Source organism: Aptenodytes patagonicus, chromosome Z (assembly GCF_965638725.1).
Source record: "Aptenodytes patagonicus chromosome Z, bAptPat1.pri.cur, whole genome shotgun sequence".
Lineage (NCBI taxonomy): Eukaryota > Metazoa > Chordata > Aves > Sphenisciformes > Spheniscidae > Aptenodytes > Aptenodytes patagonicus.
Window position 1 is genome coordinate 24,141,474 of NC_134982.1, and position 131,125 is coordinate 24,272,598.

General features: G+C 40.3%; 1 protein-coding gene across 2 annotated transcripts; it reads left to right on the top strand.

Moving 5' to 3' along the window:
• The first annotated feature begins 23,288 nt into the window (after positions 1–23,288).
• Positions 23,289–115,774, top strand: RNF180 (ring finger protein 180). 2 transcript variants are annotated; one of them, XM_076362145.1, is made up of 7 exons: positions 23,289–23,336; positions 29,992–30,127; positions 32,411–32,506; positions 37,139–38,089; positions 82,718–82,943; positions 88,799–88,924; positions 114,707–115,774. In XM_076362145.1, exons 2-7 carry the CDS (start codon positions 30,026–30,028, stop codon positions 114,907–114,909), a joined length of 1,704 nt encoding a protein of 567 aa, XP_076218260.1. In that variant the 5' UTR covers positions 23,289–23,336; positions 29,992–30,025; the 3' UTR covers positions 114,910–115,774. The 2 variants fall into 2 exon arrangements, with proteins under 2 accessions (XP_076218260.1, XP_076218261.1); XM_076362146.1 differs by having other exon boundaries at positions 114,710–115,774.
• Positions 115,775–131,125: the final 15,351 nt, after the last annotated feature.

Below are 131,125 nucleotides of genomic sequence, written 5' to 3' on the forward strand. Positions count from 1 at the left end.
TCCAACTTTCCTATTCACACTTGTCAAGAGTTCCAGAGAGCCAGCCAGTCTCTGATGCAACAAAAGTTCTCCAGAGTTTCCTCAAAATTCGCAGAAGACAGAAGAGGAAAAAAGCCTAATCTGAAGCATCCTGAATTCTCAAAGAAATTCTGACCAAAAGAAAATGGCTGATATTGGAGAAGGCTAACTGACTTAAGTATGTGTTTATGATCCATGCCCTTGCTGCTTATCTAAAAGTTAAAAGCATTTGGGGCATTACTGCTAAAGTTGCATTTTTAAAAAAAGTATCTTAGAGATGAAAAGGATGTTCTCAGAATGGAAAATTTTTATTCCCATCCACTTTCTAGACTGTCTCCTAGTTTCATATGAGCCTGAGAATTCTCAAACAAGGAAAAAGTAGAACAAATGAGCTTTCTAGCAGAAACCTTCAAGGAGGCAGAAGAACAAATGAAATACTGCCTTACTTAAGATGCTTTCAGTTTGGAAGTGTACAACACCTCTCAACCAATGAGAAAACACTCTAAGAAAGATAAGCATAAAATGTTATGGAAATGCAATTCAACCAAACAGATTAATGGTCTATCTGTGCATTTTTAATATGTTTTAAAATTCTACCTAGTACCTAAACTTTCTCTCTTTCTCTTTTCCATTTTGTTTTGGTTTTCTGTTTTCTTACTGAAGGTGAAGAGATTTCCCTATGTTTTCTGAGTTTCTAAGATTTCTATCAGGACTTGCTTAAATTTTGTGTGCTTAGCAGCTTTGCAGATCGGGCTTTTCAGATTGTACTTCCTCTATCTGTAGCTGTGGCTCTGTGCTTGAAACCTATGTGTGATCCAAATGAGAATGCAGATCAGTGATGTGGAACAAGAGTTCAGAGAAAAGAGTTAAGTGCCTCATTTATGTCTGAGATCTTAACTCTGGAGTCAAATGTAGACATTTGAAATACCAATACTGTCCATTATGTTATATTCAGAGGTGAAAAATCAATCTGAAATGACATTCCAGGACAACAACAAAGCATTAGGGCTTGAGGGTGTTATGCCTCACTAAGAGCACAATTGCCAGTTCCAGAACACGAGGCAGTGTAGATGTTACACCATTGTACTTGCTCACCACTGGGGACTCCTGTCCTCCAGTTAATTGATCACAGTTAGCAGAGGGTAGAGACAGAAGAGTTAAGCTTTGGAGATACTGATTCAGATTCCTTCTACAGGAACTGACATTCTTCCACATTTCCAGTAGTCCTGGCAGCAAATGCACAGGCCTGGAGCAGGCTTCTGTGAAAGTCAAGCAAATCGCTGCCACTTCTGAAGAGGTGGAAAACAGCTTTCTTCCAGTCTTGCTCTGCTGCATCAAACTCCAGCTCAAAAGTAATGACTTTTAACTGAAGTTTTGGAAAGTACAAAGCACTGAATTGACCTCTTTTTGCACAGAGGTAAATCTTACTTATACGTAGAAGCAACTAAATTAGGTTGCTGGATAACACCTGGAACAAAAGGGCCCCACTGTGCAGACTTCCTAGTTGCAAAAAATAGCCATGGCAAGGTGAAGTATTAGCTAAAGAAGACAGTGCTGTGCTCTCATTCTGTTGCCTTTCTAAATTGCAAATATGGGTTTACAGCTGATTGGCATTATTAGTAGAAACTTTTGCCCCTCCCTATCACCACACTTTGAGAAACCACTAGCTGTTACAATGACTTTTGAGTAACACCTCTGTTTGCGGGAGAGGAGATTGTTTTCTAGAACTAACACCTTAGACTTCTTCCATACACTGAGGAGGTTCAGACGGGCAAGCCTAGGTACGAGGCAAATTTCAGGCCAGCTAATTTGATTACTAGACAGTGGAAAAATCCCTTTCAGCGTGGGCTAACAGGGTGAGTAATCTATCCGTCATCTAGTAAGCAAAAAGGGAGTCTGTAAATCTTAAAGCAGATGGTAGATTTATGCTACAGCCTGTGTTCTTTTCATGGGATTTATTACCATATGTGCTACTTCTATTTTACCATCCTTCTGTTTTGATTACTGATACAACTCTATTCGAATGCAAGAAGGATTAGGGCTCAGTGTAATGAATCCAAGTCAGGTTCCGAAAGAGCAGTAAGCAGTGCACTCACCCTTAATGTAAAGATGGTACCAGATCAAAAGTTAAAATTATATGAAAGAAATTATCTAATTGATTTGTTTATCTAGCTTTTGATAGGGATTTGAATTCTCCAAAGGAGGGGTTCAAGGCCACCATAAGCTTTTAAGAATGTTAATGCTAAATTAGCATTAATTAGCATTAGTATTAGCATTTAGCTACACACTCAAATCCATAAGGCAGCTGGCAACTTCTGGAAGCCGCCTTGGGTGGACTGCTAGACAGGTGTCTCCTCTGTGTCTCTTCATTGCAAGCTGCAGTACTATCATGCCTATTCTTCCTCCATCCCCTCATCCCCTTCTTGTCTGCCTCTTTCTTCATTTCAGGTAGTTGACTTCAATAGATGGGAGAGGAACAGCCAAAAGGTAAAAACATTCAGCCAAAGATGAAGTCAAATGTACCTTTATTTCCCTGAAGAAGTAAGGGCCTGTCACTAGGTTGCAGAATAAGAAAGAGAATTAGTATATCTCACTGCAAGTCAGATGTATTTCTGCAATAAAAGCAGTCCAGAAGAGATCTGTGATTTCAGTATCAATCCTAGAAGTTTGAGAAGAGGCTCTGTTTGACATCCTATGGCTCACTGTTCTCCTGCATACCTTTATAATGAGGAAAAGGATGGCCAGCATCTAGCCCTTAAAAAACAACTATGGTTGTAGTGCTACCTGTATTGAGCTATAAAGTGCCCTAGGCCGACCCATAAAAATCATCATCTTTCCTGGGTTTCATTTGGTTTAGTTTGGTTGAGGAAAAGGGGAATCCACCTTTTCAAGGATCTGTTTTGAGCTTTTTCCCCCATCAATATTCTGGAATGAAAGAGGTTCATTGCACATTATTGATGCCTCATCATGGTCTTTTTCTATTCACGGAAAAATCTGTGACTTCTGGACAGCCTAGGACAGCTAATAGTCAAAGAAAGAGTTGTGTATTTATTTGTTCTGTTTTTTTAGTGTGATATAAATACTAAAGTTATGTCAGACATGCTGGAGAGGGCAATCACAGCCCATTCAAATCTGTATATACTTTACACATGAAACCTGGCAGAGCCAATACGAGTCACTAAATCCCCCACCCGGAGCATCCATTACTGACACACATTACAGTTTGTATTTAAAATAGAGACACACTAGATACCAAGAGGTGCCAAAAGAAGAGTTATTCTTCAAGTTTCTTATATTTTTGAAGTATAACCCCTTGAAAGCGCTTGCCATGCCACAGGGTAAATTCTGACAAAAATCCATCAGAAACAAGGTCTTACCTAAAGTTCAGTTATCTCCTACCAAGGCACTTTTAAAGGTAACTTTTAAACAAATTACAGTAACAGAAATGGAAACCACATTTCACAGTGAAAGCCTACTGAAATGATGCTTGAGAAACGCTCGAGTATACATGTCTGCTCATATTCAGCACCAGTACTAGCAATCATCATGCTAACTTTAAAGAAGCTAGCTCCGGAACCTTTGGCAGTCTAGCCACAGTCACACAGCTCAGCAGAAGCTAAATTTAGCCTGGTAAATACCAGCTCTTAACTCAATGCTGCTTTGTGTGGACAGCTCTTGATTCTCAGGCCAGGTTTGGTATACCTCTATAGTTTAGAGCAAGTCATAATCTTTAGTAGCCTGTAGAAAAGCATCCCAGTATGACCTGAAGAGTATACTGAGTGAAAGATCCTGCCTGATCTAGAAGAGGGGAAAAATTACTTTCTCAACCTGTTATGAAAAGGAGAAACCTGAGTGCCAACCCTTATCACATCTTTGCATTGGAATGTAAGATTTTTATTTAACTGATACCTGTGTGCGCAAATGTTTATTAAGCATATATTCATACATTCATTATTTCAAATGTTGGTCAAATATTGGACCTCACTTTCTCAAACTTTGGTCCCTTAGAGCTTTTTCGAAACTACACAATTACTATACTTCGGCAACCACATCGCTACCATGTGACGCTCCTACTAACAGTGGGTCCTGGCAATGAATAGTTTGTAAGCTGACATACAAGTCAACATACAAAACAAGCAATAACATCCACTTTCATCTTTTTAAGCTACTACAAGTTCTTTTCAAGGTAAATACTACTGGTAGTGAGCCGACAGCTAATTATACCAAATATAAAATGGTCACTACAGAAACAGTAACAACGAATGCACCAAAGATACTTCAGGTGAATGTTTAGAACAATGTATGCCAGAGCAAGGAAGGCTGTTTGGGGAGGAGTAATGGGGAAATAACACCTCTACCGAAGGAAAATACCTATTTTTACTAGTAGTAGTTGCTCTTGGGAAGATCTAATTATAAATGCTATGTTTCCCCATTTCTTTCAGTAGCTTCCAACCTCTTTTGAAGCCTGCCAAAAGCATCTACCAAATGATAAGTTATTAATTCCCAGACAAATCAGAGAAAAAACAATGTGCCAGTCATTTTGACTGTTCTGTTATCACAAACCTGATGTCCTTTTGAAAACATACAAAAAGATGAATATATGCTTTTTAGTCAATTTGCATTAGTGGTCTCTTCCACCATGCATTATTTTCCTTGGAAAAAATATCTCCAGGATGCAAATAATAACCAGGTGAACTCTGTATTTTGGAGGATATTTTTGAGACATTTGATGGTGAGACAATGGTGGGAGTTAACACACATGATTAAAGTGTCATTGATATATCTCACGCAAAAAAAGAGATTTCATTAGACAACTATCTAAAAGTTAATTAACCTTGGGGTGGCACACGTAGAATATGCTTTCTGATGCCCAAAAATCAGTGAAAATTCCTATCATTGATGAAAATACCGCTGTGGGTGAAGATGAAGTAAGTATAGCAACATGCCTGAATAAAGTCTCTGTCTCGGTCTTGTTCTCGCAAATACTTAAGCCATTTATATCATGATACTGGGATGTTGTCTGCAGTCTGATGACGCCTCTTTTTAAAGAAGGTCAGCCTTCTGAAACACTGCTTGATTTTTTTTTATCACATCAGTCAGTCTAATGTAAGCTATTAACGCTCCCTAGAAACCTGTTCCCCCCAAATAGAAGGAACTGTCTCAAATTAAAAAAAAAATCCTAAAAATGGCACTGGTGCTGGCGCTGGTGCTGACAAAACACTTCTGAACACTCAGTCTGTCAGAAATACTCCTTCATATATTTAATATCATATTATGCCTTTCAAACCCCTTATCTATATAAACAATTCACAAGAATTGGCTTCCTTAATTCTATATCAAAATAATCACAGCAGCTAAAGCCAAAAATAGCTAGTGGGTCACCCACCAAACATCTCCCTGCCAATATTTGTTTGCTCTTGTGGATGTTATGTGCTGACCAGACTCATTGATATAACATAAAAATCTTTATGTTAATCTTCATGTTCTTTTGAGAGTGCCAGTCCATACCGCTTTTGCCATCCCTTAAAACTTCAGTTTTAATGTTTTTCACTGCTAACAATTTCAATCTCCTTTACCTTTTGAAATTTTAATTTTCTGTTAAGATTTGAATTACATGTATTTTAGTCAAGAAAAGAAATTAAGATAAAAACATTACCTAGTATCACCTCCGTTTCTGAGGAGAATACAAATTTGGCTGATGTTACCAAACTGCTAATCCTGAGCCTTATTTTCAGACTGCAACAGACTGTTAAAATAAGAGTCACAGGTGTCCATCACTTGATTTAATGCTTCTATTTTATTAGATGACAATACTTGCAGGATTTTGCTCATTGATGGTTCCCAGCTTGAGATGGGATTTTTAGGAGAAGCATTCTGTCTCAATATGGTACCAAGCACAATAGGCCTCCCTCCTTCAGCTGCGGCTACTGTGAAATTACTATAATATTTTGCCATTAATTATGGTGAGCAAGATGTTTGTGTATTCTCCCTTTGAATGTAATTACTAGATATCGTTAAAGTAGCTCCTAATGACCAAAGCCATGCTGAGTTCTATTGTGGCAGGTGCTGAACAAATATATAGTAAGTGATTAAGCAATGTTGATAACTTTCAGATGGATTTGCTGGGGGTTCCATCTTCTTTGTGTTGAATTCTAGAAGTATTTCCATGTACTAAATGAGTAATTTATGTGCACAGTTTATAATACAGTTTTGATATATTGAGAAAATGCTATCAAAACAAAGTATCCCCCCTGAACAAAGAAAAATATCCTTTCACTACCCGTCCCAATGACAACAGTCTAGGTAAACATTACTTCGGCATTTGGCATGACCTAAAGATCAACAACAGTAAGCCTCCTTACTTCACCCAAGTTTCAACCAATCTGTACATATTACAGATTGGATTACTTGCCCAGAACTCCACTGGGTGTGTTTTAGGTTGTGACTTAGTATTGCCTATTGTTAATAAACTTTGTTATAGTATGCGTTCTGAAAACTACACACTATTCTATAATTTCCTTTTATCTTGTGCTTTGATCTAAAATGGCATCCTAGAACATTGCCAATCCATAAATTTAAATGTTGTTTGAATCATTAACAAGGCACATTGAATGGTATTGTTCCTAAAACTGACTTTTTGTTGAATCCTGTCACCTCCCCACAATTCATTTGAGTAATTATTCTTTAGCTCATAATAACCAAGCCCATTAATTTTGCTTCTAATCTAGAGGCACAAGAGGGCTATTGCCCAGCAGCTCTATTTTTAATAGAACTGAAAATTAATTTCAGTAAATTATGGAAGGAAGGAAGGATACCAAACATAATCTCAAGTTGTTTTGAGTCAGTTTAATTGCTGGGCTGTTATTCAGGTCAGTCCACTTTGTCTGTATCTCATCTCTATTCACCCTTCTCTGTTTCCAGTAAAAACTGAGAGAAACCAATAACTAAATACTTCAGCACAGTCCACACCTTTCTTAGAGCTCATTACACCTAGAGATCAATGACTGCTTGCAAAATGCTGATGGCTTATGGATAAGTCAGCCTGCCTTTCCCATTCATTCCTAGGAATGTACTTCAGGAAAATCTTTAGAATCATTAAGAACAAACATTCTGCAAAACCATCCAGAGATTTTTACCTCGTTACTTGCTTAGAACATACTGATCGAAATGAGATTCATAATGTTCCAGGCACTAGCAGTGAATTAATTACTCATTACATAGGTCAGCTTTTACAAGTTGTTTGCTTTTATCATTTGTTTACATCATTTCCATAGTTGGCGGTGAAATAAGCATTTCAGCAAGATGTATCATTTCAGTTTACACTCCAATGAACGGATATGAAAAATTACATGTTCCAGTAATGAAATAAATTTCCCTATTAAAGACTTAATTGCACTTCATCAATACTTGATTTGTAGCAATTGTGAAGATAAAGATCACCACCATTAATTAAAATTATTTCCTCAGTAATGTCTCACACTTCTAGTCAGCTAAACATTATTTCTGTATTCTTACCTCCTAAATTCCTCAAACTTTTTACTACTTAAATAAGAATTGCAGCCATTTCAAGATAGTGCTTTCTGTTTAGGTAGTGTACATATTTTGCTTTAGCCATCTCTTTTTGTTAGACATCTCCTCACAAGCTTTATGCTTGTGCCTCTGCTGGCACTTCGATGCTCGCTCTTTGGGGCTGGAGTCAGGGCATCCATAATAGAGGGGTAGTGACTGTGGAAATCACTCCCTCTGCTGGTCATTTGAGCCTCTTGCTTTTACACTTTACAATCTCAACCCAGCATTTACCAGATGGATCTAATCTACGGTTTTATCTTTTCCTATCTGTTTGGTGGCCCACTGTCTGGAAGCACAGTGAGTACTTTTGCTTTACATAAAGCAAACCTCATACATATTTTTATAGTGAGTAAGAGGTACTGTCCGCATGTTTCTGATGAGCTCAGAAAATTGAGAGAGAGAGAGATTTAATGGAAAGAGGAGATACTTGGTAAACAAATAAAAGAAGAAAAGCAGTGCCAGATAAAAAAATACTGAACGCAAATAAGAAAAGGGTGGACAAAAAACAGAACACAAGAATAATAGTACCTTGACAAGATAAGAGATACAAAAGATTGCAAAGGGGACAAAGAAAATGTTTTAAAACTATTACTACAGAAAAAATACACAGGCTAAGCAGGTATCAAAAAGTGCATAAAAAAATGCAGTTAGGAGAAACATGGAAAATACAAAAAAAACAAAGGCAGATACCTAGAGCTGGATTCTGTGGTTACCCCAAGCATGTGCTTTCTACAAGGCAGTGTGATAAATGTATGTCTCCTGTGTAGTGTAGAATTGTAACTGTCCAGGACCATCAGTTTAGATCAGGGCAGTACTGCTCCTAATCATTGACAATTCACCTCTTGGAAGATTATGGATAGCGGAAAATACAATTTTCCTGACATTTCTACTTTATTTAAAAAATGTTACGTTGAAAAGATGCCAAAGCACACATCTGATTTCTCAGGTTAGAAGACATGCGAACATGTTTATGAGCACGAGTCTGCTAATGACATCTAGTTGTTCCTTCCCTCGGGTGCAGAAATAGTGTCTTTAGCTCTTTTGGTCAGTGATGTGGCACTTTAATGCTGCACCACAGATGAGTTGCTTCAGGAGATGCCTGTGTCCCAGGATCATTCAGAAGCATCCAGAGCAGTGACAGATGTGCTGCCTACACACAGTGACTAATCAGGAACAGAAAACTGAAGGGCAAGTGTGTGCCTAGGAGGGAGAACTCCAGTCCACAAATCTCTCCAGCTGTTCTCCCGGAGCTCTCCAAGCACTAGCCCAAGTAGGCTCTCACTGACAACCTGACACAGGCAATACTCCAGGTGGGGAATGTGATTCTTTGACCCATCACTTAGCTTCTCCTTGGCACGTTGCCTGGCTGTGAGAACATGCAGAGCACAAAGGACTTTCTGACATTATTTAGATTCTTCTAGCCATCTGTTTAGATGCTTTAAAGACATAATTTTCCCAATGTTTTAAATGAATCCTTGTTTTCAATATAAAATGAAAACATTTTCTGTCTCCTTTTTATTAATGCAGAACTACACTTTTAAGAATTCACCTTTAAAGAACAGTAAAATGTTACTATGTACATTTCTATAGCCCCATTAACTGGACAGAGACTGTTGCAGCAAACTAAATTTGCTTGCAAAGTACTAACAGCTCTTATCACTTCACCTCACTTTACAATGAGTAAGAAGAATTAAATATTTTTGTGGAAGTATAGAACAATTTTACTACTTACTATTAAAATTAAAGAACAGCTTCTTATAATCCTTATTATTTACATTGCATATTAATTTACAATGATTTTGCTGTGCTGCACTTAGCATGAGGAACCACAGGCTCCCTTGTAAAGTATAACACTGTTAATACAGAAATCAACAAATATTGTTTCTCACATCATTAATATTAATAATCTAACCAAATGGAAAAAAAGGGCATCAAAACAAAAACCTGAAACATACACAATCACAGATCTTAGATTCTTGCACCAGAGAAAAAGAGGTGCTGTAACAAGTATTTGGCACATTCTGAAACAGTGGTATCATGGACCAAAGGATAAAGCAATGACTGAAGACTGCCATTTAATATAAAATTATTATTACATGCCAACTGTATATTGCATTACCATTGTTATACAGTAGCATCATTTAAGAGTTCCAATCACGGATCCTGTCTCTGTCATGCTCATCCCTGAAGATACACCAAAAAAAATCACTGCACCTGCCCTGAGGATTTTCAGTTTGAGTAATGTGAGTGGACCATCTGAGTGAATGTGGGAAGTCAGAGTTGCATGTACTATTATGTTATAAAGAGTGTACAGATCATGACGATTGTAAAGATCATGTTGTGAATATTTTGTGTTTCGTGTTATTTTTGCTATGTCTCGACTGACTGGACATCTACTGTGACAAAAGAAATTCTTTTATCATTTTTAGTTCGGCTAAAATAAGATAACTCAACAGCAAATTTATTAAGAGGTAAAAATTATGGGAAAAATTGAAAGGAAGAAAATCTGCTTTTCATTAACTGGCTGACCTCTGATGCTTTATGCATGAATGAACAATTCTTTTAAGCTTGATATTTTAATAAATTCAAATTCTTAATGAGAAAAGACTCAGTTTCCCACCTTTTATTTGTACATGGTATTTATGAACTCAAATATTTCTGGAGGCATTTAATCTGTCTAAGACCATAGAATCATAGAATCATAGAATAGTTTGGGTTGGAAGGGACCTTTAAAGGCCATCAAGTCCAACCCCCGTTCAACGAGCAGGGAAATCTTCAACTAGATAAGGTTGCTCAGAGCCCCGTCCAGCCTGACCTCAAATGTTTCCAGGGATGGGGCATCCACCACCTCTCTGGGCAACCTCTGCCAGTGCTTCACCACCCTCAGCGTAAAAAATTTCTTCCTTATATCTAGTCTGAACCTACCCCCCTTTAGTTGAAAGCCATTCCCCCTTGTCCTGTCGCAACAGGCCCTGCTAAAAAGTTTGCCGCCATCTTTCTTGTAAGCCCCCTTTAAGTATTGAAAGGCCTCAATAAGGTCTCCCCAAAGCCTTCCCTTCTCTAGGCTGAACAACCCCAACTCTCTCAGCCTTTCCTCACAGGAGAGGTGTTCCATCCCCATGATCATTTTCATGGCCCTCTTCTGGACATGCTCCAACAGGTCCGTGTCTTTCCTGTGCTGAGGGCTCTGGAGCTGGACACAGTACTCCAGGTGGGGTCTCACCAGAGCAGAGCAGAGGGGCAGAATCCCCTCCCTCGACCTGCTGGCCACACTTCTTTTGATGCAGCCCAGGACACAATCGGCCTTCTGGGCTGCGAGCGCACATTGCTGGCTCATGTCCAGCTTTTCACCCACCAGTACCCCCAAGTCCTTCTCAGCAGGGCTGCTCTCAATCCCTTCATCCCCCAGCCTCTATTGATACCAGGGGTTGCCCCGACCCAGGTGCAGGACCTTGCACTTGGCCTTGTTAATGAGGTTCACACGGGCCCACTTCTCGAGCCTGTCCAGGTCCCTCCGGATGGCATCCCATCCCTCTGGTCTGTCAACCACACCACTCAGCTTGGTGTCATCTGCAAACTTGCTGAGCGTGCACTCAATCCCACTGTCTATGGCATTGATGAAGATATTCAACAGTACCGGTCCTAATACGGACCCCTGCAGGACACCACTTGTCACCGATCTCCATCTGGACATTGAGCCGTTGACCACTACCCTCTGGATGTGACCATCTAACCAATTCCTTATCCACTGAATAGTCCATCCATCAAATCCATACCTCTCCAGTTGAGAGAGAAGGATGTTGTGGGGGACCATGTCAAAGGCCTGACAGAGGTCCAGATAGACGACATCTGTAGGCCTTCCCGTGTTCGCTGATGGAGTCACTCCATCATAGAAGGCCGCTAGGTTAGTCAGGCAGGACTTGCCCTTGGTGAAGCCATGCTGGCTGTCTCGAATCACCTCCCTGTCCTCCATGTGCCTTAGCATAGCTTCCAGGAGGATCTGTTCCATGATCTTCCCAGGCACAGAGGTGAGGCTGACAGGTCGGTAGTTCCCAGGGTCCTCGTTTCTACCCTTTGTAAAAATGGGTGCAATGTTTCCCTTTTCCAGTCACTGGGGACTGCACCTGACTGCTGTGACTTTTCAAATATCATGGAGAGTGGCTTGGCAACTGCATCAGCCAGTTCCCTCAGGACTCTGGGATGCATCTCCTCAGGTCTCATAGACTTATGCATGTTCAGGTTCCTCAGGTGGTCACGAACCTGATCTCTTACAGTGGGAAGGACTTTGCTCCCACAGTCCATGCCTTGAGGTCCATCCACTCGAGACATGTGGGAAGAGGCTGCCAGTGAAGGCTGAGGCAAAAATGTTGTTGAGTACCTCAGCCTTCTCCTCGTCCATTGTTACCAGATGTGCTAACATGTTTCCCTGATGGATTTGTTTTCCCATGGTAGAATTCAGTAAGGTCTTTGGCTGATTATTGTGAAAAGAAGAATCTTTTTTAGAAATACAGATTTGTCATAAACAAGGCTCTGAGTTTAAATCCTCTTTTTTCCAGTAGAAAATCCAAAGGTAAAAGCCAAGACTATTTTTTTAAATAATTAGCATCTCTCTGTTATTAAGGCTTGAGAAATACCGTAATTTGTTAGAGAAGCTAGAGTGCCTGGATGTTTGTTTTGTACCAAAGTTCATCTCTCTGTAGCAGTTTCCATATTTCATATGGAAATATTTGTCCCCATAAAAAACACATACAAACATATTTCATATGCTAGGATGTGAGAATATGCCTTGCTACCACATATAGAATTGCAGGAATTGTTTTCCTTTTCTTTTTTCCTTTCCCTCCTCCTTCTCCCTTTCCTTTGCCCTCTCCCTTTCCTTCTTTTCCTTTTCTTCCTCCTTTCCTTTTTTTAAATTTATTTATTTTATGGTAATCATGATAATTAGGTCGTTTCATACAGAATGGGGAAAGACAGGAAAGGTTTCTTGAAATTCAGTCTGCTATAGCTTTTCTACTTTGTATCTTTTAAAGATTCTGCTGAACAGTGTCAAATATTCATCACCTGATCAGCTCGCTATAAATCCTGACTTTTTTTTGTATTTGGAAAGTCTTGGGTTTAAACCAGTATGACTGACTACTATTTATTTTGGGCTCGTTCAACAGTACCTGTGTCCTGGGAGACTGACAGGAAAGCACATTTATCACAGCCTGGAACATAAATGATGCATATGAACAGCCAACTCTACTGGGCTAATGAAAGCTGTTTAACATCAGGATGCTGAGTACCTTTTAAGTCTGGGTTTCACAAAGCAACCAGCAGTTGGGGGAGTGAAGGCAGATAGAAATATAACTTCACTGTAGACAACTGTTATCTTACAGAAGAAAAGTGTGCTGCATGATCACATTCTCATTATCTTCTGTGGAATGATTTTTACCTGCAGATTTTTTCCCCACTATTAACAGCAGTTATTTTTTCAGTGTCCTGTTACTCATTAGAAATTTTGACACTAAGCCAAGTTCATAGCCTCAGCATAATTTAAGTTTCATGATTCAATTCATGGTCATATTTTTTATTATATACACAAATCAGGGAAGTTACGTATAATATCAAACTGCATTACAAGTTCTGCATCACCTTTGCCACTGCTGGAAGTCGTCTCTAGGTATAAGAATCACAGGAAAGAGCTCACGTTGTTCTCAACTACATCCTGACATACTTGGCCACTTAACGACCTAGGTTTCAAAACAGCAGTTCTTACTGATTTATTGATCTAAGGGTGGATTTTTGACACCTTCTTCCAGAAATGATGTAATAGTCGATAGCTCTAAAGTGGGGAGGACAGTGTCCCTGTGCTCTCACTCCTGACAAGAAGGCAGGCAGGGAAGACAGCAGGCCTTTGGGGAAAGACACAAGGGACAGACCAGGCAATGGTACAGTTCAACTTCCATTGCTTTGTGAACTGTGCAGTTTTTCCACTGTCAGGTCAGAACAAGCCCTCAAGCATGTCATTTCTGGCTCCAGGCATCTGTTTTGAAAACCAAGATGGAAACAGCAGATCTCTCCCCAGAAAAGGCCACACACACACATGCAAAGGCTGGGGAGATGAGAAGACAGCGCAGACTGATTGCAGTTGCTGTGGGTTCCCATGTGTTTAGAAGCTCTTGCCAAGTCCCTGGCTAGCAATGCTCTCTCTTCATGCACCGCAAAGTGCATCCACACCAGGGCTCCACACAGACCTCCCCAAACTTCTTGTTACACACCCAGATCACACCAGGAAGATGTTTCCAGTGAAGAACACCTTACTAAAGCCAGAGCATCCCTGAGGAAGAGTTTGGTTCAAGGCATTCCCACCTTCTACCAGGGACATCAAAGCAGAGGGGATTGTGCCTCTGCTCCTCCCAGGACCTGAGCCCCACCCTACCTCCCATCCACATGCCCAGGGGGATGCTCCTGCACCCCAACCCTTGAGCCCCGTAGCCCAGGAACAGCACACAGCCATTGCCAGCAGCAGGGCACAGGCTCTGCATGGAGTGCACAAGGCCTCCCAGCTGAGGCTGCCCAGGCTTGCTCTGCCAGGATGTGGCCTGGCCAGCCTGGAGCTGGGCTTTCACCAGGCTGAGCTGCCACAGCACTTTCTCTGCTGACCAGGCAGCCATGGTGCTTTCATTACACTCTTGCTCACCTCATTACGGTGCAACCATGGTTTTACTCAGAGACCAGAACCAAGATGTGTTTCAGCGCAGAAGGAGGTATTGGGTGCAAATATACCAAGGTCATAGTGAGCAGTGAAGGCTGGCAGGAGAGCAGAGCCACAGGACGTCAGTGCAGAGAGTGAGGCACGGAGGAGGCCACGTCTGGGCTAATGAGCAATGGGGCACAGGCTGGACCTGGAGACCTCCCCACCCTGGCAAAGGGCTGCACGGTTGTACCCCCTCCCAACAGATGGGCCCCATCTGCCTCAGGTTGCTGCAGACACATGGGAAGGTGTGCACAGCACCAGGAGGAGGAGAAAGCATCACGGGTAGGAATAGCAATACCAGCTGCACTGTTTGTAATGAGAGACTAAGACTTTTTCTGCAGTTTTCATAGTTCTGTTTTCTTCTTTTGTAATTAGATTACTAACAAGTGCCTCCAAGTCTCCTTGGGGGCCAGCGCATATCCCAGCTGCTGGCCCAGCCCTGGTTTCGCTGGCTTCTGGGGCACCCTAGTGTTGCCAGAGGCACGGCCTGTTGTGGGCTGAAGAGGCCTGGGATCTGCTGGCCCTCCTCTTTGGGGGGCATCAGGGCCACCCAGGTAAGCCGTCCCTGCCCTGGCCAGCAGCAGAGCGATCTGCCGCTGCCTGCCCCAGCTCCTCGTGCGGCTCCTCCTGCTCCCTGGGAGTGGGGGCAGAAGTCACCCCCAGGGAGGTGGCAGGGCCAGGGGTGGCCACGGGGCTGTCCTCCTCCTCCTCAGCAGCATAGCAGTCCAGGAGGTCCAGCTGCTGGAGGATCTCACTGCACCAGTCTCTGGCGATGTTGATGAGCTGGCACATAAATGTCACCGTCTGGTTTTGCAGGAAGGGCTGCATCACAGGTCTGCATCCCAGACCAAGGCCTCCTCATCCAGCCCACAGCGGCACAGATTTACTACGATGGTGCCCTGTGCTACAGCCTCCTGCCACCACCGGGGCCCGTACAGCACCTGGTTCAGTCAGGGCAGCTGGGGCTTGAGGATCTTCGAGCAGTCCCATAAAAAGCCTGCCCAGACCTTGGGCTGGAAGCCAGTCCTGGGCACTGGCCCCACAGCTCCCTGCTCATCCTGGTGGCCAGCAAATGATGGATCTGAGGGGTGTTGAACAACCATCTCCAAAAAATTGTCCTCTGACCGCAGTGAGTAAATGATGGTGTTGACAGCCTGCCTGCAAAGGGGGCACTCCGGTTTTCTCTTTGCCCACTGCACAATGCATCCCAGGCAGAACTGGTGGAGACAGGGGGTCATGTAAGCGACATCATCTTGAGCGTCGCTGCAGATGGGGCAGCTCCGCTCTGTCTCCATGGCCATGTTTGCTTGTTGCAGAAGGCTGGGGAGAGCTGAGGACAAGGAGCTGCTCCCCCTCACTGGTGCCACAGCAGTGGGTGTCACACACTGCAAAAAGGAGAGAGGCCAGGGTCATTCACTGTTCCGGGGAGGGGACGAAGAAATGCCCAAGTCCCTCAGGAAGGACACCCTCCTGGCCCCCCGCAGCTCGGGTGTTTCCCAAGCACTCCTCACCCAGCCAGGGCCAGGCTCTGTCTGTGGGGCCAGGACCTCCCCAAGCCTGATTGCCTGCCCCACAGCCACCCCAAGGGGACGTTTCCCCGCACAGCTCACCTCCACCGCTGCAAGCGTGCCCTGTGGTGCCTGGCTGCCTGAACCAGGCAGGGCCAGAGACAACGCTCCAGGGACAGGCACTGACAGCTGCCAATGGCAGCCCCCAAAGCACGACCCAGCACCAGAAGCCTCACTCGACCCTCCAGGCCTCACAGGCATGCTCGGCAGGAGTCCAGGCACAAGCCAGGCTGGGCCAGGCTCTGCCAGCACCCAAATATAAGCAGTGAGGGCCGTGTGCTCACAGTCCATCGCTCGGTGGCATCACCACCCACCACCTGGTGACATCACAGTGGGCTGTCTGCTCCTACAGTGCTCTCATGGGTAGCACTCTGGCTGGCACTGGCAATCGTGCCTCTGCACACACATCTGGGGCTACTGCAATGCCACTTTTCACTCCTTCCCCTCACCTTGTGTCTTCTGCTTGCCATTGGTGTTTCACGCCAGTCACTAAGGCCTCGGCTGTGTCCTCCCAGACTCCCATCAGGTCGCTCTGGCCACATCACTCATCTCTGGCAGAGCTGAGTCAGAAGGTTATTTAACTTTAAAAGGTCTCACTAACCTGAACTGCCCCACAGTAACTATTTCCAGAAAGTGGTATATCGCACAACTTATAAAAGATGGCTTGTTTTTTATCCATTGCCCCCGAAACCTGTCAGTCTTATGAAAATGAAAGATTTTAAAAGGTTTGTTTCTAGTTGAAGCTTTCTGTTCACACTTGGTGAGTTAAATGGAGACTCAGCAGAAGGAAAGCTTTGGTGTGATCAATGAAAAAGGACTATAGCACCACCAACCCCTTACTCAGCAGGGCACTGGTGAAGACACCAGAAGAAATCCCAACGTGAGAGAACCACCTTCAAAAGCACTCTTTTTGAGCAGTGCACCTTGCACCCCACTCCCACTCTACAGTTCAGAACTGTACCTACAGCTAGCTGTGCATTTTAATCAGCAAGGATCTTCTAAGCTATACTGACCTAAGCAGATAAAGTTTTCAAGGGGATAAAATGTCATGATAAGTCTCGAGCCAATCCCTCACAGAAAATCTGATGAAGCACGTGTAGGAATGAAAATACTTTTCATTTCTGGTTGTTCTTATGCCTTCAGGCCCTGCCTGGAGCTATACTCTGCAGGTATACAGGACTTTCTCACCACGATGGGCAAGACTATCACAACCTTTTTTTACACCAATTACAGAGAGGCAGAGAATTCTAAGCTAGTTTAATTACAGTGAGGTATTTCCTCGTAATGTGTAAGGATAAGACAAGTCCCAGCAACTAGTATAGGAAATCTCAAAATAACTATTTCACAGTTTTTTCAGTTTTCAAAAAGTGAAGCATAAAGTGGGCTTTCTTGAAGGAATACTCTTTGTATTAAGGAAAATCTAAAATGCTATGTTTATGTCTAGCTCCCGTACTACTTACCTAGTGAGATCCTACAGAACTACTGAGAAGTGGCTGTCAAAGAGTGCCGAGTACAACATGATGTTACTGTATTTTTCAGTTCATGTATAAGGCTAGACAACAAACACCATAAGGTACATGGAGGCTGGTGAAAAATGTAATCATACCCATATTCCTTGAACTTGGAAACTAGCCACTCTTCCATGGCTTGAACATGTTTGATCGCAAGCAGAAGTTGTCTAGACATGACAAAGCTGAAGCATGACGGATGCGAAGAAGCCATTGGTCATTTTTACTGCCTAAGAAGCCATGTTAGGAAGCTCAAAAGCAAAGGCACAGTTTGCACAGAAAATGCCCTGGATACAGCAGAAGCACAAATCTCACTTTCAGAGATTTGCAGAGAGTTGTTCACTACAGGAAACTGATGCCCAAAAAGGTTTTCTCTGACTTTCTTTTCCTACTTATCATCCTTAAAAACTGCAATACTTGGGCAAATAAGAACAGCTACTTTCTGGGCATCTCAGATACGCTTCAATGGAATATTAGGACTTGGTTCAGCTGCCAGTAAATAAGCTCCTAAAGCCATTTGAGATGCTCTCAAGTACTGAACCAGGCCTCCAGCTGCTGCTCTGTCACGTCCCACCTACGAGAAGGGGAGAGTGACTAAGGTCCGCAAATCCTCTCGGTGTGGATTAAGGTGAGATAACACTCAAGGTCCAAACACAAACATCAACTTTAATGGAACGAACACTCTGTAAGCATCAACCCTTGGTGTATCAATATGTCACATAAGCTAAGCGGCTTTATGAGAGGTTGAGGTAGGCCTTGTGTTACTTAGCAGCATCAAAGGTAAAGAGCGAGAAGGAGGGGGGGAGAGAGAGAGAGAGGAAGGGAGAGCTGGGGGGGGGGGTGAGAGAGAGATCACCAATCCTGGATCCAGAGTCAGACCTGCCAACAGGGGGTGTCGGTGTGGAGAGCGCCCCAAGGAGGCTCGTGTGTGCCCCTGTTTATTGGCCCCAGTCCAGGGTTTCTACGATCTTCTCTCACCCCAGCGTCAGGAGTGGTTGAGACATTAGTCAGCCAAGGAGAGTGACGCTGAGCCCCTCCCCGTGGCTGACTTCTGGAGCTTTCTCTAGGGGCATTGTCTGTGCTCACAGCACAGTCACTTGGGCCTCATCCCTTACATGCTCCGAAGGGCCACGTCATATCTGCCAGCATCATAAATACATAAGCATTTTAAGTAGCACTGATGACATAAGTGTGGCTATCTCAATCAAGCCTTGTATCAAAATCATAAAAAAGACTCAGAATACCAGCTTTCCATGGCCAAGCAGCTCTTAAAGTGCCTGCAGTTTATAATGTCCACATTATGAACTACAAAATTTTCTAAATGTTAAAGCCTAGCGTCTTCCTCAGAAACTGTGGGCACATAGCTTTGTCATTAAGTCTGCTGTGGCTTAAGCCTGAAGGGGGGATGTGACTAAACCATGTCAAAGGCCATAAAGCGACTGGTCTGGTAGTTTGTAGCATCAGTGCTTCTACCTAAAGAGAGTTCAGTGTCATGATTACATGGGTGTACATTCTTACTCACTAGCTCAGTGCTGGAATAGAGAATCGCCCTTTAAGGAATCTCACTCTTCATTCACTCTGCGACACACACAGCTGCCCTGAATCACCTCACTAAAGCAGGGAGTTTCCTTTCAGCCCATCAGTACTTAGTTTTGGCAACCGAAATGGTCACTTTAACAGGTCCCGTTGTTGGGATAAACCAAAGTTTACATTTAAGGATTACAGAAGGGCTTCCATGGCAAAAGCAGTGAGGTAACACTCAATTTATATAGAATCTGGTAACAGTAAATAACTAAAGGGAAAACATTGCTTTCTGTAGGGTCTTATTATATTACACATTTTAGATGACTACATGACAAGAAGACAATTTTGGATCTCTCTGAGATCTGGCAGGAGAATTCATAGGCATCGTATTTCAGTAATAGTAAAAATGTTATGCATAATCAGGCATGAGCGTAGGAGGTTCTTTTGACTACAACAAAAAAGCATTTGAACACAGTATCATGTTAGAAAAATAAAGCTTCAAAGTCCTCTGTTTTGCTTTTGTTATGCCATCAAATTGCAAATACCAAGCACAACATAGCATTTGTCAGACCGCAATTCTCAACTCCGAAACTGTGAAATATAAATAATTAACATAATTTTCCAAAAAGTAAAGCTAGTAATTACTTCAAAACTATTTCTGTCCTCAACTGAAACTGATATCTGAATGAGGATATCATCCTCTGGACATAAGACAAGTAAGTTTTTCATAATTGAACATTTTAATTATGTAACTTAAACTGGAACGTGTACGTAAACAAGCTAACTCCAAAGTAATTTAGACATTAACTTATTGCCCATTGATTTATTATATACCAAGTTTTTTAGTTGATAAATTCCAGCAATTTAACAGGCTAAAAAGAGTTCAGAATGTCATTAATAGAAAATAAAAAAGAATTTAATACAAGTGCAAAATCTGTGTGAATCATTATTTATGCAAAAATACCTTGTTCACAGTATATGTCCACTTAAACAGGTCTTATAAAATTAATATTTTGATCTGTTCTCAAGGAGAATGAGAAACCTTAACCTAGGGTGTCTTCTAAAATGAAAAACAGATTATATTGTTTTCTTCAGCAGTCAGACAAGTTGCTTATTCTACTTCCTCTCTATTTAATATTTGTAAGATGTAAGATTAAAGATATCAGGCATACACACAACTGTATAAAAGAAAAACACTGCTTAAAAGCTAAACTGCTTTAATGATCCTATACACTATAAACAATTTTCAGTTTAACAGAATAATTAATTTATTTGTATCTCAGCCTGAGAACAAGCCTGTTACGCAGGCATTAGCACTAATGAATAAAAGAAACTTTCACTGCTTTCTACCAATTCCTACTGAAAAAGTGAAGTTGATAATTCTAGAAAGGGAATTAATTTCAGGCTGCTCTCATAAACTATGTAACAGTGGAATAAAAAAATATTTGCAAAGATTTAATTTAGACAATGGTAAAACAGCAGATGATGCTGGAGTCTTATGAAAGCTAAAACTTCACCAAATAGAAATCAGTGTGCAGCGCTGTTCAGAATGTTTGAATGACAGCAGCATTGAAAAAAACAAACTCATTTATATCCCTTCTGAAGGATATAAAAGATATTTTTACACAGGCGATTTTATTTTTATATACATATTAAGCAATGACAAGGGAGTGCCTCTGATGGACAGGAAAATCAGGACTAAGCATACAGAGACACTCAGTCACAAGGTAGAAAATTACCAGGGATAATCTCCTTTTCCCAGAAAGTGTAAGATTAAAAAAAAAAAAAAAAAAAAATCTGGGCATGCAGTAAGAGAGCACTGGAAGGAACCTTCCAGATCTTCAAGTCCCACCACCAACTGCTGTAAGCTTCATATCACACGGCTGTATTTAATCTTCAAGTTAGTTGGTGTTTTTCTCCACTACTTTTCTTAGGAAGCTCTTCCAGCAATCTCCCCAGTGGAAAAACTACAACTTTTCAATTTCCACCCTTAATTTCTTAATGGCCAATTCATACCTACTTTTTTTACATATGTCTTCTAGGCTATATAAGGCTGTCATAATCTTTTATTTCCTCGTTGAAGATCTACCAAGAAAAACTTTTCTCTGCATTTGTTTTGCTGAACTGAGTAAGCAAAGCTCTTTCTGTCGACCCGTAATGCGGGCTCTATCTATTTTGATCATCTTAGCATTACTTCTTTGTGCCTACTCTAGCCCCAATTTCTTTCTTGAAAAATGGATTATTACAACTATCTGTATTATTTCAAATAAAGAATTGCCAGAGCATTGATATTCCCCTGTATGTATTGGAAATACACCCACAGTGCAGATCACAATTTGCCTGAGAGCTATATCACACTGCCAACGCACAGCCAGCCTGTGACCAATTAGCATACTCCAATACTTCTCCTCTTTATTGCTTCTATTTGGTGCGTCCTCAGCTGATAGCAGAAATTCTTGTCAGCAGTCTCCAAGTGCGTAACCTTGCACATTATTCACCTGAATCACATTTGTTTTCCACTTCTCTAATAGCCAAGGTTGTAAAGTTCTTTCTTAATATTCTTTGCAAGTTCTAATTCAGCTTTGATTAAACAGGTTTTATTCCTGCTCTACATTCTAAGAAATAACTTTATTTGCTGATGAATATTTTTTAATTCCTTTCTGTTCTTTTCTATTCCTTGTAGGTGTTCATGTATTTCTAAAATCCTTCTTTAAGTAACTATCCATTTAGGTCTGGCATTATTTCTGAAAGTCTTTTCCTTGCTTTTCTAACCATGGAGTGGGAAAATGGTTCATCACAGCATAGGGTAATTTTTTTTTTTTTTAAAAACCCACTACATCCAATTACAGTGTTTAAACACAAACAAGTATTTTAGTTAGCTCTAATTACTGAAAAACATAAGGCTTTCTGAATGAACGAATGTTGTTATATCGTTATTTAAAATATTTGTATCACACTGTTGTTTGAAAACTTTTCACATGAATAGGACTCTAAGTAGCAGGAACTGAATAAATCCATACTCTCTCCCAAGAAAAAACAGACTATAAATAATTCTACTGTTACAAGGCAGTCTGTTAGGATAATAACAGGGTAGCAAAGAGCAAAAATTAGCAAAAAAATCAGGTAAATGAGAGCACTGAAAAAAAAAAATGGTGGTAGTGCCCTTCTGCATCCATGAGAGCCCAAATCTTACGGCGAGTTCTACATTGTCCAAAATAGCTACCTGATAACAAAACCTTGTCTTGACCTACAGGGAACATGCACTGAAATGCAAGAAAAATCACAGAAATTAGGTATCATAAATGTAGAACAAACAGTGAAATGGAGATTTCAGTGTTTCAAACCACCTCCATAGGCCAAAAAGTGGGCAGACTCTAATTTTTTTTCCTCAGCAATCTTGAACCTTTCTTCCATTCACACTGCTCTAGTAACTCTGGTCCCTTCCTGTGTTTGAAACGGAGCAACTATTATTGGCAGATTATCAGCTACAAGCATGTTAGCTCCTGACCAAGTCAGAGTATCATCACAAAAGGCCAAAACACTATTGAGGTGGAAACACATCCCATCCAGTTTACCAGCTTTTATTCACTACCGAGGTATAGACACTCACCAGCGAGGGGCCCATGATGCTGCGCTGTGTTGCCCAGTCTTCAGAGCGGTGTGCCTGCCTTTTCTCCCATGCAGCCCTGCATGATTTCAGCAATTCCCTACAAAGGTTGACAAGTTTACTTCATTCCCCCCCCCCCCCCCCATATTTCATTTAAAGTTTCCTCTTTGCTCTTGCTGCCTATTAAAATAGTCAGGGGCTACTGATGACACCCTGCCCAGTTGCGATTGCTTGCTGGAACTTGTCGGTCCCTCTGATGTCCCTAGCCCCTCTCTTTGACTGTAAGCTCTCTGGGTCTGGGCTTGTTCCTCGGGCCTGGAGGAACATTTTTTTTTGCCCCAATTTTTATTGAAAAGTTTTCATTCAGTTCCCCGTAATTCCCGCGCCTCTTCACCCCTTTCACAGCTTGCCGCCGGGGCTGACCCCACCCCAGCTCCATCTCTGCCAGTCAGGAGACGAGAGGACGTGCCACCCTCAGGCCTCGGCACGGCGCAGGCTGGCGCGGCCCCTGCCCTCTTCCCCGGCGACAGCAGGGCTGGCCCCGCAGCCGGCGATGGGGCCGGCCTCCCGCGGGGACGAGGGACGCAGTAGCAGCCTGAGAGGACTGGCTTGCCCCAGGGCGACTTCCACGGCCGGCCGGGCCGGGCTGGCGCCGCGCTAGCGGAGCGCTTTCCTCTGCCGTTTGTCTTCCGTCTCTTCCCGTTCGCAGCAGCAGCTGCTGCTGCGCAACCCCTTCCCCGCCCGCCCGATCGCTCGCCCCAGTGGCGTCGCCTCCTCCTCTCAGCCTCGCACAGCGCGGCCCGGTAAGCTGAGCGAAGCCGGGGGGGGGCGGAGGGAGGTGCCGCCGCCGTCGCCCGTTGGGCCGAGCCGGGTCCTGGGCTGGGGGGGCCGCCGGGCAGCGGGGCGTTGGGGGCGCGGGGTGAGCGCTGAGGTGCGGACACCTGCCTGGAGCTTGGGGGGCAGCGGGGCTGCCCGTCCCAGGGCGAGCCCAGCGCCTGCCTGAGGGGGCGCCGAAGCGCGGCGGCGACAGTCCCGACTTCTCCTCAGAGTTAACTTAGCGGTGCCGCCGCCGGCTGTCAGCACCCGAAACGCCCCGGGAACCCACCGGCGTGCGAGGCAGCGCGGGGCTGCCAGCCCAGCCCTCCCTGCGTCGCTCTGGGGGTGGTTGCCGGGCCCGCTGCGGCCCCCTCCCGCCCAGCCGGAGGCGCGGACAGGAGGCGGTCGGTGCGCGGCCGCCGAGCAGGCTCTCACCGGCGCCGCTGCCCTGCGGCGGGGCCTGGGTGGACGCAGGAGGTGTCCGGGCACCGGCGGGGACGGCCGCGGGCAGCTGCTGCGGCTGTGCTGCCTGGTGACTTGCGGTCAGGAGCTTGTATTACGGTGGGACGTGGGCACCGCATTCCTGCTTGTTTAGTCCTTTATTTTGTGCGGCAGCTAATGTTTATACATTCAAGAGCATGAAACAGGCGGTACTGGTCTGCGGGATCTCATGCAAGAAAGAGGTTACGCGCCAATCCATGGTTTTCTGTTGACTTATTAAGTCTGTTCCCTGTCAAAGAAATTTAAACACTCCACATTCTCTTGCTGTATCTGGTAGACCTGTTGACTTCAGCAGCATGCAGTAGGATTTTTTAGCAAGTTAAGTAATACGTTGCAAGTATTTAATTTTTAATTACATGGGCTACTCTTGCTACAAGAGAAGGAGTGTCACGCACTGGCCACCCTCTCTCATCAACCAGTGGTACATGATATGGAAGTTGATCACACAACAATAGCTGAACTGGTAGAACAATTCATAATCGAGCAGGAGCTGGCACAGGAGCAGATGGCACAGCTCTTCATGCATTTTGCTGCTTTGCTTCTCTGGCAGCCTGGAGGCAGTTCTTTAAACTTTCTTTTCTGTCTTCCCATCGAAGTGCTACTTTATTGAGAAACACTGGTTAAGTATGCTTTTAAAAGTGTCTCTTTACGCAGAAATACTTTGGAGAGCAGAAGCTAGCAGCAAGTTTTTATGTGTACCTGAATGCCTTCCATGATTGTTTCTCTGTCCAGCGAAGTGTCAGTTCCTCCCTTTCTGGGAGCAGGAACTTCTGGTATAGACACTTGTTGTCTAGGACAGCTCATCTAGCTTCTCTCTGTCATCCTCCTTCAAAGGTGCCACTCATCTAATGTTTTTTCAACACTCCCAGTAACTAATGCTGAAGTTTCTGTGCCCTAATTTCTTGCTGCAACCTAATTATTATTTTAATCCTCACGGCTGCATTGTTCTGAAGGCATCACAGGTGACTTTTGAACAAAATGGCATTGAGTACCACTTGTCCTGCTGTACTCATTTTCTTATTTTTATGCATTTGGGGATGAGGGACAAGCTAGTTGAAAAGACATTCTAGACCGGATTTTCAACAGAAATTTAGGGTTTTGTGTTTAGTTCTTCACTTTGAACATTTGAGAATTTTTTCTTGGGGTTTTACTTCATGTTTTCTAGCAATCTTTTTGAAGAAGAAATGGCCAAAACTTAATACATTATACAATTCAGATTGTATAAGAAACTTAGATATAAATATCAAAGGGGACTTTGCTAGTGAGAGGATGCCAGAAGGGAAAGTGTCCCATTCAAGGAGTGATTAATGGGAACAGGAAGGTGATTAGCTCTGTACCATTTCACTGGCTGCTATGTCTGCTGCTTGATCCTTCACATATTTTTTGTTGTTTTCTTTGTGAATAGTTCCAGTAGCTTTCTGTGGTGTTGCTCATAGGTTTTCCAGACAGAGTGGGAGGAGGGGAAAAAATACAATTCCTGTTTCTTCTTCCCTTAACATATTGACGAGCATGTATGAATCTGAAAATCTTAAGGCTCTTATGCTGAAATTACTTAAAAATTGTTTGTTGCTGGGGAGTTGTTATTTAATCTTCCAGTGTTTCCTGACCTTATAAATGTAAGAAACAACACTTTCAAATGGATCTAGTGAATTTTGTGTTAGTTTCCACCCTAGTAAGGCATTCTCCATTCTTTTTTTCCCTTGAAAATTTGTGTAATCTGTCTAGTCTACTCAGTGCTGGTAAAACTTCATTTTGAGTTCTGCATCCAGATTTGAACACTGCTGTGCAAGAATAGCTGACCCATTTGAAAGGGTTCACAGAATAGCAGTGACAGCTGGAGATCAAGAAAGCATGATCTTTGAGGAAAGAGGGAAAGAACTGGATTTATTTAGCTCAAAGACAAGTTTGAAGGGGAGCTAATATATAATAAGTGTTTAAAGTTGTAAAATGTTCTTGCATGGAAGAAAAGGAGCTGTTCTGTTCTCTGTATTTACAACGAATAAGGGAAATTCAGGTTAGATGTTAGGGGAAAAGTTAAAATAATAGAAGATAAGATGGTAATTAAATAATTTGGGAGGGCTGTGAAATCTCCTTCAAAGGTCTGTAAGAGAAGGTTAGACAAATGGTTTTCAAGAAAGGGAACTGAGACTCTGCCTTGGGAAGGAAGTCTTAGGACCCTCTGCTCCTGGTTTTTCTGGGACTGAATCATAGAAAAACATTTGAAGGGCATAAAACAAGAGCCATGGAGGAGCATAGGCTTTTTAACACTCAGATATGTCTACATGCTATTTTGGAGGCAAACATGAGCTCACACAAAGCAACTGATCTGAAAGCAGTACAGCCACAACAAACACGGCCCAGTGCCAAGCTGAAAAGGCCCACTGAGAGTGACACTATCTAGTTTCTGAGTGCCAAATTGGAATCTTTTGTCTTTATGTTGGCATTTTTTTCTGAAAGACAAAGCAAGGTGAGAACAAGATGCCTTTTAATAGTTTTAGATGCAAAACAAGACAAATAAAAACTTATTAAAATATATCCAGAACACTATGGTTAAACTGCATTTAACTATAAAAACTCTTCAAAATCCTGTGTCTGTATGCTTTTATTTGATTTCCAGTTGAAGTTATGTGCAAATCAAAATAAAAATGAATGCTTATGTGACAAATCAGAAACATCTCATTTGCTGTTTTCTAGCATGATAGATGTAGAAACCTCTGCAATGTGTTAGTGTGCATTTGTAGCATTTCTTCTGTCCTCTGTAAGAACTGCAAAAGGCACATACATGGAGAATCTTAATAGACCTACAGGAATTTTCCTTTTTAAATTCTGCTAGGCCAAAATAACACTTCAGCCTACTGTAATATAGTCTTAAAAAGTATTAGCACTTTGAGGTGCTTTTTTCCATGTAGTTCACTATCAGCATTCTTGGTTACACAAAATACAGCCTGTGTGGGTTACTACATATATTATACATTCATTTCTCTTATGAAAGTGTATTTTTAAGTGAAAGGTATATGCAGAACTAAGAATACACTTTTAAAGTGTATAAATAATAAAAAAGAGCTTTTATTTTGCAGTAAAACAGTGCTTGCTTGCTAGATATTGTTCAGGTGAGGGGGATGTTTACATCACTTCAGATGCCAGTGATCCTTAGACAGCCTTTGTTTGCATGACTTGAACCTTGTCTTTTAAATATAGCAAGTGAATTTGTCCATCAGTCCTTTATCTTTTGATTCAGAGGTCTGTCACCAATTGTTTTATACCCTGCTCCAGTAAGCATCATCAGCCTCAAATGAAGCAGCTGTTCAACAGATAGCAAAACAGCTTTTTCTATAACATTTAGCATAAGGGGAACAGAATGTATAGAGACTTAAATATGTACCATTTGAATACACAGATACAGCATATAAGGTGTGCAAGATGTATATCATTAACTGTAGCACGTTTCAAGAATGTATTTTAGTAGATGGGGATATGGCTGTACCTGAAAAGCACATCTGAGCTAGCTTTATGCAAAAAGTCTTTCAGGCCTTCCTGGTTGGTCTTAGATTTGAGGTTCTCACTCAGCTGTTGTAAGGTGGAATTCATTCTAGAAGCATGTTATGAAACTGTGACGAATAAATTGATTAGAACAGCTTTCAGGTGTTTGAGTGATACAAACAAATTCATAATTGGTAATCATTCTTTCAATACCCTGTGAAGTTTAATGCTGCATTTATCACAGCAAAGTGATATACACGCGTCGTGGATGGAGTGAGACTGCACTTCACTCGTGAGAAAAAAGCAACACTACACTTTACTGATATAAAACAGTGAGTTAGAGTTCAATGGTAAATGCGACAGTGATTTCACAAGATTCGATGGTGAGGTACACTTGATTATTTACCGCGTAGAGGACAGCGTCAGACAAAACTGTCATGGAGACCCTGCCATTGAGCCATGAGGTTCAGAAAGGACCCCCTTGTTTTCTAAACTCCTTCTCAGAGAGGAGTCTAGGTGCAGCTGGATCCAGATCTAGTCCCAGACTTGGTCAATGGTTTATGTCTGAAGGATTATACATGCGCAATTAATCCTTTATATCACTTAGCTAAGATTTCAAAGTTTAGCATGCTATTAGTCACTTATGGAGGATCTGTTGTGGCAAGGAATCTCTCAGCCTCGAGGACTAACCTTGAGAGGTGTCCCTACTCAAGGGGAGATCCCACCATGCAGCCCACTGCCATGCAGGAGAGCTCAAAGGGCTCTTGGGCTGCTCACTATTTATAGGGGTGAGATGATGCATATTTGCATACCGGTAACTGTGGTTAGGTGGGAGTATTTCTTACAATAGCCCTTGGTTATTGGGTTGTTATCTGGCTCCCGAATCCTCTTTGAATGGATGCAGCTGTCACTATCAGCATCCATTAGTGACTGCCCCTGGTAGTTATTGGTTCAGCAGGGTTACAGGAGATAAAGGTCAGGTTGGGTGGAGGAGCACACCGTCACAACACTGCTTGTAAAAATCTTTCAGAGACTGAATTTACTTTTTTTTTTTCATAAAAAAAAGGGTCATTCATAGAGAGGTCCAGCATTTTTATACATTGCACTTTCAAAATGTGTCTGGTACAGAAAGTAGCAGCAGTGATATAGCAAGGTTAATAAAAACTTGAGAGAGATTGTGCTTGAGTCAAGGCATTTGAATCATCACATTTTTGTCATGAACAAGACAGGTTTCCAGGGTAAATTCTGCCTTTTCTGTGTCTCTTCCATGATCTTCTGCTTGGCCATCTTAACTTACGTTGAAATACATTAATGGATTCTTAACAAAAATTCATTTTAATTTATTGTGACATTACAAGAAGAGATTTACTGTTTGCCTTAATTTCACTTTCTAAGCTTAGCATAGATCTGGTTATTAAAAGCTGCATGTACACTTGAGCTAGAAGTCTAAAGTATATACACGTTGTTTCTGTTCTTCCTTGTCAAACTGTATTTCAGACTCTTTACATATGTAGAAAAAGTAGGAAATCTGCTGAAAGAAGACCTCAGATATAAATTAAAAATAGTGAATAACCTCTGTGTGTGTGTTTCATAGTCTTTGATTAATTCAGAAAACAAAGCAGAAAAGGGAAAAGTAGAAATGGGGAAAATGCAAAAGTCTGTATGGCTCAATAAGCCAAACTGCTCTTCAGACAGCCTATACTGAGGACCTCAGAGTTTATTTAGTTAGTGAAAACTAAATGAAAATTAAATTGTTGAAATAATTGCAAAATCAGATGTTTGGACTGTGGAAGTACAGAGATTCTTTTAACATGAGTTTTAAGTTTTATGCCCCAGCTTCCCTGTCAGTAAGCGCTGTGCACTTCAGCACTGTGAGTAGGCATAACCGTAGCATAGTGCTTGAGTTGAGTGGGTAGATGTAAAAGATTTTCTTATTTTTTTCATGTAGCTAACACAAGGAGGTGAAACCAGAAGCAGGTAGAATGAAGAGTTGGAGGACCTTTGGAGAAAGCATGGCGAAAAGAGAAAGCTTTGGAAACAGATTAGAGAAGTCCAGAGAGACATCAGAACACAGCAAGGCACAAAGAGAGAAAAAAATTTGTCTTGTCCTTCTGGTTGTCTTAATTTAGGTCTCTGTTTTACAAAGAGGTTGATTCAGGTCTGTGAAAAACTCTGTTGCACCAGTCGTACTGATCCTCCCACACAAAATAATTTAAGGGAGCAAGCCTCCAGGGGTACATTGAGAAAACAGTCTTTGTCTTCTGTAGTTTTATGTTGGCATTCATTTTTATTATGTGGCATCGCATATATGTGTGTGTGTATTTAATGTGTAGGATAACAATTACTTATTTCTATGGACATATTCTGGGAAAACTGGAGTTCTCTTGTCTTTTGTCTAAACATTGAGGAAATTGGTTTATTTTTTTTATTTGTTTTGTTGTTGCTTTCTAGTTCTGTATGCAACCTGGAAATAAAAACAACTGTTTTGCTTTGCTATTTAAAATGTCTAGGTGGCATGCTATACAAGAGCAGAAAATGTTTGTAAATAAATTATTAGTCTCCTCTATAGTGAAGAGACTACTGATAGACTTCTGGGTTGCAAGAGGAAAGCATGTGTGGTTTCAACAGGTGAGTGAATTGTATGTTTTGTGGTCTTTACAGATAGGCATACGGAGCTGAAGAATCACAAGCTGAAATGAGTAACCAAGAGGCTGATGTTCTACGTTGCTGGAGATGTAGAAAATATATAGCAAATTCTGTTTGCCTTGCAAAATGTCATGGAAAAGAACCATCCAAAGTAAGTATAGCATCTGGAGGGACTTTGTAACTTTTTCCAGTGCCATTGGTTTTAAATAAAGGAGAAGTATTAGACTTGCCCTCACTTAGTAATTAATCTCCTGTGGAGATAAGTACTAAAATATGGACAATTCCATAGAAAGTAATGTAAGCAGTAATGCTAGTGAAGCCGAGTAGGCAGTGATCACCTTTATGTTCTGTGACATAAAGGCTGGTATTCATGGTACATTTGAGTACTAGCTTGTGTAAAGTATATAGTGTTACCATTTTTCATATGAAAATGGGTTCTGTTTTTGACAGTTTTAATGCAGTCATTTTTTGTTTTAATATCTCTTAACAGAGAACTCTTTGTGTCTAAGGCATGTTTTAAATACTGATACTAATTTCCACTGCAGTAGTTAACTGTGTTTCAGATATTCCACATCAGAAACTTTTGGTCTTCATTTGAAAAAGTGGGGCATAGTCTGTGCACAAAAATAGTTCAGATTAGCCTGCCCTGAGGTGGCAGATGCCCTGCCAGGCTAAAATACCACTTAGTAATTTACATCATCTTTATTAAAATAAACGGAAAAATAATCATACGGAATAAAACAATGACAGAGTATTTCCTGCTGCTTTATAATGGCAGTTAGTAATCATGCAGAGTTAAAGTCTTTCCAGATATGCCAAAGACTGTGCTTACGTCCTATGATCTTGAATCAAAGCGAAAAAGCAAATAGAAGGGAAGGTGTTGATCTTTTTTATTAATGCACTAGAAATGCAACAACATGCTTTTTGGCACTGGAGAAGGGTATAACCAGTAAAGGTAGAAACAAAGTTACTATTTTTTAAGATCCTGATTTAATTAGTATTATTAGTAAACCCCATTTTAATCACTCTGCTTACAGAGCTTGAGGTTCTGGAATATTTTTCATGCTTTATACTTGAGGAGTTTTTATTTTGTGCATTGTTTGGAGCGTTTTTTGGGGGGGTGTATATTTCAACTCCTGTCATGGAAAAAATGTAGTGAAAAGAAGGAGGTATCTTTGTCCGTGCCCCATGGTGGAGCTTTTAATTGCTAGTGGAGATGCACCATCATTGTGCACAAGACTGAAGTAGCTCCTTCTCTAATTATGTAGATAGCAGATAAAAAAAAGTTATTTAACGCCACTTCCTGAGACATTGGGAGGCAAAGATTGTACTATGATGAGAAAAGTAATGTTTTCAGTATTTCATCTTTCCCTGATGAATTTCAGACCTTCAGTCAAAGACATAGCTGAAATATGAGTAAAAGAGAAGAAATCTTAGAACAAATCTTAAAACCAAATGTTGAAGTTACGACTGCAGTATAAACACTTTAAATCAGAATTATATGCAAGTTGAAGTACAAGTACTCTCCACAGATAGGATGAAGATGATAGCATAGACATGGCAAATGGATCTATCTGTCTGCCGTCATTACTTGGAGCATTTCTAAAATCTTCTGTCTTCTGTGTATAGGCCCACTTTCAATTTTCAGCATAATGAAACTTTTATTCCCATGAGTTTCATAACATAGGAGTCAGCTATTTTCCATATTCATCGATTTTTACAACTGATTTTAAGACTTTAACACTCACCAGAGTTCCCTTATATTTTTAGCCAGCTTTATAACTTTACTGACATTCTAAACCATATTAAAAGATTTAATTATCACTTGTATCACTTTTGTGCTAAAAGGTAGTTAGGTAATCGTTTTTATTTTAGTATCAGGTAGTGAAATGCTACAGTTTTTTAGATTTTGTTTTCTCTTCAGTTGGTCACATCATTGCAGTAAAAACTCAAAAGTTGCTAAGAGTCCCTGGTTTCTCTGCTAGTTATTCTAACAAGCATTAGAAAATGAATTTAAAACTATTTGTGGCATAGTTGTTCAGTACTGACCACAGTCTTCATATAAACTAGAACTTAAATTTCCCTGTCTTTGCTGGAAAATTGTGCCAGCTGATAGTGCTTCTGAAATCAATTTCCAAATATACTTGGAAAATCAGCAATTGCATACTTTCTGTTCTTGTAAACAAAACAAAACCACCTCCAAACGCCTCCATCTCCACAGTGGAGTCTGTCCCATGTCCTTAGATTCAGAAATAGAGAATTATTGACAGCATCTACCTGATTTTTAGCTTAAAGAATGCACCAACATCTTTGAGTATTATCATTTGTTAATAAAACATTTACTGAATTTGGGAAGCTGACTTCTGGCTATATTCAAACAAAAAAAGCTTACATGAATGTTGACTATCAATATAATAATTCTTTTTTTTAACAGACATCACAACCGTCAGCTGCTGCTCAGGAGTCTTGCAACGTATGGCATGTGAACTTAGAAGCCATTCCAGAGTGGGTGAAATGTGTCATTGAAAAGGTAGATCTTTTTTTGCTTGCATCTTTATCACTCAAAATGTGAAATAAATAAGGGGAACAAATTTCAAGGGCACTTTTCTGCCAAGGCCCATGTATATTACAGAGACCTTCTAACTGAGGGAATTTTTCTCAGTAACTTCTATCATTACCATTTACAGAGGCTTTTTTCCCTCTTAAATGTTTTTTTTATGTATGCACAAAACCTACAAGTGATAAATTCTATTCCTGCCCATTTATAGATGAATGTATTTATGTTTGTCCAAATAACTGTCATGGGAACCTTTGCATATTGTGTCAATGCTTAAAATTATATTAACTATCTAGGCTTTGGGTTTGTCTTGATTGTCATATCTTGCAGTACTAATGCATATGTTGACAGTGACAGTAAGAAGCATGTTTCTCCATAAAACAGACTAGGAGTTTGTTAAGAGATCAGTTGTTGGAATATGATATAATGTCTTTTATATTTAATGTGATATTATGTCATATGAATAGAAAGTAGTTACCTTCCTGCAAATTCAAAGGTCTGATGACAAGCCGGTGTCACTGCTTTTGAGTTTTAACAGCCCATTTGAAATTACAAACCATCTCATAACTTTCCTGTTGTACTGATTGCTTCAGTTGAGTATTTTCTTTCAGTTATTTTAGGTCTAGAAGTTAATGTTGTTGCATAGATATAATAAGCAGAAACAGTCCTTTTCTTTTGCCCTACATTTTTTCTCTGATGAGCCTTTGATTTTGAGAGGCAAATTATACCTGCATTCCTTTCTGCTTAGACTTCAGTGTCTAAGTTTTATTATATTTCAAGTAACTTCTGATCTAAGCAAATCCACCCTGAAAATGATACACAAAGAAAAAAATTGTTATAACTGTAAAACTAAACATTCAAAATCAAGAAAATTTCTTCTGTCTTCCTTCGTTGTTTTGCTCTATGTTTATTTTGTTAAACATTAATTAAACTCTTTTTAAAATTAATGATCTCTTATACGTCAATAGTGCATGACAGAATAGTGTATCTGCTTCAGAAACATTAATCTTGGGGGTGTGTGTGAAAATTAGGGGTGATGAGGTATTTCCCCACTTTACAGAATTGCCTAATCTTGAATGCCTGATCATAAGAATGCATTTTTTTACAGTACTTTGTATGTTATATTATTTCAGTAAATTCGGATTCAGGATTGATACTAATAATATTCTTTTCACCTGTAGCTGTAAATGGCCAGCCTTCTGCACTTGAAAGCCTAGAGGGTCAGGTTGGAGACCTGGGAAATACAAAACCCATAGACTTCTCAGAAAATGCTTAACGTATGTGCTCAAGATTGCAGAGGAGCAATACTGGTGCCTGGTGGCACAGGCACAGGCAAAGAATGCAATTCTCTATGAACACCTTCAATATCTTAGTGTTCATTTTGTCCTTTAATATCCTGGGAATCATAGAATCATAGACTCATAGAATCATTGAGGTTGGAAAAGACCTCTAAGATCATCGAGTCCAACCATCGACCCAACACCACCACCCACTAAACCATGTCCCTAAGCACCTCATCTACTCGTCTTTTAAATACCTCCAGGGATGGTGACTCAACCACTTCCCTGGGCAGCCTGGTCCAATGTTTCACCACTCTTTCAGTAAAGACATTTTTCCTTACATCCAATCTAAACCTCCCCTGGTGCAACCTGAGGCCATTTCCTCTCGTCCTATCGCTAGTTACTTGGGAGAAGAGACCGACACCCACCTCGCTACAACCTCCTTTCAGGTAGTTGTAGAGAGCGATGAGGTCTCCCCTCAGCCTCCTTTTCTCCAGGCTAAACAACCCCAGGTCCCTCAGCTGCTCCTCATAAGACTTGTTCTCCAGACCCTTCACCAGCCTCATTGCCCTTCTCTGGACATGCTCCAGCACCTCAACGTCCTTCTTGTAGTGAGGGGCCCAAAACTGAACACAGTATTCGAGGTGCGGCCTCACCAGTGCTGAGTACAGGGGCACGATCACTTCCCTACTCCTGCTGGCCACACTGTTTCTGATACAGGCCAGGATGCCATTGGCCTTCTTGGCCGCCTGGGCACACTGCCGGCTCCTGTTCAGCCGGCTGTCGACCAGCACCCCCAGGTCCTTTTCCTCTGGGCAGCTTTCCAGCCACTCTTCCCCAAGCCTGTAGCGCTGCATGGGGTTGTTGTGGCCGAAGTGCAGGACCCTGCACTTGGCCTTGTTGAACCTCATACAGTTGGTCTGGGCCCATCGATCCAGCCTGTCCAGGTCCCTCTGCAGAGCCTTCCTACCCTCGAGCAGATCGACACTCCCGCCCAACTTGGTGTCGTCTGCAGACTTACTGAGGGTGCACTCAATCCCCTCATCCAGATCAATTGATAAAGATACTGAACAAGACCGGCCCCAGTACTGAGCCCTGGGGAACACCGCTCGTGACCGGCCACCAACTGGATGTAACTCCATTCAAACTCTTGCCTCGTTCACTTCTGCTTATCGGGAAAGATCCTGTGGGTTTATGGATGAATGTGTGGGTTTTTTGAACAATTCTGACTTACCCCCAGATCCTCCTGGGCTCTGAATAATTTTGTGATCATGTGTTATTTTCTCCTGTATTACTTGTGAATCAAAGGCTAAATCATTTTACGTAAGCACAACGTCTATTTGCAAGCTGTAAAAAAACCCACTGCTTCCCAGCCAGTTCTTATTTGCCATCTGTCCCTGTTCTTAACCAATCTCATTGGGTTTCATGTACACATTAGTGTATAAATAATCTTCAATAATTATAAATACCTAGCTAGTGCTGCTAGTGACCTTTATTGACCTGCATTTTCTTTTCCCCATCACTCATCACTTGTTTTAGCTTCTTTGGCTAACCCTTCCCAGCTTTTCCTCTTTGGATTGATGCAGTCCATCAATCTGTGTACCCTCAGCTCCTTTTCAGATCTTGCTGATTTTCCCCCTACCACCTCCTCCACTAGTAGGCTGTTACTTCTTTTACTGAGTCAATGCTTCCACAGTCCGTTGCCAAACTTATGCTGAATCAGTCCCAGACTCCCTTGTACTGCACCTCATCTCCCAGCCTCTGTGCACATAGGACATAGAGATGTCCTATTTCTTCACTACCATCTCTTGCATTCCCTTTTTTGCTAGGCCTTGAACCTTCTTCCCTAACCTTCATGAATCACTCCTCTGCATTTGGAGATCCAGGTTACATAATGCCTGAGTGCCAGAAAGACTCAGTAAAGGAACTAGAAAGTGCTTTTCCCTGAATTTTAGTGCCTAGCCCATGGCATCTCGGAAGTGGAGTGTGGGGGACACAGTAAATCTGAACCAGCTTAATTCTCCTTTGGGCATGGCATACGCACACATTGGTCAGCCTTATAAACTGAGAGAGACCGTGCATGTTCAAGGAATTTTCAGGGATTTGAAAGCCTTTGGGCATATATAAACTGGGATTTTTTTTTTTTTCTCTAAGTTAAAACTGTGTCCAGATTTAAGCAGATCCTCATAGGTGCAATGAAAGGTATGTCTTTGATACTTTGTGAAATTTTGAGGTTTTAACCCACAAGGCAGGAGTAAGTTTCTCAAAGAAGTGTTTCCAGAACTTTTTCTAGCATTGTGTGTGAAGAATAACTTTTTTGCCGCACAAAAGTTTTTTTCTGAGACTGCAAAATTGGTTTTACTGAAACTTTCTGAAGCTTTCAATCAGACAAGCATCAGTCATGGAATCATGTTCCCAAACTACCTTGAAAGACATTTGCAACTGAAAGCAATGCTTTAACTAGAAATGTTGGGCAGCTTCTGTATTCATGGCTCAACCCCACTTCAGGCACACTAGTGAGTAATGTGTGACTGGAGTTGATAATGTTGTTTTTCATCTCAGCTTTGATCCTACAAACTCTTGCATAACTTTAATCCTCAGAAATGTTTCTGCTGACAGATGAATATATTTGCTGAAAATACTAATAGTTGTGCAAATATGTAGGAGTTTATAGATCTTTGATACGTATTTTCTTTTGAAAAAGTGCCTTTAGGATTGAAATGAAATCCATAGAATTACAAATAATGAAAATAACTGTCTCCTTATAAATAGAGTATTAAGGATTTGTCATGGTGTCTGCACACAGATTATGTTATAATACTATGTACACCAAAATACAAGCACCATTTCAAGCTTTCATGGGATAAGCAAAGTAAAAAGCCATATTCTCTCTGTAAGAAATCTCCTTCCACTGTACTTAGTATGCAAGAAATGTATCAGTACTCAGAAGACTCAGCTGAGAAACTGTGCTTGCCAATTCCAGATTAACATGGTAAATTGGTTTCACTGCTTTAAAGGATCTAATGTTTTCATTAGTATTGCAGCATTATTCTATCTATGGACAAATTTTAAACAAATTTCAAAGCCCCTACATTTTGAAATGTTTGTTCTAGATTTCTTAGAATTAGTTATCACTGCAGCAAGCACAGTTTTGACCAGATCATTATTTGTGGTGGATTTTCTGTCTGCTGTGGTCTCTTTTATTGTGTTTGAAAAACAAAAAGTAAGCCCTTTTATTAAAGGAGAAAAGTACTCTAGTAATGATTTCTTAATCATTTATTTACAATGAATGTGTTGGGTGTTTTTTTTCCTTTCTTGTCAATAGGCACAGTGGACAATTGGAAAACTGCACTGTCCGTTCTGTGAGGCCTGCTTAGGGGGCTTTAACTTTGTTTGCAACACAAAATGTTCCTGTGGACAGTTAGTAAATATACATTTCTGCAAAAGTCGGACTGACTATCAGCCAGCTTTCTCTGTTAAATTGGCAAAATCATCAGGAAAACACTTACCGCTCCTCAAAATTCAGTCTGGTTTTCGCAAGGATACCTGCCATGAAGTGGTAACTGCAACTTTGGAAATCAAAAATCAAGGTCTTTCATACAAGGCCAGAAATAATAATGGTACTGGAAGATTAACAGAAGCACTTTGTCTAGAAGTAAGAGCTCCCAGATTTGAGATTAAAAGTAAAAAACATCCCTTAAAGGCATTAAATCAAAAAAGAAATCTTTCTGCTTCCTATCCTATGAATGATGCATGCACTGTAAAACCTTTTCACAGAAGATCACATAGTTTGGATTTAAATATCAGAGAGAGACTTGTTTTGTCGCCTGCTTTATATGAAACTTGCAGTATGGGAACAGTTTACCATGGCCAAAATGAAAATCCACCTGTTTACACACAAAGTGGGTTGCAATTAGAGTCCAGTAGGAAAGATGGTAGTTCTCTTCAGGACCTATATAGTTCCAGTGCTGACAAACTACAAAAAAGGTTTCGAGTTACTTCCTTTACCACATTATTACATAGAGAAACAGAAAGTGAGTGTGATTTTGAAGCTACTGGACAATCTTCTGGGAGTGCCACTGCTGATGGGTCACCTTTTGTGATGAACCTTTCTTCACCTACAAGTGCTGTAGAAGAGGACCAATACATCACACCTGTTGGTCTTGTGCAGCCTACAAGTATTTCCTTCAACCAGAAGCTGAATAAGAGAGAAAGAAACAAGTTGAAAAGCTTGAGGAGAAAACAAAGAAGGCGAGAACGGTGGCTACAGAAGCAAGTAGGTGTTTAAAATAAATTATGCTACTTCTTATGTAAAGTTTGGCTTGCTTTTATAAATAATTCTGACTGTTTTTTTGATGCTGTCTCTTAATACTGGTTTAACAGGGTACTGTCTAGAGCCAGGTATCCTGCAAACAAGGATTTATGACCTCTTCCTACATGCAGTTCAACCCAATCAGTTTTTTTCTGTGTAAAATCAAACCTTCGTGGGTATATATAACTAGTTTCTGTTGGCCTTCGTATTGTTTTGTGATGTAATAATAAATTTGAAGTGGAAAAAAATACAGTAAAATTTAATCAGTGTGATTAAAGAAAAACTAAATGTTCAAATCTTCTAAACAAGAAACCCTAAGATTTCAGGATTTCCTAACTTTTAAGTAATGGCATTTTGAGTTAACTTTACAATTAAGAAAAAATTATATTTTAAAAGATGTTTGCATTTATTATTTATTGTAACACAAATATTTTTTCTTTGAGTAAAGAATTGATTGTTGCTATTTAAAATATTAGTCTTTAGTAGGTAAATATTTTGTCTGCATATCTAACAGAAATGTTACATATTCAATTGTACATATGTATATTGTACATATCAATTATACAACCATGGTTTCCTTCTTCAAACCGTCTAAAGCAGAACAGAATTAAAGACCATAGATGGTCATACCTTTTTTTGGGGGGGGAGAAAGACCAAGAGTATATCTTAAATTGAGTAACACAGCTTTTGTTTGCTCTGAAATGCAGTAGAAGGACTAATGATATGTATGCCTTTAAAAGAAAATTTCTCATCATAAAATTCCTGATACAAAGTACTGTGTGGCGAGCAAGAGCAAACATACTAACTCTCATCAGAGAAGTGGTATCTACTCAAGAAATTATTCCTGCTTTGGGTAGATATGTCATTGTGATAATCATAGAATATTCCATAGATGAAGTGCAGTGACATGTAAAGCTCATGTAAACCTTATTTCACAGATACTTTTTTTAATGTGATTGCTTTACATTTTATAGTAGTCAGGTCTAATTTAATATTTATGCTTTATTGAGAAATACTAAGCTTATTTGAATGGACTATGCTTAGGTTAGATATTAAATTGTTTTCATTGGTTTGCATTTAATGCAATAGGATATATAGGACCAATAGTTCATGTATGGATCTTTCATTAGTCCTTTGTACCTAAATGATTTTCACCCTTAATATTCTGCTGTCTTTATACAGTTCCACACACTCAGGCACCAAGTGACTTCGAGCTCTTTCCTACATACAGTCAACAGAGCCTTTAGAATATGGTACGGAATTGAAGCAGAGCAGTGAATTCAGGATCAAGAGAGAGATACATAGAGGCTGTCTCTCTCAATTAAATATAAGAACCAGCTTGAAAATGTGATGGGTCTGGGGCATATTATGGGACTTTTCAGTATGGTGTGCATATATTCTTTCATCTTTGGGAAGGTTTTTTGTTTTGTTTAAAGAAAGATCTAAATTGGCATTGTGATATTTTGAAAACTTTTTCTTATTTTGTAAAATGCTTCTCTGAAACTGAGAGTAAAGAACCTTTCCAAGATCTGGATGTCTTAATATTGAATACTTGTTTTCTAATAAGTCTAAAGATTCTTAGGTGTCCAAGTTCCTAAGATGGCTTTAAAAATTCCAGGCCTCATTGTTTCTGTTAAATGAAATGATGATGTAAAAGCACAGTATATATGAGCATTTGCACAGTCGTGTCATCTGTAGTCTCTCCAGCCACTTTAATCTTTGTTAGATGTACTTTCAAGAATACTTGAATTGTGAATATTGTGAATATCACAGTTTTCCAAACCTGTGATAGCTAAGAAGGAAAAATACACTTTCAGATCTTTTTCATGTTAAACCATGCTTAATCAATTCCTACATTATTTTTAAGTTTCATATAGCAAATGATATACAGTTGTTAAATCTGGTATGTCTAATCAGTAAGCATACGGTTTATAAAGTATAAAAAATTTTTTTAAAAGTATGTAAAATAATCTGGTTTCAAATAGTAGTTTTGAGGGGAAGATGTTTTGGTTTTGCGTTGATTTCTTTAACCATGGTGAAAATCTGTGATCATGGCATGGAATACTTAAACGGGCTTACTTCTCAGACTCTTTGTCAAGCAGCACGTGTGGCTAGTGCAGCTGTGTTTCCCATCGCTGTGGTATCTTCCCAGGAAAATGTAGATCTAGAAAATAGCATCCTCTGTACAGTCTGACATGTAGCAAAAGGGGATGCTCCTCTGCCACACAGTCCTCTTCATGGCTGCTCCCCTCTCATCTGCCAGTCTAGGTATCCTCTGTTTTCTTGCAAGTTCCACTTGCCGTCCTTTTTCTTCAGCATTCTGACACCCCTCCTTGTAAAAATGTGCATTTTGTTACAGTGGTACTTCCAATAGGAAGCTGATCTGTGGTACTTTGTAACCATGATTTCCAGCATACTTACCACATATGCTTAAGCAATCAGGTAGTAAAACTTCACAAAGAGAAAAAAGCATAAACCTTTGAGTGGATGGAGTGAAAGCGTTTTGATAAATGACAATGGGAAGTATTTCATTTAAGTGCTCTTTTAAGAAGTACTTCAGTGCAGCAGAACCCTGATGTGAGGTGAATCTCTTCTAAGCTCTCTCTGGTAAAGGTACTGTGCATCTCATTTTTGTCTTTAATTAAAGTTTTTCTGGAGAGCAGACTGAGAGAACAGACTTGTTCAGACTTCGGAATTTCTTTGTAAATGCATAGGCTGCTTCTCTGAGTTTATTTTGTAATGTGATAACTTTATCTGTCAAACATTTTTTCTGTCTTGCAGTAAGCCAAAATGTGCCCATAAACGTTGTGTTGTGGCAGAATGCACGCTGTTACTAAGTTGAAGTATATACACCTTGGATTGTAAATAGGAGCGATTCTGTGAGCTCCTGACCTGCACTTGGCCCCGGAGGCCTGCAGCAATGCAGGCCCTGTGGTGTAGGTGCAGGACTGAGCTAGCCTACTAACAGCAGAGGGACCCAAGCTTCCTCTGTCTGCTCTACAAAGGAAAGCTCTTAATGCCTGTGAGGGGGATGCTTGCATTTTTTGTGTGTGTGTGTGTCTGCACACACCTGCACGTCTGTGTTCATGGAGGATTTTTAGCTTTCTGGTATATTCTTGGTGTATGATAATAACTACTTAAGTCTAGGAATTGCCAATATTAATAATGGTTCTTGTTATTGTTGCTATAGCTAAGAAGATGAAGTATTTCTGTTATAAATTCCCTTTTGTGTATATCTTGTTATAAGTTTGCATTTTTTGCTAATGTCTGAAGCTTGTAATAATTTTCGGAAAGATCTCAGACAGAAATATTATTTGTGGCTCCACCAGTTTTATTTCATTTCTCTTCACAATCATTTTACATAGAGGAAGACTATGTAGCCAGCTTCAAAACTGCAGTATCCTCTTGGAAATGATCCTGATCCATCGGAAAAAATATTGGCCTTTCTTGCTTCGTTTTATAACTTAACACATCACCAGTTCTTTTGTATCTTTTTTAAAACATGAAAGTTTTGTCTTACAAAGGTGACTAGTGGTCAGTTTCCATGAATTGTGTTTGCTTTCATGCTCCCAGTGTTAATCTGAACTCAAGATAAACAATACTGCATTGTTTATCCACACTGTCAGGTGCTGTTACCTTGCCCTTGTTTTCAAGTCCTACTGATGTTCTCTAGTAACTGACAGTCTTTGAAGGCTAGCGCCTTCACTACAAGGTTTAACTTGTGACCTTAGTTCACTTAATCTATGCTTGTTTCTTTTTCATGTGTACGTCAGTTTAAAATTCTTTTTCTTTCACTGTCATGTTTGTATTTAAACTGTAAATCCTTCAGGTGTCTCATCATGTGTTTATGTACTTGGATTTCAGTCACTCTTTCTATGCTGATACTCGTAACAAGAATTATCCTCAAACTGCTTATGGATTCCTCGACTGGCTGTTGGAGGGCTAAAAGCATTATTTAGTGTTGGTACCAAAGTAGAGCAGGAATAGAAGAAAGTGAAATGAAATCACAGCTGGAGGAGGCAAGCAGTAACTACGACATCTCAATTCTGACCTTTGTTAGGGAAATATGAGGCCCTGGAGAAGTTGCTTAAAGTAAGGAAAGAGGAAACACAGGGGAAAAGGGGCAGTCCTAATTCCGTACCCTAACATCTGTACCAAGAGACAGTGGATTTAATATGAAGTAATATTTGTTTGCAGTGACTGACCAGCTGTGAATCCCCAGAATTGAGATTGAGGGGAGCAATAGTAGAAGAGCATTTTGACTCTGTGCAGCTCATACTGTTTGCGCACCAGCTTTCTCATTCACTTCCTCAAGTAAGAGAAATGAAGATCAAGTATCAATAGAAACCTTTCCAACTTGGGGAAGGTGGAAACTCTGATTTCACTGTTCAAAACCACTCCTGCTCTGGATAAGTTCTCAAAATAACATAGCAATTTTTAAGTCCCATACTTAACTGGGTAAACTTAAGCTTAAAGCACAATAAACTTTGAGATAAAGAAGACTGAAGTGCTTCTGTGTTAACATGCAGTTGCAGAGTTCACAGTCCCTGGCCTTTTATGATTTACTCTTTCTGAAATAGTAGTATTGCAATGATGGTGCTATAGCATTAATGGTTTAAGAGCCATTGAGCAGCAAGGCTGCAGGGTGTTACATTCACATGTTGTTTATGGGCAAAGAAGAAACAGACATTGTGTATATAAAGCCAAGAATTTATTCTTCATATAACTGAAATCTTAAGAGTGTGATTATTGTTACTCCAGATTTAATTGTTAAAGAAAAAAGAAAGAATAATATTGCCATTGAGACTGTTATACACACTCACTTGTTCCTCCCCAGTTCCTGCGGTTCTGCCCATGGTGCTGCACCTCAGGGGCTGCGGGCTGGCAGCAGACCTTGGGGTCTGGTGGTGGGAGTGTTACTGCAGCTTGCTAGCATCTGGAGTCCCTCTCTGGGAGCAATATGATGTTCGTGTTGATGGTTTCTTTTTCTTTACCCCAGAATCCACTTGAGGTCATTTTTGTGTGTTTGGTAACACACTTTTATACCTTTGCTCTTTGTTCACTGCTCTGCAGCTTCATGCTACATCCAAATTACCTTATATGGTGCCTTTTATGTATGTAAGATACAGTTTCTTTGTTCTGTTTGTTACCCTTAAAACCAATTCTGTCCAGGCCCACATCTGCATTTCTTTAACAGACCCCTGGGAAGTTGCTCATGGCTGTTGTGGTCTCCAGTGCCAACCCAGTGCGCCATCTCATGTGATCCCATTCCTGTACTCCTCCATGTTGCATCCTGGGTCTCCATTTCTCAAGGCCTCTGCTATCTTTAGCAGGCCTGTATTTCTTTACGCTACATCATTACATTAGAGTGGTAAATACCTCATGGAATAACCACCGTCAGTGGTTGTACCATACAAGGATAACAAAACTGAAACAGATTAGCCACAGACATCTGGTCAGTTAGAGAAATTGCTGTCTCAGCATAACAGAAGTCCATGAGCTGTTTTGCATTAAGTGCCCATCTTGCAAAAGAGGGGATCATCTGCTACTTCGTGTGTCAGGCCACCTTTGGTGGTTAGTATGCTAAGAGGAGGCAATGGTTTTCACTGACCTTTTTGCGCTTTTCCAGCATCCTTGGTCATGTGTAGTTTTTCTGAAGAGAGACACACAAAGTCTCCAAATGCAGCCACCTCTACCTGAAACAGTAATGTTGTACTGGTAGTGCTACAACCCTAAGGATCAACAGCTGGGGTAATGTGCCATGCCACAGATACGATCCTGATCCATCCTCGCAGACATTGTATCTTTCTGGACAAAAGGAACACAGGAAAGAAACTAAGCCCAGTGAAGTAAGATACGTATTTTATGGTTTACTATCTGCCAAAAAAAGTGGGTTTTTTTTAATAAATAACATAGGGATTATTGCTGCTGTTCCAAGGTTATATTGATTGCTATTCCAAGAAAATGTTGATGAACAGCCTAGAACTATAGAAATACTGTATGCTTTTTTCCTTGTATAAACTGTAAGTATTAGAAACTATTATTTTAGTTTTTCTAGAAGCCCACAGACAACTTAGATCATAACAGTTTATGAGACTTGCTGTCCCTCAGCTAAGGAAGACAATGACCCGTTCGTGGAGGTAGGCTGCAGTGGTATGCAGTTAGGTGCATCCCATAATTTGGATTCTTATTACACAGATAGAGTGAAGAGCAGACTAAATTGCAGTTATATAAGATGACTCGTGGCAGATAAAAATCAAACTTCAACAATGGTATGAACAAGAATACAAGACTACTTTCATATTTATGAGATTTGCTGTGTATTACCAGAAGGACCACATCAAATACACAGTAAGGAGAGAGTTTAAGATGAGACTTTACATAAGAAAAGAATGTATTGTTATAAATTTTATAGAATTTTGTGCCCCAGGCCTGTAGTCCTTCGCTTCTACAAATTGTTACTGACCCAGTGACTAAGAATTTGAGTAAGTTTTATATTTCTAATTGGTTTTCATGGTACTAAACTCTCTGAATACATAGAAAGTGAAGTAAATTAAATGCTGCTTGCATGGAGGTTTAAGCAGAGTGCAGGGCTTGGTTCTTCAAATTCAAAAATATTTTTTTTTCAGGAAAAAATAAATTCCTAACATCTGGGAGAATTAAAGCTCCCCGCCTTTTTTTTTTAAAGAACTATTTCTTCATGCTTTGTAGTGGTCAATATATCTATTAATGTTTCTCATCCATGACCTCCCTTTAAATTTTATGGTATCCAACTTCTAAGCATTTTTTTTCCCTCATGTTGCATTTGGGAGAAAATAATGCTATCTGAAAATAATTTTTTCTTTACATTTCTTCAACTATTTCAGGTAAAACTACAGGCAGCCACTGAGAACTAGAAGTAACTGTACGCGTCAAAAAGATGTCACACAAACAGAATAGAACAGAACAGATTTCATAGAAACTTACTGTTTCTGAAGTTGATAAGCGATCAGTGATTCTAGTAGGAAATGGAAAAATTAAAGTAGCAAATTAATGTGATGAAGTATTATCTATAGTACAGAAAAATACTGAAGAGATGTTGTATGGTAGCTGCATTTCAGAATTAATGAAAGATAGCATCTACTGTTACAGCTGAAGAAGCTGGCAGTCTTTTGGGCATAAGGTCTTTTTCACATCCAAAGTACAAGCTTATACCAATAAGTTAAATAAAACAAAACTTCCTGTGTTATGATCTAACAACCTTATGGCCGTAAAGCTGTGACAACATATATTTTTTAAAGCTAGCTATTACCAAGATTTTGTTTGGTACGGTGCTTTTTCTGATATCCTGTACTTCCCTAATGCTTTATATCAACACCTAAATTAAAATGATTACACAGCAGAAGGAAAAGGTTTCCTTCATAGATGACTTAGCTGAAAACATGCTTCACATTTAATACAATTTAGAATTATGGGGGATGGAATGTGTGGGGTTTGTTTTTGTTTTTTTTTATTTTCTTTCAAGAGTATATCTGCTTTTTGTGAAGATGCTAGAAATCTGTCAGTTCCCATTATTAGTAATTTCCAATCAAGTTTCTAATTAAAATTATTTCACCTTTCATTTGAGCATTAGGAGATTTGATGTGTTGTTTCTAAAGGCTGGAGATTGGAGTATGAACAAGAAAATGTTTGGACATAGTGAACACAAAGAAAAGAAACATTATGATTCATTAATGAACTCACATTTTTTGAAAATGCCATCAGTCAGAAAGAAACATACTCATCTTCATTAAGTAAGGCTTCCTCCCCATAGTCGTTACAAAAGAAATCCAACAGTTTGACAAAAGGTTAACCAAATCTTAGTCTTCTATAGCTCAAAAAGTTGAAAAATTTTAACTAATCTCACTTTCATATTTTGTATATCTCATTTTCTTCTATGTACAGAATGAGGAGCGCTTGCACTACTTTTACTAATCAATTTTGTATGATTAGTAAAAGTATGTAGAATCAAATAAATATTTGACGTTATAAACACTTACTCAAAGAAATAAATCACTTGATGCTTCTCCCAACTTTTAATGGCATTATCTATTTCAATTTTATTTTGTTCAGTAGCTTTTAAAAGCCATTTCGAGTTTTGATTGTGATTTTGACTTTTGTTAACATGCACTGCTAATACAGATTCTGAAGCAAATTGCAAATAATTAGCTATCAGCTTGAGAACTAAAATGTGGTCTTAGTTAAGGGAGACTGAGAGGGAGCAACTGGTGAAGAAAGGTGATTCTCTAATTCTTCCATAAATTTTAATTCATGGTTTGGTAAAAGCTGTATAGAAGATGAAGAAATGTCTAACAAAAAAATTGGGGTAAGAAAAAACAATTCCATGGACTTTTTTTAAAAGTAAAATTAGATGATCCAAATAGAACTAATTTAGAATATCTCAGCTTCCATTTTCAGATTAAAATTAGTATGTCTCAGGAAGAGGAGAACTAGAATTACAGTGTAACACTGAAATGCACTTTACTGGAAAAACAAAACTTCAACTGTGTGCTTGCTCCACTATTATTATTATCATATTAGTTTTCATGCAAAGCCATCCACAGGTTAAGAAAATAAGTCATAGAAAGCTACTTAATTCATAACAAACAGAGCAAAGAATATTGATTAAAACATGAAAAAGGGCTTGACTGCAGACATGGTGAAGGAAGAAAAAACATTAAATAATGAAAGAAACTATGCAATGTGGAGTGTTACATTCAGTGGTCTCCCTGAATTGAAAAGAGTTCTGACTGTTTTTCAATTGGATATAGCAGAAGGTTTGTTGTAGGGGGAAAAAAAAGGCATGTATGATTAGAACGAAACATTACACCTGAGATTCTGGAAAAAGGTAAAAACTGAGTGCCAGACATTCATATGGAAACAAACTTGCATTCTTCCTTTTTGTGTGTTTCCTCAATATTTTTTACCCTCTTTGTTCATTTCAGCCACAATTTATGGTGTGGTAAGTTTTATCTTTAGATAACTGTTCATTTTTAGGAAATTTTAGGAAGGTAGGTAAACATAGGAGACTCTTAAGTGCTCTAATGTGGAAAATGCTGTACATGAACTTTGCAAAAGGAAAAAATACCAGTCATAAAACAAAAAATCTGTAGAAACCAAGCCCTGTGGTAGCAGACCTGCCAGCACTGGCACATCCAGAAGCAGCATCTCCTAGATGGGACCTGCTGTTCTTCAGTCAGATTAATTTGCTTATATTCCTCAAGTCTGATGCATATCAAATATACTTAACTTATCATACCTGTTAAGATCACAGAGACTTAATCTTGCACCTTACAGAAGCAGGTACTATTAAGTATATTCTTCCCTGTTAGCAGCAGAATTGGCAGATTTTCTATGGTTTAGAGAACTACTTGTTTGTTTTATTGATAACGTTGGAAAAGTAGGATTCTAGAATAGAAAGAGAAGAATGTAGCATTGCATGTGGACAATTGTATGTGGTTTTTATTATTTGCATTTTTTCCAGGTGTTAAGTGGTTTTGGTGCTTAATCTCACTTGCTACAAAACAGGCAAGGTTATATGAAAAGATACGTAAAGAGCTTGTTTGAAGATTAGATACAGGCGGACCTGGTATTTGCTCTGAGCTCCATAGTGACACAGCTTGTACTGTTAAGTAGTACTCCCCTTGAAGTGGGTCCAAAATCCAGACTGAAATGAGAATGTTAATTATGTTACAGTAAAGAGGAATACTGATTTTGGTATACTAGCAAACTGAATTTTGCTTTAGAAAAAATGCTGAACAGAAACAGATTTCTTCTGGGTGATAGAATCTCTTCTACAGGGAACTACTAAACTGAAAAGCAGAACACCATTTTTGTAGTTGCTGTGGCAATACGTTGTTGTTTCCCTCTGCAGCACAGCACAACAGACCAATCTGGTTTCTAAAAGTAAGCTGTTTTAGGAGGATATAAATAATGCATTAGGATTAATACTAGATGAATCTTTCTGGATTGAAATCTGTTCATCTGTGGAATATATCCGTATTTAGAATAGTATTAAGTGCTGTGTGGATGTCTGTCTTTTGGATTTCTTTTGTTCTAAAAGTATCCCCATTCCCTTTAGCTTAAGTATAAATATAGCATTGACTAGTGCACTGAAAACTATTTTTATACAAATGTGTGAGCAGTACAGAATTTTAGAGACATATGATGAAAAGTACAATATGTGACCTACCACAGTGGGGACAGAACGTGGTGAGGATCTCCTGGGATTAACTTGATTCACTATTAGTAAAGTATAATCTCACGTTTTAATGGAGAGCCGTGGTAGGAGGTCGTTGCTCAGCCAGTGGTCTGAGATGGGCTCCCAGTTGTTCTCTGCATGTTCACTAGATGGGTCTTCTGTAAAACCTGTCTTGGGCAATAGCAGTGGAAGATCTTACTGGCTTTATCTCTAGCAGCATGTTATCTGAATTCTGTTTCACTTTATCTATAGCACTATTTCATCACCTTTAGCTACAAAGACACATTTTTCTCTTGCTTCTAGCAGAGATTTTGTTCAGCATTTTGAATCTCAACAAATCCAGTGATCTGGTTAGATGAGATTCAGAGTACCTGTTTATCTGTCCTAAGTTTCTCTACCTAATCTTCTCCCTGTGCTCTTGGCAGCAGTTTGTCTCTTTTTGCCCTTCCATGCACTACACGTGGTACCATATCAAAAGGCTTTGGAACACTGCAGTTGCTTTTTTGAAGTCTCATGTGTGTTTTCTCATCATCTTATCTTCAATTTGTTATTTGTGCTTTAAGACAAGTTTTCTTCGTACTTGTCTTCCGTCAGTCTTCTGTCATTTTTCAGATATGGGTGTGCATGTTTTGTGGGAACGGACTCACTGTATTTTTGCATGCGGTATGCTTTTTGTCATCATTTATTGCAGGTAGCGTTCCATTGTTAAAGTAATTCTTCATGAAAAGCAGGCAGAAAGTGGAATTTTGAGCACAGTGGAAGAAAACAGTTCTTACACCTCAAAATGGATACTGTAAAAAATGTTTGTCAGTATTTTCCTAGTCATATAAATGATGTACGGAACGTGCACTAAAATGGTACATTTTAGTGCCAGAGGTATTGAAATCTCTGCAGCAAGACCCCTCAACTGGTAAACTATGGCCCAAATGTAGCTCACATATGCTCCTTTGTGTCACAGATACTAGTTTGTAAGGGCTCCTTTGTGTGTGGAGAGAGAAGAAACCTGGCACAGACAGAGCTAGCTGGAAGTTCAATGACAGACTGTGAATCCTGGGTCCAAGAGTGAGACTGCTTAGCCCAAGAAAGTAGAGGAAATACAGGGTTTTTTCTTCAGCTGTCTCTTGTCATGCTCCTGCTGTGTTGGACAGGACTGCAGCTGGAGGTAGAAGAAGAACAAAAGGTCATTGTCCTGGTTTCAGCTGGGATAGAGTTAATTTTCTTCCTAGTAGCTGGTACAGTGCTGTGTTTTGGATTTAGGGTGAGAATAATGTTGATAACACACCGATGTTTCAGTTGTTGCTTTTCAGCTTCCCATGCTCTACCGACTGAGAAGGCTGGAGGTGCACAAGAAGCTGGAAGGGGGCACAGCCAGGACAGCTGACCCAAACTGACCAAAGGGACATTCCATACCATGTGACGTCATGCTCAGTATATAAACTGGGGCGAGTAGGCCGAGGGAGTGACCACGGCTCGGGGACTGGCTGGGCATCGTCTAGTGGGTGGTGAGCAGTTGCATCGTGCATCACTTACTTTGTATATTCTTTTACCAATATTATTATTATTTTCCCTTCCTTTTCTGTCCTATTAAACTGTCTTTATCTCAACCCACGAATTTTACTTCCCCCCCCCTTCTCTCCCCCATCCCCTTGGGAATGAGGAACGGCTGTGTGGTGTTTAGCTGCCAGCTGGGTTACACCACAACAGTAGTGGAGCTGGAGTGCAAATGCACGTAGCTTCCCTGCTTCTACTGTGCTTTGTTTGGAAGCTGGACTATAAAGAAGAAAGGGGAGTGGGGTGAAGCAGAGCAGGCTTTCCAGAGGCTATGACTTCTTACATACACACAAGTGAAATCTAAGAAGTAGAAAATCGAGACAAAGAGTGGTGCCTGTCAACTCACACTTATATTTGGATGTTGAAGAAAGAGGCCAGGAACTTGTGGGGGGATGTGGAACACACAGAACGGAGAGCATCTTTTGTTCACTTGGCTCTATGTTTCTACTTCTAAGAAAGAGGCAAGTTAAGACATATTAGTGAAAAGCAAATTGCGGCCATTTCCATGGTTTATCCAAGAACATCCTCTGTATTTTCCTATGATCTTAGGAATTTCTCTAAGGACGCCCCCTAGTTTAGTGTAGAGCAATAATGTTGAACTTTTTTGTGTTTATGAAATTTTTGTGTTTAGTGTCAAATTTATTCAAATGTGCTTTGTCGACATTTTGTTTCAACAAAAATTTGTGCTGAAGTGCAAACTTCTTATCAATGCCAATAGCTCACCTTTCCTGATTTAGAGCCTGTTGGTGCAAGATGCATTTTCTATGGGACATTCTTCTGGAAGTTCACTAGGAGTTCAAGGTACCTGCTACTTTACAGGATGGTCCTTCTGACAAGCTTACTAACCAAGCTAGATTTTTGGCACAAGACAGAGCAAAAGGTATGATACTTGTACTATCCTTAATCTTGTGCCCTTCTGCAGGGTTCCTACTAGTGACTTTGTTTAGGCTGTCTGAAGAACACTGGCCTGTCAGGATGGTGGACTGGCACAGTGGATTTGTGACTGAACCAGAACTTTCAAGGAATTGTGTTTAGCTTTTGCCAAGCATGAGCAGCAAGGAAGATACATGACTCACTATGTCAGTGATACGCTGTTGCAACATAGTTTTATGAATGACTTTCTGGGCAATTTGCACAGTTCTTCGTTCAAAATACCAACTTAGTCAGAAGCACGTAGCAGTGCCAAAATATGCCAGTATCTAATTATGTTTTAGTTTAAATTATAGTGTGAGTAGGCAACGTAGGCAGTGGTTTCATGTCACAGTGGGTGAAAAGGAATCCCCATACAATTCTGGCCACAACTGTCTACTTCTCTTGTCTCATCTGACTCCACAGTGCCCCAATAGAGGCAACTTAAATGCCTCTATGCAAATGCACGTAGCATGGGGAGTAAACAAGAGGAATTAGAGACATGCGCACGCCTGCAGGGCTACGACCTTATTGGCATCAAGGAGATGTGGTGGGATGGCTCCTATGATTGGATTGTTGGGATGGAGGGATACAGGCTCTTTAGGAAGGACAGGCAGGGGAGACGAGGAGGGGGTGTCGCCCTCTATGTCAATGACCAGCTGGAGTGCATGGAGCTCTGCCTGGGGATGGATGAGGAGCCGACCAAGAGCTTCTGGGTCAGGATTAAAGGGAAGGCAGGGACAGGTGACATTACGGTGGGGGTCTGCTACAGGCCACCTGACCAGGAAGACCGAGCAGATGAGGCCCTCTATGGACAGATAGGAGCAGCCTCACGCTCACAAGCCCTGGTCCTCATGGGGGACTTCAACCACCCCGACATCTTTTGGAGGGATGACACAGCAGGGCATAAGCAATCCGAGAGGTTCCTGGAATGCATCGATGATAACTTTCTTCTCCAAGTGGTAGAGGAGCCAACGAGGAGAGGTGCTATGCTGGACCTTGTTCTCAGCAGCAAGGAGGGGCTGGTGGGGAATGTGAAGCTCAAGGGCAGCCTGGGCTGCAGTGACCACAAAATGGTGGAGTTCAAGATCCTGAGGGCACCGAGGAGGGCGCACAGCAAGCTCACTACCCTGGACTTCAGGAGAGCAGACTTTGGCCTCTTCAGGGATCTGCTTGGTAGAGTGCCATGGGACAAAGCCCTGGAGGGAAGAGGGGCCCAAGAAAGCTGGGTAATATTCAAGGATCACCTCCCCCAAGCTCAGGAGCGATGCATGCCAACAAAGAGGAAGTCAGGCGAAAACGCCAGGAGGCCTGCATGGATGAACAAGGAGCTCCTGGACAAACTCCAAGACAAAAAGGAAGCCTACAGAGGGTGGAAGCAAGGACAGGCAGCCTGGGAGGAATACAGAGAAATTGTCTGAGCAGCCAGGGATCAGGTTAGGAAAGCTAAAGCCCTGATAGAATTAAATCTGGCCAGGGACGTCAAGGGCAACAAGAAAAGCTTCTATAGGTACGTTGGGGATAAAAGGAAGACGAGGGACAATGTGGGCCCTCTCTGGAATGAAACGGGAGACCTGGTTACCCGGAATATGGAGAAGGCAGAGGTACTCAATGACTTTTTTGCCTCGGTCTTCACCGGCATGTGCTCGAGCCTCACCACCCAAGCCGCAGAAGGTAAAGGTGGGGACTGGGAGAATGAAGAGCCACTCACTGTGGGAGAAGATCAGGTTCAAGACCATCCAAGGCACCTGAAGGTGCACAAGTCCATGGGACCCAATGAGATCCATCCATGGGTCCTGAAGGAACTGGCGGATGAAGTTGCTAAGCCACTATCCCTTGTATTTGAGAAGTTGTGGCAGCCCGGTGAAGTTCCCACTGACTGGAAAAGGGGAAACATAACCCCCATTTTTGAAAAGGTAAAGAAGGAAGACCCGGGGAACTACAGGCCAGTCAGTCTCACGTCTGTACCTGGGAAGATCATGGAATGGATCCTCCTGGAAGCTATGCTAAGGCACATGGAGGACAGGGAGGTGATTCGAGACAGCCAGCAAGGCTTCACCAAGGGCAAGTCCTGCCTGACTAACCTAGTGGCCTTCTATGATGGAGTGACTCCATCAGTGGACACGGGAAGGCCTACAGATGTCGTCTATCTGGACTTCTGTCAGGCCTTTGACGTGGTCCCCCACAACATCCTTCTCTCTCAACTGGAGAGGTATGGATTTGCTGGGTGGACTGTCCGGTGGGTGAGGAACTGGCTGGATGGTCACATCCAGAGGGTAGTGGTCAATGGCTCAATATCCAGATGGAGATTGGTGACGAGTGGCATCCTGCAGACGGGCCCAGAGGAGGGCCACGAAAATGATCAGGGGATGGAACACCTCTCCTATGAAGAAAGGCTGAGAGAGTTGGGGTTGTTCAGCCTAGAGATGCGAAGGCTTCGGGGAGATCTTCTTGCCACCCTATCAGTACTTAAAGGGGGCTTATAAAAAAGATGGCGGCAAACTTTTTAGCAGGACCTGTTGTGACAGGACAAGGGGGAATGGCTTTAAACTAAAGGGGGGTAGATTGAGACTAGATATAAGGAAGAAATTTTTTACGCTGAGGGTGGTGAAGCACTGGCAGAGGTTGCCTAGAGAGGTGGTGGATGCCTCGTCCCTGGAAACATTTGAGGTCAGGCTGGACGGGGCTCTGAGCAACCTGATCTAGTTGAAGATGTCCCTGCCCACGGCAGGGGGGTTGGACTTGATGGCCTTTAAAGGTCCCTTCCAACCCAAACTATTTTATGATTCTGTGATTCACAGATGAAAAAAAGGCAAAAACTAAATAGTTCTCCATTTATTTTTCTGCCACATCAGCTCATGCTGGGTTCAGTAGGTTGCTGTAGCCAGCATAAGAGTATAGTTGGAACTGTGTGGTTGGAGGTAAAGAAATGTTAGCTGATAGATCAGCTGAGCTATAACATGAAAGCATGGCTTTACACTTACCATTTTTGCTAACTATTCATTTGTTTCATATTTAAACAATCCTGCTAGAAAATGTGTTGATGTTAGAGTTTTGGTCATTTGCAGTCATACTGTTCCCTATCATCAAATCATCTTCACTTGATGTATGTTTCTTATGATGGCTGTAACAATGTAATCATTCTTAGTGGAAATGTATGAGACGTTATCCAGAACTGATTTGATGCAAATGGAATTAAGTTGAGGGCTAGTGCATAATCACAGTGTAGTGATACCTTGACTCTGTAATGTGAATATAAAAACTGATCCATCTTTTATCTTCATAATTTTTTAAGATGGACTTTTGTATCTGCTTTGGAGCTTTTGTAGCCTTACATATTTGATGTATTTAATAATCCATACTTAAATAATGAATTATTCTAACCTAGCATGTCCACTGATACATTGCTTTGCAGTACAGTCAGGAAGTTTGTATTTTGACTCTGTAGCATTTTTATACTGCTATAGAAATTAGAGGGTTTTATAATTTTAGAAATTATAGGTTTAGAGGTTTTTTTGAGGACTACTTTTTCAGCAGCAGAATCTGAAACTTTATTCAAAAAATTAAGAACTCTGAAAGTAAATGTTCTCCTACGTGATATATGAAATCTTAAAATATTTGGGGGGGCTGGGATTGGGAGGACCAGTACCGTGGAAGGAAGCATGTATTGATTCTTATTTAAGATCAGCTTCAGTAACTATGCAGTGCCATTTATGTGGGGGAATTTGTAAGAGATACTAATACAAATATTTATTTGTTAATTCTGAATGGGCAAATCTGAGACCCCAGTTCCAGCTCTCTGTTCCAATTCTGTAATGAAAAGTAATTGACAGTGATCACTTTACAGAGCACTTCTTAGGCATTAAGAACAGCCTGCCCACCTAGTTGTGTACAACCCTCTTTCCACAAAGCACTGAGCATATTCTTGGGTTAAAAAATGGGCGTGGTAACAAATAGCAAAAGTACAATGCAAACTATGTATCTGGTGATTCCAGTGTTTCCTAAGAAACTAACATATCTAATTCTGTGGGGTAGATTTTAATTTCCACCCAGTCATGCAAGAACAACGAATAGGACCATCCTACCTAGTAATTGTGCCTGGGTGACCTGCATGCTGATAACATTGGATAACCGAAGTCTGAAGATGCACCCTGATGTTGAACTTAGTCCTCAGTTGATTCTAGGAAAGACAGATTTTCACTCTCATGTTTGGCTCCTTACTTTTGTGCTAAATGTAGCCTGAGTGGACATGGCAGCACATCATAAACATAGTTACAATTAACTACTCTCTACAAGTATTTTTAAAACTAATCTGAAATTACAGAAGTTGTTATATTTTTATTATTTGATAGCAGAAAAAATGTCCAGCCATGTTTTAGAGAACTTCAGTCAGTGGCATTTTAATTTCATCTCTGTAGGAAATTTTTAATGCCATGACAGAATTTCTGAAAATGAAAAATCTGCTCTGAAAAAGAGAGTGTGTTCTGGGAATGCTAGCATAGCTTTAGCTATTGCACTGCCTCATTAACAACAATTATATTACATAGTAGTATGCTGTAGTCTTGTATTCTGTTAAGCAATGAGAGTGTTTTCCCTGCTGTTGTTTTTTTCTTAGGAATAAAAGATTTCTGAAACATGGTCCACTGCAGTAAACGCATTGATAAATTAGCAAAAGGTATACAGCAAACTTATTTAAATGCTGCAGAGTTGCCATGGAATATTCTCTAGCAATAATGCCAAATTATAATGATGCCAAATATGTGGATACCAACAATTACACAATTGAAAGTAAAAGGTTTGCCAGTATATTAAGGGTAATTCTTGTGCTTGATTTATTCTCTCCATAAGAAGGACTTGGTTTAGCTTAGCTTCATCATACTGTATTAGACATTCCTTCCAAAGCTTATAAAAATTATTTTATATTCTTTTTTCCAAGTGTTGTTTTGGAAAAGTCTGCTCCATATCTAAACAATAGCCATCATCACAGATGATTTGTAGCCCACAAATTATATTACTTCTTGAGGTACATAAGCTTACTTATGCTAGTCACAAGTTGGAAGAAAGGACATCGCATTCTGGAAGGACAGAAATGAAGTTAAATGTAGAAATGTACCAGTGTACAGTGTGCAGTCACACTAAATACACAGTGATGGTGTCTAAGAGCATAAGAACTGTCAGAGCTCCCCATAAAAACTGCTATACTGTTTGTTTTAAATATTGCTAAATTCATACTAAACCATTTGGTTTGTAAGCAACATTTTGTTTAGGGTGTAGGTTTTCTGTAGAAATGATTTGTGGCATTATCAATATAAGCTTTAGGAGGTAGAGTATCCCAGTGTCTTTATTCATTTCAGAGAACTTCAGAAGTGTTAGATGCTTTTCAGTGTAGGTAAACTCGATAATCCCTGCCTGAAGGGCATGCAGTTTACTTTCAGTAATGATTCAGTGGAAGAGAACAGCCAACTAGAAGTGTGAAGATCAGCTGAAGTAAAGGATAAAAATTGGAGAAATAAAATTAAATGCTCAACAACACCTTGCGTATGAAGAAACACATGACCAACTGAATTTAGTTAACAAAATTAGAAATAAATAGTGTATTCTTTACTCACTGTGGCTGAAATAGGTGCTGTGGAGACGAATGGTTAGACAGTAAAGTTTTTAGAGACTTGTGGGAGAAAAAAGACATGCTATGGTGAGGCTAGAAACACTGACAGAGCAGGGGCTGTGAGATAAGATGGATTAGGTATGCTAATTCAAATTTAAGTTTGATCTGATGCAAAACTAAGCATGTCACGTTTTCCAGGCAGAGGTTTTTCTTTGAGAATACTGAGCACAGCATAGGTACTTGATCTGGAGCACTAGGAATCCTGGCATATTTCAAGGGATGGAAATGATGAAAAACCCAAGTAAAATGGATTCTCCAACCTGAAAAAGCACAATGTTGAAAAGGCACTTCAACTGTTGCATGTATAATCATTCTGGATCCAGCCTGGCCAGTGCTGAACTCGTGTCTGATAAGCCTGTCTCAGGGAGCAAGGGGAATTGTGCTGGTGTTACCGAATTCCTCTCCAGCATTGCAGGACGATTAGCATGAATGCACTGAGGGCTTCATACAAGTTGATTCCATGGTCTGCACTGTCAAGAAAGAGCATGATGCAGGACCACCTGAGAGCTTCCATATGAATCAACCTGAATCCAGGCAGGGCCACTCAGGTGTCTTCACCATATGTTTCCGTTGCTAGGTTCATTATGCAGAAGTATTTGAGCTGACATTGCACAGAAGTGTCTCTGATGTGCTAAATTTATTCCTTCACACCGTATGAAGTGGCTAGACTGCTCATTTATCTAACTTGTGCTGAAAGCTTAAGATCACCTTGCATGTCATTCTGGATCTGTCCTATGAGACCTGCTAGGTATAAATGACTGTGCAAAGAGCCAGTTGTCTTTGCATTGATGACAGTTAATCACAACCCGAACAGAGGTCCCAGAAACAGATAGTTGCCCGTGCAAAACATAAGATTATTCTGTATCGGAATGGGAGCAGACAGTCGCTAGTGATTTTTCACAAGATATTTCCAGTGTTACAAAAGGTTAAATTTCAAGAAGCAATGATATGTTTGCTTTGCAGGGCATTTGGGGTATTCTTGTTTTCTTACATGACAATCTTACCCAATTGCAAGAATTTTCTTTTATATATAAGTATGTATGTGTATATGTAAGTATATGCCTGGTGCAAACCACAAATCATCTCTAATTTGAAAGATCATAATCTTATGAAGTATTTTTCTCAGTTGGGTTAAAAGCTGCTGCATTGATTGTGGTATTATGGAGCAGTCTGAATAATTAATTTAGTTTCATTTGGCAGGTAAAATAATTTTTAATTGATTATGTTATAAAAGATGATATATGCTTTCACAGAGCTGTTATCTGCATTTTAAAGATATCATGAATATTTAATGTTGAGTAGTATGCATAAATTAGTATGCTTGAAAACAAAGCATAATCTGAAACTAAAAATACATGCTTGACAAAAGGACAGTTCTGTGAAAACAGTCTTCTATAAAAATCAGAAGTACTTAAGAGGCTCTAGTTCAGGTAATAGATTTCAAGTTTTAAGAGATGAGTTGTTTGCTGGCTAACTGTTGCAGATTGCTTTGGAATAAGTAGTTTTGTTTGAAGCTTTAACTAATTGGCAAATAACCTTTGTCAAGGTGGGTGAAACGGATTCACACTTTACAGTAGCTGTCTAGGAATGCAGTTTCTGTTGGTAACATACATTTGTCTTGCCATACTGAAAACTGAAGTTGAAAGGGGTATGCTCAAACCTGGGAGAGTAGAGGTAATTACTGTGTTCTCTGAAGACTTTTCCTGGATTTTTGACCAGAATACCTTGATGCCTTGTAAAAATTATTCCAATTTTTAACTGAAATAATTTAGTTTATACTTGTTTTAAGAATTGTGTTAGCCTTTGGATTCTGAAAAGATTTCCAGCTCTATTAAAAGGAACTATATTAGATTGCCGTATGGCAATTATAATGTGTACAGCTACACATTTTGTGAAATCAATAGTTGAGGGGTTTTTTTCCATTATAAAGTTCAGGATCTTGACCTGTAATCTCATTTGATACAAGTGAAGAGCTAAATGGTGGTATCTGTTCTGTAAATGTGTGTAAGGAGAAAAATGAGACACCAGCATCTGTTTCAAGTTAGTGTGTGTACCTTTTAAACTCCTGGAAGATTGTCCTTTTGAAATACAGACCTAGAAAAGTGTCTCATTCAGATTGTCAGATTACGTGCATTTCTTGTAAACATAGAAAATTAAATGTTCTTTTTGTGAAAAATAAGAGCAAAATCATATTCTAAAGAAACCTTTTGTCAAAGGCAATGACTGAGGTCCTTTATTTTCAAAGTATCATTCCTACCATGGCAGAGGTAGGAAAGATTTATTTTTTTATACCATTGGATTTGAGTTTTTGTTTGTACCGTGCTTAGGCACTTAGAAAGTCACTAAGCATTGGAAATCTACCACACCTAGAGATGTAGTAGGCAGAATGTTTTGGCATTAATTTCTTAGATTTTGGGTTGATGGGTCATTTTGCACTCTCAGGAGTAACCCAATGACTAGATTTGGTGCTAGGAAGAAATTTTTCACACAGGTTGAACTAGTGAAAGCAGGTATGTGGTACAGACCTCTGAACAAGTTCATAGCTTCCTTCCCAATATTATCGGTTATTGATTTCCTTCCTCTTAGTTTGCTAGGCTGTCATTTTTGCTTTTGCCTTTCAGTACAAATCTAAAACTTATTTCAGGATGTTGGAATGGGGTTTAGGATCAGTGGCTGTGGAGAAGGCAGTCTGTGGACCTCCTGTCATTACTCACAATTTTAGAATACTGTGCTCAGTGATCCAGAGAGTCTTTCAGTCCTGTTTTGTATGATTCTAAGACCTTCTAGCCACTGCAGATCCTATTTCCACCCTGCACTAGTTCGAATAGATCTATGTCAGGCACTTAGACATACTGGGTACGTTTGTAATTGCTGAAAGAGGGCCAAGGAGTCATCCTCTGACCTGAAGCCTAGTGGCCCTGGTCCTGTGACTCTACTTAGAGCTCACTCCCTCCAGAGCACACTAGTTGTGTCCATCCTGCAAATCACTTGGCTCTGGGTCAGAGCCCCAGATGGTGCCCTGAAGTCTGAAGATGTAATCAGGTCTTGGATGTCAGGTCAAAGTGGCTATATATGCTACACCGTACCAGTGTGGTGATTTTTACAGCATGAAACTATGAGCAGATACTGCATTTCCTAAGAATATGGCCTCAGCATATGGGATGATATTTGGGATGCAAAACCTGAAGTTGTATAAAGGAAGATGTATCATTCTCCCCTTTCCCATATACCACAGTTCCTCCTGCAAAAATTTTTTTTTTTTTGTTAACTATTCTTGATTATTATCTGTTCCCCTACCTGTAAGCTAATTCTGGCATAATTAATATATGTATTCAGAATGTACTGCTTCTAAGCACTTGTCACATGTAAGATAAAATATAATTTCATAGAATCATAGAATCATAGAATGATTTGGGTTGGAAGGGACCTTAAAGATCATCCAGTTCCAACCCCCCTGCCATGGGCAGGGATACCTTCCACTAGATCAGATTACTCAAAGCCCCATCCAGCCTGGCCTTGAACACATCCAGGGAGGGGGCATCCACTTCTCTGGGCAACCTGTTCCATGTCTCACTACCCTCACAGTAAAGAATTTCTTCCTAGTATCTAATCTAAATCTGCCCTCTTTCAGTTTAAAACCATTACCCCTCGTCCTATCACTACTCCCTGATAAGAGTCCCTCCCCATCTTTCCTGTGGGCTCCCTTTAAGTACTGGAAGGCTGCCATAAGTTCTCCCCAGAGCCTTCTCCTCTCCAAGCTAGACAACTGCAACTCTCTCAGCCTGTCCTCGTAGGAGAGGTGTTCCATCCCTCTGGTCATTTTCGTGGTCCTCCTCTGGACCCGCTCAAGCAGGTGCTTGGTCCACCAAGTGGTCCATCTGTCAAATCCATGTCTCTCAGTTTTAGAGGCAGGGATGTTGTGTGGTACAGGTTAAAATGCTTTGACCTTTTTAGAACTGGTAATAACTTAGAAGTAATATTTTGATTTTGCAAATTAAACTAATTTTGCATTTTTCAGTTAACTTTCTTAGATGCTCTCTAATCTTTTCAAAAGCTAATGTGAATGTTGTCTGTTGGCATCTTTATGCAGGCATTTTATATTGATTATATAAAGTCTTATCTAGTAAGCTTGTATATTTTGAAATGGGAGCACACATGGTATAAAGTGAGATGTTATATTGACTTCATTTTGTTTAGCAAACTAATACTTAACTGATGTATAGTTTCAACTACTCTGAATATTATTTTAGAAATACTTGGAAATAATAAAGCATTCTTTATACTCAGGAGTTAACACATGCTGCTTTCTACCACTTAGGAAAATTACATTTGTAGTGTTATAGTATGTCATTTCAGTCTGTCTTTCCCTGAATATGGAAGTACAGTTTAACTCTGTAGTTTTCTACTGCAGCTATGCAAATATTGTGCAAAAGAATAATTTTCACAATTTCTTGTTGTTTTTAAAGGTGGATGATTATGCTTATGAGATAATTAAGAACAGCGTTTAGGAGGGCTTATGGTGATGCTTTGTATAAAAATTATAGGAGTAAGATCTAACTGGATTTTATTACATTTCATTATTGGTTTGGGCTTCTTACAAGATCTTTTTAAATAATATTTTAAAGCGCTTCATATAAAGGGGTCTCTTCTGGCATTTAAAAAATAGCTGTTGAAACTCAAAGTTTACATACAGTAATGTAAAGAGCAGTGTGAACGCACTGTGATTGCAGGCTGAAGTACTATTAACTTGTGTACATCGTGTACTTTAGTACACAGAGCAGAATTTATAATGCTTTCTTATATTCTTTAATGGTATAAATATCCTCCACAATTATGCAACAGGTGACTTGTTTTGGGGGGGGGGGTGTTGGTTTTTTTTTTTTCTTTTTTAAAAAAAATTATTTTGTTATCTGTATGCCTTTTTATTCCTGACAAGATACAGTCTTTGGAAGACTAATTAAACACTTACTTAGTAATATCTGCTCAGTACCTTCAGGGCTGTGGTGGCCTGACCCCAGCCAGTAGCCAAACACCCACCCAGCCTCTCGCTCACTCCTCTTTCCCACAGGGTGGGAGGGAAATAGAAGGAAAGCGAGAAGACTCATGGATCAAGATAGTGACAGTTTAATAGGGAAAGTAAAAGCTGTGTGTGCAAGCGAAGCAAAAAGAGGAAGTTACTCACTCCTTCCTATCAGCAGGCAGATGTCCAGCTGCTTCTTGGGAAGCAGGGCCTCAGCACATGTAATGGTTGCTTGCACAGAAAAATGTCATAACCACAGACGTCCCACCTTCCTCCTCATCTCCCTGAGGATTTATTGCTGAGTGTGACATCTTGTGGTATGAGTCAGCTGTCTTGGCTATATCCACTCCCAACCTCAAGCCCACCCCCAGCGTACTTGCAGTGATGGGGAGAAAGGAAGCATTGACACTGTTTAGCAATAGCCAAAATACTGGTGTGTTATCAGCACTGTTTTGACCACAAATACAAAGCACAGCCACGTACGGACTGCTATGAAGAAATTTTCTTGTTTCTCTCATTGGTAGTTGTTTTTTGACGCACCTTTGTGTTTTTCTGTGCATTTTCTTCCCAGCAGCATCTCCAGTTCCCAGCTGAGTCTGTTTCGTTGCCATTTCATACCCCGTGTATCCACTAAATGATCCATGGTTAAGTGACTGAAGTTGACAGTGATGGACTTCAGAGCTAAGACTGCACTCAGGCTTAAGAAGGGCAGAATTCGCATCACTGAGTTTTTCTTTCAGGTTGTCTCCACCAGTTAAATTTTATTACTCTTGAAGATTTATCTGCAGAATGAGGACTAAGAACTTCTTTTTAGTAACAAAATGTTACTAAACATTTAGTGAATTTGAATTTGTCATGTGCACTCTAAGTATTTGTGCTGGTTGTACCCTTCACAAAGGCTGTATGTCGGATCTTCTGCTTGAGGGCTTTAGCTTGCGTCTTTTAAGACCCAAAATAAAGTCCTAGCCTCCCATTGAATGCACTGTGAAAGCCATAAAATGAAAAGTATGTAGCCTAACAAGTTTATTCTTTTTAAGATAGGCAGGTCTTTGAACAATATAAAAGTGAGCTTTGTTGCTCCAAACATGCCCTGCTTTTGCTTGAAGAACTGACATAAATAATATGTCTAAAAATGGTCACAGTTTATCAGCTACAGACTTACATTAAGGAGGGAACCAACAGAGCACAACCAAACTAAATGGCATTGGTTCTCTTTGTGTGCTTCACTGTATTGGGTCTTTTGTCTTTGCCTGTTACATTTCCTCATTAGAAAAGACTTTTCCCGTTTTGCTAAACTAGGACATAGGATGCTGCCCACATTAAGGAAATTAAAATTAGTAGCTAACATCGGAAAGTTTCCAAGACCTCACTTGAGAATCCTGAATTATGCAGGATGCTCTTGTGCGAGATCTGTCCTCTGTTGAAGTCTAGTAAGATTATTTTGATAGTTTCTCCTTTTTTTCCTCCCACTGTTTTACTAGATGCAAAGTAGGAAGTAGTGTCCTTTCTTACTGTCAATATAGATAATTAAAAATAAAACCATCTTTAACTAACATGTTAATAGTAGTGGGCAGCATTAGAGATCTACTGAATTTTTCAAAAAGGGGATATATATTCTGATATCTAACTAGAATACAATGCTTTGCCATGAAAATAATTTGCAGTTCATTTTGCATCATTTAGAGCAGTGAGTCTGAAATAACCTGTTCTGATGTTCCTTTTTTCCTTGTGTATATTTTGAACCGTTCTTCACATGAAAACATTGTAAGCGGTGTGTTCCAGTTTTGTTTATATTTCTACAAATTTCCAAACTCTCTTATATCTTCTTAGTGTCAGTCTTGCAAGGACTTTCAGGCTGCCAGCAGTGAAATTTTTGAGGTGCCTTGTCTGCTGATGATGATTAGTTTTGTTTGTTGGCTGCCATAGTCAGATCTGAGTGTTCATTTTGTCATATATCTAAGTTGGGTCAAATGCGTGAAGTATACGGCAGTGTATTCACTTCTGTAAATCCAGGTATCTTGAGACTTTTAATGAATGTATATGGCGGTTTTGCTGCATGAGCAGTTAAGCTTTTCAGATAAGGTGTACCAGTGCAAAGATAAATTCAAAAGTTTGAGATCCATTTTAGATATGAGAAGATGATCATGTTTAAAACTTTTTTTTCTGGACTACAATTTGAAAAATTTTAACCCTTAAACAAGAATCTTGCCTACATCTAAGGATCACAAATAATATTTTATGGTAACGTTGCTTTTGTTGAAAGATAAATGACTGCTAAGACTTACTCTGTGCCTCCATTTATATCATAAAATTAGTAGCTACAACGTGTACATTTATAAATATATTTTTTTTGTGTAGTAATTCTAAATGAATGCATGCTATACTGCTGTAACAAACTTCTACTAGCCTGCTTAGTCTTTTCATCTGATGCTACAGAACAATATCATAGACCTGTCCAGGTGATTCTAATGGGACATTGGTTTCAGCCTGTTGTTTACCAAAGTGCCAAAAGTACTGTGGCTTTAAAATGCATTGTTATAATTACAGGAGATTTTGTGCATTTTATAAATTTATACTTGCTGTTTGGTGGAGTTAAATCACTTTGTTTGCTGTAGTCTCATCCTATATTGTATTTCAGTTTTTCAATAAAAGACATTAATTCTGTCCTATTAACTTATTTCCTTCATATCCTCTTGGGTCTTGAAAGATAGGGCCCAGCAACCTTTTGCAATTAGTGAAGAATCCCAGTGGACATTGTCTCTGCTTCTTAACTGTGAAAATGTCCATATGTAACATGGCTTTGAAGTGGATTCTTCCTATAAGAGGTTGTCCCAACATCTGAGTATGATTTTTTTTGACTGACCCTAAAAAGTACTGTTTGACTGAAGCAGTATATTCCCAGTAAATTCAGTAACAAAAAAAACAGTGTGAAGCTTATTCCATTATTCCAAGTATACTTTTTTTTTTTTTAAACTTAGTCTTTATTTGGCTGCTGGTTCTGTTTGACTAGTGAATTCTCCAGATACTGGCTAATTGGTTAATTGACTCTTAAAATTATTTTCTTTAATTCTCTGTCTCTATGTCCTCAATGTTGCAGCCAGAAGTATGAGCATTGTTTTCAAATTCTATTTATTATTTTGTATCAGCTGTATTGTCTTGGAGTGCTAAAATTATGTTTGAGCATTTCCTTCTTACTCTTTTTTTCAGCAGTTTCAGGTACCCAGACACTACCTCTGTGCTTGACAATTTGTTGCTTTCCTTAGTCATAATGAGAAAATTGTGTTCCCTGTATGTTCCAGCTGACCATAATTTTCTGTAACTCTTAAGGAGGTCAGTAAATGAAATGGGATCCCCTGAACACCCTTGTAAAGGACGTTCAAGAAGACTGACCTAACCAATCTGAATGATAGCTTCAGCAAAAGCTGATGAAGATTTCTGTGGCAGTTTAATTAGCTATAGAGATTGTCACTATTTTAGGACTGAATTTGTCCATTGAGGTTTTTCTAAACTTTTCATAGGTGATCTTTTACTACTCAACTGTCATTTACCAAAGTATTTTTGTTCTTTTTCTAAGGAAGCTTTATCATTTTAATTATTTATGCATGAAAGCAAAATGGGGAGGAAGTAAGTTAGTTGGAGCTCTGTTTGGAGATGAACATAGATGAAATGTGTTCGCCACATAAAATTACCAAGAAATTGGAATTCTTCAATTATAACAGAATGTGTTGGAGTTGCTTCAGTTTCTGGAGATTATGTGATTAAAATACTGTAATAAAGTTTCTGTTACAGTGTAATCACTTCACAAGGTTTGAAGCACATTTTCTTCTTACAAAGACATTATTTTATCAAAAGAATAATTTGTAGGTGAAAATGAGAACACAAAGAGCATTTCTGTACAGATCCGTTGATTAATGAAATATATTGCTGTTTTATATTTTGCCAATAATGGGAAGATAAATTCCAGGTTAGTGTGCAGTATGAATGTAAATATTACAAGAAAGACACAAAATACACCTGAATGAAAGAACACCGATGGTAGCAGAATCATAACTTATTGCTAGGCACATGTTGTGGTTTAACCCCAGCTGGCAACTAAGCACCACACAGCTGCTTGCTCACCGCCCCCCGCAGGGGGAGAGAATTGGAAGAGCACAAGTGAGAAAACTCGTGGGTTGAGATAAAGACAGTTTAATAGGTAAAGCAAAAGCTGCGCACGCAAGCAAAGCAAAACAAGGAATTCATTCCCTACTTCCCATGGGCAGGCAGGTGTTCAGCCATCTCCAGGAAAGCAGGGCTCCATCACGTGTAACGGTTACTTGGGAAGACAAATGCCATCACTCTGAACGTGTGTCCCTCCCTTCTTCTCTCTACAGCTTTATATGCTGAGGATGACATCATACAGTGTGGAATGTCCCTTTGGTCAGCTGGGGTCAGCTGTCCCAGCTGTGTCCCCTCCCAGCTTCTTGTGCACCCCCAGCCTACTCACTGGTGGGGTGGTGTGAGAAGCAGAAAAGGCCTTGACTCTGTGTAAGCACTGCTCAGCAATAACAAAAACATCCCTGTGTTATCACACTGTTTCCAGCACAAATCCAAAACACAGCCCCATACTAGCTACTGTGAAGAAAATTAACTCTATCCCAGCCAAAACCAGCACAGCTCATTTTCTCAAAAATAAAGAAACTTTTGTTTCCCCTGTCCTACACAGCTACTCAGAATGTGGATTAATTTTGTAAGAGCAAGAAGACCAATTCAGCTCCACCCTCCCACTAAAAGATAATTTTTTTTTGTTGAGCATTGCAACAGCAGTGCTCCATGGTGGCACTGCCCCTGACTTGTCTTCGCATCTCACATCCCATGTGAAGAGAGAGACGTGGGAGCCTGTCTTGAGGCAGGTCCCTCGTCCCATACCCTCTGAGTCACAGAAGACAAGTTATGTTCAGTCAACATCAGCCTGTAGCAGTGGATCTTGTCAAGAGTGAAATTGTAGTGTTACAAGCAATGGATCACAGCTTAGTAACCGGCAGTGAGGCTTCCTCTGGAAGATTGTTGTCAAAGATGTTCTAAGCAAAGAGGAGTCTAATTCTACCTCCTAACTATCGCCTGTATTAGAGTACCCTGAAATGCTGAGCAGAAGACAGGTTTTGTTATTTCCTCATTCAGCTCATTCTTTGCAAAACTTTTTCTGCCACTTCTATGTCATCTACAGGGCTATTTTCCCTTTACACAAAGATGAGAAATTTTGAATTAAATTCCTGCGCAAATGCAGTCAAATGCTTGTTTCCTTTGCTAATAAAATTTCATCAGCAATACAAGTAGAAAAGAAAATCTAGCATCGCTGTTCTTTTGATTTTTGAAATCCAAAAGTCTAGTCTCGTAGCAACGTGTTGTTTAAACAGAAACTCGTGGCATAATAATTAGCAGAGTAGCATGTGTATCATAAATAAAAGTTGTGTATAAAAACTTCATGCCAGTTAAAGAGGTGCCACATATACCTAGCCCACTGTTTACAGGTGAAGAGATTTCTGTATGAGAGAAGGGGACAGCTGGCAGGGCTTGTCAAAAGATCTTGTCATCAGTCTGCTGCTTAAAATTCAGAAAGCTTCAATTTGTGGACTGTCTAGACCCTTTGTAAGGTTTATGTTTTAAACAAGTTCTTGCAAAGGAAATGGTGTTTGAGAAGTGATGGTCAAGGGTAAATGGTCTGGGATTTTTTTTTATCCATGTGCTCTCTCTTACACAGTTACTGATTACTTTGAGGTTGCTTTCTTTTTGCTGCTAATCCTATTTATAGTCAGTTAGAGACTTTAGCACAGTAATTCTTAAACCTTTCTGTTGGTCAGGATTTTGCACTAACATTAATAGTTGCATCCTACTTTTTTAATCCAGGCAGAGAAATGTGAAATAGCAGACGTTCAGCTCAATTTTTCTATTTCAGCATCCTGTCATTCCAAAGAAAAGCTTTAAACTCTCTGATTTTTTTGGGGGGTGGGTGGATTTTCGTATTCAGTTTCTGAGAAGGTTTGTGAGAGACTACACTAGAAGGCAAATCTGCTGTATTACACCATAGCAGAGAGAAAAGATTGAAATTGTCAGAGGTCGTTATTCAGACCCCTCAAGGCTTTTGTAGGAAGGCTCACAAGAAATGTTGACACCCTAAAATTTAAAATGGCCTTACCGTCTTCATAAATAACTATTGGGGAAAATGAAGTAGCATGCAATATGCTGCTTATACAACACAGAAAATCCATGTCTTGCATAAAATAAAGTCTGAATGTTGTAATACCTGTTCAGGGAATGTAGTTTGCTGTGTATGAAAGGAAATATTTATGGAAGTGTATATGAAATTACTAATTATTACAGAAACATGCATGTGTGCATACAAGATTTTTCACTATACTGAGAAATAAAAAATAAGCAATAATTTCTGCTCTGTTTATCAGACAGAAAAGATTTTGATAACAGCAGCTAAAATCAAGTATCTGGAAAGAGGATTTACTGAGGTATCAGTATACTGACAGCTGACCCCTTTGAAGCCATCCATGTTCAGCACTTTCAGACTGAGGCATCTAATGGTTAAATTTGAGGAAGACAAGCTTTTGCATAGTTTGGATGACTTTGGTTATGACTGAATAAAATACCAAGGAAAGAATGTAGTGCTTATTGCTGACAGCTGCCATCACAGAACCATAATTTGTGATAAAATTTCTGATAAATTTTCTGATAAAATATCATAAAAAATAAGAGTTCAGGAGACATTGGTTAATCAAATTGAGCATCTAGATATTATTTGTCAGAAAAGCAATATATGGAACACTTGGATTGCATTTTATTACTGCAGATCCCCTGGACTTTTTTTTAAACAGTGCAAGATCAAATTTCAATGTCACTCTCCAAAGGCTGCATGAAAAGAAGAAACTAAAGGGACTTTTTTTTTTCTATTGCTACATAAAGACATCTGAAACACTTTTGTATTTTGGTGGTTTATTGTTTTAATTTTGCATTACAATGTCTACTACAGATGGATTATAAAGTTTTACTGAGTCAGAGTAACTATGTAATCAAAATGGAGAAAAAGATCTTGCTTCTTGTTGTTGTTCATTACTCCTAGAGTCTTAACCTTAAATCATTTTTTCTTTTCAACGTGTCATTTACAACTTAGAGACAATCTCCAGAAAGGCAATCCAAGTTCTGTAGGAAATCAAACAGATTTGGACATCTTGCAAATTGGTAGTAATGGAAAATCTACCATAATTTTCCTGATTTTTTGAAGTAAAAACATATATTTATGTATTTCAGTGATTTGTTTGTTTGCAGTTCAAGGAAAAACTGTATATGTTTTTTTCAGGTCATCCCAGAACTGCATCAGAAGTGAATTCAAAGATTCAATTCTGATGAAGTTAGGATTATTCAGTAGTGATCTTACTAGGTATAAAAAATTAAGCAACAGTGATGAAATCTGACTACCTTTCCCCTAAGTTTCTCAGATACATTCTTCTTTGAAACCATTTACTTGTTGTTATTTTCCTTCAGTGTAAGTGAATGTTGTACTTTAAACACTGTTTAGAGATGGAGTCTATTTATGTCATCAATAATTACATTGAGTTCAAGAAACTCGGCCAAGACGCTTTAAATAGGTGGCCTGATTGTTCTGAGCAAGATGATCACCTAGTTGCTCCATCCAGATAAGGAAACTTTTGGAAAACTGGGGCAATCTTAATTGCCTAAATATAGTTTTAGGTTCCTAATTTTAGGGTGACTTATTTTAAAGCAATTCATCTCACTAGGTGAATCCTTCTTTTACTGTAATATGTCACAAACTATGCCTCGATTGTGGAAACAGAGAGTACTTGCAGAGTCGTAAATCTAGGGTGTCCTGTTTGTATCTTGATTTTGGGGTTAGAGGTAGGCATGTCCCAGCCCAGTGAAAAGGATACTGTGGGTACCCAGCCCAGATGGAAGGATGTCACATTTGACAGGTGTCCAGCTGAAAGGTCAGGGTTTGGCATATCGTAATCTGCATCCAGGTGAATACAGATAGAGGCACAGTTAATTTATCTGGGTTAAATACTTCTTTTGAGTCATAGTTGTGATGGTTCTTACCTAAATTCTCTTCTATCTGATAGATAAAAGGCAAGAACTTTCTCACTTCAGCCCCGTCTGTGTTGGAAATCTGTGTTATTATTGTGTTAATAAAATTTGAGTGATCATGTAGCCACCACAATCAATGACTAAAAGGAAAGTCATGCTTACGTAATACTACTAAGGAATTTGTGTAAGATTTATTTAAATACATTTTTGAAAAAGCCTGTGATGAGAGTTAGGTTCAGCAAACCTATCTTTCTGTCCAAAACAGTAGTAAGTCTTCTGTAAGCATATCTAGCAGCCAGAAACTCTGTATAACTTTCATTTTGTTGATCTTTTGATAACTGTTAGCAGACAGATCTATGCAGTTGCTGTAGACTGTATGAGCAGAGAGAACTGTAACTTGGAGCTGGCAACTCCCAGGAACAATGAGGCTTTGGTAGGAAACTTAAAATGTGTAGATTGATGTTGTTATTTATAAAGCTGTGTTCCAGAAATGGAGATACATTGAGTGATGAACCGTTTGTAAATGCTATTCAGAACAGGACTGGACCTCCATCTCTGACCAGCACTCTTCCCATGTCGTCTACTCCACTTTCTGCTGTATAGTGCTGGGGAAGAGACTTATTTTAATGATAAGAGTAGGTGTTCTGCACAAAGGGCCTTTTGTATGCTATCTGTTAACTCAGATTGTGTCATGCATCACTGTAATTTGCTTTAGATTTATGCTGAATGACAAAAAGAATTTCAGATGCGTTGTTTGATATACTATGACTGTATTTATGCAAAGCTGCCGAAATGTAGCAGCACTGTTCCAGACATTCTTTTACAGACATTTTGTTACAAGTATTTTCCGTAACAAAGTAATAGTATATACATTCATGCAAAGCCTAGAAGTGGAATGAAAAAATAAATGCATACAATTGTCTTAGTTCAGTGCTGCAAATCTCTGTGTTAAAATTAAAAGATGCTATTTTTACAGGTATAACATTAATATTTCAACATAAATATTTTATTGATTCTCTAGCTCTTTATGGATGTGAATTGACAGGTCTCTGTCTTTTTACCATGTACCAGAACAACTACTATGTTGTACTAGAGAGCAGTTGTACTCTCGTTGTACTAGAGAGGAGGACTCTTCAGATGTGGATAGCAACTGCTTTGATCTGACTAACAGAAGGCAATCTTTGTGCTTGCAGCTTGTTCACTTCTTCAGGACTATAATTTCACCTTCCAGTCCAAATATGTTTGTAAAACTTAGCAGTATGTTTAGCACACCTATTACTGCCAGTTCTGCATCGTTTCAGTTTACAAAATGCAAAGGAGATCTGTAATACCAAAAGGAGGAACAATACTCCCCTTTTTTTCTGTACAACTTCTGTAAAAAAAAGAAGTTGTAAAAAAAGAAAATGTTCTCTCTGCATGGAATTCACAGCAGAAGGACCAACACAACCTTTTATCTGTTGTTTAGGCATTGCATCAAGGCTCTAGGAAATTCATAGAAGTTTCTGCAGGCCTCTGCGAATGAATTTTCCTCCTCTTTGTTAGAAATACTGGTTACAAAAAAGATGAATGATTATTAATATTTGTGTTCTTGTTAGGTGTGGTGACACTAATAGCTGTGCCTGGATGCTCCAATGTGCATATTTATTTCTGGCATGAAGCTTCACTTGCCAGCTTAGCTATAATGCTCACATCATTCTTTTAAATGCCTGAATAAATAATGTGTGTGTTACATTAAATGCAAAATCAAAATAAAAATGAAGATAGGCTGGTAACATGGCACTTATTTCTTATATACTAGTTTAGGGGTGGGTATAAATATTAAAACATTAAGATGATTGTGGTTCAAGTACTTTGAGTAATATTTATTCCAGTGGCCTGTCTCTGAATTCATCTTGATAATTAAATTATTTTAATAGGAACAATACTTCATGATAAGTCAATGAAGTAGTTGCCGCAATCTTCAAGAGATCTTCATAAAAGCTGTGTTTACAGATGTTCCTTAAACAATAAATATGATTCTCCTACAAGAAATTTCCAAGAGGGTAATAAGATCTAGAGCTGCGAGTTTAGATGTATATTCCAAAAGCTTAAAGGCTCAATTACTCCATAGAAGGAACTGCAGAGATGATTAACCAAATTGCATAACAAAAAATGCTTAAATAATTTCAAATCCATTGTAACCAGAAACTGAAATATATTATATAAGATGCTTGGAAAGAAAGGGGATATGTGCATAATACCCATGTACAACATCTAGCACAAGGGATATTCAGTTCTGTGTGGCCTGTTTCAACCTAATTAAAACAATATGAGTCGGTAATACAATAAAATAGTCATTATTCTAGTTCTGTGAAGTGTGTACAGGAATAAAAAGAAAAGATACTAGATCATTTTCTTCTCCTTTATCTGTTTTTCTGAGTTTAGTTTTTCACTTCTTCCACAAAGTAAGCCTTTATCTCCTGACATAAATAAGATTAAAGATCTGCTGAAGTAAAAAAATTTCAGTGAGACAAGTTGATTAACTTGCCATGTATCAAGGCATTTTATAAATTTATTTTTCTTAAGGTACTCTAGTTATGTCCTCAAATCGTCCTTTTACTTAAAAGAAATCATATTAATAATGCATTGAACTAATATTAAATAATGCCTGTCATTAACAAGCTACTGAGGTTATTACAGTTCTGTAACTCTCGATGAATCTCTAACTGTAAGTTTAAAAAATGCTCTAAATTATGCTCTTTAATTAATTTGGTAATTAATGAAGTGTTTAAAAAGGACACATTTCCTTGAACAATCAGATTAAATAAATATACCCTGTAAAACTTTAAATTCTAAGTTATATATAAGTATATATAAATATAACTGCTTCTCCAGAGAAGAAAAATGCAGGCTGAACCTACTTAGACTCCAGTGAAGTGCCTGTGTATGAGGATGAGCTTTATGTTCCTTAGAGTGCTGAATTAATCCAGCTATTTCAGTGCTAGTACTGTCTCTTAGTTAACTTCTGTCTGCAGCTGGGCTGTAATAGTTATACACTGACAAATAGCCTCCTGTAGGCTTTGCACCCAGTGTCTTATAACTAGTCCATTAACTTACAGGCCATGAGATTAGCTATTTTGGAAAAAATAGTACACATGTAGCCTGTAAGTGGTGGAGGGTTTATCACATTGATAATCCATTTAAATTGTTATTCTCACTTCAGATTTGTGGCTTATTTTCAGTTTGAAGTATTAATTGCATCTGTAAGATGTGGCATCTTATTATTCCTTTTTATGGTAGTTTTTTAAAAATCAAGTTGATTGAATTCCTTTGCCTTCTCTTGTAGGATGTATTTTAGGCTTTTATATGTTATTGTTGTGCCCTCTCTGGTGTTCAATGTCAATTTTAAACTGTAGATGTTCAAACTTGGGTATGTTATTCTAGAAACGATCTCAGTAACAACTTGTACAGAATTTCAGGAGAGCCTTGAAAAGCAGTCTATGTAGGCAGCAAGAGAAAAAATTCCTTTTGGGCAAGCGCAAGCTATATTCTTCCAATAGTTTTCAGTGTCCACATTTACCCTGTGGTTATGAAGGTGTCCTGGCATTCAATACTTGAAGAATTTTTGGCCTTACAAGGCTCCATAGAATTGGCAAGTTTTTCATTTCCGTACAATTTCCATTGGTGAGGCCTCTGCTCAGCTGATGATGTGAATGGCCTCATCAAAGGGACAACATCACATGGGTTAAATGAAATGCATAATTCCTTGGCTCTGGACACTTGACTTCTTGCTTACTAGTCATAAGGAATAGTTTCCAGTACAGCTGCTCCAGACGGTGTTTGTAAGCACTGAAGCAAGGCCCTGTGTCCATGCATATCAGTTGCTTAGATCCTAGTTCCCAGTTATCCCAAGTGTTTCCATCTGGGACCAAAAAATTTGTCTCCTTTCCTATCTCCTTCTTTATGCTTCAACAATATCTTCAAGCTAACTTTTCCAGACCACCATATGAGAAGACTTATTTATATTTAAGGGTGCACAACACATCTTTTAACTCTTGAAAAGAGTAGTGAACTCAGAGCAGTTCTCAAAGATTTGTTGACTATGCGCAGCCTTGTCAGCACCTTTGATCCTTCCTCCGAACTGTCTTATTGCGCCTAAACGAAAGAAAACAGTACTAGTGCCAGCTCACACACTACGGTTCATAACTAACAAGCATCATTTGCTCTCTATGAGCATCTCATCTTCAGGCTATTGGCTCACTGATTTAATCTCTAGTATCTTTTCTGTACACTGTCCAATTTTTCCGCATGCATTTTAATTTGTGGCTAACAGACTTGGACCTTCTAATTACTCACCGTGATTCGTGCAAAGGCAGTCACCTGGTCACGTCCAAACAGCACTGTGCAGAACTTCACGAGTTTATTATAGCTGAGTAGGTTGGCAGTAGTACAAAGTCACAGTAGGCAAATACAAGAAATTTTAATGCATATTAGAGAAAATAAATTCAGCTAGCCAGACAAGTTGTGATGAGTTGTATTCATGAAGTGCTCAGTTACTAAAATAATAGACTGGCTAATTATCTTAGGCAGGAATATGATAAACTCATAGAGTTACTGACCTGGCTCTGTTTATAGCATGTGTAATGTTTGGATACAGTAAACACTAAAAACGTGATACTTAATTTTCTCAACTATGGCCTATGCATAATAATTCAGTAAACTTTAACTAGATAAGAAATTTAACTTGCCTGTGTTGTTCACTATGAGATCATTCAGGATTAAGAAAAGATTGTAGTAATACTGTTGTAGCCATCATTACCTAAAGATAGAAACAATTCGAGATTGATAGAGAGAAGTTAGTGTGTGTACATATATTTGATTAAACAAATCAAATAAAGCCTATTTCATTCAGCAAACTGCTAGAGTATGGAAAAAACAAAGTTTGGAGGGTCAAAAAGTCTTTTCAGGTCTGAAAAGCAGTAGCCCTCATGAATAAACATGACCTCAGAACAACCTTTGATAACTCAAATAGAGAGGGAAAGGGAATTGGAGTGTTAAGGAGCATATCTTCTCTGAGAAGCAGGAGACAACAAAAAATGTTTTTACAAGTATATTAATGACAAAGAGAGAGCCAAGGAGAATCTCCATCCTTTATTGGATGTGGGGGGGAACATTGTCACCGAGGATGAGGAAAAGGCTGAGGTACTCAATGCCTTCTTTGCCTCAGTCTTTAACAGGCAGACCAGTTATCCTCAGGGTACTCAGCCCCCTGAGCTGGAAGACAGGGACGGCGAGCAGGATAAACCCCCCATAATCCAAGAGGAAGCAGTCAATGACCTGCTACGCCACCTGGATGCTCACAAGTCTATGGGGCCGGATGGGATCCACCCGAGAGTGCTGAGGGAGCTGGCGGAGGAGCTCGCCAAGCCACTCTCCATCATTTATCAGCAGTCCTGGTTAACGGGGGAGGTCCCGGATGACTGGAGGCTTGCCAATGTGACGCCCATCTACAAGAAGGAAGTTCCCCGGAAGGAGGATCCGGGGAACTACAGGCCTGTCAGCCTGACCTCGGTGCTGGGGAAGGTTATGGAGCAGATCATCTTGAGTGCCATCATGTGGCATGTACAGGACAACCAGGGGATCAGGCCCAGCCAGCACGGATTCATGAGAGGCAGGTCCTGCTTGACCAACCTGATCTCCTTCTGTGACCAGGTGACCCACCTAGTGGATGAGAGAAAGGCTGTGGATGTGGTCTACCTGGACTTCAGCAAGGCCTTTGACACTGTCTCCCACAGCATTCTCCTAGAGAAGCCGGCAGCTCACGACTTAGGCATGTGTACTCTTCGCTGGGTCAAAAACTGGCTGGATGGCCGGGCCCAGAGAGTTGTGGTGAATGGAGTTAAATCCAGTTGGTGGCCGGTCACGAGCGGTGTTCCCCAGGGCTCAGTTTTGGGGCCGGTCTTGTTCAATATCTTTATCAATGATCTGGATGAGGGGATCGAGAGCACCCTCAGTCAGTTTGCAGATGACACCAAGTTGGGCGGGAGTGTTGATCTGCTCGAGGGTAGGAAGGCTCTGCAGAGGGACCTGGACAGGCTGGATCGATGGGCCGAGGCCAACTGTATGAGATTCCACAAGGCCAAGTGCCGGGTCCTGCACTTCGGCCACAACAACCCCATGCAGCGCTACAGGCTTGGGGAAGAGTGGCTGGAAAGCTGCCTGTGGGAAAAGGACCTGGGGGTGCTGGTTGACAGCCGGCTGAACGTGAGCTGGCAGTGTGCTCAGGCAGCCAAGAAGGCCAATGGCATCCTGGCCTGTATCAGAAATAGTGTGGCCAGCAGGAGTAGGGAAGTGATCGTGCCCCTGTACTCGGCCCTGGTGAGGCCGCACCTCCAATACTGTGTTCAGTTTTGGGCCCCTCACTACAAGAAGGACATTGAGGTGCTGGAGCATGTCCAGAGAAGGCCAACGAAGCTGGTGAAGGGTCTGGAGAACAAGTCTTATGAGGAGCGGCTGAGGGACCTGGGACTGTTTAGCCTGGAGAAAAGGAGGCTGAGGGGAGACCTCATCGCTCTCTACAACTACCTGAAAGGAGGTTGTAGCGAGGTGGGTGTCGGTCTCTTCTCCCAAGTAACAAGTGATAGGACGAGAGGAAATGGCCTCAGATTGCACCAGGGGAGGTTTAGATTGGACATGAGGAAAAATGTCTTTACTGAAAGAGTGGTGAAACATTGGAAGAGGCTGCCCAGGGAAGTGGTTGAGTCCCCATCCCTGGAAGTGTTTAGAAGACATGTAGATGAGTCCCTTAGGGACATGGTTTAGTGGGCATGGTGGTGTTGGGTTGACGGTTGGACTTGATGATCTTAGAGGTCTTTTCCAACTTAATGATGCTATGATTTTATGATTCTAAGATAGGTAATTTATTTTCTCTGGAACATGGAAGAGGCTAACTAGAGGTTAGAGTACAAATATCTGTTGAGAATATTCTGATTTTCACTTTCATTGTTTATTCATTTATTGTTGTCTCTTTAGAGCTCCATATACAAAAAACATAGGTGTCCTATCAGTAGTTGCCTTAGAAGCCTTGGTCTGCAAAGCACTTAATCATACAAGATGAACAACTCTACTGCCTAAAGCTGCTTCTAAATGATACTGAATAAAAAAAAAAATACACTGTTAGCTTTTAACAAAAGTTCTCTAGAATGAAGAAAATGTCCTTCAGTTGTTTCCCCTTGAGCAATTTGTCTAACCCAAACGCAGCAGAGAGGGTCTGAACAGAGGACGTGGCAGTAGGTATCTCCAGAGAGCTGCTTAGGCTGCTTTGCTCTGCTTTGAATTTTTTGGCTTGCCTTTGGATTTTTCTGAAGTGGTGTATGGGGAGAAATTTAGAGTGCAGGGAGTTCGGACTGAATTATTGATTTGTGCAGATATTTAAGCCATGGGCATTGGCACCTCTGCCCTATTATGATTTATATGTTTCAAGCTTAGGTTTGCCAGACACCTGAAAAGATGCCCTTTTGCATTCATCATACCAGTCAACCAAAACAGAGTGCTCAAAGGCATACAAACCCCAGTGGACCTTATGGCCTGATTTGGAAGAACTTCTGCTAGTTTAGCTAGTAAAGGTTTTTGGTAGGGTTTTTCCTACATTTTTAAATTGGACTTGAATTTGTTTTCTGAGCTTGCTTTTGAAACCCCATAAAAAGTGACTAATTTAGCCTGCAGAAATTAGGCTAGATAAATTCTGTTCAAAGCAACGAAGCACCTGCAGACTTTCCCATAGCAATGGCACTCATTTCAGTCTCTCTACTCAATCTAGCTGGCAATTTTTATGAAATTTTCAGGAAGCCAGTATACCTGAGGTCACAACCCTTGTGTCAGACTTGTTTGCAATTGACTAACAGGTTCAAAAAGCTGTTGTGTGATGACCTGACAGATGGATAAACATGGCATTCCCATAAACTGCATTTCTGTTGGAAATCAGGCTAAACCCACTGATTGTTTTTTTCCAGCAGCAACCAAGAAGTATTTATTCCTTTTTGATCCATTTCTGTACAAAACAGGATCTATATTCACTCTTTCAAACTTTTTCAGACCTGGGGTGTATGATTCTGATTATATAGTATAACTGAAGGCTTAAAGTCTATTTTAGAGCTGCAAATCATTGTAGATTTATTTATGTACAGCTTATGAATAGCGTGGAACAGAATACCGAGAGGCAGCTTCCAAGAGAACAAGGAGAATATGCATACTGCGCTCTTCCAAAATGTGAGGTATGCGAATGTGCAGCAAATCAGGTCTTCCTCCTGGTTTGTAAGGGTGAAAATGTGGCTTCTTGAGCCTGCCACACCACTGTTCCCCTTCTGAGATACTGTTTGATATATTGTTCATGTAAGAGAACAGTGAAGGAGTTGGCTCCACAAAGAGACTACAGTTTTATCCACCTTTACATTAAGCATACAAGGACAGAAAAAAATTTTTTACCCCTCCTAACCAGTCTATGTAACATCTAACAGAATATGTATTCTGATCACCACATATGTCAGTATCTTTTAGTAAGGAGTTACTGAAAAAGATTATCATTGTCCAGTGGAGCATGTAGTCACTGTTATGTTACAAGTACAGTCTGGAATGGGATCTCCACAGTTTTATGGCAAGGATGAATAACCTTTCTCATTTTAAGAGAACTTTTGGATGTATTTGGTGGGCCACACACTAATAATGCATCTGTCTTGTTTCCCAAGTCTCCGTTCCACAGGGCACTCAATCACTCTTACACAATTTTCTGCACCATCTTGTGCTATTTAATGCCCAGCCATTTCACAGTGCACATTACTACTCAGGCCAGCATCTCACACTGCTAGGTGTTTCTCTAGTCCTCCATACTGCTCAGCGCTGTGCTGCTTAGCACATCCCATCCCAGACTATACAGATTATTGCTCATTCTTAGTACCACAACGCTGCAAAGCACTCCCCTGAAAACAGCATGTCCGTACTGAATGGCTTATCTCTGGCTCTACCTTCACACTAATTTCATGTAGATGGGGAAAGAGAGTCCATGGCATTCTTCTGTTTTAACTCTTGGTTAGTAGAAAAATGTAGCCCTATGAGGTATTTAGATTCTTCTGCTGCTGTCATTTCAGGGCACTTTATTGGCACGATTATTATGCACTAATAGTAAGTCAACTACTAATTAACTTGGAGTTGTGTTTGCATTGACAAAGCATACACAAGTATCTTTAGGCTTTCATTCTTCTATTTGAAAAGTGAAATATATGGAAAACTTTGTCTAACGTTTACTTAACTTCAAGGCCTTTTAAAAAATTCCACCTTTGATCATTAATCTTTGCTGGGTTACTATTTATATGAAATACATTTTCTTGTATTTTTTCCAAGTTTTATTTCAGGCAGTTATCTTTGCAAGATAATCATGTGAAGTGAGGAACTGACTTTTTTCTTGGTCATCATTCCCTTTAACTGTGGACGTTTTTGAGTTTACAAAGCATTCTGAATTGGTCCATTTAAAATGAAGGGTTTTGCAAGGTTTTTTCATAGTTTGGCATCTTGGGGCAAATGTTATATGTGCTTTATTTAGTTTTATCACTGTTCTGATCATACTCCCAGAGTTTACTCTGAACCTCCTTTTACTGGTAGCATACCAGTAAAAGCATAGAATCTTTTCTTGTTAGTGTCTACGTCCACTAGTTCTAGGTCTTTCACATGATTACAGGTAAATCTTACATTAAATGTCACATTATTCATTGGTGCATATGTTCTCTCTGAATGTGGGACTGAATCAAATACTTCCATGTAGTCCAGCCAAACTATGTTAGACTCCTTGTTAGTTAATATTTTTTATAGGCTTTTCAAGCAGAAGTTGATCCTCTGTTCCTCTCCTTTTTTTTGTTAACATTCTTCTGCTGTCCAACCAGTGAAATATCAGGGGTTACCGTCAGATGATACAGTCAGTATTAGCAGTTCCCAAGTGACTTGGGAAGATGGAAACTTCTGAAGGCTCTTACCTTTCTTTCATTTCTTAGTAGCAATAGTTTTGCTTTCGAGGTTTTCCTGTTAGTATTTGGCAATCTTTTACTCCCATCACTGTCCTTGATGTCTACGTGGCCTTTCTCAATTTTGTCTGTACTATAATTCTGCAAGAACAACATTCTGGTTTATGCTTGTAAAGCTCTCAAACATCAAAGCTCTGGCTGTAGTTGGAACATACAGGCACTGCTTAATTGCAAACAAAAAATAATGCCTGTTTAAATTACTGTGCATTAGCTTCTTGCATAAGGAAGTTGTTCTGATTTTAGCTTTGCAGTACTAAATGATGCCATGTGCCTAGATAGGTCTTTTGAGAAGGGGCGCAAAGCTGTAGAAAAGACAGCTTTTATTCTGATCCACTAAGCAAATTACTCTTAGCTAGAGTCTAGTTTGCACATTAGAATAATTTTGATCTTCTTTCTAATTGCAATTGGGTCTGAGAGTCTCCTGTCTGTGCATCTTACCATGATTACAAACCTATCTCAGAACCAACCATTACCCTTGAGTCCTCAACCATTTTGACTCTAGTTCCCTCATTTACTTAATTGGCTCATGCAAGATGTTTAACTTGTAGCCAGTGAGGCAGGCAGCTCCTCTATACACATTGTATATTTCCTTTCCAATCAGTGCTCATCAAAACCAGTCAGCAAAAGCTTGCTTCCCCCACACACACATCTTTTGGTTTTGTGCTAGCTTTTAATTATGATTTTGTCCTTACATAGAATCATAGAATCATTTAGGTTGGAAAAGACCTTTAAGATCATCAAGTCCAAATGTTAACGTAGCACTGCCAAGTCCACATGGCTGGGTTGGAGGGGGTTGTTATTGTCACAATGTATTAGTGTTTCCTAATTTCTGCTGAAGTCATCTCTGTCATGTATTAAGCTCAGACTACTTTCCTCGCTTTCTGTGTCAAATTATTTTCCACTTTTTGTCAAAGAAATGGTATTATGAGGCTTCCTTCATTCTAAAATTACTTAGCTGTAATCAACTCTCAATTACCTTTTGCCATTCTGTTCTGGTGCAGGTTGTCTGTGCTGTAAGTGTAGAGACAGTCTGGGTCAAACAGTGTTATTGATTAGTTGTAATACAATGCTGCTCTAACACTCGTTCCTACAGCATTGAGCTAGAAGTAATAGTCCCAGTTGTTACTGTCTAGGACTAGCTTCTATAGGTGCTAGAGAAGCTAGAAGCTAGTCCCAGCCAGACCTACACTGGCTGCTTGTCAGTACAGCCTAGTTGGCTCTGCAGTAAATTTCAGTACACACTCGTGTTTTCTGGGCCCATCTCAAGTCTGGCATGGAGAAAATCAAGCTGGAATAATAAGTGCTGAGGTAAGTGCTACAAGAGCCACACAGTTATTGATGCTTAGGGTTGCACAAGAGCTTATGTTTGGACACAGTGCTAAACCCAAACTGTCTCCATGAGTTTGTGTCACAGCAGGCCAGAATTTATAAGCCCTCTTGGCTCCTGGTATTCTGGAAAGTGCAATGCGAAGGCTGAGCCAGACTGGCAGGATGAGTGCTTATCCAGAACTGATAAATTCTGGGTAAATACTTCTGCTCTGTATTTTTAAATGCTTTCCATAGTACCCATACTGTTAGAGCTTATTCCTTACTTGCAGTGTTCGGTATCCCAGGTAGAAGAGGACCAACTGTAATGAGAGACAACAGAAATCCAAACCAGTAAGCCGTACATGTAATCATCTCTCAAAAAGATCTAGAGACTCCCATCTCTACAGTAGGCACAAAATAGCAATTGTCATTAATATTTGGTATACCAGTATCAGGCAGTGGTTGTCTGCCACAGCCTATGAGTGTCAAAAGTGACCTGTGTAATATACAGCTAGTGGGCATGCAAATTAGATGCAAATCAGATGCAAATCAAGCAGCTGTTCTAGCACAGTGGTATTTATTGGGTAGACATGCATCAACAGATGTGCTTAATGTCAATAATAGGTGTCTAGAAGGACTTGCAGGACTAGTGGTGCAGGACTAGCAAAGAGGTAGGTACAGAGCAGTGGTGGGGCAAGGGGTATGAGGGTATTAAATACGGATACTGGAGCTTGCAAGAAGTCACTGATACTACAAGGCAGCTTAGAATTAAGACACTTAAACTGTAATCATTAGGCAGGGATTGGTAGTTTAGAACAACAGGCATGAGAGAAGAGTTTTGACACTCAGCAGTGTCTGACACCCTCCTCTCTCTTGGTTCTTTCCTGGTGGGTCTCTTGGATATTGGTATATGTTGGGTTCTGTTAGCTGTGAAACAGAGAGGATGGATAGAAGAGCTAGAGCAAAGTCAATGTCTCTTGTGTGGCTCCCATAATGATGAAAAAAAAAAAAAATTCTTTAAGCCAAAAACCCTGGATGCCATTAGTATAAGATCTTCAGATTACATGGAAAGGTTTAGTCATCGTACAAGAGCAAAGCAGGAACCTGGCAATATACACAACTTGTTACACTCATATGGCATGTACACCATTTGGGAAGTCCAGCTCTGTCCCCCTAGAAATATATCAATGCAGGGAAATTCAGAGCATACTTGCTGGCAAAAACAAGCAGTTACCAAAGATGTTGGGGGTTCCTAGACTTCCTACTCTAAGGTTTAGTTTCTGCATTGTAGTAATAAAGTTGTGGCTTGTTTCAAACTGTGAGTCATTATATTCTTGCTGAAACATGCCCTTCACAAATTACCTTTCAAAGGCAGATCAATCCACAGGTTATTTTTAGAGATTTTTGTTTTGTTTTGCCTTTCTTGGCAAAGTAACCAGGTATTTTGGTAATAAAGTTACAAAAAAAATGTTAAAATTCATTTTAAAAGAAGAAATCTGATCATAGTACAGTTTTACTCAGCCTTTTTGGTTTTGTTATTTCCTTCTTTTACTGTCTCACGATTTTTGTTCTCCTTTCCCACAGAGTGCTTGTTGTGACATTCCTGTCTTATCAGTATCTTTCATCTTGTTAAATGTAACCTGTATTAAAAATTAAGAATATCACCAGTGTGTACCAACTTCTTAAGCGTTATTTAAAGTCACCTTCCTGCCAGTTGGTGTATCCAAAATAGTTATGAGCTGAGCTGTGAAAAGATGTTTTCTTTTTCTTTTTCTTCTTGCAGACTGCAAATGATAACCTGCATACAGATGATGAACATGAGCTCAGAGGAGATAAAGAAAGCTACCTCTGTGCAGTATGCCTGGATGTTTATTTCAATCCTTACATGTGCTATCCATGCCACCACATCTTTTGTGAACCTTGCTTAAGGATGCTTGCCAAAGACAATCCAGCCAGCACTCCATGTCCACTGTGTCGCACTACAATTGCCAGAGTCTTTTTCCAAACAGGTACAAAAATGAAAGTTTTTATAATACAGAAAAATATTTGTAGCTTTCCTTCCTGTATTTCTGGCCTGAATAAAGATGTAGTTGAAAGTATAGTAAAACCCTGCTAACCAAATATAGTCATAAAAAGAAGAAAGGAAGGAAGGAAGGAAGGAGGAGAGAGAGAGAGAGAGAGAAAGAAAGAAAGAAAGGAAAGAAAGGAAGAAAGAAAAATACGCAATGGGCCACATCCAAAATGCATGCAGAGCAAAATTTGGTGATGTTATTCCACTGTGAGGTTTTGTTTGCATTTAACTCTTCCTAGGACTATTACATGCAGGCTTTCTTCAGTCACAAGAAACTATTCTGGATGCATATTTTAAAAAATTATGATTTTTGAAGTGAGGTTCTGATATTTGCATTTCTTTGGTTTCCTTTTGCTAAATAGTCACAAACTCCAAACTTAATAAATATTTTCTTAAAATATCTTACCAGAAAAGCATTTTTAAAATTGCTAACTTAATGACACAAAAAAATGCTCTTTTCTTGGTTTTATGGCTTTAATTTAGCTACAAGTGAAAATAAAGGCTGGCAGAACTATAGAATCCTCCTAACTAGTCTTGTTTTTAAATTCTTCCTTCCTGGCCTCTTACACCCTCATCTCTAGTGTTCCTGACTTTTAGCAGTAGGAAAACTTGGTGGGAAAGGGGTGTTTAATGTCAGAATGGGTACAGGGATAGAAGAGGGTAAGTAATGCTGTAGATGGGATACCTGGAACAGCATGAGTCAGGCTTTTATGCCTGGAGCTTAGAAAGGTAAATTCAAGCACCATGGATAAAATTACACTATGATATCTGGAGCTAGGCCCTTTACAGCACTTAAAACTGTGCATAGACAGGTCACAAAGTAATGGAAATGACTCAGCCATGCAGGAGTGTTTGTTTATTTTTGTGTGTTGCAGATATCTTGCAGCGATCCTCTTTAAACTGGGAGAGTGCTGTGATGATGACAGGTTGGGGATGCAGATTAAAGTATGATTTCACGTTGATCAGCAGAACTGCCCAGCTTTTATTTCTGGTTGTGCACGGACTCTTCCTCTGTACGGGCACAACTTCGTATAATTTGATGGCAGACCAGTTCAAGGAACTGACTGGGCTAAATAAGAACTCATTTGGGTGGGAAGGAGGCATTTTTCAGACAAACTAATTACCCCAGGATGGTTCACTGGGGAGCTGCTGGTGGCCAGGGATAGGGACTGACTATGTCAGCACTGCAGCAGAGAAAATGGATAGAAAGCTGCAGCCGGAGCACTCTTAGCACCCTGTCTGGCTGGGGTATAGAGGTTTCAAGCTGTTCTCATTTCATTCGCTTAATGTTTGATGCTCCTTTGGATTCGATGTACAGATGAAGTGTGTTTCACCAATAGAGAATCAATTCTAGTTGTTTTAGGGCTATTTAAATTTTAAAAAAGCTATTTAACAGATTTGCTGCAGTAAAATACTACTGGGAGGGCACAAAGAGAGAATATAGATGCTTGCTAAAATGTATTTGCAAAACTTTTCAACACATTTAAAGTACTGTCACTTAAGTGAAATATTACCAGGGTTATTTGTATCCTTTGCGTACTTAATATACAATGCGTAAAAATACCTGATGGGAGGTAATGAGGAAGAGGGAGCCGAACTCTTCTCAGTGGTGCCCACTGACAAGACAAGAGCCCGTGGGCACAAATTGAAACACATGAAATTCCATCTGAACACAAGAAAATGCTTTTTTCTTGTGAGGGTGGTCAAACAAGTTGCTCAGAAAGGCTGTGGAGTCTCCATCTGTGGAGACACTCAAAACCCAACCAGACATGCTCCTGGGCAACCTGCTGTAGCTGTCCCTGCTTGAGCAGAGTGGGTTGGACTAGCTGATCTCAAGACATCCCTTCCAACCTAACCCATTCTGTGAAAATATTAAAAAGGTATCTAGTTTTTTTGAGGAAAAGGATTTGTGTGGCTAAGGTGTAAATACAGTGTCATAAATATGTAAATAAAGTCTACTGTAAATAGCCATAACAGTATGAGATGTGTTTAGTATTAACAACTTCAGATGAGAGAAATCCGTATGGCCTTACAGCAGGTATTTGTATATTGTTCTTCAGTATATAGCAATATATGCTTGACTTTCAATATATTTGAAAATAGATACATGAAATTTACGTTGTTTTATTATACATATATTAAGAAAAATATTTTGTAATTTCCCAGTGCATAACATATTGAGCAACTTTTAAATCAACCAAGAAATATTGATGATGATATCATATCCTTAGAGAAATCAGTAAAATCAACACATTAAGGAAGATGGATGGTGTCAGACCAATGTAAAGCGTAGTAAATATTTTTTTTTTGCTCAGGAGATTTATTAAGCCTTTTAAAAGTTATGCTCAAGTCACTGCTGCTGTAAGTTTGTGCAGCCAACAAAGCAAAGTTGCTAGCATTCTTTACATATTTCTATAATGCTACAGCTGGGATGTCTTATTTCCCTCACTAATTTATTCTGGATACTATCTGCAGCTTTCCTTTTGTGTAACTGCATTTTATTTTACAAGGATATCTCAAATATAAAAAAATTAGGGATATATTCAGAAGTTCAATTTTTAGCTTGTACGATTTTGCAAACTGAACATAACTGCAATAGAAGGATACATGTAACGTGTCAAAAGAAGATGAACATGTCAATTATCATAGAATCATAGAATAGTTTGGGTTGGAAGGGACCTCTAAAGTTCATCTAGTCCAACCCCCCTGCCGTGGGCAGGGACATCTTCAACTAGATCAGGTTGCTCAGAGCCCCGTCCAGCCTGACCTCAAATGTTTCCAGGGATGGGGCACCCACCACCTCTCTGGGCAACCTCTGCCAGTGCTTCACCACCCTCAGCATAAAAAATTTCTTCCTTATATCTAGTCTCAATCTACCCCCCTTTAGTTTAAAGCCATTCCCCCTTGTCCTGTCGCAACAGGCCCTGCTAAAAAGTTTGCCGCCATCTTTTTTATAAGCCCCCTTTAAGTACTGATAGGGTGCAAGAAGGTCTCCCCAAAGCCTTCTCTTCTCTAGGCTGAACAACCCCAACTCTCTCAGCCTTTCTTCAGAGGAGAGGTGTTCCATCCCCCTGATCATTTTCGTGGCCCTCTTCTGGACCCGCTCCAACAGGTCCATGTCTTTCTTATGCTGAGGGCTCCAGAGCTGGACGCAGTACTCCAGGTGGGGTCTCACCAGAGCAGAGCAGAGGGGCAGAATCCCCTCCCTCGACCTGCTGGCCACACTTCTTTGGATGCAGCCCAGGACACGGTTGGCCTTCTGGGCTGCGAGTGCACATTGCTGGCTCATGTCCAGCTTTTCCTCCACCAGCACCCCCAAGTCCTTCTCAGCAGGGCTGCTCTCAATCCCTTCATCCCCCAGCCTCTATTGATACCAGGGGTTGCCCCGACCCAGGTGCAGGACCTTGCCCTTGGCCTTGTTGAACCTCATGAGGTTCACACGGGCCCACTTCTCGAGCTTGTCCAGGTCCCTCTGGATGGCATCCCATCCCTCTGGTGTGTCGACCGCACCACTCAGCTTGGTGTCATCTGCAAACTTGCTGAGGGTGCACTCGATCCCACTGTCTATGTCACTGATGAAGATATTAAACAGTACTGGTCCCAATACAGACAGTCCTGTGGGACGCCACTCGTTATTAATTATTAATTATCCACCAATTATGAAGAAAAAGAGTGCTTAATGCAGAGCTACAAAGCCAGATATGACCCACGAGGATACTTCCTCTGGCCTGTTGCCATGATCAAGTGAGCCTTTTCCACTGGTTCCCTTGAGAGTGAGTTCCAGTCCAGATAGGTTGCTCTGATGGTGTCCGCTGTGCATTCCCGTCTTTCTTAAAGGCTTTCTTAAAAGCCCTTCTCCCATCAGGATAAACTCACATCTGGTCAGATGATAGTGTGCCCAGGATATACCTAAGACAACAGCTTTTCATCTGATTGCAGCAGCCCATTTCAAGTAACTTTTTTAAATGCCTCTCCTATCAGGGGAAAGAGTGAGCCAGGCATCAGCTTCTACACTTCCATTCATATAAAGTTTCATTTATGTTAAGTGTTTCCAAGAAGGGACAGATCTGGCACTTACGTACAATAAATGTACCACTTTGGAGAAATGCAGATTCAGTGTAGTGGTTGTGCACGGGAGGTCCAGGCACATGGCAGGGAACAGGTCACATACATACAGAAAGACAGGTGGCCTGGCCAGCCTGAAAGGGTCTTTCATTAAAAGCCTAACCAAGCAACCTTCTAAAAGCCAGTAAGAGTTGTCACCGCTGCCTTTTCTGAAAAAACAGGAACTGGATGCCTCACCAGAGGTTTCAGTGTTTAAATTTGGACTATAAAGTTGAAAGAACTGAGTCGATTTTTATGGCCTGTAGAAGGAAACGAAAATATTCTGTTGATGCTGTGAGAGGCAGAGTCTCATTAGAGGCTGTTTCTCTGAATCCAAATAGTACTTAATCCAAATATGTTCAGTAGCTTATACAGGTCTTATATGAAAATTAAAAACCGCTAGTGAAAAATACACAGCTTGTTCCTTTTACATTTAGGAGTGAATTCTCTTCACTAACAGAGGTTTATTGGTGCGGTAGCACTGTTCTCACGTAATGAGATAGAAGGATTTGGAGATTTCTGTACTCTGCATGTGTTGTGTAACCTCATTCCACCTGCATTCTGAGATGGTGAAATATAGGATAATTTTTAGAATAAGACCAGCATTTTTTTTTGCTTCAAATCTGCTAATGCCTTCCTCTTACATAGAAAAAGCTACTGCGGCCAAAGGGCAATTGGAATTTTTTCTTCTTTCTGGAGCCTGCTCACAAAAAGCTTTCTCAAATTTGCCAGAGAAAAAGATTTGATCCTTTCATAAAAGGAACATATTGATTATTGAAAAAGTATGTACAATTGCAGTGAACCAGGTAAAATAATAATATATAAGCCTTTTCAAAGATCTGTGAAGGGCCTTTTCTTTCTTTTAAGGTACAGAAGGAATTAGGGTAGTGGCTGCTATTATTAGTATTTATCTGGAGCCATGGAGGTTTGAAGGGCCAAAATGGGGTGTTTAGAAGTTTTCCTTGTTAACTACTATCTTGGCAACCCTGTCTGTTATCAGCAGATCACTTCTTTTCTGTGGTAGGAAAATACAGTTATTTTTAAATTGTATTCCATTGTTGTATTGCTATTGATAGGTTAGTTTTGACAGTTTTGAGTGCAGTCCATGTAGATATTTCCCCAAATTATATCCTGAGAAGCTGATGATTTCTTGAGATTAATAAGTTATGTCAATTCATGCAACGTGTCATTAATCATTCTACAAATACGTTCTTAGTTCCTGTTAATCCACAACATTTAAAACATCTCCAGAAAAATTTTCAGACTCTTCTCTGCTCCTTGCATTACTGACTGTTACTGAGTGATGGTGTTAAACAAAAAACAATATGAACTGAGAATTAATACCACAGTCAGTTTGACAGATGTCATTTTCATTCATAGAGGTCATCTTAGTTTTGTAAGTTAAATAGCCTGATTTATTATGTACTTCATTGTGCTAGAATTTGACATCATGTTTCCTAAATGCTTTTTTTCAAAGGAACAGAATCAAAACAGTATGTTTAAGACTTGTTCTTGCTATATCTGGAAATGCTTGGGTTTATGTGATTTTAAAACAGTTTAAGAGATGCTATAATCAGAAAAAGGATTACACAGTAGATAAGGCATTTTTATTTTGTAGTATAAATGTATGCAAATTATTACTATATTTACAGCATTGATGTATACATTCTTTCCCGTTAATTATTGTAGAACTGAACAACTCTACCAAATCTTTTTTCCCTATGGAATATTTGAAATTAAAAGAAAATTTTCAAAAATCACATTCTGCAAAATGGCCTCTACCAAGCTGCAAGAAAGCCTTCAGAGTTTTTGAAGGTAAGTTTTTTAACTTTTTTCCTAAACTTCACTCAGTCTTGAGTATAATATTTGAAAATAAGTCTGTAGCTAATACATGCCATAGGAATCAGAGATGGATGATTATTAAAGTGGAGCTGAGTTAAATTCTCCTGGGTGACTCATACATGGTGCTCTGAATCTAAAGATAAACTGCAAATTGTAAAAAGACAATTTGTGTGTGTAGCTTTTTATTTATTCTTAAATCTTCAATTTTGTGCACATTATCAAGATAATTGTATGTAGTTTCCTGTTTGGAAAAATTTGTGTCTGCATAGCGGAATAAAGAAAATTACTCTGAGAAAAAAGTTACTAGTTCTAAGTGTGGTCAATAAAGACCTCTTGGAAAAAAAAATCAGAATCAGTCTTTTATGAAAGAAGTCATATAAAAAAGTTGGAATAATATCATATATATCATTCTGTATTGCTTGTTTTATACATATGAAATGGAGTAAAGGGTATGGGGTTTTAGCTTTGTTTTCTGCTTATTATTTGAAGAAAGCTTAGTCCTCTTGTTGCTACTTTAACACTTAAACACTTAAAATTTTCATAGTTATTAACTGATTGTTAACTGAAAACTATTTAAGTTAGACCACTGAAATGTGGAATTCACTGTTTACCCTTGTTTCCCTGTTTGCGGTCTAATGGCCTTTCTTCACCAGGCCTCATCTATGTTTACTTACATAGTTACTTTCTGTAGTGCTGAGTCTTGCTAGCAGATATATTTTTCCTGTTTGTAAGAACAATATAGATTGCTTCCAAAAGTATGTGGAAAAAATAAAACAGGACAGCCTTTTTATATTCCTTTCGGGAGTCTACCCAGGCCTTTCTACAGGTCAAATCTGATAAATTCTGGTCCTCCACTTATAAAACTGTGTCACGCAAGGTCATGATTTGATACTGAAAATAACAAGAAATGCTCCTAGCTATCAAAAATGAGCAGACTTGAGAAGTTTGAGGACTGGTAGATCATATTTGGTATTACTCAGAGGGGAAGCTGTTGGCAGGAAAAACAAAGATGAGTATTTCTTTTCTCTAACAGCAGTTAATGTAGTGTGGATGTTGATGCTGAGCTTATTGGTTTATTGTAATACATTACTTTACGTATGTGACATAGTTCATATATGTTCCATAGTGTCATATGAATTACGTCTTTCATAAATATGACAAGCTACCATGCTGAGCTTTGTACAAAACATAAATAATTAAAAATAAAAGGAAGATCTGGAGAGGTCATACAGCTTCAATGTTGTGCTAGCTGAAAATCGGGCATGTCATTCCACAAAGGTAATTCAGAATGCTGGATTTACATGTCTTCAAAGGATAGCCTAAAAGTCCCACACCGAATGGGAACATGATTAGATCTAGTTAACAGGAAACCCGAACCACATAGCTGTCTGAAACTTTGTCTTATACTTCTTAAATACAAGTGTTGCTACCATGTCTCTGTCTTCTGACTTTTTATTTAATAAAAGCTACTACAGGGTTTGTGTCAGTTCAGAATGCAAGTGTATAATATTTTCTCCTGGACTGCTTTTTTGGGCTTACATCTAAATTGTGCTTGGCAGGGTCTGAAGTTCCATATTTGGTTTTCTTAACTTTGCTTATATTCCCTGCCTCAGGAGGCTCCCAGGGACTTCACGGGGTAGAAGACAGCATACTAGCAGCAAAAGACTTCTGACACCATGATAGATGCCCTCGCAAATGCAAACCCTAATATCACTGAGAGCAGTAGGGGAAAAGAGGCTACTTAGATTAATTTTTCCTTAATTATGAAGGTAGCAGCCTAATAAGATGTTAAAAGTTGCAGAAGGCAAAATATAAAGACTGGGAAGAAGAACAGAATGGGTACATGAGTAGAGTGACTGAAGTGAAAAGGGATATGATTACAGTGCTTAGAAAGCAATGAAAACATGCAGGTTTGAATGTGAGAATAACTGCCTATCCAGCAGTTATCCTGATACCAATTCAATATCCTGAATATCCAGCAGGTTCAGTGGTCACTGAGAATCTAGCAGCTCTTTTCAAACTTCATATGATTCCAGTTTTCCATATGACAAAACCTCTTCCACAATATTATTTTAATACTATGGACATAAAAATGGTAAACTTTGAACAGTAAACCACTCATTAGAGATGCTAGACCTGATAAAATCAGACCTCAGAATTAGATTAGGATGCAAGGAGCAAAAGATGGCTATTGAGAAGCCTAGATTATATAGAAGATTTATCAATTTGAACTAATATAGACTTTCTGAACATTGCAGGACTGCTAGATAAAATCAAGCGTCTTTTCTTTTTCCTTTTTTCCCTACATCCGTAGCTTTGGAGTTTTTATACAAAAAGTAAGAAACCTCAGCACTGTAGCACTTTTGTGCTTTCAAGCTGATGAAAATTGCTCCAGAGTAGTTTATCCTTACACTGCACTGTTTTTTTTCCAATTAAAATCATGAACAGAATTCCCACTTGTTTCATAAACATTACATATGGCATTGCTCTGTATATGGTATGCTTTATTTGGTCAAGCATAGGTTAATGATAAAATGGTAATGCTATTCAACAATGAAAGCCAATCTTCTTTTACCATTCAGATTTTTAATAAAATCATAGTGTGAGTAGGCAACGTAGGCAGTGGTTTCATGTCACAGTGGGTGAAAAGGAATCCCCATACAATTCTGGCCACAACTGTCTACTTCTCTTGTCTCATCTGACTCCACAGTGCCCCAATAGAGGCAACTTAAATGCCTCTATGCAAATGCACGTAGCATGGGGAGTAAACAAGAGGAATTAGAGACATGCGCACGCCTGCAGGGCTACGACCTTATTGGCATCAAGGAGATGTGGTGGGATGGCTCCTATGATTGGATTGTTGGGATGGAGGGATACAGGCTCTTTAGGAAGGACAGGCAGGGGAGACGAGGAGGGGGTGTCGCCCTCTATGTCAATGACCAGCTGGAGTGCATGGAGCTCTGCCTGGGGATGGATGAGGAGCCAACCAAGAGCTTCTGGGTCAGGATTAAAGGGAAGGCAGGGACAGGTGACATTACGGTGGGGGTCTGCTACAGGCCACCTGACCAGGAAGACCGAGCAGATGAGGCCCTCTATGGACAGATAGGAGCAGCCTCACGCTCACAAGTCCTGGTCCTCATGGGGGACTTCAACCACCCCGACAACTTTTGGAGGGATGACACAGCAGGGCATAAGCAATCCGGGAGGTTCCTGGAATGCGTCAATGATAACTTCCTTCTCCGAGTGGTAGAGGAGCCAACGAGGAGAAGTGCTACACTGGACCTTGTTCTCAGCAGCAAGGCCCTCCTTGTGGGGCCTTCCTGGTGGGGAATGTGAAGCTCAAGGGCAGCCTGGGCTGCAGTGACCACAAAATGGTGGAGTTCAAGATCCTGAGGGCACCGAGGAGGGCGCACAGCAAGCTCGCTACCCTGGACTTCAGGAGAGCAGACTTTGGCCTCTTCAGGGATCTGCTTGGTAGAGTGCCATGGGACAAAGCCCTGGAGGGAAGAGGGGCCCAAGAAAGCTGGGTAATATTCAAGGATCACCTCCTCCAAGCTCAGGAGCAATGCATGCCAACAAAGAGGAAGTCAGGCAAAAACGCCAGGAGGCCTGCATGGATGAACAAAGAGCTCCTGGACAAACTCCAACACAAAAAGGAAGCCTACAGAGGGTGGAAGCAAGGACAGGCAGCCTGGGAGGACTACAGAGAAATTGTCTGAGCAGCCAGGGATCAGGTTAGGAAAGCTAAAGCCCTGATAGAATTAAATCTGGCCAGGGACGTCAAGGGCAACAAGAAAAGCTTCTATAGGTACGTTGGGGATAAAAGGAAGACGAGGGACAATGTGGGCCCTCTCTGGAATGAAACGGGAGACCTGGTAACCTGGGACACGGAGAAGGCAGAGGTACTTGATGACTTTTTTGCCTCGGTCTTCACCGGCATGTGCTCAAGCCTCACCACCCAAGCTGCAGAAGGCAAAGGTGGGGACTGGGAGAATGAAGAGCTGCCCACTGTGGAAGAAGATCAGGTTCAAGACCATCCAAGGCACCTGAAGGTGCACACATCCATGGGACCCGATGAGATCCATCCGCGGGTCCTGAAGGAACTGGGGGATGAAGTTGCTAAGCCACTATCCCTTGTATTTGAGAAGTCGTGGCAGCCTGGTGAAGTTCCCACTGACTGGAAAAGGGGAAACATAACCCCCATTGTTAAAAAGGTAAAGAAGGGAGACCCGGGGAACTACAGGCCAGTCAGTCTCACGTCTGTGCCTGGGAAGATCATGGAATGGATCCTCCTGGAAGCTATGCTAAGGCACATGGAGGACAGGGAGGTGATTCGAGACAGCCAGCATGGCTTCACCAAGGGCAAGTCCTACCTGACTAACCTAGTGGCCTTCTATGATGGGGTTACTCCATCAGTGGACACGGGAAGGGCTACAGATGTCGTCTGTCTGGACCTCTGGACCTCTGTCAGGCCTTTGACGTGGTCCCCCACAACATCCTTCTCTCTCAACTGGAGAGGTATGGATTTGCTGGGTGGACTGTCCGGTGAGTGAGGAATTGGTTAGATGGTCGCATCCAGAGGGTAGTGGCCAATGACTCAATGTCCAGATGGAGATTGGTGACGAGTGGTGTCCCACAGGGGTCCGTATTGGGACCGGTACTGTTGAATATCTTCATCAATGCCATAGACAGTGGGATCGAATGCACCCTCAGCAAGTTTGCAGATGACACCAAGCTGAGTGGTGCGGTCGACACACCAGAGGGACGGGATGCCATCCAGAGGGACCTGGACAAGCTCGAGAAGTGGGCCCGTGTGAACCTCATGAGGTTTAACAAGGCCAAGTGCAAGGTCCTGCACCTGGGTCGGGGCAACCCCTGGTATCAATAGAGGCTGGGGGATGAAGGGATTGAGAGCAGCCCTGCTGAGAAGGACTTGGGGGTACTGGTGGATGAAAAGCTGGACATGAGCCAGCAATGTGCGCTCGCAGCCCAGAAGGCCAACCGTGTCCTGGGCTGCATCCAAGGAAGTGTGGCCAGCAGGTCAAGGGAGGGGATTCTGCCCCTCTGCTCTGCTCTGGTGAGACCCCACCTGGAGTACTGCGTCCAGCTCTGGAGCCCTCAGCAGAAGAAAGACACGGACCTGTTGGAGCGGGTCCAGAAGAGGGCCACGAAAATGATCAGGGGGATGGAACACCTCTCCTCTGAAGAAAGGCTGAGAGAGTTGGGGTTGTTCAGCCTAGAGAAGAGAAGGCTTTGGGGAGACCTTCTTGCACCCTATCAGTACTTAAAGGGGGCTTATAAAAAAGATGGCGGCAAACTTTTTAGCAGGGCCTGTTGCGACAGGACAAGGGGGAATGGCTTTAAACTAAAGGGGGGTAGATTGAGACTAGATATAAGGAAGAAATTTTTTATGCTGAGGGTGGTGAAGCACTGGCAGAGGTTGCCCAGAGAGGTGGTGGGTGCCCCATCCCTGGAAACATTTGAGGTCAGGCTGGACGGGGCTCTGAGCAACCTGATCTAGTTGAAGATGTCCCTGCCCACGGCAGGGGGGTTGGACTAGATGACCTTTAGAGGTCCCTTCCAACCCAAACTATTCTATGATTCTATGCTAATACCAGTGGAAATTCCCACCACGTCAGTATGTCACATCTGCCATGTCCTAGAGAAAGGGTGCGCAACTTCCTACATATTTAAAAAAAAATATTGTGAAAGCTTTTAATAATACCCGTTGATATATTTTTGTATCTCTCTGTGTTTAAAATTGGGGTACAACACTTTAAATCCTAGTTTCTTGGTTCAAGATTCTTCTTGTCATTATTTCAGTTAGATAGGCAATAAAGGAAGCATGTTAACAGCTGTGAAAATCTACAGCTATAAAATTACCTCAACTAGGTTTTAAGTTCATACTTCTCTGTTTAAAAAGAAGAAAAAAGTGATACTGGTTTTCATGTTTCCGATGCTGTGTTCTACTGAGGAGAGAAACAAGATAGGTGTTACTGAAAATAGAAGGTGCAGCATTGATTTTAGCTATAAAGAGTAATGCTGGAGTACTCAGAATAGGTGAGTATAGAATAAAGAGAGATATATATATTTATATAGGATAAAGAGAAATATATATGTATTTATATAGAATAAAGAGTAATGCTGAAGTCTCTCAGAATAATCCTTATCTCAAGCTATTTTTCCCAAGTCCTACTATTCCATCCTTCCTTATTGCACTTTTTTTTTCTGTTATTTTCCTTACTTCCTCATTTCTTTGTTTTAAGTTGTTTGTTCCTTTCTCATACTACTCACGACTGCAGTTGTGGGACCATGCAATGCTTTTTCACCAGAAGGCTTTCCTTTTTTAGCCAAGATCCATCAGATTCTTCAATATAGCTTGCGGAATCACGAAAAGCTAATTTGCACACATGCATTTCTCACAAGATGCATTTACAGTCTACAGTCTTCACAGTAAGTTAATTTTCTGCCTCAAGGAGACACACATTACTGGGAAGTGTTGTCTTTGAGCATCTGTTATGCCTATAGTACACTAAGAGAGAAAACACAGAATCCAAGCACTGCTGGTTGAGTGTATATTAGGTCAGCTGCACAGATGGCAACTGTGTCATTTTGCTGATTTGTCAGCACTTGGACCCTAACACTTGCACCCATTTTCCTTGCCCACAAGTCCTTTCAGCTCCAACAGGTCACTGGAAAGAAACACAAGACTGATTTCTTGATTCCAAGTTCCCACTTGGGTCCCATGGAGCAGCTGTGCTCCGACTAGCCTTCAGGCCTTCACTTTTGCACCTCACCAAGCAGAAGTTAATCTGAAAGAAAAACAAAATAAAATGGAAGGGCAACTTTAAGGTACAAAGGTCAGTGCCACAAAGATGTCTTAAGCTTCAGCCCTGTTAACACTGCCACTTTCTGTCCTGCTGTTTTGCCAACAGCATTAGTACAAAGCATTGTGTAAGTATCAGTAACCTCGTTTATCTTTTAAGCTGTTTTGCAGAGGCTGTTCTTTAGAGACTTCTTCAGAGCCACAGTCCTATTGGAAAAGACATTTCATGGCCTTTTCCCAGTCCTGAAGACAGAATCCAGAGCTAGCCTGTGTAGGACAGTGATACACATCTCAGAAATTATGGCTGCTCAGCTGTCTCTATTGGTTCATCAATGCATTGAAGGGAATCAAATTCTAGCTAATCTGTATGTGTCATCAGGATTGCTTGTTTCCATTTAACTGTGATATTATAAGACTGCTGTACCAGGCATATTGATAGCTATTATTATGCAACGCCAAGGATTGTGATAGAATGGCCATGGCAAAAAAGCATACTGTAGCCTTTCCCTGTATATTTCTTGACATGTCCCTGAATGGATGTTAGATTGACATCTTTAGTTCTGCTTAGGGAACCAAGTGTTCATACTGGCCGGTAAGACAAACTAAGAACGTTTTAGACCTCTTATGCAGCCATGGTCCCACAGCTGTACCAGAGGGACCCAAATGAACTTGCAGTGGGGTTAGAGGTATCGTGCTTTTCACCCTGGAGCTTACAAATTCCAAGAGTCTTTTAAAAAGGTTCTTTTCTGAAGATGCTTGAAAAAACATAGCTGTATTCAGGATAAGAAGGGAAGTCCTCTCATCCATTAATAGCTGGTTAAAAGATACCAAACAAAGGATGGAAGTAAATGATTCATTTTTGTCACTGGAGGGACATAAGCAGTCTAGTCCTAGATGAGCATATGGTACAGTTTGTACTATCCAGCATATTTGTTACTAGAAATGGAGGTGATAACATTTGCTTACAGTACTGAAATATTCAGGATAATAAAAATGAAAGCCAAGTGCAAGCAGTGGCAGAAGACTGTCATGGTACTGAGTGATCTTCAGCAATGTTTGCATTGTTTTCCTTTCATCACAAAAGGAGGTAGTAAACTGGAAGGGTACAGAGAAGGTAAATAAGAGCATCAGTTTTAAATTACTTCCTGATGAGGAATATGTAAATAGACTAGAATGCTTCAGCCAAAACAAGAGATGACTAAAGAGGGAGGATGATAGAGGTAATTAAAATCATGAGAGGCATGGCAGAAGTGAATGGGCTGCTGTTATTCACTGTCTCATAATAAAAGAACTAGAGGACATTAAATAAAATTGTCATTACCCCAGAGCATGGGGGTAATGGCAGATTCTTGCAAGAAAAATGGAGTAAAGTGTATTAAACTCAAAGATCCCACATTTGCCTGCAGAGATCCTTGAACTGCAAGTCCCTGGGAGCTGAGAGAGAATACCAGAAAGTATCGCAATATGCTTGCCCTGTTCTTATGTTTTTTCCTCGCCATTCACCAATTCTTCATTGTTTGACCTTGTCAGAGAAAGAATTATAGGGTAGGAAGACCTTTAGTCTACTCTTAATACACCTGTTCTTATGAGATATCCTACAATTTGATGACAATGGTGTCTTCCGTTACAATTTTAACTTAGGCATCGTAAAAGGATTTTATGTATTTATCAAATAAGATTACATAAATGTTTATTATTTGCCCTCTAAAGACAATGGAGAACAATACATAATCCTAGTTAAACCACCCTAGCTAAACTTTGAATTACTAGCTTTTTGAAGTGGTAGTCTTTCATCACAGAATCTGTTTAGAGCATAAAATATCTCTTGGTCTTAATTTTTTATGTTTTGTGTAAGATTCTGCTGAGACTAGTTCAGGATATGACAGGTCTGTGTGAACAAGTGGAAGCAAAGATGCCTTCTGTCTTCATCACTGGCAGGAATTGGCAAGTATCTTTCTATGCATTTTAGTGGAAGTGGGCAATGAACCTTGCCAGCTATGCCAAATAGAATGGCAAAAAGATAGATCATGGCCACTGAGCAATGACCAGTAAAATTGGTTATATTCCAAATGAGTTGTGAACTAATTATGTTTAGTAAAGGTTATGCAGACATGCTTCCCCAGCACACTCCCCCGATCCACTTAGCACTGAAATGCACTGCATAGGAAAGCAGTTTGTACTGAAGCAGCCCCTAAAGAGTCTCAACTCTGCTGGTGTAAACACATCTTACCTTGAAAGTTAAGTTTGCCTGGTGTTCAGTCCTTTGATTTGATGCCTCATAGAAATCCCATTTACTATAAGAATAACAAAGAATTTTTGGCTGAGAACAGATTGTGGAGATATCAGTTGGCTTCATCACTATCAATGAGTTAATAGGCAAGAAAGTAGGACGAACACGTACAATGTTTCTGCTACCTAACATGCCCGTGATTTCTGTTTCATATGTCTGTACCAGTGACACAGATAGATCGACGCCATTACAGAATTTGGACATGAACACAAGTTCAGTTTGATCCTAGAGCACTGACTGGGTAGAAGACTGCTAAGATTTCTGGAGGAATATGGTACTTGCATAGCATAATTATAAAAAGTGAGGCAACATTTTTTGGGCAAGGCAGAGTTTTGGAGACCCCTAAAAGTGAAAACAAAAGCTGAAATTTGAATTTGATGAAGGATAGAAGAGGAAGCATGAAAGCACTCAAGGTGACGTGAGAATAATAAGCAAGAAAAGGTGATCATATTTTTATTAGATCAGAACCAGATTAAGCATACCTTCTCAAAGAAGCAAGAGATGAGCAAACAGCAGAGTAAAGTCAGAAGACTTTTGGTAGTATCGCCGAGTAGATAAAGATGGATGTTTGAAATGGCGCCAGAAAAAGTCAGAGATAACCACCGTTACACATTTAATGAAGGATTAAAGGAGGGATTTTTTAACAGCTCATAAACATTTTTTTTTTTATTTTAAATAGCTTCTTTCTTTATAACCTTTTAAGTAACTTTTCTTCGTGAAAACTTATTTTTAATTTTCTGTTGAACATGTATGAAGGCTTTTCAGATAGCTTTTTCCATAAAACCTTGGTCAGCTTCCTAAAAACTGTTTAAGTGCTGTCAGCATCAGGAAACTTTCCGTTCAGAAAAACTGCCAGCTTTCTCAAGATACGGTGTTGTACTTTGTTTTTTTCATTCTCTGGAGGAATTAATATTTCTTTTGTTTGCTCAGATGGGAAGTAGGAATTTTTGGAGTTGACATTAGCTAAAGCTGAATATGAATTTGTTCGAAGACAATGGCATGGCTCCAAGGTAGGTCATTCACCAGTTTCTCTGGAGGAATTAAGGGAGGCATGTTGCCAGACAGCTAGATTTGCAAATAAACTATATGCTTTGTGTAGATATACAAAGCCTGGTCTTACAGAGCAGTGTGGTGAGACCTTGGCACTCCTATCTTGTGTATTTCCTCTGACCTTTGCTGTCAGGCTGACCCTGTCTTAAGACAAGTAGAGCCAATTCATGAATTGATTTTTAAGAAAGTATTTGCATTACTGTTATCTTACAATGTTCCACTAAAATTGGCTTAAAACATTAAAGCCTTAAGCACTGAAAGGCTTATGGACAGCAGTGTATAACAAAACTCTGCAAAGTTTTTTGTTAAATGATCTTTAGTATAAAATTAGTATTTTTTTTAACAAAATATAACAATCATGCAAGTCAAGAAATAATCATCTAAAGAGAATTGAGCAGTATGCCAAGTAGCATTCACACTAGAGTCAAGCATCGGTATGAGATCCTTTTTAATGCTATTTTATACTTATTCAGTCATCTTGAGCTATTCTATTAAGCCTACCTATAAATATCAATAACTTTTGCCTCTACCTGTTTTGTACAGTAGCAGTCTGAACAAATGGAGCCTGAAGGGATGTAAGTTAGAGAGGAGTTGTAGGGAAGAATGAAACTAGGGGGAGGTGATGCCATCACCAATATGATACAAAAGGGTGAAGGCTCTTATGACGATAATTTAGCAAGAGTTGCTGACAGCTGAAATACAGTATTTGATCAGCTGGGGAGGTGAAAAATGTAAACAAAACATAAACTTGCAACATGATTTTTAGAAATGTTCAGTGATAAAAAGTAGGAACAACAGAAGAGGGTGTTGATCATGAATGGAGTTTGAGACCATGATGAGTAAGAGATTTAGTGAAGAGACAGTGGAATAGAAATGGAAAACAGATAAAAAATTAATAAGAAAATTCATAGAGTCAGAATATTCTGCATACTTTTTAAAATTCATTTTTCATATATATTATTGGTGCACATACCACAGAAAGTTCAATACTTCAGGTTGCTGTTTGAGATGCCCTGGTTTCGTTGTCTGCACTGTCATGGCAAGCAGAGAAGTTGTCCACAAGTTAAATTCACTATTAAGATATAGTTTATCTACATTCAGAGATGAACAAAAGTTATTACAAATCCCCATCTTAAAGGCAAATGTATGAAAATTACCATAACTATAATATGTATGTCATCAATATACATGTAGAAAACTTACCTTTAATTTTAAAGGAAGACATGTTATGGTCTAGAATGTATGCAAACTGTGCATTTAGATCCACAACATGATCTCACAGGGAGACCATGCAGCTTCATTTCTTGGTACCAGTCATCAAGACTATACAGATTACAGTCAGAACAGGTGTGGTGAAGGGGAGGGCAGTTAAAGAAGCCAGTGTTTCATTTATTCACCAAGCTAGTTTGCACTCTGAAAAACTAGGACATGCATTTCAGTTATTGTATATTATTTTTATTTCATATACAGATGAAATTTTTATTTCATCACCCTTAATTGTGTCTTTAAAGTAGGAGATTTAATGCTATAAATCATTTTAAAAAGCTGTTATATGATGTCCTGCCTGTTTGGTAGTTAGTGTGTTATGGTTTAGGTGAAGAAAGAAAAAGCAAACATATAATTCACTTCATTACTTAAAAAAAAATCTGCTTGCAGACTGGCTATCAAAATTCCTTCACAGCTTCCACAGTCAAATAACTTTTGCATTGTGAAATGTGAGATTAATTACTCCTGGTTTAGTATGCATCCTAGCACTTAAACTAGCTAATTAGCTTGTATTTGTGAGTATTGATGATCATAGAATAATCACAGATGTTTGGACAGAGTATGTTTTCTAAGCTCATTCTGCCCTCCCACAGTCCTCTTGCTTCTTGATTCATTTACTTCCAGGGAAATAAACAGCCCAAGACAGAAAACACGAGTTGTTCTAGTTTTGCTTTGAATTTGTGAGAGGGACTGGGCACAGTAGTTTTTGAATATTTCTCATAAAATTGGTAAATAGATTTCATATTTAATAAATTAGCGAAAATGTTAGTTATGCAAAATACTCAATGTAAAATGTGTATGCATTCATTTAATGTGGCTTTATGGATTTTGTCATTAATTTTTAAAGCTTTCTCTTGTTTTCTTTTCCAATAATCTGATTCTTCGGTAAGATATACTACCTAGCTTTATGGTTTATGTTTTAATTGGTAAAAACTGAATTATTAGTCTATAAAATAGCAAGAAGTAACTGCCTTCACACATTTTTATTTGTTTATTTACTTAATATTCAGAATGTCATTGTTAATTTATGGCAGAGGTGCTATATTTATGTCTTAGAATTCAAACTACAAACTACTGGTAGGAACATGGAAAAACTTCAATTATAAATAATCCTCACTGAAATCCAATGAGCTGCATTTGAATGGAAAAAAAATCTCATCTTCATTTCCTATCCAGAGTAAAACTGTCAGATCTCTTTGTTAGGTGTAAATATTTGTAATTCTGTTCAAATGAAATTTACAGTATTTCACAGAGGAAAAAAACTTCAAATGAGCAGTTGCCTCCTTTCTGTCCTGAAGGCCTGAGAGGTGTTAATTGTAGTGATTAACAATAAACGGTCCAAAGAAATGCTGAATTCAAGTACAGCTTTTATGTACTGATGTGTAGTATATAACCGTAAATCCTGGGCTTATTTTGGTTACATATCTCTGTAGAAAAAGCCAGAGAATAGCTACAAAAAAAAGGAATAGATGATCATATTTATAATCTTGAAAATAATATGGAAAGTTAGAGCAGTATGAAATAAATATTTGTAAGAAATGTAACTGCTACAAGAACTTCTATGAATTATTTGGGTTTTTTTTTTCTTCTTTTAATGGCTAAGTGATTTCTGGTTCATTTGTGTATATTCTCTTCCCAGATCCATGTAGGATTTATAAAGTTTTAAGAGAGCAGAAATGATTCTTAGATATAAGTGCCAATAGTTATGCTGATACTGATCAGCAAGCAGCATTATTTGCCTGGTGGTTGAGTCTGTAGGACTGCAGTTTTTATAAGCTTTTTGCTGCAACAGATGAAATGTGTATCTGTTAGTGGCATTACCACATTTTGGGATTTCTGCATAGTTTTGTCTGTAGCATGATGTTCTTTTTCTTATGTCAAATGCCTTATGAAAGTCACAAAACAAAAAGCTGGTTTGTAACAGTGGAGAACAGTGGTTCCTAACCACTCTGCGTTATAAAAAGGAGTGCCCCTTATGCAATCAAATATTGTGTCCCCTATGAAAGGCTTCAGGACATGGCTTTTTCACATTTTCACAGTAATCAGTTGCTTTTCTAGACCCTTTGCAGACAATGTTCTTTGACATCTTGAAAAGCAGTTACTGTGTATTCCCCACTAAATTGCCTGCATGCTGCTGCTTTGTTCATGTACAGGACTGTATCATATGCACAGTGAGTTCAATAAATCACATTTTATGTACGTGCAAATAACTGCTTACACACACCTCTGGGACTATCGCAGATTTCAACATTTAAACCAAAAGCCCTGCAAAAGGCCTGTAGCTAGTAAAACAGATGTCATAGTGAATATAAAAATGGTTTCAGATAAGGATTATGTCCAGCTTAAGTACATTTTACATCCAGGTTTTCTACAGCCCAACTGCTAGCAGAAAGTAGGGCTTGGATTTTGGGGATGGAAAAGGAATGGAGACATGTTTAGGCTATCATGTAAGTTTAGTCACACATGGATATAAGGTGCTGGCAGCCAGTGAGAGCCCAGAGGTGAAATCAGAAGGGCAAGAGCAGAGAAATAGTCAAAGAGAGCAGAGAGAAAGTGAGAGGAAGGTAGGAGTAGGATAGCGAGGGAGGTTTGGGAAAATGATTGGACTTTGCAGTGAGCAAGACCTAGGAAGGTGATGGTAGAAGTTTTAGCATAGGAAAGCTGGAGGTTCTGGTGTGCATCCTGGGGCAAGAGGAGTTTGGAATTTGAGGGCTTTCTCTAGAAAAAAATGAGATTTTGACTTCTGAGATAGTAAGTGTGTGGAGCTGAAATATCTGAGGCAGGAGGGTAGGGAAGTTCAAGCTTTTCATGCAGGAGGAAGAGAAAAGCTAAAACTCTGGTTCTGAGAAGGATGGTGATTGGGTTGAGTGGCCTTGGTTTGGGGAAGGAATTGGATGCTTTGGGGACTTGAGTTTGGTGGAGGGCTTGAGACTGAGTGAGAGCTTGGGACATGAGATCAGCAGTCAATGGGACATGCTTGCAGGCATTCACACAGGGTAAGTGCCATCCTCTCATAAACCTCTCTAGCAATATATGCGTTTATCTTTGTTGGAAGTACAGATTTCATAGCTTATTTTAACTAGTAAATCTTGCAATTTAGCTATTATATTAGCATAACCAGAATATGATGCCACATGATGTGCATATGGGAGAAGGCTGGTGTTTATGCAAGAAGTTCGGGATGATACCTCATTTGTGAAAGCAGTATAAACACACTGTATCCTTGAAAAGAGTACAGAATGCTGGGAAATTTTGGCCCATTTCTCCACGCTGCCATCAGGTTTGCAGATGACAACAAATTGGAGGACCGGTTGGTAGACTCAGTGGCGGGGCTGCTATTCAGAGAGACCAAGACAGGCTGGAGAAATGTGCTGAAAGGAGCCTTGTCAAATTCAACAAGGACAAATGCTGAGCCCTGCACCGGGGAAGGAAGAGGCCCTGGCAATGACACAGGTTGGGCACTGACAGCCTGGGGAGCAGCTCTCTGGAAAGGACCTAGGCATCCTGATGGAAAGCAAGCTTCGCATGAGCTGGCAGTGTGCCCTGACAGCAAAGAAGGCCAACAGCATCCTGGGCTTTATGAACAGGAACATGATGTATGAACAGCAGTAGATGAGGGAAGTTTTTATCCCCTGCTACTCAGCAGACCACATCTAAAATACTGCAATTTTGCACACACACACCACCCCCCACCCCATCCCGCAATACAGGAAGGACAACAGTAAATTGGAGCAGGTTTACCAGAAGGACATCAGGATGCTCAGGGGCCTGGAGCACCTGATCTGTGAGGAGAGGCTGAGGGAACTGGCTTGTTCAGTCTGGAGAAGGGTAGGCTTTGGGGAGGATCTCCAGGCAGCCTTACCATACCTATAAGGAGACCACCAAGAGGACAGACCAGCTGTTCACAGTGGTGCATGGCAGGAGGATGAGCAATAATGGATACGAGAGGTTCAGACTGCAAGTAAGAAAAACACTTTCACTGCGACGACAGTCAAGTGGTGGAGCAGTTGTCCACAGAGGCTATGCAATCTCCGTAATACATAATATTCACTATGATGAGCTGTAAATTAGCTATTGCCACTTCAGAAAAGAGGTCTGGGTAATACTGTGATTAGCTTTCTGAAAATATTGAATGCAGAGCCATAGTCAAAAGGCAAGCAGGAATTATTAGGATCATAACAAAATGGAAAACGTTATGTCATTGTCTAGATCTGTGGTGATTCCACATCTCCAATTTTGCCTATAATTTTAGATTATATCATCTCAAAGAAGGATAAAGCGGGGTGAAGCATAATGCAGAAAGGATGATCTGAAGTATGGAAGCTTTTCCATACAAAGGAAATTCACAAGTTTTTTGTTTGGAAAGGATATTACAGAAGACAGATACAAGAGGTCTGTAAAATTATGAATGGCATGAAGATGTTTTAGGAAAGATTGTTTACTGTCTCTCAGGCATTCTTGCATTAGCAATTATATCAGCTATGATAGATAGGGCAAAACAATTGGTGCTGAGGGCCAGATGTCCACATTTGCATTTTAGGGAACAGGGGGAACTTACTTCCAATCCCAAGGGCTGAATGCCCATTAGTGGTTGAAGCATATTACTGGAACACATCAGAGCTCTTCGAGCTCATCTTCTGGTTTTGTTTCACCTGAAAGGAAATTAATTTATTGGCTCTAAGACTACTCCACCAAGGGACACAAAGCGCAGTAAGTGGAAACAATATGAGATCTGGTTCAAAAGTGTGCACGGACACATTTAAGAAAAGAAAATCCTATCAATGCTGTTTTAACACGTCGTCCTGAGCACAGCTTCCAAAGCACTGGGGTCCTAAGCTGTTGGTTGCTGCAAGGGCACATACGGGAAGGTGTCAGAAAGAAGAGACAGTGTCAAAATGACCTTGGTACATCTGATTACCTAGGAACACTTGGGGTTTTTTTGCTCATTTTACATGATCACTTACAATGTAAATGGTTGTTGTGGTTTAACCTCAGTTGGCAACTGAGCACCACACAGCCACTCGCTCACTCCTCCCCCCCCCAGTGGAATGGGGGAGAGAATTGGAAGAGTAGAAGTGAGAAAAACTCGTGGGTTGAGATAAAAACAGTTTAATAATTGTAACAAAATAATAATAACAATAATAATAATAATACACAAAGCAAATGATGCACAGTACAATTGCTCACCACCCACCGACCAATGCCCAGCCAGTCCCCGAGCAGCGGCCCCCCTGGCCCCGGCCAGCTTTCCCCCAGCTGATGTACTGAGCATGACGGCACATGGTATGGAATGTCCCTGTGGCCAGTTGGGGTCAGCTGTCCTGGCTGTGCCCCCTCCCAGCTTCTTGTGCACCTCCAGCCTTCTCAGTCAATAGAGCATGGGAAGCTGAAAAGTCCTTGACTAGTGTAAGCACTACTTAGCAACAACTAAAACATCAGTGCGTTATCAACATTGTTCTCATCCTAAATCCAAAACACAGCACTGTACCAGCTACTAGGAAGGAAATTAACTCTATCCCTGCCGAAACCAGGACAATGGTTATTATAGATTGCATATTATTCATTTGGGCACATTTTTAGAGTAAAATTTTCCATCTCATATCTTATATTCTTTAGTCATAGCAAAATGAGATCAGTCAATTTATAAAATTGGGGGAATATTTTAAATTGTTTGTAGTCTTATTTTGAGTATTGCTAGTACCTCAACAGGAGGTTGCAAGAACTTTGGCAGGGACACTTGAAACAGATGTGCCTATGGAAGCTCTGGTGAAAATCCTTTTTGATTTGCACGCTTTGGTAGGTATAAAAGTATGATTTGCACAGAACGTTGTTTTTGTTATCTAGTAACAGGTTTCCACTAACAGTCTGCCAGACTCCGCTGGCACTGTGCATGCATATTCATGTGATTTGAGTGGAAGTTCTTGTTCAGACTATAGCAACACAGGCATGCACAATAATGTTAAGTAAAATATATGTTTTAACAAATTATTTAGGGTCTGTATTCATCAAATAAGATAGGGTTTCTTTTTAAAAAGGCAGAAAATACATTAGAAGTGATTTGAAGCTCCCTCAGCTCTTCTGTTTCATAATTCAAACCCCTACTTCATGTTGCTGTACAGTTTTTGAGGAACTCTACAGCTCTCAGTTTTTATCTGCAGATGGCTAGAATCAGATGCAGAAACATGGCTTATTTCCACTCTAGCTGGAGAGACAGACATCTGAAGGTATTTTTCATGTCACAATTTATTAAAGACAGTAGTCACAGTATGGATCATAGAGCCTGCAGTAACCTTTGTGCACGATTGTACAGGGTTTCTAAATCTGATCCTTTGTTTCAGTACTGTACACAAGTTTATTTGGTAATATACTTCATGGAAAAGAAACAGTTCTTGTTCTTTGTTAGCCTCTGTTAAGTGCTAGAATTCAGCTTACATAATACTTGTACTATTGACATTTTCAGCTGAAGCTTAATCAATTTACAGATGGTAAAAAAGAGACTATTTCAGCAACAGAATTGAAATCTATTCCACATAACTGGCTGTCAACTTTCAATAGCTTTATTCACACTCAGGGAAGCCACAGGGATTACACATGGTGTATAGTAAGCAGTTCCTGATTGTATACATACCTTTAATGCAGCACCAACAATTTTTCTGTGGCTTTCTGTAGGAAGAGCAATTAGAGAATAGCCAGTTTCCTATACTGAAACTGCTGTTCTTGAATGTAGAATGATTACATTGCAAAGTCTAATCTGTGATAAACTCGGTGCAGGTTTGCTTAAGGTGAGTTTCACAGACATACAAATCAAGGATAGTATTTGTCCAAATCCTCTAGAAGGTGAGGACTGCCAAGTCAAAACTAATGTGGCTACATGTTTGCATAATTCCCTGATTATCCCTGTTGATCCAAAAACAGCCTCTAGCATATTGTGTTATATTTACTTTTAAGTATAGAAATAAATAAAAAGAAAGCACGGGTAGCAGTCTTGACTAAGACCCTCCAGTGAGGATAATACACACTAAAATTCATGTGTAAAAGTCAAAGTGAATGATATAGCATTAGTAATAAAATTTAATGCCATTTGCAAATTAAATTTAAAAAGTAGAACATAACAACATAAATCTAGGTTTCTATTTGACAACAATATTTAAAAAGTGTTGGAAAAGAAATTAAGAAAAATACAGGTTTGAAATTGAGGTAAGTTTTTAAATTAACGTTTTTCAAGTAAATTACATCTTGGCAGAAAGATACTTAAAGAAGACTTACATTTTTCAGAATTTTGTTACTGAATTACTAATGCTATTTTTCAGTAATCAAAGATACTGTTTTAAATTAACATAATTTTAAATTAACATAATCTAAGGCATAACATAAAGAACAAGGAGGTCCATATCATACTTTAAACACATCTTCAGCATCTTTAAGCAGATGTTTAGCTCATGCACTGGCATAAAATTTTGTGGTATTATAATCTAAAACTCTTTAAAAGTAAATCCCTGGAATTTTTTACTTTTTTTTTTTCCCCTAGAGTCAGTATAACATATTTAGCTGTGGGGCAAATCTTAGCCCACTTGGAGTCACTGAAAATCGTCATAAAACATCAGTCTCTTGACTAGCATAAAGATTTCATGTATAGTGTCCAAAATAAAATAAATCATATTAGAGAGATTCTGGTGTATACAGATCTAGAAACTTAGTATCTGTACATGACAAACTGATCCAAATTGTCATTAAAAATAAAAAAAAATTAAAAATGCAATGATACCATGATGTCTAATCATAAGTGATTCTCCAAAGGAAGAATTTCTGTGTCTCAGTAGTCTAGTCAAATTTCTAAATAAAGCAGTCAATAAATGAATACAGGAGGACAGTTTACCTATGTAATTTGGAGTCAAAAGGTCTCTGATGAACTATCTTAAAAAGGATACCAAAGAGAGAAAACACTTTTCTTTGGAAGGCATGGAAACAATTGTGCTATAGAAGTTCCCTGCAAAATATTAATTCAGAAAAAAATACAAAGGAACAGTCAATATCCACCACTGAAAAGGAAAAATACTGAAATTCCAGAAAAGTTCTGTATTAGGACACTATTTTAAAATATATTTCTCAATTATCTTGAAGAAGGTCTGAGAACGTTAAAATGAAAATTACTGGCATGTGAACACTAATTATACACAATTATTTATATTAATCACAAACAGAACACTGAGGAACTTCAAGGAGGCTTAATTTCAGCTGGACTAGAAGGCAGCACGGTAAAAAAACTGAGGAACATACGCTGAGGCATACTGGTGTGCAGGGTGCACACTGAAGGGGACACTTCCTACGCACCTTGAGACTCCAAAAGCCGTGATGTCAGTGCAGAGAAGAGTCTGGGCAACTGTCCTGGTTTCGGCAGGGATAGAGTTAATTTCCTTCCTAGTAGCTGGTACAGTGCTGTGTTTTGGATTTAGGATGAGAATTGATAGCGCAGGGATGTTTTAGTTGTTACTAGGTAATGCTTACACTAGCCAAGGACTTTTCAGTTTCCCATGCTCTACCGACGGAGAAGGCTGGAGGTGCACAAGAAGCTGGGAGGGGGCACAGCCAGGACAGCTGACCCAAACTGGCCAAAGGGACATTCCATACCATGTGACGTCATGCTCAGTACATAAACTGGGGAAAGCTGGCCGGGGGGGCCGCTGCTCGGGGACTGTCTGGGCATCAGTCGGCAGGTGGTGAGCAATTGTACTGTGCATCACTTGCTTTGTGTATTATTATTATTATTATTATTGTTGTTGTTGTTGTTGTTGTTGTTGTTGTTGTTGTTTTTATTGTTATTATTATTTTGTTACAATTATTAAACTGTTTTTATCTCAACCCACGAGTTTTTCTCACTTGTGCTCTTCCAATTCTCTCCCCCATCCCACCGGGTGGGGGGGAGTGAGCGAGCGGCTGCGTGGTGCTCAGTTGCCGACTGAGGTTAAACCACAACAGTCCTTTTTGGCACCCAACGTGGGGCTGTGTTTCCACCCCTGGGGCAGTCGGTTCCAGGTGTACTGGACACCCCTCCAAGTGAAAGCAAACTGTGGCCTGTACTCTGCTGCCAAAGGGATCGAGAAAAACACATTAGCGATATCAATTATGGCATACCGCTTGGCTGCCTTTGACTCCAGTTCGTATTGAAGTTCTAGCATGTCTGGCACAGCAGCACTCAGCAGTGGCGTGACTTCGCTCAGGCCACGATAGTCTACTGTTAGTCTCCACTCTCCATTAGACTTCCGCACTGGCCATATGGGACTGTTAAAGGGTGAGTGAGTCTTGCTGATTACTCCTTGGCTCTCCAGTCGACGAATTAGCTCATGAATGGGAATCAAGGAGTCTCAGTTGGTGCGATATTGCCGCCGGTGCACCATGGTGGTAGCGATTGGCACCTGTTGGTCTTCGACCTTCAGCAACCCCACAACAGAAGGGTCCTCCGAGAGACCAGGCAAGGTGGACAGCTGTTTAATTTCTTCCATCTCCAAGGCAGCTATACCAAAAGCCCACCGGTACCCTTTTGGGTCCTTGAAATACCCTCTCCTGAGGTAGTCTATGCCAAGGATGCACAGAGCCTCTGGGCCAGTCACAATGGGGTGCTTCTGCCACCCATTCCCAGTTAGACTTACTTTGGCTTCCAATACAGTTAGCTGTTGGGATCCCCCCGTCACCCCAGAAATACAGATGGGTTCTGCCCCTATATAGCTTGCTGGCATTAGGGTACACTGTGCACCGGTGTCTACTAGAGCCTTATACTCCTGTGGGTCTGACGTGCCAGGCCACTGAATCCACACAGTCCAGTAAACCAGTTGTCCCTTTCCTCCCCCTGGCTGGAGGCAGGGCCCCTCTAATCCTCATCACAGTACTCATTTCTCATTTCTTGTACGTACGAGTCAGAAGTTTCTTCATTAAGATCAAGAGTAAGATCAGCCCTTCTACTCTCTCTGGGGAACTGCCCGCTGGAAACTGGAGCAGCAATTTTCCTGGAAGAACCTCTTTCTGTGATTGTTTTCCCTTGCAGTTCACGTACCCGTGCCCCTAGGGCTGAGGTAGGTTTTCCATCCCACTTTCTCATGTCCTCTCCGTGGTCACGCAGGTAAAACCACAGGGTGCCCCATGGTGTGTACCCTTTATATTCTCTCTCTTGAGCAAAAGAACGCTGACTCCTAATAGCCGAGATACTGGTCCGTACAGGTGAGGAGTAGGACCTATCCTCTCTGAGTTGCTGGATCTCGCGGGACAGTTTCTCCACAGCTGAGACGAGGGAGGAAGAGAGACTTTCCTCATATTACTGGAGTTGACCAGCCAATTCATCCACTGTTTGTTCCTCTCCATCTTTCCAGGTCATCACTGCCAATGAGTTGGCATATGAAGATGGTGAGCTCCTTATAAACTTCCACCACATGGGTCGTGTGCACTTGACTTCATGTGGATCTTTGGATAGTTGTTCATTGTTCAGGTCGTCATAAATTGCCTCCAGCACAGCTAATTCTCTCAGAAACTGGATACCGTTCTCCATGGTGATCCACTTGCTTGGGCGACATGTGACATCTTCCTTAAAGGGATACCTTTCCTTCATGCTTGACAAGAGTCGCCTCCAAAGGCTGAGGACTTGTGTCCCTTTTCCAATTACTTTGTCAATGCCCCCTTCCCTAGAAAAGGATCCCAGCTGCTTGGCTTCCCTACCCTCTAATTCCAGGCTACTGGCTCCATTATCCCAGCATCGGAGCAGCCAGGTGACAATATGTCGCCTGGACGACGGCTGAAATCTTTTTGTATATCTCGCAGCTCACTCAGGGATGGAGATCGGGTGGTTACCATCTTGTTTATGAGTTCTTCCTCTTCTTCATCCCTGGGCAGCAGCTGGCTCTCCTCTTCCTGTTCTCGTGATGGCCCTTCTGCAGGGTAGTCTGCCTCGTCCACTTTTTCCTCCGGCTCCCTTTTAGAAGAAGTTTGTTCCTCCCTTACTAAACGAGCCGACTTCCACTTCCAGCATTTCTTCTTGTGCACAGGGGCGACTGATACCGGCACAGGCTGGTTCTTTGGTTCAGCCACAGGGCGTGTCACCGGCGTCTGAGTGGCCACAGGGCCTGTTGCTGGGGTCTGAGTAGCCGCAGAGCATGTTGCTGGGGTCGGAGTGGCCGCAGAGCCATGTCTCCACCAACTAGCACAAAGGACTGTCATGGTTTAACCTCAGTCGGCAACTGAGCACCACGCAGCCGCTCGCTCACTCCCCCCACCCGGTGGGATGGGGGAGAGAATTGGAAGAGCACAAGTGAGAAAAACTCGTGGGTTGAGATAAAAACAGTTTAATAATTGAAATAAAATTATAATAATAATAATAATATAATAATGCACAAAGCAAGTGATGCACAGTACAATTGCTCACCCCCCGCTGACTGATGCCCAGCCAGTCCCCGAGCAGCAGCGCCCCTGGCCAGCTTTCCCCAGTTGATGTACTGAGCATGACGTCACATGGTATGGAATGTCCCTGTGGCCAGTTTGGCTGTGCCCCCTCCCAGCTTCTTGTGCACCTCCAGCCTTCTCAGTCAATAGACCATGGGAAGCTGAAAAGTCCTTGGCTAGTGTAAGCATTACCTAGCAACAACTAAAACATCGGTGCGTTATCAACTTTGTTCTCATCCTAAGTCCAAACCACAGCACTGTACCAGCTACTAGGAAGGAAATTAACTCTATCCCTGCCGAAACCAGGACAGCAGTGCAGCAAAGACCTATTTTCCAAAATCAAAAGAGTACGTCATAACGATTGAGAGTTAGCTGAAAACGGAACAAAAATCCAGACCAGTAAGACTACACCTGAAGGTGCGCAAGTCCATGGGACCGATGAGATCCATCCATGGGTCCTGAAGGAACTGGCAGATGAAGTTGCTAAGCCACTATCCATTGTATTTGAGAAGTTGTGGCAGCCCAGTGAAGTTCCCACTGACTGGAAAAGGGGAAACATAACCCCCATTTTTGAAAAGGGAATAAAGGAAGACCCGGGGAACTACAGGCCAGTCAGTCTCACGTCTATGCCTGGGAAGGTCATGGAATGGATCCTCCTGGAAGCTATGCTAAGGCACATGGAGGACAGGGAGGTGATTCGAGACAGCCAGCATGGCTTCACCGAGGGCAAGTCCTGCCTGACTAACCTAGTGGCCTTCTATGATGGGGTTACTCCATCAGTGGACATGGGAAGGGCTACAGATGTCGTCTGTCTGGACCTCTGTCAGGCCTTTGACGTGGTCCCCCACAACATCCTTCTCTCTCAACTGGAGAGGTATGGATTTGCTGGGTGGACTGTCCGGTGAGTGAGGAATTGGTTAGATGGTCGCATAGTCATTGTTGTTAGTGGTCAATGACTCAATGTCCAGATGGAGGTTGGTGATGAGTGGCATCCCGCAGGGGTCTGTATTGGGACTGGTACTGTTGAATGTCTTCATCAATGCCATAGACAGTGGGATCGAGTGCACCCTCAGCAAGTTTGCAGATGACACCAAGCTGAGTGGTGCGGTCGACACACCAGAGGGACGGGATGCCATCCAGAGGGACCTGGACAAGCTCGAGAAGTGGGCCCATGTGAACCTCATGAGGTTCAACAAGGCCAAGTGCAAGGTCCTGCACCTGGGTCGGGGCAACCCCTGGTATCAATAGAGGCTGGGGGATGAAGGGATTGAGAGCAGCCCTGCTGAGAAGGACTTGGGGGTACTGGTGGATGAAAAGCTGGACATGAGCCAGCAATGTGCGCTCGCAGCCCAGAAGGCCAACCGTGTCCTGGGCTGCATCCAAAGAAGTGTGGCCAGCAGGTCGAGGGAGGGGATTCTGCCCCTCTGCTCTGCTCTGGTGAGACCCCACCTGGAGTACTGCGTCCAGCTCTGGAGCCCTCAGCAGAAGAAAGACACGGACCTGTTGGAGCGGGTCCAGAAGAGGGCCATGAAAATGATCAGGGGGATGGAACACCTCTCCTCTGAAGAAAGGCTGAGAGAGTTGGGGTTGTTCAGCCTAGAGAAGAGAAGGCTTTGGGGAGACCTTCTTGCACCCTATCAGTACTTAAAGGGGGCTTATAAAAAAGATGGCGGCAAACTTTTTAGCAGGGCCTGTTGCGACAGGACAAGGGGGAATGGCTTTAAACTAAAGGGGGGTAGATTGAGACTAGATATAAGGAAGAAATTTTTTATGCTGAGGGTGGTGAAGCACTGGCAGAGGTTGCCCAGAGAGGTGGTGGGTGCCCCATCCCTGGAAACATTTGAGGTCAGGCTGGACGGGGCTCTGAGCAACCTGATCTAGTTGAAGATGTCCCTGCCTACGGCAGGGGGCTTGGACTAGATGACCTTTAGAGGTCCCTTCCAACCCAAACTATTCTACTATTCTCTCCTTCATCAGCATGGGACAGATCTGCCTTTGCAGCACAGCTCCCAGCCTCTTCCCTGTGCCACAACCTGCTGTCTGACACACCTGCACAGACAATTCTCTAACCTCTTACCTTGACATATGCAAAAACTATGCTCCTGTAGTATTTCTCTTACTACATAGAGAAGTCAGGGGAGGGAGGAAGGAAGAGGAAGGATCTTTTGCAGGACCCCACACTCAGGCATGTTTGGAGTCATAGGATTTTTACTACCACTTGAAAGGCTGTGTTTGCATCTGCCTATATATTTTGAAGGTATTATCAGTGTACAAACAGTAATTTAAAAATTGAATTTTAACCTGGTGTGTATCATGTATATATATTATATAATCATAATATTAAAGCAAGCAGGATTTATTTAGAAGAGTGTTTTGGAAAAAAAATTCAACTACTAGAAATAGGAATTCAAATGTATTTTCACTGTTGAACTGTGCAAGCGTGTACACATGCGGATGTGTCTCGATTACTGAATAATTCAGTTGAGTAGACTTAGGGAATCCAGAGATTAATCACTCAAGATTAATTACAGTATATGGAGCCTTTCACTTCCAGATCACTGAATCAAATTCAGTGGAAGAAGGAACAAAAAGAGAGGAGTTCATAGGTCTGGATAACATAAACAGAGAGCATTACTTCACTATAGCAGAGAGTGCCAAATCCAAACAAACAAACCTATTATTTTCCAGACATGGAAGACAGAGTTATTTTTTAAATCTTTCAAAATCAAGTCCACAGAGAGCTTCTTGTCCAACAAAGTGAGGAAACCGAGCAGTGAGGTGTGAGAATTCCTGCTTCCATTTGTCCTGCAAATAACTGGGGGAAGGAGGGTTAACTTTTTTTTTTTTACTCAATCTGGTTGCTTTTATAAAGGTTTTTATCTCCTAGTCTGTTTTTCAGCAGGTTTTGAAAGACGCTCAGATACTGTAACAAGGAGGCATTTCCCACATGCTGCTCACAGGATGGACTACATGGACTTTGAGGATGATAGCCGTGGATGGCGTTTTGATATGGACATGATGATAATCTACATTTATTCAGTCAACTGGGTAATAGGATTTATTGTGTTCTGTTTTCTTTGTTATTTCTTTTTCCCTTTTTAGGCTGTAGTAATCACAGTTAAGGAAAGCAGCAGTCATGTGAACCACAGTAATGTGAACAAAAAAAACTTGAAGAAGGCAAAATGTTTGTTTCATACTGCGTTTTTATCATTCAGAATTGTAATAGACTGCATCAAGCATGCTGTGAGGCTATTTGATACTTCTACTATGTGTGACAAAGTACTTGAGTTTGGTTCCAAATACAATGTGAAATCCAGATCATACTTCATTCAGTGGGAGTTTTGCCTTGATTTTGGTGGGAACAGGATTTACCCCTAATGTATAAAATAATTGCTCTGTAGAAATACAGAATACTGCTTATTCTAAGGGGAATTCTGTCTACTACAACAGAATATGATCCATAGAGTAATTTTGGGGTTCGACTCTATGTTGACACACTTTGCTTACTTATTGGTGCTTCAATTCCTCATACATAAAAGCGATAAAGATGCTTCCCATTTATAGTCTGATCTTTTGGGAACAGGAGATTATCAGCATTGCAGTGCTGTACCATGTATTACACAGACATTCATCAGAGCTATTTCAATGGTATAATCCAAATCCTGGAAAATTTTGACAATTGATAGACTTGTTGGCATTCTACTGTGGAGATGTGCTGTACTCAGTGCCTGAAATTGTGAGACTATTAACCAAAAAGAGAAACGATACTGCACAGTGTGCTGACAGTTCATCTTTTCAGCAAATGGCAATCAGAAGGAATCAACTAACAACCCCAAGTTCTGCACATTAAAGGGACCATTTTCGTGCAGATTCCCAGAGTAGCACTGTACCTTTTTTTTTTACCCATCCAGATGTGTTTGTTTGGATCCAGCAAGACAGCTAATGGAGAGCAAGCAGCAGGCCTGCTGGCTATGATGCTGTGAGACACTAACCCCAGTAAATATTGGAGAAAGAGGCATTCTCCAGTGTAAGAAATCAGTATCATTATTAAATTGGTGTAATAATTTGAAGATACTCTCAATTCTGGGCTCACCAGGACTATGTGTCTCCAGGGAGATCACGTACGAGGACACAGTATTTATTTGCACCTTTCATGTGAAACAATTCTAAAGCACTTTATAGTTATTCTCTATATAGATTGCTGAGTTACAGTACCAAACTGCAGCCAGTTCAGCAATCATTCCATACTTGCTGCTTTACGCAGTATTTTCAAATGAAAGAGCATCTATTAAATTATAAAAAGGATATTAGAAAATATTGTAGGAATCAGGTGCTGAAGAATGGTACAAGGTAGTTCAGGGGCTTACTTTTCAGGAAGGTACAAGGAAGTTTTTATTTCTAAGGGCATGACCCTGCAAAGTACACTGTGGTTTCATCTAGAAAAGCATGTGAGTATATGTATGTAGTCCCTCTGGTATCAGGATTTGTGTGGGAGACCTGTGGTTTTTCAGTAGGTGGTGTACTCCCCTGTTCTAGCAGAGAACAAGGAGAAATATGTTGTGGAAGGTGCCATCTGCCAAATGTGATGGAATGGAATGAATTCAGGGGTTTTATTAAGCGTGTGCTTATGCTTCTTTACTGGAGCAGGGCCAGCATGGTCAGACTCTTATAGGCTATAAATTGATTAGGACCAGAAACTTTCACTTAATCTGAAGAACAGCAGTAAATCAGCTACGAATATTAGTTTTCTTACTGGCTGCATAAAATAATCTCTTTGAGAATATATGTGTAGAATTAAAAATTGCAAGTCTAACTACACTGATTGGACTAAATAACTTTTGCCATCTTTTTTTAATATATGCAAATTTAAGGAGATATAATAATTGAAATTCACCATCACCACATAGTCATGGTTGTGACAGAAATGCATTTTCTGTAATTACACTATAACTAGTTGCTTTGTCTCTACCTAAAGGTGATTGACTGTATTACTGGTTACATTAGGCATAACATTTTAAAAGCTTTAAGGTTGTAGTAAAACACTTGAATTACCCTCTTTATATTGATACAAACAAGTCTTTTAAAAGCTAGGGTTTTTTAGGTCATAGGCTCATGTTTTGCTACATACAGATGTGTAGGTCTGTATATTCAAATATTATCAATAATTTTAAACATTTTTCTCATCTATGCCAAGACTGGGATTTTAACTGCAGTTTTTGTTTGTCTCTCTAATCTTACGAATTTACTGCTCCTATCTCAGCAAAGAGAGGGACTGATTCACCTTTTAAGCCAAAATTGCTTCCACCTTTGATCTCAGAAAATACTAAAATAAAAAGATGTCATGAAAAATTACTTTAACTTAGCTGACATAGTCTGAAATTCCAGTAATAATGTAATTTCAAATTATTTAACCAGGATATCTGATAAAGCAATATCCTTAAGTAAATATTCCAAAATATGAATATTTGGAATATTCTTATGTCTTGAGACATAAGAAACATAGTATAGGTTCTAACTAATTATATAAGAAGGAGTTACTTACATCATTTTTAATAGCACGTTACCATAGTTTTATTCTGAAAAAGGCAACAAAGGAGGGTAAAAAATCCAATGTAATATTGGCCCCTTTTGTACACTTACAGCAAGAACTGATGACAGAGGGTGGCTGCATTTTCCTAAATTTAGTAGGAGTGACAATCTTTTATGGTATTTCTAACTGTGTAACTCTGCCTTTCTTCGAGGCCTAAACAATAAACTGTTTCTTGGGCTATATTGTTTTACTTTATATTGGTTGTTATTAATTCCAGGGGATAATTAGTTTTAAAAGATTATAAATGTATGTAATGAAGACTGTTGCAACTCTGAGAGACATCCTCCATAGGAAAACACCTAAAAGGCATAGACTGGAGGTACTTTTTTTTTGTTCTTTATTGCTTTTTTGAGATACATACTTTTGTAAAAACACAGTAACAATTCGAAGGCTCAAATTTGGTTTTCCTTGAAGTCTGACTGTAAAATGCTGTTGATATCTGTGGGAGCAAGAGCAGGTCCTTTGTAAGCAATTTTCTGGTTAAATTGATCCTGCTCTGCAAGCTTGTCTTTCTTATCTACAATAATATTAAAATGTTTGCAATAAAATTTGAGTTGTTTGTAATATTTTGCAGTCATTTCACTAGATTTTGCTTGGTGGAATTAAATTTTAATTTTTTTTTCAATCATTGTCTTCTTTGTTATCCTGTCTATTCTGTTTCTGCTTGGGGTGCAGCTAGTGTTTGTTGAATTTTTTACTACTTTACTACTTTTCATACTAGGAGCCTTTTATTTGTTTCAGTACTTTCCAGGAAACAGTCAGCTTTTGTCAGAAGTCATCCTGGGGCAAGGTGTGGATCTTAACATATGCTGATAATGAAGAATACTCAGTGCTGGTGCTGTTAGTCCAGATCGATTAACTGTTGAAGGCAGCAGAAATCTAAGTTTCTGATAGGCTGCAATAAGGTCTCCCCGAATACATAGAATTAAATCTGGCCAGGGACATCAAGGGCATCACGAAAAGCTTCTATAGGTATGTTGGGGATAAAAGGAAGACGAGGGACAATGTGGGCCCTCTCCAGAACAAAATGGGAGACCTGGTTACCCAGGACACGGAGAAGGCAGAGGTACTCGATGACTTTTTTCATAGAATCATAGAATCATTGAGGTTGGAAAAGACCTCTAAGATCATCGAGTCCAACCGTCAACCCAACACCACCAGGCCCACTAAACCATGTCCCTAAGCGCCTCATCTACACGTCTTTTAAAAACCTCCAGGGATGGGGACTCCACCACTTCCCTGGGCAGCCTGTTCCAATGTTTAACCACTCTTTCAGTAAAGAAATTTTTCCTTACATCCAATCTAAACCTCCCCTGCCGCAACTTGAGGCCATTTCCTCTCGTCCTATCGCTTGTTACTTCGGAGAAAAGACCAACACCCACCTCGCTACAACTTCCTTTCAGGTAGTTGTAGAGAGCGATGAGGTCTCCCCTCAGCCTCCTTTTCTCCAGGCTGAACAGTCCCAGTTCCCTCAGCCGCTCCTCACAAGACTTGTTCTCCAGACCCCTCACCAGCCTCGTTGCCCTTCTCTGGACACGCTCCAGCACCTCGACGTCCTTCTTGTAGTGAGGGGCCCAAAACTGAACACAGTATTTGAGGTGCGGCCTCACCAGTGCCGAGTACAGGGGCACGATCACTTCCCTACTCCTGCTGGCCACACTATTTCTGATACAGGCCAGGATGCCATTGGCCTTCTTGGCCGCCTGGGCACACTGCCGGCTCATGTTCAGCCGGCTGTCGACCAACACCCCCAGGTCCTTTTCCGCCAGGCAGCTTTCCAGCCACTCTTCCCCAAGCCTGTAGCGCTGCATGGGGTTGTTGTGACCCAAGTGCAGGACCCGGCACTTGGCCTTGTTGAACCTCATACAGTTGGCCTGGGCCCATCGATCCAGCCTGTCCAGGTCCCTCTGCAGAGCCTTCCTACCCTCGAGCAGATCAACACTCCCACCCAACTTGGTGTCGTCTGCAAACTTCCTGAGGGTGCACTCAATCCCCTCATCCAGATCATCAATAAAGATATTAAACAAGACCGGCCCCAGTACTGAGCCCTGGAGAACACCGCTCGTGACCGGCCGCCAACTGGATGTAACTCCATTCACCACAACTCTCTGGGCCCGGCCATCCAGCCAGTTTTTGACCCAGCGCAGAGTCCACCCGTCTAAGCCGTGAGCCGCCAGCTTCTCGAGGAGAATGCTGTGGGAGACAGTGTCAAAGGCCTTGCTGAAGTCCAGGTAGACCACATCCACAGCCTTTCCCTCATCCACTAGGCGGGTCACCTGGTCATAGAAGGAGATCAGGTTGGTCAAGCAGGACCTGCCTCTCATGAATCCGTGCTGGCTGGGCCGGATCCCGTGGTTGTCCCGCTCATGCCTTGTGAGCGCCCTCAAGATGAGCCGCTCCATAATCTTCCCCGGCACCGAGGTCAGGCTGACAGGCCTGTAGTTCCCCGGATCCTCCTTCCGGCCCTTCTTGTGGATGGGCGTCACATTGGCAAGCCTCCAGTTGTCCGGGACCTCCCCCGTTAACCAGGACTGCTGATAAATGATGGAGAGCGGCTTGGCGAGCACCTCCGCCAGCTCCCTCAGCACTCTCGGGTGGATCCCATCTGGCCCCATAGACTTGTGAGCGTCCAGGTGGCATAGCAGGTCATTGACTGCTTCCTCCTGGATTACGGGGGGTTCATCCTGCTCGCCGTCCCCGTCTTCCAGCTCGGGGGGCCGAGTACCCTGAGGATAACTGGTCTGCCTGTTAAAGACTGAGGCAAAGAAGGCATTGAGTACCTCAGCCTTTTCCTCATCCTCAGTGACAATGTTCCCCCTTGCATCCAATAAAGGATGGAGATTCTCCTTGGCTCTCTTCTTGTCATTAATATATTTGTAAAAACTTTTTTTGTTGTCTTTAACGACAGCGGCCAGATTGCCTCGGTCTTCACCAGCAAGTGCTCGAGCCTCACCGCCCAAGCCGCAGAAGGCAAAGGCGGGGACTGGGAGGATGAAGAGCCACCCACTGTGGGAGAAGATCAGGTTCAAGACCATCCAAGGCACCTGAAGGTGCACAAGTCCATGGGACCCAATGAGATTCATCCGTGGGTCCTGAAGGAACTGGCGGATGAAGTTGCTAAGCCACTATCATTGTATTTGAGAAGTTGTGGCAGCCCAGTGAAGTTCCCACTGACTCGAAAAGGGGAAACATAACCCCCATTTTTGAAAAGGTAAAGAAGGAAGACCCGGGGAACTACAGGCCAGTCAGTCTCACGTCTGTGCCTGGGAAGGTCATGGAATGGATCCTCCTGGAAGCTATGCTAAGGCACATGGAGGACAGGGAGGTGATTCGAGACAGCCAGCATGGCTTCACCGAGGGCAAGTCCTGCCTGACTAACCTAGTGGCCTTCTATGATGGAGTGACTACATCAGTGGACACGGGAAGGGCTACAGATGTCGTCTGTCTGGACCTCTGTCAGGCCTTTGACGTGGTCCCCCACAACATCCTTCTCTCTCAACTGGAGAGGTATGGATTTGATGGGTGGACTGTCTGGTGGGTGAGGAACTGGCTGGATGGTCACATCCAGAGGGTAGTGGTCAATGACTCAATGTCCAGATGGAGACTGGTGATGAGTGGTGTCCCACAGGGGTCCGTATTGGGACTGGTACTGTTGAATATCTTCATCAATGCCATAGACAGTGGGATCGAGTGCACCCTCAGCAAGTTTGCAGATGACACCAAGCTGAGTGGTGCGGTTGACACACCAGAGGGACGGGATGCCATCCAGAGGGACCTGGACAAGCTCGAGAAGTGGGCCCATGTGAACCTCATGAGGTTCAACAAGGCCAAGTGCAAGGTCCTGCACCTGGGTCGGGGCAACCCCTGGTATCAATAGAGGCTGGGGGATGAAGGGATTGAGAGCAGCCCTGCTGAGAAGGACTTGGGGGTACTGGTGGATGAAAAGCTGGACATGAGCCAGCAATGTGCGCTCGCAGCCCAGAAGGCCAACCGTGTCCTGGGCTGCATCCAAAGAAGTGTGGCCAGCAGGTCGAGGGAGGGGATTCTGCCCCTCTGCTCTGCTCTGGTGAGACCCCACCTGGAGTACTGCGTCCAGCTCTGGAGCCCTCAGCAGAAGAAAGACACGGACCTGTTGGAGCGGGTCCAGAAGAGGGCCATGAAAATGATCAGGGGGATGGAACACCTCTCCTCTGAAGAAAGGCTGAGAGAGTTGGGGTTGTTCAGCCTAGAGAAGAGAAGGCTTTGGGGAGACCTTCTTGCACCCTATCAGTACTTAAAGGGGGCTTATAAAAAAGATGGCGGCAAACTTTTTAGCAGGGCCTGTTGCGACAGGACAAGGGGGAATGGCTTTAAACTAAAGGGGGGGTAGATTGAGTCTCGATATAAGGAAGAAATTTTTTATGCTGAGGGTGGTGAAGCACTGGCACAGGTTGCCCAGAGAGGTGGTGGATGCCTCGTCCCTGGAAACATTTGAGGTCAGGCTGGACGGGGCTCTGAGCAACCTGATCTAGTTGAAGATGTCCCTGCCCATGGCAGGGGGGTTGGACTTGATGGCCTTTAAAGGTCCCTTCCAACCCAAACTATTCTATGATTTTATGAACTGAAGATCACCTTTCTCCAAAATAGGTTCCTTAGGATATCTTATGTTGGGAGCCAAAGCTTGATAAACCTTACATACACCTATTTATGATGGACTTTGGCAGTGGTCCAGATCCCCGCAGACTCAATGGGAGCCATCATTGTAAAGATCTAGTTTCTCATATATATCTGCCACTGGATTTTTGTCTTAAAACTTTTTCCATTACTGTAAAAGATATTCTGATGGAATTTCTGAAATGAGTTTTCAGAATTTTTGTGCACAAGCAAGTTCAAATTTTGTATTTCCTTACATTTGATTACCCTATGACTGAAAGTAAACTAAACCTCCAGTGTCTTAGACATGTTAGGATTTCTTTGTTGCTGTCATGTAGTCCTGGAAAAGACATACTGTCAGAATTAACTTAATAAAATAACTTAGTTAAAAATAATAATAATCTATTTCATTTTCCATCAAACATTTTCTTCGGTTGAAATATTTCTACATTTCTCATGAGGCATTGAAATGCAATCCTATTTGAAAGTACTTTTCAGTGTTAGTCTGTGGAAGTTTAACCGTAAAATATACTCTTTAATTTAGGACCTTTCCCTTTTCGCTTGATTATACTCTTTAAAAGTGATTTCTTACTTAAAAAAAAAAGTTTCTAAAAGAAGACTGAAGGTATCTGTAATTCTGTATTGTGATTTCACTAAAATATTTTATTACAGACAGATCCTACAGGACAAACTTCATCTGTGATACACACTGGAGAAAATGTGCTGAATAAGCTGACAAATTTATCTGAGGAATGCTTCCGGGCAAGTCAGCAGGTTGACGCTGTAGAACAAAAAGCTCAGTGCTCACTTCTCAAGGAAAGGCTCTCAGCAGGACAGAGTTACGTAGGAGACCAAAAGGCTTTCCTTGCCCTTTGAATGCTACGCAGGGCACTCTCTACCCATTCGGATACACGGTTTGCACTGGCACTTCAGGGTCAGCTTTTGTCCTCTAATGCACAGGTGTCCCGTGCCAAGTCCTTGGGAGTTATCCAGGGCATCTGATGGCAGACATTGATTCTCCTTTTCTAATTCATTAAAACATTCCTGAATATTGCCAGTTTCCTTAAGGTCTTTTGCTTGACCTGTGGCTGCTGAACTCTACCCAAAGGAGACATGATGATGTGCTATTAATTTTCATTACTTTTTGCCCTTTGGGGCTGCTCTTCCATTTCAATCAGTTGATGTGCTGAGGCATGACATACCCCCCTGAAACTCTGAACCCTGGTAAGAATCTGTGACCTAGTTTATTTTACAGCCTTTAAAGAAAATTGTGGCAAACATAAGCAGAAGGAAAATATATACCCTGCCAAAGAAGTGCACAAAACACTTTGTAGCACTAGATATAAACAAAACCACCAGATCTTTTCAAAGTGACTTCTGGGTCCCTGTATAGAAGTTCTCTATAAAGGATTCCAGGAGCCAGAGCATGGTTGGTTCTTGCAAGAAACCAACCATGAAGGTGTAAAGTAGCAGATAAGCAAAGGACAGCAAAGCAGCCGCTGCCAGGGAGGTACTGGATAGCAGTACTGGGTAGCAGTGACAGGTACTAGATGCCTTTCAGCCTGGGCTAGAAAAAGGAAGGTCAGTGTTAACGGCACAGAGCTATTTTACTGATCACTGCCTAGAAAACAGCTGACTATTCCCTCAGCTTTGTTGGAGGCTGGTAGGAAATGAGAACAGGAACAGAAGAGTGGCTCATGAACATATTTGCTCGTCCTGTCTGTGAAGATGAAAGCCCTTGAGGTCCTGGCTCATCCTGCCTGGACCTGGTTTCCTAAGGGCTCTCAGAGGCATGAGGCCTCTTGGGTCTTATTAATCCTTGGGTGGGAAAGCATGCTCCTTCATTCAGGATTGCTCATGATATACATGAAAATGTTACTACTGAAAAAAAACCCCACAGGATTGTTTGAAATTTCAAATATATCTGTTAGCACTTCCTTTAATATTGTAGCAGCAGTCAGTATCCTGTGTGTACTTAACTAAGTAGTTTTTGAATTTGAAAAATATTCTAGACCTCAGTACTACAGCATATCCTAAACAGATACTCCTCTGGCACCCATCAGCAATGCTGTCTTCCCTCAGCCACATTTCCTGTTGTCCGTTCTACTTTATAAAATTTGGAAAGACTCCTTCAGCTTCATGCCCTCGACATCTCAATACTAATTTACAAGTGAAATGAAACTGTTCCCACGATTTCTAGATTGATATTATACAAGTGATACATATCACTATGATACTGTATTAGTAATGGCTTATTTAAATTTGCAGTTTGGTTTTAGGATGAGAAAACTGCAGTAATTATATTCTGACTTTTCACTAGATATCATTTTAACTTAATCTATTTCATTTTCCATCAAACATTTTCAACATTCAGTTGAAATACTTCTACATTTCTGGTAAGGCATTAAAATCTAATCAGGCAATCACTTAAAATATACTCCACATTTAATCTTTTATCCTCAAACAAGATGATGAAGCAGAAGAAGGAAATTTCACCAATAAAAAGATCATCGTAAGTCATTTGATATTGATACAAGCATTAAAAATTAATTATTTAAAATCCTTTTTGCTCTGTCATAAAAAAATACTATTAAAATGCTAATCATGTAATGTACTCCACTGTTTCTGAGCTGGAGAATGAATTTCAGACTGAGCAGAAGGGAAATCTCATGTAGCCTCACTGTATTACCTGTATAAAATAAAGGATGTTAGATATTGACATAAAAATCTAGATGACCATCCTGTTCAATGAAAAGTGAAAAATGATACTTTAAGGAATCCCATGTAATGCCAATCTCCCTAAGATAAACCCTGGTTTGGGGGTATTAACTCTTCATATAATTAGGTTGCTACCCAAGAAATACTGTTTAGACTTACAATCAAAGTGTGAAAATAACTGAAATTCACAAAAGCTTGTCCTTAATCCATGCAGATTATAAATCCTTGGGGACGTACATGATTCCAGAATTCATTACCAATCATAGCATGGCATCTGATGGTGCCTGAAAGACAACACGTTCCAATTAGAAACATATGAGGTAAGAATGTGTTTGCCTTGCAGATGGCTTTAGCTAGCTGATGTATGCATTTCAGCTGTCAGAAGTTAAACTAGTTCTAAAATAATTTGAATTAGACTTCAGGGGAGGAAGAATATGCTAATTTTCCTTTATATCTTATCAAGCAGAGAATGTTTGCAAGAAGTTAATGTTACAGGCAATTTATAGCCCTATCTGGTTCCATATTAAAGAACTGGACCCCACTGGACCCCACTTTTTATCTTTTTAAAGACTTGTGAATTAAATGAACATAAAAGTTAATAATTAGCTGTATGGTCACATTTTTCCAATGCATATAGTGCAATTTTACATGAACAGCAATTCAATGACCTACAAAATTGTCTGATAGTTTTGTATTATACTCACCTAGGAGTATAATACAACTCATTTTTATTTGTCATCTAGACTGTGACTTAAATTCTAAACTAAAAAAAATGACATAATGGCATTAAATTACCAAGCTGTACCGGTATTTTTCTTTAATTCTGCTTAAGACAAGAATATAGAGTAATAACAATAGCATAAATCGAGATACGCTTCTCTCTCCTTATCTATTATTCCTAAAATGCCTTATTTTCAGAGTGATTTACAGGTCAAATTCTCATTATTTTTAATCTCTAAAAACAAGTTCTTCAGAACTTCCATTTTCCATGCAGAGTCTAGTAGCAGCAATGCTCAATGTACAAAGCACTGAGAGCTTCTCAAGTGAAAGGCACTTTTACAAGCACAAGATGATATCTAGATACAAGTATTACAGTGTTAATTCAACAAGATAACACATATTTTGGCAACAGTAACTGAATTATCATTATTATCATAATTTAAATCAAAGGACAGCCAAATTATACATGCATGGCTTGTGTAGATACTAACTAAATTCTTTATGGACTTAAAAAAAAAAAAAAAGTGGTTCAGCATGTACTGCTTTACAGGAAGCTTAACATTAAACTTCCTGTTTTTCAGGATTTGTCTGTGACCCACTGGTAAGGAGATTTCTGGAAGATTCCTACTAGCCTCCATGTACTGCTTAGCTAAGTACCCTCAGCAGGAAAAGGAGAAAATGTCTAAACATTTAAATACTGCAAATAGCAAGTTGCTTCAGGCAACAAAATACAAATCACAATGTGATTCATTAAACATTTTTCTGTTTTTTTACTCACAAGAAAGATGAGTTTATTTCATGTCTAAGCTTTTAAACAAATACAAGTAAAACCATCCAGTATTTATTGCACAAACCTAGGAGTCAAGAAACCTTTCCATTGTCAGCATCCTCAGTGATCAGCAATGTGATCACAGCAGTCATACAACCTTTTTTGTACAAAAGGATGCTTGTAAAGACTGTTGAGCTGTCTCTTTGAAAAACACTATAAGCATAATTCAGCATTATATTAGAAAAACAGCGCAATTGTGATATATGGTGAATAAAAAAAATCTTTTTAAATACATTGAAATGACTCACTTTTTAGACATTAATAATGGGTAGATTTCAAAAGCAGGGTAACAAATTATTTCAAACATAGTGAATAGTATTACATTTTTAAAAACTCTTCAAATGCAACAACAAAAGTGATTCATTTATGTTTCTTCCTGAAAGGTAAAGCACTGAGTCCAACCACTGCACAGTAACTGAGTCACAGTGCACATAAAATCAAGGACTTGAAGGAGAAAATGTCAAGTCCTAGAAAAGAGAGTCTTCCAAACAGGTAAGGATGAAGTCCTGATTCAGCAATGAAAGTTGTCCACCAGCCCCTTGTTTTTAACCTACTGTTACGGACAAATCCAGTCTCTCACTAGTCCTTTTTCTGTACCGCTGCAACAGCCATACTGCACCTGAAATTGTGGTGCTCTGCTCCCCTTTTGGTGCAGGAATCCTCACACGGACTAGAGCCAGCATAGCTGGCCGTATGCAATACTGCTTGGCATTGGGAAGTCATACAGATGGCAGGGAGCATGGTCAGATGACACTGCAAACCGCCCATGCGCTGCCAGAACAGGCTCTAGGTGAATAACCTGGCTTGACCTGTATGCATGTACCAGGGAGCCCATTAGAGAGCCCCAGCCCACTGTTCTCATGAGCCATTTAAAGTAATGTGGGGGCTGTATTAGCTTTGGACAGGCTGTGAATAGGATGCACCCAACATGCCTGCTGCAGCAGGATGAATAAGGAAAGGTGAAGAAGACATCAGTTAGGCCACTTTTATTATCCATCAAAAGATGCTTGTGCTAGGAGTAGGTCCAACAGAAAAAAGTTTACATTCTTTCGTTGGCTTTTCAGAGAGAAAAAATGAGAATAAAGCAATTCACACAGCTGCACTGAGATGAAGAGGCATAGCCAGTGAACCTAAGGGAGGATAGTGAAAGAAAAGATTTAGAAGGAAAATGAGCAACTTCTGTTTCTCACTGAACTTTGAGACATCTACTTTCATCAGAAATTAGATCATCATTGCATTGTCTCGAGTTCACCATTGTGAAATGCTAATAATGTTTCTAGGTTTTGTTCTGTGGCTTTGACCTGATTTCCTTCATACTTTCTCAAAAGCCATCTACTCCCAATAGAATTTTTGAAACCTTTACAGACATAGGGTTATAAATTACTTTGGCAAAATTACAAATAGAAGGTTTTAGCTAATGTGAATGCTTTGAGACACTTTTTTGTGCTTTTCAGCACCATTCATAGGAGCATGTGACCCTTTGGCTTATGTAATTTAGATCTATGAAAATAGTTTCAACTACCTTCATTTTTCACACCATTCTTAGGATCAAAAGTATGTAGGTAACAGGTGCTTATCCCAGAATGTCAGGTAGACTTCCCTCTCCTATTCTGGAAGAGAGTAAAACATATTTGATACTGCATCTACTACTAAGTGACTTCTCTGTCCTTCTGTGCAGTCGGTTTAAAAACCATACACCATATTCTGCATTTCCTGTCTATGAATCAATAAATTTTCTAAATAAGAGCCATTATTGCAAGTTTGCAAGGTGAGACATATGATACAAATAAAATACAGCATTTTATTCACAGTCTTTTGGGTGTGGGAAAAAATTGAACAAGATGCAAGATAGCCAGTATTAGAACATGCCATAAACTGTTAATTTAAGTGCAAAAATGTAGATGACAAAGAATAATGCCTCACTTCCTGAGCATTTTGTATGTCTTTGACTAAAGGGGAACTGTCTTAAACTGCCTGTAAGTAAATTCAATTTTTTAGCTTTTTCTTCTGTATTTCAAACTTGGGACAGAGGCATAGTTTATTGGTATGAAAATAAAAAGAATATATTTCAGCCTATAAGGTTCATGAATAGATGGCAAAAGTCTCTTACAGAGAAGACCTTTAAGTTAGTATTGCAGTCATCTAAAGAATTCCTTAGATCAGCATCCATCCCTTCTTGTAAGTAAGTAGTATTCTGAAAGAAACAGCTTTATTCAAGCATCACTGAGAAGAACCTAAAAAAACCCTGAAGGGCCGTATTCATGGCTGTAAAGAATAAACTCTTAGATGGAATTTTTCAGACCTGCCCAAGTAAACCAGGACTTCAAATCCACATATCCTACTTTAATCTCAGGTACATCAAAGCTGAAGGGGGTCTTCCAGTAACAATATAGTCTTAGCTGCCTTTAAAGCCTTCTTTTTGGTATTGAAGTTTTTTTAAATTAATTCCAACTTTGTAACCATGGAAAAACCCGGTAGAACAAAACTTCTGCCGCTGGTGCCTGGAGGAGGTAGAGCAAGACAATCTTTGCTCTCTCCAGACGTTTATGGAGGTTTATAAGATGTTTATGAGAGGCTAAGAAGAAAAGGAGATGGATGGTAACAATGCCAGGATGTATCAGTAGACCTACATCCTGCAAAAATAATTTTGTCACAGGCTTTTTGTGAGAGTAAAGGGGGGACTTTATCAGAAAGGCTTTTGTTCCTTGAAAGCCTTATATGCTAAATCCAAAGCCTCTGTATGTTAAATCCACTTCCCTACAAGGAGACTAGAATTTCAAAACGGATTTGACCTCCTTAAGAGTCTTTTCTACCTCCTCCATTTTCATGTCCCCTCAGAAACCCATCTCTACATGCCTGCAGGAGTGATCGCCCCAAAACGATCAACTGTGAATAATCTGTGAAGCAGCTTGTATCTGAGGACGTATTACCATATTCAGAAAGTAGCAGTTCTGTGGACTTACAGGGTTGGGTACTCAGAAGCTGTCACAGATCTTTCCTGCCTTTTCTGAGCTGTACTCTGGTAAAGTCCCCATAGACTAATGTCCTAATATTTTGTATTTTGTGTATTATATAGCTTTATTTGCATTATTCAAATTCCCAGTAAACTGGATGATTAAAAGGTGACCATAAAAAAACAAGTCTGAGAGAAATAAATAGTCACATTCTCACATATGACAGCTCTGTAAATGTACACATTTAAATGCCCATTTCAAAATTACTTTGAATTGTAAAGTTGCAAAAGCATTCATAATAAAACTATTCAATTTTTGGTTTAGTATGAATTTTTTATTCATTGGAATAGTGAGTTGAACTTGCTTAGAGCTACCTTCTTAAATAACTTCCAGATTGAACATGTACATTTTGCATGCAAATAAGACTGAGAGATTGTGGCTTCAAATAGCTATACTTAATTTGAATATGCAAAAATAGTATTTGCATGTGTGAACTTTACTAGAAGACAAGTAAGAGAATTTAAAAAACAGGCTTGATATCTGTGTTTTCTAATCTTCTGCAGGATGGCAGGAATATTTATCAAACTAAAGACACATAGGAATATCAGGAAATTAACAAATTTGAAAACTGATGGAGGAAAAAAGGGAAAAGAATCAAATCATAATCCAGTATACTCTCATAATTCAGCAATCAATCAGATTGTACTTTATGGAAATAAAGCTTCACAAGCACGAATAATAACAATAAACATATCACAACTTACATTAGCCAAGTTTTTCTTACTGACAAGTTGGTAGATCTTGCTTTCCTTCAGATACAGTCCTTGATTTTTCACTGAGTCTCCTACAGTTCTGTGCCCTGGTTCTACGTCTGGATGAAGTCCAAATTCTATTCTTGCTACCTGAGGAAATCTGGAAGTTAGGAAGACAAATACTGGATAGGAAAAAGGAATAAATCAAATTAATGAACCATTCAGAACAATGCAGTAAGAGCCAGACTCAGAGCAAAAAATATATTGCTCTTAAATTAGCAAGATTAGTAAGGTCATACTTGCACCAAATATCTAAAATTATAAGGGTATTTGAAGCAGCAGCTGTTACTTTTCTTGCCAACAGTCCAGAACTGATCATCTATGTTAAGACACTATCAAAGGAAACGTATCTAAGTTTTTATCCCAGTTTTTATGTTTGCATAATATAGCAATAATATAGAAATGTTTCTTGTAGAGAAGTAGTCATCATACTTTGTAGAAGTATGACACAAGGTTTGTGATACCTTTATCAGCGTTAAGTGAAACTGTGTGAAATATTTTAAGTGTCTAAGACAAGTAATATTTTCATACACAGGTAGAACAGACTGGATGATCACTCTACAGACTTGCCATCAAGAGCTGGGTATCTGTAAAACTCCTTTTAAAAAGCTTCCAGTAGTTGTCTCCCTGGAATTCTGACTACTAGCAATGGATCCACAACAGGGAGGATAGCAAAAAGATCATCCATAGTAAAATCCCCTGCTGGGTATACTCAGTTCAAACAAAGGGTATATAAAAAATCATAACAGAAAATAATGAAATTTCCTGTAGGATTTTTCTTCTGCAAACATCTGGCTAAATAATACATTTTCTTGTTGAAAGATTTGAGGTTAGCTGTGGTTTGAGGTTATGCTAAATAAGAAAGAATGTGTGTTAAAAAGTTATTCAAATAACAGTGATGTAGGAGTCAATACTGCAAAGATGTATACACATACTTAACTTTATGTGCAGTAAACAGTCTTAGAAAATTAAGCAAACATATTGATTTAATGACTTCTATAGTTAGAGGCGTGTTGGTTTTTTTTAAAAAATATTGCATACATGGGTAGATGGAGACGCCAAA

Coding starts and splice junctions, on each gene's coding strand:
- RNF180 (XM_076362145.1), top strand. CDS start 30,026: ATGAGTAACCAAGAGGCTGATGTTCTACGTTGCTGGAGATGTAGAAAA. Junction 32,507..37,138: donor TGAAATGTGTCATTGAAAAG/GTAGATCTTTTT, acceptor TCTTGTCAATAG/GCACAGTGGACAATTGGAAA. Junction 38,090..82,717: donor AACGGTGGCTACAGAAGCAA/GTAGGTGTTTAA, acceptor TTCTTCTTGCAG/ACTGCAAATGATAACCTGCA.